General features: G+C 39.3%; 4 protein-coding genes and 1 long non-coding RNA gene across 11 annotated transcripts in view; 3 read left to right on the forward strand and 2 right to left on the reverse strand.

Moving 5' to 3' along the window:
* Positions 1-11,328: 11,328 nt before the first annotated feature.
* serpinh1b (serpin peptidase inhibitor, clade H (heat shock protein 47), member 1b) lies at positions 11,329-29,600 on the forward strand. 3 transcript variants are annotated; one of them, XM_061878703.1, is made up of 8 exons: positions 11,341-11,466; positions 11,805-11,836; positions 14,691-14,831; positions 14,909-15,101; positions 18,635-18,905; positions 22,418-22,516; positions 22,597-22,829; positions 28,160-29,600. In XM_061878703.1, the coding sequence occupies exons 3-8, from the start codon at positions 14,710-14,712 to the stop codon at positions 28,460-28,462; spliced, it is 1,221 nt and encodes a 406-aa protein (XP_061734687.1). In that variant the 5' UTR covers positions 11,341-11,466; positions 11,805-11,836; positions 14,691-14,709; the 3' UTR covers positions 28,463-29,600. The 3 variants fall into 3 exon arrangements, with proteins under 3 accessions (XP_061734689.1, XP_061734687.1, XP_061734688.1); XM_061878704.1 differs by having other exon boundaries at positions 11,356-11,466; positions 11,805-11,851; XM_061878705.1 differs by lacking the exon at positions 11,805-11,836 and having other exon boundaries at positions 11,329-11,466.
* A 12,610-nt stretch (positions 29,601-42,210) lies between these two features.
* On the reverse strand, positions 42,211-114,147 carry gucy2f (guanylate cyclase 2F, retinal). Of its 3 annotated transcripts, XM_061878708.1 has the most exons (21): positions 113,381-114,147; positions 113,265-113,311; positions 83,372-84,524; positions 64,420-64,718; positions 64,005-64,359; positions 61,827-61,911; positions 61,648-61,744; positions 60,654-60,779; positions 60,480-60,560; positions 57,658-57,834; positions 55,751-55,907; positions 55,520-55,669; positions 51,860-52,008; positions 51,617-51,780; positions 51,348-51,540; positions 46,740-46,914; positions 46,565-46,663; positions 46,406-46,500; positions 43,140-43,225; positions 42,947-43,020; positions 42,578-42,716 (listed from the first exon to the last, which is right to left on the reverse strand). In XM_061878708.1, exons 3-20 carry the CDS (start codon positions 84,111-84,113, stop codon positions 42,948-42,950), a joined length of 3,303 nt encoding a protein of 1,100 aa, XP_061734692.1. In that variant the 5' UTR covers positions 84,114-84,524; positions 113,265-113,311; positions 113,381-114,147; the 3' UTR covers positions 42,578-42,716; position 42,947. The 3 variants fall into 3 exon arrangements, with proteins under 3 accessions (XP_061734690.1, XP_061734691.1, XP_061734692.1); XM_061878706.1 differs by lacking the exon at positions 42,947-43,020 and having other exon boundaries at positions 42,211-42,716; XM_061878707.1 differs by lacking the exons at positions 42,947-43,020; positions 113,265-113,311; positions 113,381-114,147 and having other exon boundaries at positions 42,211-42,716; positions 83,372-84,625.
* On the forward strand, positions 69,624-83,282 carry LOC133537575 (uncharacterized). Of its 2 annotated transcripts, none has more exons than XM_061878712.1 (2): positions 69,624-70,122; positions 82,029-83,282. In XM_061878712.1, the coding sequence occupies exons 1-2, from the start codon at positions 69,708-69,710 to the stop codon at positions 82,400-82,402; spliced, it is 789 nt and encodes a 262-aa protein (XP_061734696.1). In that variant the 5' UTR covers positions 69,624-69,707; the 3' UTR covers positions 82,403-83,282. The 2 variants fall into 2 exon arrangements, with proteins under 2 accessions (XP_061734696.1, XP_061734697.1); XM_061878713.1 differs by having other exon boundaries at positions 69,698-69,887.
* Positions 99,147-119,050, forward strand: tsku (tsukushi small leucine rich proteoglycan homolog (Xenopus laevis)). Of its 2 annotated transcripts, none has more exons than XM_061878710.1 (3): positions 99,147-99,357; positions 113,759-114,070; positions 118,194-119,050. In XM_061878710.1, exons 2-3 carry the CDS (start codon positions 113,765-113,767, stop codon positions 118,935-118,937), a joined length of 1,050 nt encoding a protein of 349 aa, XP_061734694.1. In that variant the 5' UTR covers positions 99,147-99,357; positions 113,759-113,764; the 3' UTR covers positions 118,938-119,050. The 2 variants fall into 2 exon arrangements, with proteins under 2 accessions (XP_061734694.1, XP_061734695.1); XM_061878711.1 differs by lacking the exon at positions 99,147-99,357 and adding an exon at positions 111,908-112,175.
* An 8,781-nt stretch (positions 119,051-127,831) lies between these two features.
* The window catches only part of LOC133537351 (uncharacterized), a 12,907-nt gene continuing 2,288 nt past the window's right edge, over positions 127,832-138,450 (reverse strand). Inside the window, exon 3 of the long non-coding RNA XR_009802671.1 lies at positions 127,832-127,863. This is a non-coding gene — a long non-coding RNA (uncharacterized LOC133537351). The remainder of the gene's footprint in view (positions 127,864-138,450) is intronic.

A 138,450-nucleotide genomic window follows, 5' to 3' on the forward strand; every position in this document is an offset into this window, starting at 1 on the left:
GAATCACTGGCATAGACAATTGTGTAACAATATCATAAGACACTTCATGGCATGGCAGCTCCCGCCATCAGTGTGTGAATGTGTGTGTGAATGGATGAATCCGGAAATAATGTCCAAGCGTTTTGAGTACCTTGAAGGTAGAAAAGCGTCCAACAAGTATAACCCATTTACCATTCATATTCATATATCATTCAGTGCTACAAGTGGCCTTTTGAGACCGGCCATAACTGTGATGTGGCCCTCAAAGTAAACATGTTTTACACCGTTGTACTACTTTATTCCTATTTTCGGTGTTTATTTGCTCAGCTGCAGCAAGCACTAGGCATATATTAAGGGTGAAACTTGTACCTTCCTCTCAGCTCAATTTAAACTCCAGCTTTACAGTTGCCATGTCTCCTCTGCCCTGTCTTCGACTGTAACACACGGCGGTGTCATTCATATGGTAAAGTTATAGGGAAATGTTAAGTTAAAAAGTTAAAGTATCAATCAATCAATCAATGTTTATTTATATAGCCCCAAATCACAAATGTCTCAAAGGACTGCACAAATCATTACGACTACAACATCCTCGGAAGAACCCACAAAAGGGCAAGGAAAACTCACACCCAGTGGGCAGGGAGAATTCACATCCAGTGGGACGCCAGTGACAATGTTGACTATGAGAAACCTTGGAGATGACCTCAGATGTGGGCAACCCCCCCCTCTAGGGGACCGAAAGCAATGGATGTCGAGCGGGTCTAACATGATACTGTGAAAGTTCAATCCATAGTGGCTCCAAGACAGCAGTGAGAGTCCCGTCCACAGGAAACCATCTCAAGCGGATCAGCAGCGTAGAGATGTCCCCAACCGATACAGGCGAGCGGTCCATCCTGGGTCCCGACGAGCGGTCCATCCTGGGTCTCGACTCTGGACAGTCAGTACTTCATCCATGGTCATCGGACCGGACCCCCTCCACAAGGGAGGGGGGGACATAGGAGAAAGAAAAGAAGCGGCAGATCAACTGGTCTAAAAAGGAGGTCTATTTAAAGGCTAGAGTATACAGATGAGTTTTAAGATGAGACTTAAATGCTTCTACTGAGGTAGCATCTCGAACTGTTACCGGGAGGGCATTCCAGAGTACTGGAGCCCGAACGGAAAACGCTCTATAGCCCGCAGACTTTTTTTGAGCTCTAGGAATCACTAATAAGCCGGAGTCTTTTGAACGCAGATTTCTTGCCGGGACATATGGTACAATACAATCGACAAGATAGGCTGGAGCTAGACCGTGTAGTATTTTATACGTAAGTAGTCAAACCTTAAAGTCACATCTTAAGTGCACAGGAAGCCAGTGCAGGTGAGCCAGTACAGGCGTAATGTGATCAAACTTTCTTGTTCTTGTCAAAAGTCTAGCAGCCGCATTTTGTACCAACTGTAATCTTTTAATGCTAGACATGGGGAGACCCGAAAATAATACGTTACAGTAATCGAGACGAGACGTAACAAACGCATGGATAATGATCTCAGCGTCTTTAGTGGACAAAATGGAGCGAATTTTAGCGATATTACGGAGATGAAAGAAGGCCGTTTTAGTAACGCTTTTAATGTGTGACTCAAAGGAGAGAGTTGGGTCGAAGATAATACCCAGATTTTTTACAGAGTCACCTTGTTTTATTATTTGGTTGTCAAATGTTAAAGTTGTATTATTAAATAGAGGTCGGTGTCTAGTACCAATGATTGTCACACACACACTAGGTGTGGCGAAATTATTCTCTGCATTTAACCCATCACCCTTGACCACCCCCTGGGAGGTGAGGGGAGCAGTGGGCAGCAGCGGTGCTGCGCCCGGGAATCATTTATGGCAAGGTTCTCAAACTCAATTTACCTTCGAGCCACTGGGTGCAGAAACTGGGTGAGGCTGGACCGCAAGAAAAGATTTCTTAAAAAATCTAACATTCACTTTTTAATAAATTCACCTTCTTTGAATGGCTTTCCCGCCCCAACAAAATACTTGCCAACTCTCCCGATTTTTCCGGGAGACTCCCAAATTTCAGTGCACATCCCGACAATCTCCCAAAATTGTCCCGATTTTCATCCGGCCAACAATATTTAGGGCGTGCCATGATAGCGCTGCCTTTCAATGTCCTCTACAACATGTCTTCGCGTTCAACTTTACGTCATACAAACAGCGTGACGGGCGAGCCACATGTTGTATGAGGCTACTGCAGGCACTTGTGTGTCTGCAGAATGTGTTTGTCATTCTTGTTTGGTGCGGGTTCACAGTGTGCCGCATATTTGTAACAGTGTTAAAGTTGTTTACATGGCCACCCTCATTGTGACCTGTATGGCTGCTGACCAAGTATGCCTTGCAGTCACATACGTGTATGTTCAAAAGCCAGATACAACATATGACCTGGCTGGCACGCTGTTTGCACAGGTTGTAGAGGGCGCTAAAGGCCTATTCCGGAACGTGTGCGGATTCCGAGCTTCAAGGTGAGACTTTGTTGTAATTATTCCAAAATTCACATGAAATGTAAACATTCCGATTTTTATACGCCATCGTTGTTATGTCGTATTGTTAACAAGTCGGCTCGCTAACCGCATGGTTTGACTTGCACGTCTATTTTAGTGTAACAGTCGAACCAAGACGCAGCATTTTGTCAGTGACGTCAACATCTAAACTTGCACACTTGCAGGATTTATACGTTACATTATGTTTCGAAACAACGGTGACGATTATAATTTGTATCGTTAGTAATTCCAATAAAGTCTTTCTGTTGTGATTCGAATTATTTTGTGTAACTTGTCGCTGTCCTGTGACGTCACTGCCATTGCCCTCTTCCGGTAAGAAAAGTAATATTTTCCAAAGACAAAATATCCACAAAGGGTTTAGAAAAGTAGAAATAGGGGAAATCAGGACGATATATACCAGCGGTCGGGAACCTTTTTGGCTGATAGAGCTAAGAATCCAAATATTTGAAAATGTATTTACATAAGAGCCTTATAATATTTTTTTCAACACTGAACACAACTAAATGCGTGCATTTTTAAGTAAGACCTACATTTCTAGAGTATCATAGGTCTCTTATTCTTTGTAACAACACTTTTATTCTTAAGCTAACTGGAGGGGGCGTGGCCTGCGGGCCTGCAGCGAGGTGGGGTGTCGCCAGGATCGGCCTCAAAATCAGCCCGTCTGGGCCTTGTTATCTAATCACCTGTCGCTCTGTTATAAGCAGCAGCCAGGAGGAGAGATGGGGTTGGGGCTGGAGCCAGAGCACATGCAAGAACGAAAGAGGAAAAGACAATTGCTGGACAAAAACTGAGAGAAAAATAAAACAATATTGTAACCCTGAAACAGGCTCTCATGTCAGTGCTCATTGGTCTGAAAACCCCCGCAGGAGGGCAAGTCCTACATTAACCAATAATAAATAAATAACTTCTTACCATTAACACAACTTCTTGAACAAGTGTGGTAGAAAATGGATGGATGGATTAAAAATGCATGAGAATGAAAGGGACGGCGTGGCGCAGTGGGATAGTGGCCGTGCGCAACCCGAGGGTCCCTGGTTCAAATCCCACCTAGTACCAACTCCGTCATGTCCGTTGTGTCCTGAGCAAGACACTTCACCCTTGCTCCTGATGGGGGCTGGTTAGCGCCTTGCATGGCAGCTCCCTCCATCAGTGTGTGAATGGGTAAATGTGGAAGTAGTGTCAAAGCGCTTTGAGTATCTTGAAGGTAGAAAAGCGCTATACAAGTACAACCCATTTATTACGGCAACCTCTGAACGTTGGTGTTTGGGTAAGAGATCAACAGAAATTTGAGAGAAAGGATGCCCTGAAATTTGGGAGTCTCCCGGAAAAATCGTGAGGGTTGGCAAGCATGACGCTGTCAAGCGCCATTAATACAAAACTTGCGGACCGCACTAACATTACATTTTTTACATCAAGGTGCGGGCCGCAAAATAACGTCTCGCGGGCCGCGAATGGCCCGCGAGCCGCATGTCTGAGACCCCTGATTTATGGTGATTTAACCCCCAATTCCAACCTTTAATACGGAGTGCAAATGTGTGCATAACAGTAGCTTTTGACATTTTCCCTTGACTCCTGACTTTACAGTAAGTTAGGAAAAGGCTGGCCGACAGTTTTAGGATCTACAAACAGTTACAGCCCATCTGGGATTTATATTCGAGGACAAGATAAACAGGAAGTCCTCTTTCTCCTTTGGCAGTCCACTGGACAATCACACAGATGGTGCTAAGATGAGTTGAGTTGAGTTTGAGTTTATTTCGAGCATGCAAGCATACAACACGTTATATCACAATTTCCAGTTTCTCTTTTCAACATGTTCGAAAAGGAGTAGGAAGAAGCAGAGCTTATTTAATTAATCCTACCCCTTTTCTTTTGCATAACAGTTGCTAAAACTTTTGTTCACTTCCTGTTCTCAATTTATTCACAATATACTCCATCCATCCATTTCCTACCGCTTATTCCCTTTTAGGGGTTGCGGGGGGCGCTGGCGCCTATCTCAGCTACAATCGGGCGGAAGGCGGGGTACACCCTGGACAAGTCGCCACCCCATCGCAAGGCCAACACAGATAGACAGACAACATTCACACTCACATTCACACACTAGGGCCAATTTAGTGTTGCCAATCAACCTATCCCCAGGTGCATGTCTTTGGAAGTGGGAGGAAGCCGGAGTACCCGGAGGGAACCCACGCATTCACGGGGAGAACATGCAAACTCCACACAGAAAGATCCCGAGCCTGGATTTGAACCCAGGACTGCAGGAACTTCGTATTGTGAGGCAGACGCACTAACCCCTCTGCCACCGTGAAGCCAATATACTCCATATCACAATAAAAATAAGTAAATACATAATAGTTGGTGAAGTAAGTTATATGTCATATGATAAGTAAGATTATTTTGAGAATGAAAGAATGGATGGATGAAATAAATTCAGAATGTTTATCATGGTTTTTCTTCTTTGTACTTTAAGTTGGAAGAGTTTCTTGAAGTGGATCATAGTACATTGTTTGATTGCTTTGCTTAATCCATTCCATAATTGAATCCTACATACTGATATACTTAAAATTTTAAGTGTTGTACGTGCATACAAATGTTTTAAATTACATTTTTCTCTAAGATTATATTTCTCCTCTTTTTTTGAGAAGAATTGTTGTATATTCTTGGGTATCAGGTTTTAGTTTGCTTTGTGTATAATTTGCAAATTCAGTATGTTGTGGAATTTCAGTAGCTTTGATTCAATAAATAAAGGGTTTGTATGTTCTCTACATCCAACATTATGTATTATTCTAACTGATCTTTTTTGTAACAGTTAGTGAATGAAGTGTACTTTTGTAATTATTTCCCCATATTTCTACACAGTAACTCAGATATGGTAACACTAGTGAGCAGTAGAGAATATAAAGTGGGGACACGACTGTGACAAAGTCCACCTTTTGCATTATTCCTAATCTAAAATAGCACAAACAAAAACATAAAGCATGGAACCAAAGAATGAAGCACTTTTCAGGTATGAAAGGAGGTTTAACTTTTGATGATTGTCAGTTTTGCTGAAATAGTACAATGTGGTTATGGTTATGTAACCTTGGCTCCTCCCAATGAGGCTTATACTTCAGGTCTAACTAGAATCGTCCTAAAATAATCTTAAAAAATTCAGTTCCATCATGTTTCCTGACCTTCCTGTTCCCTTTTATGGTTGGATATTCCCCTATAGGACCACAAACGGGTTCCTATAGTCCACTAATGTGTATTAGGATATTTGACTGGACATGTTGTTGACCCAGAGATTGGCCTCTAGGTGAGGAATTTTGGTGCAAACTGTTTGTGGCTCTTTGGCAGGATGAACAACAACCCCTTGGGGGGTGGGTAGGGTTAACGGTGGGAGAGGGGGGGGTCATAGCAATAGTTAAGGCCTACTGAAATGAGATTTTCTTATTCAAACGGGGATAGCAGGTCCATTCTATGTGTCATACTTGATCATTTCGCGATATTGCCATATTTTTGTTGAAAGGATTCAGTAGAGAACACCGAAGATAAAGTTCGCAACTTTTGGTCGCTAATAAAAAAGCCTTGCCTGTACCGGAAGTAGCAGACGATGTGCGCGTGACGTCACGGGTTGTGGAGCTCCTCACATCCTCACATTGTTTACAATCATGGCCAACAGCAGCGAGAGCGATTCGGACCGAGAAAGCGACAATTTCCCCATTAATTTGAGCGAGGACGAAAGATTCGTGGATGAGGAAAGTTAGAGTGAAGGACTAGAAATGAAAAAAAAAGACGGCATTGGGAGCGGTTCAGATGTTATTAGACACATTTAATAGGATAATTCTGGAAAATCCCTTATCTGCTTATTGTGTTACTAGTGTTTTAGTAAGATTATTTGGTACCTGAAAGTCGGAGGGGTGTGGCCACGGGTGTGGAGACCGCCAGTGTCTCTGAGGGCAGCCATGTTTCTCGACAAAGCGAAGCAAAGGCAGCCGTTTGGGTCGGTCTGAGCTTTTTTTTCCCCTCCTCCACAGTGGAAACATCCCACGTTTGGGGGCGGCCGGTCGGAGGAGGCAGGAGAGTCCGCACCTGCCTCTTTGACAGGTGCACGAGGAACGACGCAAGCTATCCGCTCATGTCTACGGTAAGAGACGACTTCTTACCACAATTTTCTCACCGAAACCTGCCGTTTGACATACGGTAGGGAACCAAGTTCGCTTGACCGCTCTGTTCCATAGTAAAGCTTCACCGTCATCTTTAGGGAATGTAAACAAGGAAACACCGGCTGTGTTTGTGTTGCCAAAGCCAGCCGCAATACACCGCTTCCCACCTGCATCTTTCTTCTTTGATGTCTCCATTATTAATTGAACAAATTGCAAAAGATTCAGCAACACAGATGTCCAGAATACTGTGTAATTATGCGATTAAAGCAGACCACTTATAGCTGGGATCGGGGCTGGAACATGTCCGCTACAATCCGTGACGTCACGCGCACGCTTCATCATACCGCACCGTTTTCAACAGGATACTTAGCGCGAAATTTTAAATTGCAATTTAGTAAACTAAAAAGGCCGTATTGGCATGTGTTGCAATGTTAATATTTCATCATTGATATATAAACTATCAGACTGCGTGGTCGGTAGTAGTGGGTTTCAGTAGGCCTAATTAAGCCATGCAAACTAATATTCCATTTTTTTATGCCAATTTTGGTGTAGTCGGTTCTATTCCGTAAATTTTTGTCATATGTCAACAATACAGTACACACATAAGCCGGCAGCAGTCATGCAGCATCAGACTATTAACTGTTTAGGCAATGACGTTAGTTAGGCGAGTCAACACTCGTCGCCGGCATGCAAGGAAAAATGAATTCCTTCTCTGTAGTTTAGAACAGTGGATTTTCAAACTTATTTCACCAAGTACCACCTCAGAAAAAACTTGATGACCAACATTAAAAGACAGTAGCATAGTAGGACTAAGTCTTTATTTAACCCCATCCATCCATTTTCTACCGCTTAATCCCTTTTGGGGTCGCGGGGGGGGGGCACTGGCGCCTATCTCAGCTACAATCGGGCGGAAGGCAGGGTACACCCTGGACAAGTCGCCACCTCATCGCAGGGCCAACACAGATAGACAGACAACATTCACACGCACATTCACACACTAGGGCCAATTTAGTGTTGCCAATCAACCTATTTAACAAGTTTATTTAATATTTTTGGCCACTGTAATATTGCACACAGTTTGAAAAGTAACACTGTGTTTGAATGTAATTTGACTTGCTGTTGTACACTGTCTCAAAGTGTTATCATGTGCTCAATGTTTACCTTACCATTATTGCCAAGTTGTCTATTACCATTATTGCTAGGTTGTCTAAGACCATTGTTGGTATATTCAGTATTCCTACATTATTGATACATATTATTGTTACAGTGTAATAATTATTGTTACCTTTGGTAATGCCACTATGATACAACATTTGTATTGTAATCATTGAACAAAGTAACTGTGAAACCTGTGAATAATCACTGAATGGAGAACTGGGGGTGGGATTAAATAAATTAGCTTCTTCCCACTCCCTTTCAGGCAAAAATTGACAATCGTGTATTACATACTATACATTACCCAGGCAAGGCCCCAGGGGTGGACGAGATCTGCCCGGAGTTCCATAAGGCTCTGGATGCTGTGGGGCTGTCTTGGTTGACAAGACTTTGCAGCATCGCGTGGACATCGGGGGCGGTACCTCTGGATTGGCAGACCGGGGTGGTGGTTCCTCTCTTTAAGAAGGGGGACCGGAGGGTGTGTTCCAACTATCGTGGGATCACACTCCTCAGCCTTCCCGGTAAGGTTTATTCAGGTGTACTGGAGAGGAGGCTACGTCGGATAGTCGAACCTCGGATTCAGGAGCAACAGTGTGGTTTTCGTCCTGGTCGTGGAACTGTGGACCAGCTCTATACTCTCGGCAGGGTTCTTGAGGGTGCATGGGAGTTTGCCCAACCAGTCTACATGTGCTTTGTGGACTTGGAGAAGGCATTCGACTGTGTCCCTCGGGAAGTCCTGTGGGGAGTGTTCAGAGAGTATGGGGTATTGGACTGTCTTATTGTGGCGGTCCGCTCCCTGTATGATCAGTGCCAGAGCTTGGTCCGCATTGCCGGCAGTATGTCGGACACATTTCCAGTGAGGGTTGGACTCCGCCAAGGCTGTCCTTTGTCACCGATTCTGTTCATAACTTTTATGGACAGAATTTCTAGGCGCAGTCAAGGCGTTGAGGGGTTCCGGTTTGGTAACCGCAGGATTAGGTCTCTGCTTTTTGCAGATGATGTGGTCCTGATGGCTTCATCCGACCGGGATCTTCAGCTCTCACTGGATCGGTTCGCAGCCGAGTGTGAAGCGACCGGAATGAGAATCAGCACCTCCAAGTCCGAGTCCATGGTTCTCGCCCGGAAAAGGGTGGAATGCCATCTCCGGGTTGGGGAGGAGACCCTGCCCCAAGTGGAGGAGTTCAAATACCTAGGAGTCTTGTTCACGAGTGAGGGAAGAGTGGATCGTGAGATCGACAGGCGGATCGGTGCGGCGTCTTCAGTAATGCGGACGTTGTACCGATCTGTTGTGGTGAAGAAGGAGCTGAGCCGGAAGGCAAAGCTCTCAATTTACCGGTCGATCTACGTTCCCATCCTCACCTATGGTCATGAGCTTTGGGTCATGACCGAAAGGATAAGATCACGGGTACAAGCGGCCGAAATGATTTTCCTACGCCGGGTGGAGGGGCTCTCCCTTAGAGATAGGGTGAGAAGCTCTGCCATCCGGGAGGAACTCAAAGTAAAGCCGCTGCTCCTTCACATCGAGAGGAGCCAGATGAGGTGGTTCGGGCATCTGGTCAGGATGCCACCCGAACGCCTCCCGAGGGAGGTGTTTAGGACACGTCCAACCGGTAGGAGGCCAATGGGAAGACCCAGGACACGTTGGGAAGACTATGTCTCCCGGCTGGCCTGGGAACGCCTCGGGATCCCCCGGGAAGAGCTAGACGAAGTGGCTGGGGAGAGGGAAGTCTGGGTTTCCCTGCTTAGGCTGTTGCCCCCGCGACCCGACCTCGGATAAGCGGAGGATGATGATGGACATTACCTTTTGCACTATATCAATATATATTAATATGTGTTGTCAACTTTGTACTTTTTTTTGTTTATTATTATTGTTTTTATGTCATTGACTGAAATAAATAAATAAATGAAAAAAATATAGGAAATTAAAACACTGAATCAAATCACACTTTGGCGACGATCCAGTTTGAGAATCATTGGTTTAGAATAAGCAATAGCAGGAAACTTACGCCTTTTTAAAAGCCATTTTTACTTGGAAATCCTGCAAAAATGGCAGTTAACAGAAGAATTTGACCCGGAACTCTGCAATGCAACCGTATTGCGCTTTTTACGGCTCTGATACTACTTTTAACTAGTCAATGTTGTCATTTCATTGGGTTTTACGGGCTTTAATACAGTACAGCCCAGAAAAAAGGTGGCTTTTGCAGTCAGTGTGAAAGGGAGTACATGATGGACCCCTTACACCAGTGGTTCTCAACCTTTTTTTAGTGATGTACGCCCTGTGAAATTTTTTTTAATTCATGTACCCACTAATCAGAGCAAAGCATTTTTTGGTAAAAAAACAAAAACAAAAAAAGAGAGATAAAGAAGTAAAATACAGCACTATGTCATCAGTTTCTCATTTATTAAATTGTATAACAGTGCAAAATATTGCTCATTTGTAGTGGTCTTTCTTGAACTATTTGGAAAAAGATATATAATAATAACTAAAAACTCGTTGAAAAATAAACAAGTGATTCAATTATAAATAAAGATTTCTACACATAGAAGTAATCATCAACTTAAAGTGCCCTCTTTGGGGATTGTAATAGAGATCCATCTGGATTCATGAACTTAATTCTAAACATTTCTTCACAAAAAAAGAAATCTTTAACATCAATAGTTATGGAACATGTCCACAAAAAAATCTAGCTTTCAACACTGAATATTGCATTGTTGCATTTCTTTTCACAGTTTATGAACTTACATTCATATTTTGTTGAAGTATTATTCAATAAATATATTTATAAAGGATTTTTTAATTGTTGCTATTTGTAGAATATTTAAAAAATAATCTCACGTACCCCTTGGCATACCTTCAAGTACCCCCAGGGGTACGCGTACCCCCATTTGAGAACCACTGCCTTATATTACCGTTACATAGTTATATAATCCTCCTTGTTGGTTCAAAACTGAGTAACTAAGAATGGTTTTACAACAGAGGTCCTCCATCTTTCTGCCTGCAAACATCTTGCTGTGTTTGACAGACTGTGACGTGGCACTAGTGGGGGAGAGGGAAGGGGGGGGGGGGGGGCTTTTAAATCTTGCATTCAAGTCAAGATTTTCACAACTAAATTTTAAGTCTAGCATTGAAGTTGGCGAAAAGTATTTTCTTTTAATTTCCAGACTTTCAAAGACTGTTCCAAAAAGGGTAAAAACAGTGAGAATGTTAAGAAGTATATGTAAGAAAGCATCAGTATTAAAAATGTTTGTTTGTATTTGTCATGAAGTTATTAAAAAAATATATAAAATGGTCAATTTTTAACATGATGAAACCAAATTAGAGATTGAGTCAGAAAAGTTGCATGAGATTTAAAGTATATAGAATGCAACCTTACACTCCAACTGACCCAGAATCAGTTTAAGTGTGTCCCAGCTGCTTGGGTTGAAGTTAAAAAGCTGAATCCAGACCAGTTGTTGCAAACTAACATCCCTCCCCCCTGTCTGTGGATTCCAAAAGGAGGGGACGTCCCAGTTCCCACCTCCCTTAGGAAGTCTATTTGAACACCCATTCTTACTTCTAGAAACTTCTATCAGCGGCTATAAAGAGCAGCGGCAGCAGAGGAGGGCTCTGCACAATCCACAGGACACCACAGAGAGGAGAAGCACTGCAAATCTGAGCAAGGTAAGGATCAGAAGATAAGACTTAGTGGGGATGTGGAATGCAGGGAAAGTTTGAATAGTGGCTTTGTTAAAGCCTTTTAAAGGCACAGTGGTGCATTTCTCCCTTTTTACTAAATTGGACATGTTTGTCCCCTTAAAGAGGTGGGATAAAACGTTTATTTTCCTTTTAAACTCTTTTATGCTCCGATTTGGCAAGAATGATTTCTTCTGGAAAGGTGCAAGATGTTTTTCTGCAAGTATTTGAAGTCCAAAAGGTGGTGAAGTTGGGGTTCTAGGATGAAGATACGTGTTTCACTGCCTCCTATATGGGCATTACTGCATACGCCTCTTGTCTTTCAGAATGAAAATCACAGACATCAAAAGAGCTGAAGGTATATGTATAAAATGTACGTGGCAAAAAAAAAAAAAGTTCAATGTCATTTTTTACAGTGCCGTATACGTCTCGAGTGAGCGAGATCAGTTGCATTTCCGCCGCTTCCGTGGAAACAAACCATCTTGCACGGATTTATAGACGATATCAAATGTACAACGTTGCATCACGTTGAAAAGGAGAAGAAAAGTCAGGCATCAGATTACATCTGGCACAAAGTAGGCAGCAGCTCAGCCTCAGAGACCCTGCTGACGTGGCAGCCAACATGTCGGCCCTCCTCCTGACCCCACCTCAAGAGCTTCACAGTCCAGCCTTATAACCTCACAATCCATGCCTCATCATTTTGCACACTGAGTACAGGGGATGCAGCAAGAAAGACGTTAAATGGAAATACAGAAAATAGTTTAACACTGCAAAAAGGGTGGGGACAGGGGAGTAAGGGGTCTCCTATTCTTCAGTGCAACCCGATATCAAACTCACACAAGGCTTTAGACTTCGGAAAAGGTACACGATGGTGACTACAAATTGAGGCTGGGGCACTAAATCACTGGTTCTCAAACGTTCTTCAAGTACCATGAATTGATTAACGTGGACCCCGACTTAAACAAGTTGAAAAACTTATTCGGGTGTTACCATTTAGTGGTCAATTGTACGGAATATGTACTGTACTGTGCAATCTACTAATAAAAGTTTCAATCAATCAATCAATCAAAACCATCCATCCATTTTCTTCCGCTTATCCGGGGTGGGGTCACGGGGGCAGCAGCCTAAGCAGGGAAGCCCAGACTTCGCTCTCCCCAGCCCCTTCGTCCAGCTCTTCCCGGGGGATCCCGAGGCGTTCCCAGGCCCGCCGGGAGACGTAGTCTTCCCAACGTGTCCTGGGTCTTCCCCGTAGCCTCCTACCGGTCGGACGTGCCCGAAACACCACCCTAGGGAGGTGCTCGGGTGGCATCCTGACCAGATGCCCGAACCACCTCATCTGGCTCCTCTCGATGTGGAGGAGCAGCGGCTTTACTTCGAGCTCCTCCCGAATGACAGAGCTTCTCACCCTATCTCTAAGGGATAGCCCCGCCACCCGGGGGTGGAAACTCATTTCGGCCAATCAAAACCAACTCAGAAAAAACTTGGCTCCCTAACTACCACCATAATGGCCGAAAATTAAGATGAAGTAGCGTAGTAGACCTAGGTATTAATTAAAAATAAGGCTGAGGTTCCATTTTAGCATTAAATATATTTAATACTTTTGGCTACAGTAACGTTACACACAGTTTGAACAGTAACACTGTGTTTGAATATTTAATTAAGTGATTCTTTGGCGCACTAGATTAAGCTAGTACCACAGTTTGAGGAGCACTGCACTAAATAGAGGGCTGACGAGGATGGGTAAACAACCCCATTAAAGGAAAGTGCACATGTGGCGAAGAAGAGAGCCTTAACCATATAATATATATATATACATATATATATTTTTTTTTTTGTGTCCTGTCCAGCTTCTCAGGCAAATCATATAGTTGATGTAGATGCCCATATCGGCTGTTCAGATTTACTTTACAAAAGAGAAGTGTAGGATACTTCTCTTGTTGCCTTATTTGAATTTGACTTTATTAAATGTATTTATATTATTATTTGGTGCCGCCGGAGGAGGGGATAGAAAGAGAAAAAAAGAAAGACAGAGGGGGAAATTGTGGGGATAAGAGGGAGATTAGACAGAGAGACAAAAATAACAACAGCAAACACAACAGTAACAACAACAACAATAGAACAACACCAGCACATACGATATGTACAAATATGATCGTAAAAGTGATAGCAAACAAGCAGTTAGTGAAATAAATAATAATATAGAAATGACATTGAGCATTTTTACACTACAACTGGAGCAATACAAATACCAAAAGAAAAAGCGCTATTGATCATGAACAATACCATTACACACAGTTTGAACAGTAACACTGTGTTTGAATATTTAATTAAGTGATCCTTTGGCGCACTATATTGAGCCAGTGCCACAGTTTGAGGAGCACTGCACTAAATAAAGGGCTGACGAGGATGGGTAAACAAACCCATTGAAGGAAAGTGCACATGTGGCGAAGAAAAGAGCGTTAACCATATTGTCAGAGTTACTTGTTGACAAACCCTAAAATGCAGAGAAGGAGGCAGGCATGGAGTGAGAAAACATAATTTAATCTTTAACACGAAAACAAAACCAAACAAAGGGTACAACAAATAGCGCGCACGAGGCGTATTACAAACTTGGCTATGGACAAACAAAACTGGAAGCAGGGAAGGAAAGACAGTAAGCTACAAACAGCTACCAAATATAGCTTACCGCAACCTTGCATTGGCACGACACGACAGGTAGCAACGACAATACAATTCAATAATCCAGCAGTCGACTGGAGGACAAAACAGGTTCAAATAGGAGCGGGCTGATTGACACCAGGTGTGGCCAGGTGCTAATCAGCGCTCAGGGAAAAAAACAGGAAACAGACAAAATAAAAGCGCCGACAGGAAACAGACAGGAAAAACTAAAACATGGCCACACTGTCGCGGACAAGCCTGACACATACAGTAGAGAGAGAACCATCATGTAAGCAAAACTGCCCGGAACTGGAAATAAAGACACGTCACTGGAGAATATCCTCTGCAAAAGCGGTTTTAAAATATTTTTCAAACACTGGACTGCATAGTAAGATCTGAGGTGCTGAAGAAAACCCGACAAAGACAAGTGGGGTCAGCAATACACCTAAGATGCGTCCAGCCTGCCGGAAACGAAAGAAGAAGAAGAAGAAGAAGAAGAAGATCATCATTTTGCAGACTAATTAAAAGGGGAGCTGTTGCTTTTGTTTTCGCAGGCTTTAGCAGACAAACAGGATGTGGCTGAGCAACGTGGTAGTCGCGCTTTGCCTGCTGGCCCTGGTGGCCTGTGCAGAGGACAAGAAGCTGAGCAGCCACGCTTCCACACTGGCTGACACCAGCGCCAACCTGGCCTTTAGGTCTGTGACCACGACAAATAATCACACTTCTGCCCCTTTTGCTGTGACTGACTGAACGATCACTTTCCTGATTTCAGCCTCTATCACAACATGGCCAAGGCCAAAGACACCGAGAACATCCTCATCTCGCCCGTGGTGGTGGCCTCCTCGCTGGGCATGGTGGCCCTCGGGGGTAAATCGTCCACCGCCTCGCAGGTCAAGACGTTGCTGCACGCCGACAAACTCAAGGACGAGCATTTGCACGCCGGCCTGTCAGAGCTGCTCTCACAGGTAGAAACATTGTCTCCACCACACTGCAAGAACCGCTGCGGACCCCTACTGTGTTGCCTGTGCTGTTATCACTAAAACACCACATGGTGGCGCTGTTATTGACTTGAAATGTATCTTTAGGTTGTTTGGCCGAATCACCAGCAAATTTGGTACACACATTTTGGGGACCGACAAGCACATGTGTGTCAAATTTGAGCAGGATTGGTTGAAAAACATGGCTGTCATTTCAGCAAAATGTGTAGGACTTAGCAACTAACTGTCCATAAGTCATTGACCATTAGTGCAGTGATGACTAAATGTGTATAGTAGCAGGTCTTACAAAGATTTCAACCTTTAAAACAAGGGTCACCAACGTGGTGCCCGCGGGCACCAGGTAGCCCGTAAGGACCAGTTGAGTAGCCCGCTGGCCTGTTCTAAAAATAGCTCAAATAGCAGCACATACCAGTGAGCTGCCTCTATTTTTTAAATTTTATTTATTTACTAGCAAGCTGGTCTCGCTTTGCTTGACATTTTTAATTCTAAAGGAGACAAAACTCAAATAGAATTGGAAAATCCAAGAAAAATATTTTAAAGACTTGGTCTTCACTTGTTTAAATAAATTCATTTATTTTTTTACGTTGCTTCTTATAACTTTCAGAAAGACAATTTTAGGATTTTTAAACACATATACCTTTTTAACTTTTAAATTCCTTCCTCTTCTTTCCTGACAATTTAAATCAGTTTTCAACTATTTTATTTTTATTTTTTTATTGCAAAGAATAATAAATACATTTTAATTAAATTCTTCATTTTAGCTTCTGTTTTTCGACAAAGAATATTTGCGATATATTTCTCCAAACTTATTATGATTAAAATTCCCCAAAATATTCTGGCAAATCTAGAAAATCTTTACAATCAAATTTAAATCTTATTTCAAAGTCTTTTGAATTTCTTTAAAAATTGTTGTTCTGGAAAATGTAGAAGAAATAATGATTTGTCTTTGTTAGAAATATAGCTTGGTCCAATTTGTTATATATTCTAAAAAAAATGCAGATTGGATTTTAACCTATGTCATCAACATTTCTAAAATGTATTTTAATCAGGAAAAAAATACTAATGATGTTCCATAAATTATTTTTTAATTTTTTTCAAAAAGATTCGAATTAGATATTTTTTCTCCTTTTTTTGGTTGAATTTTGAATTTTAAAGAGTCGAAATTGAAGATAAACTATGTTTCAAAATTAAATTTTCATTTTTTTCCTGTTTTTTCCTCTTTTAAACCGTTCAATTAAGTGTTTTTTTCATCATTTATTCCCGACAAAAAACCTTCCGTAAAAGAAAAAAAATGTACGATGGAATGACAGACAGAAATACCCATTTTTATTTATATATATATATATATATATATATATATATATATATATATATATATATATATATATATATATATATATATATATATATATATATATATATATATATATATATATATATCGATTTATTTATTAAAGTTGGCTATTTCTGGCAATTTATTTAAGTGTGTATCAAACTGGTAGCCCTTCGCATTAATCAGTACCCAAGAATTAGCTCTTGGTTTCAAAAAGGTTGGTGACCCTTGCTTTAAAATGTCTGTGCTCTAAACCAACACTGCTTTTTAGATTGTCAGGGATTGAGGTTTACTAACGTACACGTCACCCGACCCCACAGGCTGGCCCCCATTACATGCCACTGTTATTTTTACAGCTACATTCTGGCCACTCAACTGCCAGTTTTTCAACATAATTATTATAAAAAAGAAGTACAACTGTTATTTTTACGGTAAAACTATGGCAAATGAGCTGTTTTTTCTTTAACGTAAATCTATGATCGTTTTTACTGTGGGTTACTGTAAATGGGAAAAAAAAGTACCATTGTTATTTTTATGGTAAAACTCTGGCGACTAAGCTGCCAATATTTGCTATGAAATTTTCAGTAGTTTTTACAGTGCATTACTGTAACTGGAAAAAAGGCAACACGGTTATATTTACGGTAAAGTTCTGGCAACTGAACTTCCAGTTTTTTTTACTGTACTTTTTTGTTAGAGTGCATTTATCTGAATTAAGAAAATACATAATTGTTTTTTTCACGATGAAATTCTGGCAACCGGACTGCCATTTTTTTTCAATCGTAACATTTATGGTTGTTGATTTCAGAGTGCATTGCTGTAAATGTAAAAAAAAAAACGTCACACTGTTATTTTTACAGTAAAATTCTGGTGACTGAGCTGCAAGTTTTTTTTTTGTACCGCATAAACTACTGTTGTTTTTATTCAGCACATTACTTTAAATTGGTAAAAAAAAAAAAAAAGCTACTATTGTTATTTTTACTGTAAAATTCTGGCGACAGAACTGAACTTCTTTTTTACTGTAAAATCTACTTCTTTTTTTTTTACATCGCAATAATATAAATGAACAAAGGTACAATCGTTATTAAAACAGTAATAATATAATTGAACAAAGGTACAACTGTCATTAAAAATAGTATTAATATAAATGAACAAAGGTACAACTGTTATTTTTGTAGTAAAACTCTTGCGACCGAGCTGACAGGTTTTTTTTCAATGTAAAATCTATAGTCGTTGTTTTTTTTTAGAGTGCATTACTGTAAATGGTAAAGAAAAGGTACCAGTGTTATTTTTATAGTAGACTTGTGGCCAATGAACTGCCAATGTTTTGTTTTTTTTTACCATAAAATCAACTGTTTCTTTTTTTTGTGTGTAAGTTTTGTGACTGAGCTGCCACAATTTTTTTTTTTTTTTTTACCATAAAATCCATCCATCCATCCATTTTCTACCGCTTATTCCCTTTTGGGGTCGCGGGGGGCGCTGGCGCCTATCTCAGCTACAATCGGGCGGAAGGCGGGGTACACCCTGGACAAGTCGCCACCTCATCGCAGGGCCAACACAGATAGACAGACAACATTCACACTCACATTCACACACTAGGGCCAATTTAGTGTTGCCAATCAACCTATCCCCAGGTGCATGTCTTTGGAAGTGGGAGGAAGCCGGAGTACCTGGAGGGAACCCACGCATTCACGGGGAGAACATGCAAACTCCACACAGAAAGATCCCGAGCCTGGATTTGAACCCAGGACTGCAGGAACTTCGTATTGTGAGGCAGACGCACTAACCCCTCTGCCACCGTGAAGCCCACCATAAAATCTCTGATAATTATTTTTTTTACAGCACATTAGTATAAATTAAAACGGTAGAACATGGATGGCTGGATGAGAAAAAGATACAACTTTAATTTTTACCAGCAAAACCGTGGGAAATGAACTGCCAGTCTTTTTTTCTACAGTGCATTAGTGTGAGTTGAAAAATTATATAATTGTTATTTTTTACGGTAATATTCTGGCCAGTTTTCTACCATAAAACATACTGACATTTTTTTATTGTGCACAAATGTTAAAATATATATAGGCTCTCATATTATGGTAAATTGTGAATATTGATGTAGTACCTAGCTTTCTATTGATCTGATGAATAACGCAACACATCTTCCTGTTTGCAGGTGAGCGATGCCAAAACGCGCAACACCACCTGGAAGATCAACAACCGCCTGTACGGGCCCAGCTCGGTGGTCTTCACTGACGACTTTGTGAAGACTAGCAAGAAGCACTACAACTACGACCACTCCAAGATCAACTTCCGGGACAAGAAGAGCGCGGTCAACTCCATCAACGATTGGGCGGCCAAGTCCACCGATGGCAAGCTGCCAGAGGTCACCAAAGACGTGCAGAACGCCGACGGGGCTGTGATCGTCAACGCTATGTTCTTCAAACGTAAGCAGAAATTATTTCGTCATGAACCAACCAGGTGATACGACAAATAACAATAATTAATTATGAACAAAATATTATATAGGCCATGAAATTGTTTGCTTTTTCACTCAAACCTAAGATAGCATAGCTGCTAAGCTAAACAATCTGATGTTTTTTGCTATATTGGCGCCCTGGGTGAGACCCTCTTTATATGTGAACATATGTTGAAACCTAGCACATATTATAGCCAATGTTCCCTCCCATTTTTCATGTGTGAGCAAACGCACACATTCCCATATCATTTAGTGCAGGGGTGTCCAAAGTGCGGCCCGGGGGCCATTTGTGGCCCGCAGCTAATCGTTTACCGGCCCGCCACACATTCTGCAAAAATTGCAAAATTGATAGTATTGCAAAAATAAAAAATAAAACATTTAAAAAAAGTGGAATGAGGTGAAGTGAATTATATAGCGCTTTTTCTCTAGTGACTCAAAGCGCTTTACAGAGTGAAACCCAATATCTAAATTACATTCAAACCAGTGTGGGTGGCACTGGGAGCAGGTGGGTAAAGTGTCTTGCCCAAGGACACAACGGCAGTGACCAGGATGGCGGAAGCGGGAATTGAACCTGCAACCCTCAAGTTGCTGGCACGGCCACTCTACCAACCGAGCTAAACCGGTGAAATCTAATGAGAAAAAGTGGCAATGTTGACACAAAGCTGCCATGCAGGCAGCTTTTTTTCCCCCTTTTGTCTTTGTTTTCTTTTTTTTTCCATTGCTCAAAAAAATATAAAAAAAGGACAAAAAAATCTCTGTTATAATGAATTATTACAAAAAAATTATCACTTTAAAATGTTTTATGTGGAAAAAATATTGCATATGTTGTGTGGTTGCCATATAAAAACATCAAAGTTTTGACAAAAGAGCATAAAACAAACAAAATAATAGTTCCAACTTAAAATCGACAGATATATCGGAAGTTGATCTTGAAATTTAAGTGTTAAAAGTAAAAAAAACCTAATAAAAATGCATCACTTTATGAGTGGGGAACCTTTCGGATCTCAAATATATTTAGTAGGATTTTATTTTTCACTGTGATTACTCAAAAATATTAAATAATTAAAATCAATGGTGTCCTGCATTATTGATCTTTGAGGGCTTTAATTGATAAATAAAGGAACTCTCCTGAAGGAATCAATAAAGTACTATCTATCTATCTATCTATCTATCTAAATACTGCATATTTCAGTTTTACTATAAAAAACATAGTTGTCTTTGACAGAAAAGGCATGAAACCTTATTTGTTTTACTTTTTATCAACATCAAGTTGATATAGAGATTTACTGTAAGCATTAAATAAAAACAATAATAATAATTTGACTTATTTTTAATATTTTAGTGACTGAGACCCTCTATGCTCTCCAGGAGACTTAAGGATAAAAAAAAAAAATCCATATATCTTGTTATGGTTTGAAAATGAAAAATATCAAAATGGCTTAAATTTTTCTGTTTGCGGCCCTCTGTGGAAAAAGTTTGGACACCCCTGATTTAGTGGAAGTCATGTGAGCAAATTAAACGTACACACTGTGGCCATACCAGCATCGCACCTGTCCTAAACCTGACTCAAGTTGAGTGTTTTATTAAAATAACAAAGCAATCTTGTTTTTCATGAGCTATGTACTAGAATTGTATGTCTGAATCGTATTTAGGAAATTATTTGTACCCCTTTATAGAGATCGCATTTTGTTCCCCTTAAATCATTCTCATGTTGCACAATGAGATGTAAGCATGGGATAAAATGCACATTCCCGTAACTTTCTGTCTGTAAAATGTATATGTTTATCAGCATTTCTGTAATCTAGTAACAGCCTTTCATGAATAATATCCATAAATTAACATGCTTACTAAATGGCAGTAGAATAAGCACACATCTGATTGAGGAGTCATAGTGTAATGACCTGGCATTTACACTTTGTGTGGTGTTGGAGTTGTCTGACTTTTTGTGTGGCCATAAACGCATCAGTGGCTAAGTGCCATGAGGTCTTGTATTGGCGCAGGTGACAGAGAGCAGGTGGCTGCTGTTGGTATGACAGATGACAAAGAGTTGGTTGAAGCCTGGTTCATATGGCAGAAAATGACCAGATTTTCTCGATCGACGTTTTTTATAGATGTTTTTGGTGTGGTTACGGCCGACAAAAAACTGTTTTACTCTTTCAAGCGTCTCGACAGACATAATATTTCAACAGTGTTGACATTGTTTTATCTGTGAGTTCTGCTTTTTGTCACCTGTCATTCGGAGTTGCATCGCAAAATCCTACAGAACAAATAGTCGTGTTTATTGTGTTGAGAGTTTGGATTAGATTTTATTTTACCGTGTGCAGAGGAAGTGTGAGCAGTGCGCTCCTTAGAGGGTATGCTTATCTGAGGTTGGGTCGCGGGGGCAGCAGCCTAAGCAGGGAAGCCCAGACTTCCCTCTCCCCAGCCACTTTGTCTAGCTCTTCCCGGGGGATTCCGAGGCGTTCCCAGCCCAGCCGGGAGACATAGTCTTCCCAACGTGTCCTGGGTCTTCCCCGTGGCCTCCTACCGGTTGGACCTGCCCGAAACACGTCCCTAGGGAGGCGTTCGGGTTGCATCCTGACCAGATTCCTGAACCACCTCATCTGGCTCCATTCGATGTGGAGGAGCACCGGCTTTACTTTGAGCTCCCCCCGGATGGCAGAGCTTCTCACCCTATCTCTAAGGGAGATCCCCGCTCATTTCCGCTGCTTGAACCCGTATACTTGTCCTTTCGGTCATAACCCAAGGATCATGATCATAGGTGAGGATGGGAACGTAGATGGACCGGTAAATTGAGAGCTTTGCCTTCCGGCTCAGCTCCTTCTTCACCACAACGAATCGATACAGTGTCCGCATTACTGAATACGCCGCACCGACCCACCCGTCGATCTCACGATCCACTCTTCCCTCACTCGTGAACAAGACCCCGAGGTACTTGAACTCCTCCACTTGGGCCAGGGTCTCCTCCCCAACCCGGAGATGGCACTCCACCCTTTTCCGGGCGAGAACCATGAACTCGGACTCCCATCCCAGTCGCTTCACACTCTGCTGCGAACCTATCCAGTGGGAGCTGAAGATCCTGGCCAGATGAAGCCATCAGGACCACATCATCTGCAAAAAGCAGAGACCTAATCCTGCAGCCACCAAACCGGAACCCCTCAACGCCTTGACTGCGCCTAGATATTCTGTCTATAAAAGTTATGAACAGAATCGGTGAGAAAGGGCAGCCTCCCTGGAAACGGGTCCGACTTACCGCCGGCAATGCGGACCAAGCTCTGACACTGATCATACAGGGAGCGGACCGCCACAATCAGACAGTCCAATACCCCATACTCTCTGAGCACTGCCTACAGGACTTCCCGAGGGACACGGTCGAATGCCTTTTAATGCATAGTAAAACTAAATTTGATTCACATAAAGTAAAACTAACTTTATGTAAAACTTTTTGTAAAAATAAGTGTCATGTGTTACCTCCTAAAGCTCACTGGGATGAAAAATTCCATGAACAAATGGTGGACAACCGTGGCTTCCTGGTGACCCGCTCTTTCACGGTCAGCATTCCCATGATGCACCGCACAGGTACGCTTCCTATCCTTATCTTTGTCTGGTCCGTGCACGTTATAGACGAGGCGCCTGACGCACTGTGCCGCCCCCATCAGGCCTGTACGACTTCTACGAGGACAAGGAGAACAATCTGTACGTGCTGGACATGCCTCTGGGCAAGAAGCAGGCCTCCATGATCCTCATCATGCCCTACCACCTGGAGCCCCTGGAGCGCCTGGAAAAGCTGCTGACCAGGCAGCAGGTGGACACTTGGATTAGCAAGATGGAGAACAGGGCCGTGGCCATCTCGCTGCCCAAGGTCTCTGTGGAAGTCAGCCACAACCTGCAGGTGAGGCCGGGGAATCAAAACTTTTAAAATACAGTAGTCTGAAGTGTGTTAGCCACAAGCTATCCTTGATGCTGCAATTGTGTGTCTGTAGATTTAACGCAAATTACTTTGTTTTTGACTCCGACTTTACAAACAGTGGGGCAAAAAAGTATTTAGTCAGCCACCGATTGTGCAAGTTCTCCCACTTCAAATGATGACAGAGGTCTGTAATTTTCATCATAGGTACACTTCAACTGTCAGAGACAGAATGTGAAAAAAAAATCCAGGAATTCACATTGTAGGAATTTTAAAGAATTTATTTGTAAATTATGGTGGAAAATAAGTATTTGGTCAACCATTCAAAGCTCTCACTGGTGGAAGGAGGTTTTGGCTCAAAATCTCACGATACATGGCCCCATTCATTCTTTCCTTAACACGGATCAATCGTCCTGTCCCCTTAGCAGAAAAACAGCCCCAAAGCTTGATGTTTCCACCCCCATGCTTCACAGTAGGTATGGTGTTCTTGGGATGCAACTCAGTATTCTTCTTCCTCCAAACACGACGAGTTGAGTTTATACCAAAATGGATACATGGATGATACAGCAGAGGATTGGGAGAATGTCATGTGGTCAAATGAAACCAAAATAGAACTTTTTGGTATAAACTCAACTTGTGGTGTTTGGAGGAAGAAGAATACTGAGTTGCATCCCAAGAACACCAGACCTACTGTGAAGCATGGGGGTGGAAACATCCTGCTTTGGGGCTGTTTTTCTGCTAAGGGGACAGGACGATTGATCCGTGTTAAGGAAAGAATGAATGGGGCCATGTATCGTGAGATTTTGAGCCAAATCCTCCTTCCATCAGTGAGAGCTTTGAATGGTTGACCAAATACTTATTTTCCACCATAATTTACAAATAAATTATTTAAAATTCCTACAATGTGAACTCCTGCATTTTTGTATCACATTCTGTCTCTCACAGTTGAAGTGTACCTATGATGAAAATTATAGACCTCTGTCATCATTTTAAGTGGGAGAACTTGCACAATCGGAGGCTGAATAAATACTTTTTTGCCCCACTGTATACACTGTAACTGTCACATAACAGTACGGACGCTAGTGTTTGGTTAGCAACACGAGCACAGTGCAAACATAGCACTCACAACAACGTCATGCTAAGTTAGCCTGTTTGCTGAAAAAAATACAAAAGGTTCAAACTTACAGTTGGCAGGGTCCAGCCTTTTTTTTTTTTAAAGATGTTAGCGAAGCCTGCTTCTTTTTTCACTGTGGTCTTCTGTGAAGTGGTGGGTGGCCTTACCCCGCTTGAGTCGTTTTCTCGTGACTTCATGAAAACCTGGAACTCGAAAAGCAAGCTTTCAGTGAAAAGTGATGCAAAAAGCGAGAGAGATGTTAGATTTTACTCATATTTGGTGCTCTAGGGCAGTGGTTCTCAAACTTTTTTCAGTGATGTGAACATTGTGAACATTTCTTTAATTCAAGTACCCCCTAATCAGAGCAAAGCATTTTTGGTTGAAAAAAAAAGAGATAAAGAAGTAAAATACAGCACTATGTCATCAGTTTCTGATTTATTAAATTGTATAAGCGTGCAAAATATTGCTCATTTTTAGTGGTCTTTCTTGAACTATTTGGAAAAAAATATATAAAAATTACTAAAAACCTGTTGAAAAATAAACAAGTGATTCAATTATAAATAAAGATTTCTACACATAGAAGTAATCATCAACTTAAAGTGCCCTCTTTGGTGATTGTAATAGAGATCCATCTGGATTCATGAACTTAATTCTAAACATTTCTTCACAAAAAAAGAAATCTTTAACATCAATATTTATGGAACATGTCCACAAAAAAATCTAGCTGTCAACACTGAATATTGCATTGTTGTATTTTTGTTCACAGTTTATGAACTTACATTAATATTTTGTTGAAGTATTATTCAATAAATATATTTCTAAAGGATTTTTGAATTGTTGCTACTTTTAGAATATTTAAAAAAAAATCTCACGTACCCCTTGGCATACCTTCAAGTACCCCCAGGGGTACTTAGAACCACTGCTCTAGGGCAGTGTTTTTCAACCACTGTGCCGCGGCTGTGGGATACAGTCTAGTGTGCCGTGCGAGATTATCTAATTTCAACTATTTGGGTTAAAAATATTTCCTGCAAACTAGTAATATTAGTCGGCAAATTATGTGTTGTTGTTTAGTGTCGGTGCTGTCTAGAGCTCGGCAGAGTAACCTTGTAATACACTTCCATATCAGTAAGTGGCTAATTGCTTTGTAGATGTTGGAAACAGCGGGAGGTAGCGTACAGGTAAAAAGGTGCCTGATGCTCAAACCAAAAATAAACAGAAGGTGATTGCCACTAAGAAAATGCATTGACGTTTAGGGATGGCTATGCAGAAAGAAACTCAAACTAAACTGGCTACAAAGTAAACAAAAACAAAATGCTGGACGACAGCAAAGACTTACTGAGGAGCAAAGACGGCGTCCACAATGTACAGTACATCCAAACATGACATGACAATCAACAATGTCCCCATAAAGTAGGATAAAAACAACTGAAATATTCTTGAAAAAGCCACCAAAATAGGAGCGCAGGACAAGAACTAAAACACTACACACAGGAAAATAGCCAAAAACTCAAAATAAGTAATGGCGTGACCTACTTTGAGACAAGCGCTATAGTGATGCATGCTTGGTTATGCTTTAAAGTCATATTCAACAATTGTGACAACGTCAACTTAGTTTTGTTTTTTAATGATTTCTGCTAGTGGTGTGCCTTGGCTCAAAAAAGGTTGAAAAACACTGCTCTAGGGACACATCACTGTTAAAAAGTCACATTTGATTATCGGGCATCTTTAAAGTGGGAAGAGCAATGTATAATAAAACTACAACGTAAAATGGCTCACTCTTTGGTGTATGGGAGATGTATGGTGATTACAGAGCATTACTGACACCTAGTGGCGCTTTATAGGCACAGCTGGAATTAAGTGAAACTAAGAAAATAGCTTTTTCGGTTTGTGATTCATATTATAATCCTTCTTGGTCTAGTGGTGCGTTCCATTTACCTCGGAAATTGGGAGTCGTAGCTGGGAATTACGTCACAGCCAAGTTGTGAGCGTTCCAGTTACGAGGTCGCAAATCCAGATGGCCACATCCACCGAAGCTATTTTTGCGCTTGCCTTGCCTTGGATATAAACAACTTACGGGAAAATATGGAGTCTTTCTGCAACTTTCAATTACGGTGGATGAAGAGGAAACATAGACACTATTGCTAGCGATGTAAAAGATGTATATGACATGCATAATATTTAGTTAACACTACAGTAAAGTTACCATGTATTAACGTCTAACAATTCATCGTAACTTGCTGATTTAGTGCCTTAAAACTAATCAGAAGTGCTAATAATGGAAGCATTGTTTACATTCAGAGCTGGCATCTTTTAAGCCAACTCGGGTGGTGAGAAGGCTCCAACATTCCGACTAGGAAATCAGATCTTGAGGGGCGTTCCAATTAAATTTCCCACTTCCAAGTATAAATGGAATGCACCATTATATACTGTACAGCGGGACTAGGAAATTAATTTGACCTGGCGGCCACATTTAGGGAAAAAAATGTACATATATATATATATATATATATATATATATATATATATATATACATATATGTAAATATGCAGATATATATAAATATACACACGCACACACACACACATATACTGTATAAGCTGTGACAATCTGCTGTACAATATGTGTGTGTTTGGGTCCTATTTTTAGGTACACTAATCCAAAACCTCACAATAATGTCTGATTGAAAGCTAAAAACGTTATGACAGACCGCCTTAAAAAAACGGAATGGAATTAAGAAATGTTCTACTGAATGAGACACCCAGAATGTACATGAATATAAAGAATGTGGGATTTACAATATTAACTGTGAAGGATAAAACACTGAATATTAACAACATATGAACATCACACCCACTCTCCATCCCCATATTTTACAATCAAGCGAAACACAACACAAAGTGCGAAGGGTAAAAAACAAACCAAAACCCTACAATCTGACATAATATCACTTTTCTTATAGAACTTTGTTGTAAAAATCTCCTTCCGCGTCTGTCCCTGGCAAGACCTCCGATTTCGGGAGGTGGGGGGGGCGTGGTTAAGAGGTGAGGAGTATATTTACCGCTAGATTCATAGATTCACCAAGTCAAGTATTTCATATATATATATATATATATATATATATATATATATATATATATATAAAAGAAATACTTGATTTTCAGTGAATCCAATATATATATATTTTTATTTTTTATTTTTATTTTATATACATATATATATATATATATATATATATATATATATATATATAAAATAAATACTTGAATTTCAGTGTTCATTTATTTACACATTTACACACACATAACACCCATCTACTCATTGTTGAGTTGAGGGTTGAATATTCCATCCTTGTTTTTCTAACCATATGCATGTACACTAGATGGCAGTATTGGCCTGTTTAAGAGCGTCACAACACATTGCTGTTTGGCAGACAAACTGCTTTAAGTAAACGAATTCGGACTGTTGCTGTTGTGTGTTGTTTTACCACGCTGGGAGGACGATAATGAAACTGCCCAACAATAAACCCACATAAGAAACCAAGAACTCGCCCTCTATCATTCTACAGTTATAACGTCATAGGGCAGACATGCTCTTTGTACATGTTACTCAGGTCCGCATTGAGCTGGAGGGGGCCTGGCTTACAGCTTCGCCTGAATTTCGGGATATTTTCGGGAGAAAATTTGTCCCTGGAGGTTTCCGGGAGAGGCGCTAAATTTCGTGAGTCTCCCGGAAAATCCGGGAGGGCTGGCAAGTATGGTCCCTGGCACCCACATTTCAGGCTCTGTGGAAACGCTCCACACCCACATTGCTTGGTGCCTCTCTTAGCTGCTGTGACTTACATTACCATAGTAACTAATTAGATTACTGTATCAACTAATTAGATCACCATTGTAACTAGTATATAATTCAAAAGCGCAGATTCTAACCAATTCTAACCATTCTAACCAATTATTTGTATAGTTGAAGACTTACGGTCATTAGAAAACATGACTGCACATCATAATAGCAGCTACACTTTCCATCTTAAAGATCTAAAAAAAATTATTTGGGAATGTCCGGCGAGCCGGATTGAAAATCTTAACGGGCCGCATGTGGCCTCCGGGACTTCATTTGCCCAGGTCTGCTGTACAGCCAAGTGCATCCTAATGAGTTCCTTTTCCAGGTTTATGGCCATAATCACTCTTTTTCCCACTATTGTAGAAACATCTGGCCGAGCTCGGCCTGACGGAGGCGGTGGACAAAGCCAAGGCCGACCTGTCCAACATCTCTGGTAAGAAAGACCTGTACCTCTCCAACGTCTTCCACGCCTCTGCCCTGGAGCTCAACACCGAAGGCAACCCGTTCGACACCAACATCTTCGGCAGCGGGCGCCTGAAGGACCCAAAGCTTTTCTACGTGGACCACCCTTTCATTTTCCTGGTGAAGGACCACAAGACCAACTCTGTCCTGTACCTGGGCAGAGTGGTTCGGCCCAAGGGGGACAAGATGCGCGATGAGCTATAATGTTAACTTTTAACTACTTCGGGTTTTTTTTTAGAGCATTACCTCAGGAACACATTCCTTGAAGGCAAACTGTGGATTTGATAACTGAACTTATTCCTCGTAAAGTTCCCCTTGGATTGAATGCTGAAATAACTCTTAGCATGCTAATTGTTTTAGGTAATTTAGCAGCCGTTTACCCCAGAGTATCCTAGAGTCATATAACAAAAGTTAAAGTACCACTGATAGTCACACACACATACACACACTAGGTGTTGAGAATTTACTCTCTGCGTTTGACCTATCCCCTTGTTCCACCCCCTGGGAGGTGAGGAGAGCAGTGAGCAGCAGAGGTGGCCGCGCTCGGGAATAATTTTTTGTGATTTAACCCTCAATCCCAACCCTTGATGCTGAGTGCCAAGCAGGGAGGTAATGGGTCCCATTTTTATAGTCCTTGGTATGACTCGGCCGGGGATTGAACTCACAACCTACCGATCTCAGGGCGCTGTAACCTTAAGGCCACTGAGAAGGTATAACTGGGTATGTGACGCATGCTAATTATTAGCATGCTCATTTTTTAAGGTAATTTTGCAACAGTTTACACCAGAGTCATATAACTGGGTATGTGACACATGCTAATTGTTAGCATGCTAGCATGCTAATGTTAACAGGCTAAATTTTTTAGCAAATTTTGCAACAGTTTACCCCAGAGTCATATACTTTGGTATGTGACATTTGCAAACTGTTAGCATGCCAACTTTTTTAGCTCATTTCACAACCGTTTACCCCAGAGTCCTATACCTTGGTATGAGACACATGCTAAGTGTAGTTATGCCAATGTTAAGCCAGTTAGTTAGTTTGACTCACATGTGTCCTTCCGGATTTTTTGTATTAAGTATGACATTCCAACATTTTACTGTCGGTATAGGCCAGGCTACCCTTTAATGTTTAAAAACGAGTAGATCTCTGCAGAGGCTTGTTTGACTTCTAAATCCACTCCTTATTTGTCTTTCTGCCTGCACTGAATTGTACCAAATTCAACTTGCTGAGGAAACGTAGTTTAATTTGTGCTGACCCACAAAAAATTGCTGTTGGAATTGTGTGATTAAGAACAAAAATGTCATCCTTTTTTTTTAAATAAAAAGTGGAAAAAAAAAAAAAACCTGGATTGTTTTTGGTGTGAGAAACCAAAATAGAGATGATAATCTTTCCAGTCGGCTGGAGGTCAAAGGGCGTCCCCGAGTTTGGGATGAGATGAGCAGGGCTTATCTGCCGCAGTCAACGATTTAAAGAATGTCAGGCTTGACTTGTTGGACTTGCCTGCTAGACTAAATAAAAGTCTTTGTTGGGTTAGCCCACACAAAGGAGTGTAGGGGCTTCATGGTGAGCAGGAAGGGACTCTTCAAAAGGCTGATAAAAAGGTTTGGTCATACAAGTCTAATGTGCAACATGAGCACCCTCCTGTGGTAGAAAGAACTAACTGATTTGATGTGAAGTGAATTACAAACTATATTTATATAGCGCTTTTTTCTACTGACTCAAAGCACCTTTACATAGTGTATATAGCGCCTTTCTCTAATGACTCTAAGCAATTTTACATAGTGTCTATAGCGCTTTTCTCTAGTGACTCAAAGCACTTTTACATCAATCAATCAATGTTTATTTGTATAGCCCTAAATCACAAATGTCTCAAAGGACTGTACAAACCATTACGAATACAACATCCTCGGAAGAAACCACATTAGTGCATATAGCGCTTTTTTCTAGTGACTCAAAGCACTTTTACATAGTGTATATAGCGCTTTTCTCTAGTGACTCAAAGCACTTTTACAGTGTATATAACGCTTTTCTCTAGTGACTCAAAGCACTTTTACATAGTGTATATAGCGCTTTTCTCTAGTGACTCTAAGCACTTTTACATAGTGTGTATAGCGCTTTTCTCTAGTGACTCAAAGCACTTTTACAGTGTATATAACGCTTTTCTCTAATGACTCAAAGCACTTTTACATAGTGCATATAGCGTTTTTTCTAGTGACTCTAAGCACTTTTACATAGTGTATATAGCGCTTTTCTCTAGTGACTCCAAGCACTTTTGCATAGTGTATATAGTGCTTTTCTCTAGTGACTCAAAACATTTTTACATAGTGTATATAACGCTTTTCTCTAGTGACTCAAAGCACTTTTACATAGTGCATATAGCGCTTTTTTCTAGTGACTAAGCACTTTTACATAGTGAATATAGCGCTTTTCTCTAGTTACTCAAAGCACTTTTAAATAGTGTATATAGCGCTTTTCTCTAGTGACTCAAAGCACTTTTACATTGTGTATAGAGCGCTTTTCTCTAGTGACTCAAAGCACTTTTACATGTGTTTATAGCGCTTTTCTCTAGTGACTCATTGTACTTTTACATAGTGTATATAGCGCTTTTCTCTAGTGAATCAAAGCACTTTTACATAGTGTATATAGATAGTGCTTTTCTCTAGTGACGCAAAGCACTTTTACATAGTGTATATAGCGCTTTTCTCTAGTTACTCAACGCACTTTTACATAGTGCATATAGCGCTTTTTTCTAGTGACTAAGGACTTTTACATAGTGTGTATAGCGCTTTTCTCTAGTGAATCAAAGCACTTTTGCATAGTGTATATAGTGCTTTTCTCCAGTGACTCAAAGCACTTTTATATAGTACATATAGCACTTTTCTCTAGTGAGTCTAAGAACTTTTACATAGTGTACATAGCGCTTTTCTTTAGTGACTCAAAGCACTTTTACATAGTGTATATAGCGCTTTTCTCTAGTGACTCCAAGCACTTTTGCATAGTGTATATAGTGCTTTTCTCTAGTGACATAAAGCACTTTTACATAGTGCATATAGTGCTTTTCTCCAGTGACTCAAAACATTTTTACATAGTGTATATAACGCTTTTCTCTAGTGACTCAAAGCACTTTTACACAGTGCATATAGCGCTTTTTTCTAGTGACTAAGCACTTTTACATAGTGAATATAGCGCTTTTCTCTAGTGACTCAAAGCACTTTTAAATAGTGTATATAGCGCTTTTCTCTAGTGACTCAAAGCACTTTTACGTTGTGTATAGAGCGCTTTTCTCTAGTGACTCAAAGCACTTTTACATGTTTTTATAGCGCTTTTCTCTAGTGACTCTTTGTACTTTTACATAGTGTATATAGCGCTTTTCTCTAGTGAATCAAAGCACTTTTACATAGTGTATATAGATAGTGCTTTCCTCTAGTGACGCAAAGCACTTTTACATAGTGTATATAGCGCTTTTTTCTAGTGACTCAAAGCACTTTTACATAGTGTATATAGCGCTTTTCTCTAGTGACTCAAAGCACTTTTACAGTGTATATAACGCTTTTCTCTAGTGACTCAAAGCACTTTTACATAGTGTATATAGCGCTTTTCTCTAGTGACTCTAAGCACTTTTACATAGTGTATATAGCGCTTTTCTCTAGTGACTCAAAGCACTTTTACAGTGTATATAACGCTTTTCTCTAATGACTCAAAGCACTTTTACATAGTGCATATAGCGTTTTTTCTAGTGACTCTAAGCACTTTTACATAGTGTATATAGCGCTTTTCTCTAGTGACTCCAAGCACTTTTGCATAGTGTATATAGTGCTTTTCTCTAGTGACTCAAAACATTTTTACATAGTGTATATAACGCTTTTCTCTAGTGACTCAAAGCACTTTTACATAGTGCATATAGCGCTTTTTTCTAGTGACTAAGCACTTTTACATAGTGAATATAGCGCTTTTCTCTAGTTACTCAAAGCACTTTTAAATAGTGTATATAGCGCTTTTCTCTAGTGACTCAAAGCACTTTTACATTGTGTATAGAGCGCTTTTCTCTAGTGACTCAAAGCACTTTTACATGTGTTTATAGCGCTTTTCTCTAGTGACTCATTGTACTTTTACATAGTGTATATAGCGCTTTTCTCTAGTGAATCAAAGCACTTTTACATAGTGTATATAGATAGTGCTTTTCTCTAGTGACGCAAAGCACTTTTACATAGTGTATATAGCGCTTTTCTCTAGTTACTCAACGCACTTTTACATAGTGCATATAGCGCTTTTTTCTAGTGACTAAGGACTTTTACATAGTGTGTATAGCGCTTTTCTCTAGTGAATCAAAGCACTTTTGCATAGTGTATATAGTGCTTTTCTCCAGTGACTCAAAGCACTTTTATATAGTACATATAGCACTTTTCTCTAGTGAGTCTAAGAACTTTTACATAGTGTACATAGCGCTTTTCTTTAGTGACTCAAAGCACTTTTACATAGTGTATATAGCGCTTTTCTCTAGTGACTCCAAGCACTTTTGCATAGTGTATATAGTGCTTTTCTCTAGTGACATAAAGCACTTTTACATAGTGCATATAGTGCTTTTCTCCAGTGACTCAAAACATTTTTACATAGTGTATATAACGCTTTTCTCTAGTGACTCAAAGCACTTTTACACAGTGCATATAGCGCTTTTTTCTAGTGACTAAGCACTTTTACATAGTGAATATAGCGCTTTTCTCTAGTGACTCAAAGCACTTTTAAATAGTGTATATAGCGCTTTTCTCTAGTGACTCAAAGCACTTTTACGTTGTGTATAGAGCGCTTTTCTCTAGTGACTCAAAGCACTTTTACATGTTTTTATAGCGCTTTTCTCTAGTGACTCTTTGTACTTTTACATAGTGTATATAGCGCTTTTCTCTAGTGAATCAAAGCACTTTTACATAGTGTATATAGATAGTGCTTTCCTGTAGTGACGCAAAGCACTTTTACATAGTGTATATAGCGCTTTTCTCTAGTTACTCAACGCACTTTTACATAGTACATATAGCGCTTTTTTCTAGTGACTCTAAGGACTTTTACATAGTGTGTATAGCGCTTTTCTCTAGTGAATCAAAGCACTTTTGCATAGTGTATATAGTGCTTTTCTCTAGTGACTCAAAGCACTTTTATATAGTACATATAGCACTTTTCTCTAGTGAGTCTAAGAACTTTTACATGGTGTATATAGCGCTTTTCTCTAGTGACTCAAAGCACTTTTACATAGTGTATATAGCGCTTTTCTATAGTGACTCAAATCACTTTTACATAGTGTATATAGCGCTTTTCTCTAGTGACTCAAAGCACTTTTACATAGTGTATATAGCGCTTTTCTCTAGTGACTCTTTGCACTTTTACATAGTGTATATAGCGCTTTTCTATAGTGACTCAAATCACTTTTACATAGTGTTTATAGTGCTTTTCTCGAGTGACTCAAAGCACTTTTACATAGTGCATATAGCGCTTTTCTCTAGTGACTCAAAGCACTTTTACATAGTGCATATAGCGCTTTTCTCTAGTGACTCAAAGCACTTTTACATAGTGTGTATAGCGCTTTTCTCTAGTGACTCAAAGCACTTTTACATAGTGAAACTCAACATCTAAGTTACATTTTCAAACCAGTGCGGGTGTCACTGGGAGCAGGTGGGTAAAGTGTCTTGCCCGAGGACACAACGGCAGTGACTAGGTTGGCAGAAGCGGGGATCGAACCTGGAACCCTATAGACAATAAGTTGTTTAATTCATCATTTTTGGGGTATTTTTCAACATTTCTGATCATGTTCACTGCAAAAACTTAAATCTAAGTAAGATTAAATATCTCAAATAAGGGTGATATTTGCTTATTTTCTGTCTGATAAGATAATTCTTCTCACTAAGCAGATTTTATGTTAGTGTTTTACTTGATTTAAGGGTTTTGGTCCTAAATGATCTCAGTAAGATATTACAGCTTGTAGCTGAGATTTTATGACCTATATTGAGTAAAACATGCTTGAAACGACAATATCAACTGATACAAAGCTGTGTCATTAACACTAACAAGTTTGAAACTACTTTTTTAAAGTAATCATTTCTCACTTAAAACATGAAAAATATATTAATTGACTTAATTTAAGAAAATATTTCAACATATATTTTTCAACATATTGAGTAAAAAAAGTCTCATTTTTTTTCAACCAAGAAAAGTGCATTTGTTATTAGTGAGAATATACTTATTTTAAGGTATTTTTGGGTTCATTGAGGTTAGCTAATTTTACTTGTTTTGGAAAGTCTTGACAAGCTGAATTTTATTGTTCTATAGGCAGATAATTTTGCTTAGTTCAAATAAAATACATCTAATTTTTATATATTTTTTCTTGTTTTTGAACACTCACTTTTTGCAGTGTTGTGTTGGTTCAAAAATGTGCTGAACTCTGTAAGTATGATTAAAAAATATCTATTGTGATCAGAGTCATTAAAAAAATAATGCAAATAGCTCGGTTGGTAGAGTGGCCGTGCCAGCAACTTGAGAGTTGCAGGTTCGATTCCCGCTTGTGCCATTCTAGTTACTGTCATTGTGTCCTTGGGCAAGACACTTTACCCACCTGCTCCCAGTGCCACCCACACTGGTTTAAATGTAACTTAATATTGGGTGTCACTATGTAAAGCGCTTTGAGTCACTTGAGAAAAGCGCTATATAAATATAATTCACTTCACTTCACATATGAATAAAAATAGTCCTATTTTCAGGTAGAAGTAAATAACATATACATAAGTATAATAAAGAAAATAATACATAGCAGTCCTTAAGGGGGGAATTTGCTTTGGAGGCCCACGAGATCCAAAAGTCGCTGTAATGACAACTTTTAATTTAATTTTTTGGGACATTGCCTTGAAAGCACTTTTATTAATTATTATTGCAGAGTAGGGTTGTACCGATACCAATATTTTGGTACCGGTACCAAAATCATTTCGATACTTTTCTGTACTTTTCTAAATAAAGAGGACCACAAAAAATTGCATTATTGTCTTTATTTTAACAAAAAAATCTTAGGGTACATTAAACATATGTTCCTTATTGCAAGTTTGTCCTTAAATAAAATAGTGAACATACAAGACAACTTGTATTTTATTAGTAAGTAAGCAAACAAAGAGTCCTAATTTAGCTGCAGTAACATATTGTGTCATTTATCATTCTATTATTTTGTCAAGTGGTAGAAAATGAATTATTAATCTACTTGTTCATTTACTGTTAATATCAGCTTACTTTGTCTTTTAACATGTTTTATCTACACTTCTGTTCAAATGTAATACTCACTTATTCTTCGGTTGTTAGATACTTTACATTAGTTTTGGATGATACCACAAATTTGGGTATCAATCCGATACCAAGTAGTTACATCGGTCATATTCAAAGTCCTCATGTGTCCAGGGACATATTTCCTGAGTTTAAAAACATAAAATACATTTTTTTTAAATAATACAAGATGTTGTGATGCCGGACCTGTACTTTTCAGAGGCGGTATAGTACCGAATATGATTCATTAGTATCGCAGTACTATACTAACACCGGTATACCGCGCAACCCTAATGCAGAGCATCTGAAAAACTGAATTCGCAACAAGATTCTAGATTGGTGGGCAAGCTCACCTATACGTACAACAAAAGTAGTGGTAGAGTAAGCAGTTTTGCGCTTTCTCTACTCCTAATAGTAACAGTAATTCAGTACAGTATGAGTCAGTTGGAAATATCAGTTAAGGCCTACTTACTGTTGCGTAGATGTCCCGGTGATTGGCCTGCAGAAGATGCTTCAAGTTGGTTGTATTTTGACCAGAGAAAACGGAGCCAGAGGGTCGTGTGTCAACCTTGCAACGGTAAGATGTGTCCACATGTCTTCTCTATCGTCCAGGGGTAGAAGACATATTGAAATGATGTGCGTAACAATACAGAATAGGGACGTAACAATAAGAGAATTCCATACCACGGTTATTGTGACCAAAATTACCACGGTTATCACTATTCAATCAATCAATCAATCAATGTTTACTTATATAGCCCTAAATCACTAGTGTCTCAAAGGGCTGCACAAACCACCACGACATCCTCGGTAGGCCCACATAAGGGCAAGGAAAACTCACACCCAGTGGGACATCGGTGACAATAATGACCCAGTGGGACGTCGGTGACAATAATGACTATGAATGACTATTATTGTGGAATGTGTTTAAAAAGCTTTTTAAATGATAAATGGGTTGTACTTGTATAGCGCTTTTCTACCTTCAAGGTACTCAAAGCGCTTTGACACTACTTCCACATTTACCCATTCACACACACATTCACACACTGATGGAGGGAGCTGCCATGCAAGGCGCCAACCAGCACCCATCAGGATCAAGGGTGAAGTGTCTTGCTCAGGACACAACGGACGTGACGAGGTTGGTACTAGGTGGGATTTGAACCAGGGACCCTCGGGTTGCACACGGCAACTCTCCGACCGCGCCACGCCGTCCCCTAAACATCCATCCATCTCTTTTTCTACCGCTTGTCCCGTTTGGGGTCGCTGGGAGTGCTGGAGCCTATCTCAGCTGCATTCAGACGGAAGGCGGGGCACACCCTGGACAAATCGCCACCTCATCGCAGGGCCAACACAGATAGACAGACAATATTCACACTCACATTCACACACTAGGGCTAAATAAATAGACACACTGTTTGAAAAAAAACACTTTTACATTTATTGTGTTTATGTTTCACTGAAGTTTAGTGTTGTATCTGTTTTTAATAACTCATCTCTTATTGTTGTACTGTAAATATTAGTTTGTTTGCGTAAGAAATAACATCTAATCTGATTATGTATCACTTCTGGTGGGTGTTGTGTCTGTCCTACTCTATATAGCGGGACTTGAAGGCACCACAAAGACACCTCGTCTTTTTTCTGTCACACCGCGGTGAGGGATGTCTTGTTTTGGGTTTTTTTGTCTTATGGTTTTAATTTGAAAAGTAACTCTCCTCTCGTTTCAGGTCACTTGCCCTTCCTTTTGTGTCATCCGTCTGACGTCATCCCTGTTCTTTGATTGTTTCCAGCTGTTCCCTATTACCTTCATGTGTCTTATAAGCTCACTCCTTCCTTTGTTCTGTGCCAGATTGTCTCGTTTATTCGTGCTCTCTAGCGTCCATGTCTTTGTCCATGCCTTGCCTTGTCTTGTGCTTATGTCCCTTGATCCTGAACCCCTTTATGAATATTTTGAGTTTTCCTTTCTTCCTCCTCAGCAGAGTGATTTTGATTATTTAGTTATTCAGCCGCAGTGGTAAGTTTCAGTTAAAATTTTTTCATTCATTCCTCAACTTTTTGAGTGACTATTTTTGTTAAATACTTTATTTGATTAGGTAGTGTAAAAATTTTCATGGATGTTGTTTTGGTCCTCCTGTTGGGGCGTTTTTTGTTAACTACTGTTTATAGCATATACGGCGTCAATTATAGTTCGTCTTTACTTTTGTGTTTTCCTCCGTTCGGAGTGATTTTCGGTTGTTCCTTCTTTTTCTGGAATCTTTTCGCCGAGTAGTTTTTTTTTGTGATTATAGATCATGTTATTTCTTGACTTTGGAGGTAAAAGGAAATTGTCAAAATAAAAGCCTGTCTAAAGTCCCAACTCTGCATCTGAATCCAATCCTTTTATCAAAGCGTGACATTTTCCTCTGAGAAAAAGACCCTTCCATCCATTTTCTACCTTTGGGATTGCGGGGGGCGCTGGTGCCTACCTCAGTTACAATCGGGCGGAAGGCGGGGTACACCCTGGACAAGTCGCCACCTCATCGCAGGACCGATCATCACAATTCCGTGCGACGAGAGCACAGCTTGTAGGTTCAATGTGCACAACTGAATAACTGAGTTGCTCAGACAGTAATGTGTTTTATAGAAGTTTAAATCGGTGTATGTTGTTTTTAACAGAGAAAGACGTATGTCTCTTGTTTTCCTGTTAGTGTTTAAGCTAGCGAGCTGGCACCAGTAAGTCTGTCGTGGCCCGTGATTTTATAAAAAGTGCAGTTAGGATACAAAGCTTTGCACAGTACTGAATCTACACTTTTAAAGGTTTTTAAATGACTTGCTTTTAATGTCTGATTCTGGCAGCTCTGCCATTTTAGTGCTTTTAGATGGCCTTTGACACAGTCGGCCATCACAATTCTTTTACAGCGCCTGAGAGACTGTGTGGGTGTCAGGTGGACTGCAATAGAGTGGTTCAGATCCTACCTGTCAGAGAGGTCCTTCTCTGTCAGGCTGGGGGACGCCACCTCTTCTTCTGCTCCGCTTTTTAATGTGGTGCCCCCAAGGGATCTATTCTAGGCCCTATCCTGTTTGCGCTGTATCTCCTCCCTCTTGGAGAGATTTTTAAGAGGCATGGAATGTCTTATCACTTTTATGCAGACAACTGCCAAATTTATATGGCGATTTCAAAAGGCCACGGTCCCCTGACACCTCCTCTCAACTGTCTAATCCACGTCAAGGCTTGGTTAGCCCAGAGTTTTTTAATAATCCATCCATCCATCCATCATCTTCCGCTTATCCGAGGTCGGGTCGCGGGGGCAGCAGCCTAAGCAGGGAAGCCAAGACTTCCGTCTCCCCAGCCACTTCGTCTAGCTCTTCCCGGGGGATCCCGAGGCGTTCCCAGGCCAGCCGGGAGACATAGTCTTCCCAACGTGTCTTCCCCGTGGCCTCCTACCGGCTGGACGTGCCCTAAACACCTCCCTAGGGAGGCGTTCGGGTGGCATCCTGACCAGATGCCCGAACCACCTCATCTGGCTCCTCTCGATGTGAAGGAGCAGCGGCTTTACTTTGAGTTCCTCCCGGATGACAGAGCTTCTCACCCTATCTCTAAGGGAGAGCCCCGCCACACGGCGGAGGAAACTCATTTCGGCCGCTTGTACCCGTGATCTTATCCTTTCGGTCATGACCCAAAGCTCATGACCATAGGTGAGGATGGGAACGTAGATCGATCGGTAAATTGAGAGCTTTGCCTTCCGGCTCAGCTCCTTCTTCCCCACAACGGATCGGTACAACGTCCGCATTACTGAAGACGCCGCACCGATCTGCCTGTCGATCTCACGATCCACTCTTCCCCCACTCGTGAACAAGACTCCTAGGTACTTGAACTCCTCCACTTGGGGCAGGGTCTCCTCCCCAACCCGGAGATAGCACTCCACCCTTTTAATAATGAATGAGGGAAAATCTGAAATTTTAGTTTTTGGGCCAGTGCAAAATATGTGCTTCCCAAGGTCACCAGCCTTGGTGATTTTAAACTTGACAAACAAGTCAATGGTGTTTTAAAATCGTGTTTGTATCATCTTCGCCTTTTAGCAAAGGTAAAACTGTTTTTATCTTTAAACCTTTTTAAACAAGTCATGCATGCTTTTATATCAAGTGTCTTGGACTACTGCAATGCACTTTATGCTGGCATTAGCCAAAAAGCTCTCTCCCGGTTGCAGTTAGTCCAGAACGCGACAGCACGACTTTTAACAGGGGCCAGGAAATGCGAGAATATAACCCCAATTCTTGAGAGTTTGCACTGGCTCCCTGTTCATTTTAGAATTGATTTTAAAACATTGCTGTTTGTTTTGAAATCTTTACATGGACTGGCACCTCAATATATCTCGGACCTCTTCCAAATTTACACTCCTGCGCCCGTTCTGCGGTCCGAGAGCCAGCTCCAGCTCGTGGAGGCAAGACCAGACTTAAAACCAGGGGAGACAGGGCCTTCTCTGTGGTCGGCCCTAAGCTCTGGAACACTCTGCCGCTCCATGTTCAAACTGCTTCCACAGTGGAGTGTTTTAAGTCTCGTCTTAAGACCCACTTTTATTCTCTGGCTTTTAACACTATGTGAGTTGTGTGGTCCTCTGTGTTTTCTGTGTTTTTTTAAATTTTGATTTCTCTTTATTGTTTTTATTTGTTTTACCCTTTCAAATAGTTTTTAATCATATTTATTTTTATATTGTTTTTATTTTTATTCAGTCATTGGTTGACCTAAGGATAATATTTGAATAATGTTTATAATATTGTTGTGCAGCACTTTGGAAACATTTTTGTTGTTTAAATGTGCTATACAAATAAAATGGATTGGATTGGATTATCAATCTTGTTTTTAGATCATTTTAATTTAAAAGGGTAATACTAATTGTCAGGAGTGTTGTCATCATTATTACCAGTTATCATTACATCCCTAAGATATAGTCTTGTTTCCCGGTGAAAAATCCAAACACTGTGTCTTAGTAGTACTAGTTATGATTGGATCCCAGTCGTGATTTATCCCCGCCCCTCTCCTGCATGCTATTGTGATTGGATATATAACTAATTAGTCCCACCCACCCAAAACCAAAATGAAAGGCCTACTGAAACCCACTACTAGCGACCACGCAGTCTGATAGTTTATATATCAATGATGAAATATTAACATTGCAACACATGCCAATACGGCCTTTTTAGTTTACTAAATTGCAATTTTAAATTTCCCGCAAAGTATCCTGTTGAAAACGCGTGCGTGTGACGTCACGGGTTGTAGCGGACATTTTTTTCCAGCCCGATCCAAGCTATAAGTCGTCTGCTTTAATCGCATGATTACACAGTATTCTGGACATCTGTGTTGCTGAATCTTTTGCAATTTGTTCAATTAATAATGGAGAACTCAAAGTACAAAGATGGAGGTGGGAAGCGGTGCACTGCAGCTGCCTTTAGCATCACTAACACAGCCGGTGTTTCCTTGTTTAAAATTCCCGAAGGTGAAGCTTTACTATGGAACAGAGCGGTCAAGCGAACATGGATCCCGACCACATGTCAACCGGCAGGTTTCATCGAGAAAATGGTGGTAATAAGTCGGCTCTTACCGGAGACATCAGCGGAGCTTGCGTCCTGCTGCAGCTGCGTGGCTTCCCTCAGAGACACTGGCGGTCACCACACCCGTGGCCACACCCCTCCGACTATCAGGTACTATATAATCTCACTAAAACACTAGTAACACAATAGGCAGATAAGGGATTTTACAGAATTATCCTAGTAAATGTGTCTTTTAACATCTGAATCGCTCTAACTGCCCTCGCCTTTAAAAAAAAAATGTTTCTAGTCCTTCACTCTCATTATCCTGATCCACAAATCTTTCATCCTCGCTCAAATCAATGGGGAAATTGTCGCTTTCTCGGTCCAAATCGCTCTAGCTGCTGGTGGCTATGATTGTAAACAATGTGAGGATGTGAGGAGCCCTACAACCCGTGACGTCACGCGCACATCGTCTGCTACTTACGGTAAAGGCAAGGCTTTTTTATTAGCGACCAAAAGTCGCAAACTTTATCGTGGATGTTCTCTACCAAATCCTTTCAGCAAAAATATGGCAATATCGCAAAATGATCAAGTATGACACATAGAATGGACCTGCTATCCCCGTTTAAATAAGAAAATCTCATTTCAGTAGGCCTTTAAATTTGATTGGATTTCACCTCTGTCAATTATTTTCATCTTTTGTGTGTATTCGTCGATTAAATTGTCAATTAATTTCATCATTGTTTTCGTCAACGTGACTTTGTTTTGACTTGTTATTGTCTTACTTTAATCAGGGAGAAATAGGTTGTTGACAATAACTAAGACAAAAACTTTTAGTCAACAAAATCAACCCTGGTATCTATTATTAACCCTTCGAAGCACTTTTTGGACATGTAAAAATTCCACCTTGCTCATTATATTGCAACATTTTTAATCAAAACTGTACTTATCATGAAATGTTATAATTTAATGCATCATATTATTTATAGTTTGATATAATTTTTTATTAATTTAATTTACTCATTAATTTTTATATAATATGTGTAAAAATATACATTTCAAATAAATTACTCATATTATACGTGATATATTTTTATATTCATTATTTTATGTAATTATTACAACTTACAATGCCTCCGTAGCTTAAATTGCCTGTGTTGTCAGACTCAGAAACATCTTTATTGGCCAAGTATGTAACACACAACGAAGTTGACTTGGTAGACTCTGCTCTCTTAGTCCAATGCAAGAAACAAGAAAAACGCAACAACACAGCGAGCGTGCAGTAGCAATGCTCAGTAAAAGCTTGACTAATTTTCACTGCCTCCTGGGTGGCCACTCAGTGGCCAGTGAGTGCAGTGAGCAGTGCATGATTGAGTGCATGAGTCGAGATTGGTCCTACCAGGCAGGTCTCATTACATTAGCACCGTTACGTTCTGCTGTGTTGGCTGCAGGCAGATTAGCCAGTGGATGGACAATCCTCTTAAAGAAGTCCGCGTTAAGCCACAGAGGCGAGAGAGAGAGCGAAAGAGAGACGGCCGCTCCCCTTCTTCATCCCTCTCACATCTTTCCTCCTTTCCCACTCATTTTGTTCTTGTCCACTTGCCTGTTGGCCTTGCGGAAAAGGCTCTTGATCTCTTCCGTCACCATCTCCTGCCAATTGACCCTAATCAAGACAAGAAGAGCTTCGCATTATTTTCTCATTTTTAAGGGAAAACCACACTGCGAATAGAAAGGACGCCACAAAAACACAACACCAATCTTTTCCCAAATCCCCTTTCACTAGTTGATGAGATCAAGAGATTAATGGGACTGACAGATCTTAAGTCAAGATTGAGAAATCATCACCAGGACACACTAGCACAACACCAGCTGGCATGCAAGGTCTCGCTCTACCTCAAGCCTTTCTCTCGGCTTTCTTTCGCTCGTACGCGGCTATGTCTTCGGGGCTCAGGCCGTGATTGTCTTCCCTGGGAGTTCAAAGTGCACCAGTGGCGGAAAAATCAAGTCATGGGAACAATCGGCTGTGATTGGGGGTTTGAAAATGCATCTTTATCTATACTTTAAGACAAGGTCATTTGTATCTCACCCTGGTTTGATCTCTGGTGGTTTCGGCAAAGGCTTTGCAAAGTCCGACTTCCCCACCAGCCAGTAAGTCTCCTCAATGCCTTTCCCCTGGCAATGAAAAAAAATCATACTTGAATATATACCCACCACATCCTGCATAGACACCTACCTTTCCCCTAATAACACAAAAGTACTTTTTAATGATGACTCTGGCCCACCTCAACACCCGTCACTTCACATAGGATTGATTGAAATGTATCTTGGAATATTCATCTCCGTAATATCGCTAAAATTCGCTCCATTCTGTCCACTAAAGACGCCGAGATCATTATCCAAGCGTTTGTTACGCCTCGTCTCGATTACTGTAACGTATTATTTTCGGGTCTCCCCATGTCTAGCATTAAAAGATTACAGTTGGTACAAAATGCGGCTGCTAGACTTTTGACAAGAACAAGAAAGTTTGATCACATTACGCCTGTACTGGCTCACCTGCACTGGCTTCCTGTGCACTTAAGATGTGACTTTAAGGTTTTACTACTTACGTATAAAATACTACACGGTCTAGCTCCATCCTATCTTGCCGATTGTATTGTACCATATGTCCCGGCAAGAAATCTGCGTTCAAAGGACTCCGGCTTGTTAGTGATTCCCAAAGCCCAAAAAAAGTCTGCGGGCTACAGAGCGTTTTCCGTTCGGGCTCCAGTACTCTGGAATGCCCTCCCGGTAACAGTTCGAGATGCCACCTCAGTAGAAGCATTTAAGTCTCACCTTAAAACTCATTTGTATACTCTAGCCTTTAGATAGACTCCCTTTTTAGACCAGTTGATCTGCCGTTTCTTTTCTTTTTCTTCTATGTCCCACTCTCCCTTGTGGGACATGGTGGCCATGTACTGCTTGCCTGTGTATCGGCTGGGGACATCTCTGCGCTGCTGATCCGCCTCCGCTTGGGATGGTTTCCTGCTGGCTCCGCTGTGAACAGGACTCTCGCTGCTGTGTTGGATCCGCTTTGGACTGGACTCTCGCGACTGTGTTGGATCCATTGTGGATTGAACTTTCACAGTATCATGTTAGACCCGCTCGACATCCATTGCTTTCCTCCTCTCCAAGGTTCTCATAGTCATCATTGTCACCGACGTCCCACTGGGTCATTATTGTCACCGATGTCCCACTGGGTGTGAGTTTTCCTTGCCCTTATGTGGGCCTACCGAGGATGTCGTGGTGGTTTGTGCAGCCCTTTGAGACACTAGTGATTTAGGGCTATATAAGTAAACATTGATTGATTGATTGATGATTTCACAGTACAGTACATATTCCGTACAATTGACCACTAAATGGTAACACCCGAATAAGTTTTCAACTTCTTTAAGTCGGGGTCCACGTAAATCAATTCATGGTAGGGTTAAAAAAAAGAGAGAGAAAAAAGACATTGCTTTGAACTACATGTCTTAGACCAGGGGTGTCAAACGTACGGCCCGCGGGCCTGATCAGGCCCCCGAACAGGTTTTATCCAGACTGCCGGATAAGTTTGCTTAGTATAAAAGTGAGCCAGAATTTTTAAATGAAATAAACAGTTCTAAATGTGTCCACTAGATGTCACAATATAAATTATTTGTATCTTTGTAGATTATGCTACAATATGTTAATGCACCAGTTGAGGAAAATGAGCAAACTACATAAAAAACATCTTGTAATTTGATTTTGATGTAATTTTTTTTATCTTGATAGATTGAAAATTAACACCAATGAGTTGATTGATGAACATTATCACGTAATTTATTCAGAAAGTATAAATAACGACAAATAACGATAGAATACTATTAACTGCAACTTGTAAGTGTAAAAAAACATAATTTGTACATTTTCAGATTGTGCTTGTTCTATTTTTAACAAAGAAAACACTCTGTAGCCGTCTTTATTTTTAGGGTTATTGTGCCGTGATTTTGCCCCTCCGGCCCACTTACGAGTATATTTTTCTCCATGTGGCCCTCGATCTAAAATGAGTTTGTAACCCCTGTCTTAGACTAAAGCTTGGTGCTCTGCTAGCTATGACTTGGGTGCTGTATATTTGAGCATCTTGTTTTTCAGTGACTTAGTAGGCTACCTCAGCAGTTTTCTATTATTTTTAATTTAAAAATGTCCCAAAACTTTTGACTAGTACTATAAAAAGTACTATTTAATCCCATTACAAATACAAATGAGTAGAAATAAATTCTTCCTGGCTGATGAATTACTTTCTGTAGTTGTAAATACAGGGCCAGGAAGTACAGTCAACCCAGTTTTGTAGGGCCGAACATTGCGTGTAAAATTGTGTATTTTTGAGTACGAATACAAAATAACATCAAGTAACCAAATAAAAAAACAGGTGCCATCACTTTGATAAAGAAGGTGAGAAACATTTTTGAATTCAAGCAAGAACGAGATGGCGTTCTGTGCCCACCTACCTCTGCGCTCCTCGTCAACAAAAGTATTTATTAAAAGGTAATTTATCCATTTCATTTGCCATTTATAAAAACAATTACATAATTTGCTGCATGTAAAACTGTAAAACTCTCTATAAAATGTGGTTTGTGTTAATATTTTTGGGTGCCTGGAACTTTACATTATTTGTTGTAATGATCCTTTATCCATCCATCCATCCATCCAGCTTCTTCCGCTTATCCGAGGTCGAGTTACAGGGGCAGCAGCCTAAGCAGGGAAGCCGAGACTTCCCTCTCCCCAGCCACTTCCTCAAGCTCCTCCCGGGGGATCCCGAGGCGTTCCCAGGCCAGCCGGGAGAGATAGTCTTCCCAATGTGTCCTGGGTCTTCTCCGTGGCCTCCTACCGGTCGGACGTGCCCGAAACACCTACCTAAAGAGGCGTTTGGGTGACATCCTGACCAGATGCCCGAACCACCTCATCTAGCTCCTATCGATGTCTTGTTTATTGTTTCCTTAGTTTCTATATTTTCTGTCAGCACTCTTATTTTTGTTTCTACTTCCTGTTTGCCTCCACCACTTGCGGGCCTCATTTGTGCTTTGTACCTCAAGAAGTTGCTGATCACTCCCTATGCCAGTGCACGTCCCTGCTGCACATCTTTGTTTTGGTGTTACCTGCGTTTCCCTAATACAAATGGTTTATTTCCTGCTATTGTCTGCTCTTTCTGCATCCTGGGGTCCAGACAAATACCTAAATGGAAACTTTTCTTATGGGAAAATGTGCTCATTTTTTCCTACGAGTTGACCTTGTGGACCAAAAACTGAGGTTCGAATATATGGCATGTTTTCCTAACTACTCCACGTACGCACTTACTTTCAGCTCGGTCTTGCCCCTGACGTCTATTTTATAGCCTTCATGGAGAGAACGGAGGATCTTCACCGTGCTCAAGTTCACGTGGATTCTGTAAGCTGAAAAAAGACAGCAGACAGTTCAATGATGCACACACAGACATAAAAAAACATTCAAACGTACGCAGCCCGGTGGATTCCATTCGCGAGGCAGTGTTGACGGTGTCTCCAAACAGGCAGTAGCGAGGCATGGTCAGGCCCACCACGCCAGCAACGCAGGGTCCTATAAAGCACATTCAACAATCATCCATGCATTAGTGGAACCCAGCAGTTGACAGCAGTGGATTGTGTTGACCTACCCGAGTGGATCCCGATCCGTATCCTGACAGGAACGTCCGGCATGTGGCGCATACGGAAGGTTCCCACGGAGCTGAGGATGTTCAGAGACATGTTGGCGATTTCAGCCGCGTGCTTGTTTTCGTTTTTCTTGGGTAAGCCTGATGCCACCATGTAAGCGTCACCGATGGTCTCCACCTGGGTAACGTCAATATGTCAACCAGTGAGACTTTGTAGGTTTACCTTCTCCCACATCCCAAAAACATAATTATATGTATATATTAACACATATATACAACTTATATATACATAAGTTAATATACATATACATATATATATATATATATATATATATATATACACATATATAAATTACTACACACATATATATATATACATGTACATATATACATATGTATATACATATATACACATATACAGTATATACACAAACATATACATTGTATATATATATATATATATATATATAGACACATACATATATGCTGTACATACAGTATACACTTATATACACATATATATACAAATATCCATACACATATATATGTATATATATATGTATATATATATACACACACATATATATATATACTGCATGTATATACGTATATATGTATATGAATGTATATATATATATATATATATATATATATATATATATATATATATATGTAAGCATATGTATGTATATGTATGTGTATATAAGTGTGTGTTGTGTATATATGTATATATATATGTATATATATACATATATGTATATATATATATACATATAAATAAATATATATATATATAAAGTATATATGTATACTTTTTATAAATATATGTATATTTATATATACATATACACAACATATATATACATATAAATGTATATTTATATATACATATATGTATATATAGATATATATATAAATAAATATATATATATATATATATATATATATATATATAAATAAAGCACGCCACAAAAACACAACACCATATATATATATACATACATATACACACACACACACATATATATATATATATATATATATATATATATATATATATATATATACATATATATATATATATATATATATATATATATATTGCATATATAGACAAACACACACACACATATATACAAAACCCAAAACCAATGAAGTTGGCACGTTGTGTAAATTGTAAATAAAAACAGAATACAATGATTAAAACATGCCCAAAGATTCACACCCTGATAAAGGTAATTGGACAGTTTCCCACAGGATCACAATCCAAACATCATTTTTAATTTTCCTAAAGGGAACTCTCCTGAAGGAATCAATAAAGTACTATCTATCTATTGTCTAATTTCCATGATTGGCCAAGACACATGTGAATGTAAAAAAGGGCACTTTCAAACTGAGCACGATCGTCATGTATTAAGCTTACCCATGCACAAAAACCTTCTGTACGCCCTTTTTCACGGCAAAATTGAGATGTATCAAGAATAAAATGAGCTTGATACAGTGCGCTGCCTCCAGGGGTGTTGTATACGGGGGAGAGGTGATGACAATTATAAGGGCCCACAGCCCACTAGGGCCCAACACATAGCCCCCAGTAGCCTCTCTGACAAAATGATTATGCATACACTGAACTAATATATATTCATACGAATAAATGGGCGATGATCTCGCTTCCTTGGAATTAAAGGTGCTGTTTGCAACTTCGCCACAGTAACAAAAAATATAACAAGAACACCACCGGCTTGCTTATGTTACCATTACTGGTTTAACAGAACACATTTGACTGACAACTGTTTATATTTTTCACAATTACAAAAGTTTATGAAATAAACACTTTTTACCGGCCCGTCAACATGTACGTGCAGCGCGGTTGTTAAATACTATAAAACACACATCACCTATTTTTTGTGTGTTTAATTGAAAAATGTATTTGCAATCAGAGGTGTAATAACGTGTAGAAAACAGTGAAATGAAAATAAATCATAATCCTCTGACTTTTACGTGGTTAATCGTAAACAAGGAAACAAATTAAGTGTATCACACCAGGCTCCATCAAGAACACAAAAAAAAAAAAAAACAAGACCATTGACGGTGGCAATGAATGGTGTAGAAGGGCCCACACGGATATTCTTTTGGGGGTCCCAGAATTCCTAGCAATGGTCCCTGGCTGCTTCATGCCAATTTCATGCTTCATGTGCCCACATTTCTACAGCCGGTGGATACTTTAGTGACACACAGATGTGGTGGTTTGGGCTTTGCCAACATTTGACTTCAACGATGTAAAAATATTGTCACGGTTGGGTTGCATTTTACTGCGCAGATCGTTCTCCCTAGATGCAGCAGGAACTACGGAGGCAAGGTGCAAGTAAGGAAATGATTTAATCCTCATAAATCATTCAAAATACCAAAAAAAAACATACAAAACAAAAGAGAAGCGTGCCGATCGCATGGGGAGCTATGTCAAAACGTAGCACAGGAATCGTGAGCAAAGAAGTAAAAAATCATAAAACGTAACTGTTGCGTAAAGCAAACAAGAAAACTAGACTGAGTGTGGCCAAAAATGGGAATAAGTAGTGCCCGGCAGCAGGTGAGCATGCCGAACACTAATCAGAGGCAGCTGAAACCAGTCTGCACCCAGGGTAACCAAAACACAAACCCAGGGGCGTTCTAAACAGGAACTGTGAATTATATTTATATAGCGCATTTTTTCTAGTGACTCAAAGCGCTTTACATAGTGAAACCCAATATCTAAATTTAAGCCAGTTAGGGTGGCAATGGGAGCAGGTGGATAAAGTGTCTTGCCCAAGGACACAACAGCAGTGACTAGGATGGTGGAAGCAGGGATTGAATCTGGAACCCTCAAGTTGCTGGCATGGCCACTCTACCAACGGAGCTATACCACCCCGAACTGAGGGAGTCAAAAACTAAACAAAACATGATCGGGGCAACGAATCATGACAAATATATTTGTGTAATAATTTTGAGGATGTGTATTAATTCATATGGATCATTGTGCCACGTATTGCTGTCACAATGTGTTGCTGTGACTTGGCAAGTCGGGCGGACAGTAGCCGAGGGTTGCGGCACCTTTTATTTTTTATCTATTTATTTTTTTGTGTCCTGTCCAGCTTCTCAGGCAAATCATATTGTTGATGTAGATGCCCATATTGGCTCTTCAGATTTACTTTATAAAAGAGAAGTGTAGGATACTTCTCTTGTTGCCTTATTTCTATTTGACTTTATCAAATGTATTTACATTATCATTTGGTGCAGCCGGGCCGGAGCAGGAGGGGATAGAAAGAGAAAATAGGAAGACAGAGGGGGAAATTGTGGGGACAAGAGGGGGATTAGACAAAAACAAAAACAACAACAGAAAACACAACAATAACAACAACAGAACAACATCAGCACATTCGATATGTACAAATATGATGGTAAAAGTGATAGGGTTGCGGCACCTTAATGGCACTGGAGATAGTGGACGAATGGCCCGACTTTCCACAAGTAAATCTCCTGTGTTAAAATAATACATTGAGTAACCAAACAAGAGCTAAACTATTTTGTATCCATTTTGATTAACTGGTATGTTTCAATTTAAAAGATTGCTGTCACGTCTATGGGATCATGTTTTTGTTTTGGTCATGTTCGGTTTTGTTTTTGGACAATCAGTTCCTGTTCATGCACTTCCTTGTTTGTTTTATTACCATATCAACTCATTAGTTTTCACCTTGTCCTCATGTCACGCCCCTGTCCGCCTGTCTCACACCTGTTTTCACTAATCACCACATTATTATTTAAGCCTGTCTGTTTCGGTTGTTCATTCTGGCAACTTCACCTTCTGCACCCATGATATCCATGCTGCTTTTTCTCATTCCCTTGTCACAGTAAGTTTTTGTTATTCATGCCACAGTGCAAGTGTTTTGGTTCATGTTTATAGTTTATAGCCTTTGTGCTAGTCTTTTGTTTCATAGCCCAGTTGTTGTACTTCCGCCCTCGTGCGCGCCTTCTGTTTATTCCTTTATGAGTAAAATAAAAAATGTACCTTCATTCACGCCTTGCTCGCGCCAACTTTTCTTTGCCTCAGAAAAACAATCCACGCCCAAGTCCTAGTCTTGACAATTGCAAACCAAATATAACATCATTTTTGCATGAAACTCCAATCAGTCTGTAAGCAGGCTACTGTGTAAATAAATGTTATTGTAGTTTACACAAATTGTATTTATATAGGGGGTAATCAGAGTTAACTACCTCTTTGAAAATTTTAAGTAAGTTTTTTTAGGTATCAATAAATCAATAAATGTATTGGTGAAAAAGGGAATGTGGTTGTCCTTGCTCTGATCTTTTTTACATTGTTGAACGCAAAGCCCGAACAACCACCTTTGTGTGTCGTTAAAGTACCCAAAGCATGAAGAAATGTGCGTAAGTGAAGCATGAAGTTGGCGTGAGACAACACACTTTTGCATGCAACGTCAAAATTGTTATTAAAAAGGGCGTACGCCAGGTTTTTGTGCGTAAGCAAGCTTAATGCATGAGTCCCCTGGCGACCATAGGAGACTCTGAACAAAATTGTCTTGACTTAAAGCATGTGGTTATAGCCGAGCGTGTCCGTCTAACCTTGTAGACATCATGGTTGGAGAGAACAGCGTCAAACAGACTGTAGAGGTCGTTGAGGAGGTCAACCACCTCGATGGGGTCACTAAGCGACGAGATGGTCGTGAAACCCACAATGTCGCTGAAGTAGATGGTCACCTGGTCGAAGTACTCCGGCTCTACTGTGGCGCCTGTCTTTAAGGCCTCGGCCACAGAGCTGAAATGACATGGAGGACAATTGAGTGGTGTTGAAAACGTTTGCTGTAAAGCGGCGTGCGTTTTTGTTAACTGACGGTGGCAGCATCTCAGAGAGCAGCTTTTCTGTCCGTTGTTTCTCCACCTCCAGCTCTTCTGTTCGCTCCCGGATGAGGTCCTCCAAGTTGGAGCTGTACTGCTCCAACATCCTCAGCATGGAGTCGATGATGTTAGTCTTTTTACCCTTGTTGATGATTTTGAACTACACAGGAAGATGAAACAGAAAGCAGTTGAAATAAAGATGATGGTGCACTTTCTCAAATATTAGATCCTTAACAAACCCTGTCAAAGATCTCATCGAAGTCGGGTCTTCGCTCAGGGAGTTCGCTCCAGCACTGTTTCATCAGTTGGATGCACTCCAGCGGGGCTTGGTCTGGGGCCACAGTGGGCCGGCACATTGGAGGGGGCTTCTTCACCTTTCGAATGATCTCTAAAGGAGGAGTGTGTTTATATAAATGTTGGCACAAACACAAGAGAGTTCATTTCAGCAAGTGAAATGTTAATAATTAATGTGTTTCTTGTTGCTAGGCAGAGTTCAATGGTCATCATCCCATCAATCCAATACAAAATCGGGCAGCAATGCAAAACATAGCAGAGAAAAGACAGGAAGTCAGACTGACACGCCAAAAAAGGGGGTGAAAAGAACTTACAGAACTCCTCTGATGCTGACAACATTGATCTCATGATATGGACATAAATTCTGTTTACAGGTATACTCCCTCCCAAAATAGACATAGTACTGACTTTAGGCTTGTTTTCTATCAAGTCTCAGCACATTTTGGAACGCCCACTTGTAACTCCAAAATGTGGGCGGACCGACAGAAGACTGAAGGCAATTTCATATTTTATGTGTTTTGATAACTTCTTCATGCGGCGCCCCTAAAGGGACATGTGCAAAAAAAATTTTTGGGGGCGGGGGCAATTTTTATTTTTTTTTATACTTTTTAGATATGTATCTCTTGTGGAAAGAAAAATACCCCATGTCTCTTTAGGGCAAAAAAAAAAAAAAATCCCCCCCCCCAAAAAACAAACAGAAAGATTTTCCATGTCCCTTTAGGGGCTCTGTAAAAAAATAAATTCCCCATGTACCATACGGGCAGACCTAGGCAAATTAAGGCCCGGGGGCCACATGTGGCCCATTAAGCATTCCAATCTGGCGCGCCGAACATTCCCAAATATTTTTTTTAGATCTTTAGGATGAAAACTGTAGCTGCCATTATGATGTGCAGTGACGTTTTCTAATGACCGTAAGTCTTGAACTGTACAAAGCATTTGAATGGTTGTAATATGTATTTATGGATTATATACGAGTTACTATGGTAATCTAATTAGTTACTATGGTAATCTACGTCACAGCAGCTCAGACGAGGCACCAAGCAGTGGGGGTGGGAACCGTTTCCACAGACGCGGAAGGAGCTTTTCAAAACAAAGTTTTAAAGCTTAGTGATGTATCAGATGTATCAGATTGTAGGTGGGTTTATTTTGTGCCCTTCGTTCATATTTCACTTTTTTTTTATTTTTGTTGCGTTTCACTTGATTGTAAAATATGTCAATCGAAAGGGGGTGGGACATTCATATTTGGTCAATATTCAGTGTTTTATCCTTCATAGAAACCTGTAAAATTCATTACGTTTTTTAAGTCGGTCTCACAACGTTTTTAGCATTCAATCAGACATTATTGTTAAGTTTTGTATTAGTGTCTCTAAAAATATACATACCGGCCCCAAGACACGTTTTTTTTCTCTAAATGTGGGTGGCCCCCCGAGTCAAAATAATTGCCCAGGCCCTGCTTTAGGGGCTCCGTATCTTCATCCGGAGTCACGATATTTTTGCACAGAATTTGAAAGAATTAGCAAATATGACAGCCAGATGCATTATTGCAGGTTGTAGCAAAGCCATTAAAGAAGGGGTTTGCCTGCTCAAATGAGGAATGTACAGTATGGACCTCTACAGTCAAATTGATTCGTGCAAAGTGTGACATCCAACGCAAGAGGAGTGTAATTTGCGGCGATCATTTTAATGATTCTGATTTTGAAAAAGAAGAGTTTTTGGTTGGACATTCAAGCCAAATATCTTCAACTTCTTTGACGTCTTGCAAAGAAGCCATGTTTGTTCGAACTAGTGTAAAAGTCAACCACACATATTTCCAGATTATTTTATTTATTTTTTGCTCATAATGTGGACCAAATAAGTTTTAAAGTAATAATTGAGCCGGGCGACAAAATATGCAAGTAAATGATCAAAATATGAGTTTTATATGACTTTATCTACAATGTCTATGCAGGGAAATGGGCTCTAGTTCTGTTGATGACCCCACACCAGGAGGGGGCGGCATATCCAGACTAGCAATAGAAAGGGACTGATTTACTGAGAATCAAATACTACCCGTTAAGCTGCGAGTGCAATAAATAAAATAGCATGTACTAAGAGTGGGCGTGTTGTGTATGATTTACTAACACTGCAAGTGCAATTGTAAAGTGGTGCAGACTGCCTTACTTGATGAGGATTTTGCGAGCATAACCGGGGCTTTTACCACGGAGACACTTGATCATTTTGTGCACATTCATCTTATCATGGTCCTACCTGTGTGCAATGTGTTGGACTGCCAGCACATAACTATTATATGTAACACCTTTTCTGAATCGCAATCAAGACAACAAAAACATATGCACTCTGACAATTCTATGCGCACAGCTGTGGATCGGATCACCAGCGCATTTGTGTGTCTGGAATGACTCAAACACAAGACAATGCACAATAAAAGACGTATTTTCATGTAGGATATTGTGGAGGGAGGCGTGGCTTGCAGACCTACGGTGGTTCGAGGAACCCGGAGGAGAGAAACCTCCACAATTTGCAAATTGTTTCTTTCCTCCAGGTTCCTCGGACTACCAAGCACTGACATGACAGTTCCGGTTTCCGGTTTACAATGCTGTTTTATTTTTCAATAAAGTCTTTCGGTTGTGCTTTTCAGCAAGTGTTTGCTTGTCGCTGTCTCTCTCTCGCTCTTGCTCCAGCTCCACCACCTCCCACCTCCCCGGCCGCTGCCTTTTCACAGAGCTACAGGTGATTAGATAACCAGGCGCAGGTGGGCCATCTACCCACCTGTCGCTGATCTCGAAGCCGGTCCTGGCACAACCCGCTTTGCTGCAGGTCCTCAGGCCACGCCCCCCTCCACAGATATGTATTATAGTAAATAAATAAATGAACAACATTAAACAACTATTAAAGGACACCAAAATGCATCAATTTGATTTGTTTTAATCAGCCTCATAAACCGTCCAGCAGTTATAAAATTATAAAAGGAAATTGCCGAATAGACGATATGTCTAATATTTTCAGACCAATATGTTGACACACACACACACATAGGGCGGTGTATTGTCATCTTTCCATTGCCCGTCTGTGCAGCACAAGCACTGACCTTGCAGCCGTGTGGAACAGTCAGCCTGCATGTCCTTCTGACACATGCAAAATAGCGCCCGCAAAACAGTGATGAGTGTTAACAAATCACATTAGGTGTGCTAAACAATATAATTTAAATATTTTCCTCCCAGTATTGTGGCCATTTGGATGATCAACATATATATTCTACATTAAAATGAAGACAAAGATTCAAAATGGATTACACGCCTTATTCTGCTCACTGAACAGACGCAAACTACTTTGCACACGTTTAGAAGATCAACTTTGCGTGTGCTATCAAGTTTGCATGTTGTACATGCAAACCTTTAGTAAATCAGGGCCTTAATTCTTTACCGATTACTCAAAAACTAATTGTTGTTATGGGGATTATTTAGAGCAAAGACAACTTATCATCTGGACACTATGGGTCATTCAATTTTGAATTTTGACATGTTTTCTTGTAAACACTACGCCAACATCTGAAACCGGTGGGTTACTTCCCAACGTGCTCGCTACTTTCCCGTAACAGTGCGTACCCTCAGGCGGCAGGCCCAGCATGCAGTAAGGTGGTCCTCTGACCACCACCTCTTGCAGGATAATGGAAAAGCTGTACACGTCTCCTTTGTAGGTGCCTTTACGGGAGCTTGCAAGGTCCCTAAGGAACTCCGGCGCGGTCCAAAAGAGGTCTGGGTGTGGCAGAGAAGAAGCAAGCTAACAGGATTGTGTGTGGGAAGCATGACGTGATTATGAGATAGACTTGTTGTTACCTTGGTGTGAAGGTTGATGTACAGGAGCTTTCTGAGAGTCCAGCAGCTCATTGAAGCCGTAGTCCGTAATTTTGAGCACGAAGCGCCCGTCCACGACACAGTTACGAGATTTTAGTCGGCCATGTGCAAAGTCCCTGTGATGAAGGTATTTCATACCCTGGAAGCACAATGTGTCAGCTTTAGTTTCGTTAATTACTATGACTTAAATTCACATGTTTTAATTTAACTACAATTATTGTGCAGAAATATGGGGAAATACATATCATAGCAACATAATGCCTTTATTTCTTTCACAGAAAAGAGCAATTCGAATCATTTTTAAAGTAGGATATAGAGACCACACAAATCCACTCTTCATTAGGTCAGGGTTACTAAAACTAAAAGACATTGTAGAATTGAATACTCTATTAATGATGTTCAAAGCGAGAAATAAAGTTCTTCCGAAGGACATACAAAAGTTATTTGTGTTCACATCTGAAGATGAGAACCACAGAAGGCCGTATGACTTTAAACATTCAAGAGCGCGAACAAATTTGAAACAAATGTGCTTGTCTGTTGTTGGTGTGAAAGCATGGAATTCTCTAAACAAAGACTTAAAAAGCTGTAAGAATATCTTTGTATTCAAAAAGAGTTACGAAAAGAGAAAACTGAAATTATATCAAACTGAGTTTTGATTCAGATTGGACATGTCATTGTGAAAGTGCTTAAAGGAAAATAGAAAAGTATGTTGGAGTTTGGTTGTTGGTGGAGGGAACAGTTATAAAGTCATCTAAAATACTGTAATTTGTGTTAAAAAAGGGGCAGATAAATATAAGAATATTTTTCTTCCATCTGCTCCTTTCTGATCATGGAAATGTATAAGAAAGAAAAACAAAAAAAACAATGAAAATGTCAATTGTACGTGGCTTGTAAATATGCATTTTCATGAAAGGAATAAAAATAAATGATGATGATGATGATGAACTTGGCTAGGCTGCAGTACAAACCAGGAAAATTGGCACATTTATTCAGATTTATCCTAAATAGAAACCTATCCTCACAACTGCAACAAAATTGAATTGTGTAAATCTTTCAGGCTTACAATGGATTGATTGATTGATACTTTTATTAGTAGGTTGCACAGTACAGTACATATACCGTACAATTGACCACTAAATGGTAACACCTGAAAAAGTTTTTCAAATGAGGCATAATGAGGCACTATGTACATACAGCTAGCCTACATAGCATATTAGCATTGATTAGCTTGCAGTCATGCAATGACCAATTATGCCTGATTAGCACTCCAACAAGTCAATAACATCAACAAAGCGCACCTTTGTGCATTTACGCACAGTATAAAATGTTTGGTGTACCTAATGAGACAAAGAAGGAATGGAAGTTTTTACATGTACACAAACTGTTGCGTCACAGTCCACACTATGGTAGGTTCAAGAACCATTGATATTAGTCGGACAAAAGGATGTTCACCAAATACTTTCATCAGTGAAACATACACACAAATATATTAAACAGGAGGCTTTTTAACAATTGGGAAGGTTTGTGTCATGTTTGTCCTCAAACAAAAAACATACCAAAACAAAAAAATTATTTCCCCCCCGTGTTTTTCTATTTTCAATCGTTTTTTAACAATGCTGCAGGGAGCCACCAGGGCAACCCTAAAGAGCCGCATGCAGCTTGAGAGCCGCGGGTTGCTGAACCACGCGTTAAGGATAACTTTTAAGAAGCGTATCTCTTACAAAAGAAACCGTAGAGATTGACTGTGATTCTCTAACAAACTAGAACAATGTAATCAAAAGCCCAGGAGACAATCCAGTATGTGAGCAGCAATTCCTCTGGGAGTGTGCAGGCACTGATAAAGACTTATCCCAAGATTAAGTGGGCGGCACATGAGGGCAGGTATGTACCTTGATGAGGTCAAGCACAAGTGAGGACTTGAACATCCAGTCTAATTTCACGTCTTCGTTCCTCAGCAGGTCTTGCAGACTCCCCCTGGAGCAATGCTCCGTCACCATGGCGAACATGGAGCACTCCGTGAAGAAACCCAGGAAGGGATTGACATTCTCATTTCTCAAGTCCTTCATCTAGAAAGCAGATCAACAACATATTAGACTAGATTTTATTAGCCAAGAAGTGCCACAGCAGTATTGTTTTGATTTATTTTACAGTATTATTGATTGAAGTAAAAAAAAAAAAGTACAATCCAGAACAGCCTTCTTGTGAAGAGAGAGACCTCTGAGCTCTAAAAAAAATGTCTGATTTACTCACATTTGAGCCAACGGATTCTGGTGTTTTTCCACTCATAAATACCTCCTAAGATCCTAGTGTTACAGAGTCTCGGAAAACTGGCGTGCACAAGCGATCCCTCAGAAAGCTGACGTGCACATCACTTGTGCACGCCAGCTTTCCGAGACTCTTATTTTGTTAGCGCAGGCAGCATGAAGCAGGGCTTTTATTGTGAAGATAGGAAATGTGCAGTCGGCCTTTAGAGTTTTGACGGAAGGGACGGCGTGAAAGTCTGTTGAAATAAAAAGTGTTTCTCGCCTTCCTCTCTGTCATTTTTTCATAATAATGAACTGGCAGCAGCCAGCGTCATCTCACAAGACCCTCGGGTGCCGTGAATGTCAATCAAGCAAGCTACGGAATTTGCCGCCAATGTTTTTCTTGTAAAGTGTATGGAAGGCGGATGAATTAGATGCCAAAAACCAACCACTTTCATGTGGTATTGTACAGAAAGGACAACTTTTTTTCTCCTCCATTTGAAAATGTGGGCGTTATCATCATTACTGTCTGATTCCAGGCAATGCAAGTCATCAGAATCAGGTAATACACCAACTTATATTCTTGTCTTTGTGAAAGAAATACATCTATATGTGTTACACATGCTTGTATTATCATTAAACACATTTAACTTGTTTACAAAAATGTCTCTTTCATAAATAAATAAATATAAATGATATATATAAATGAGGTAGATCCCCTCGAGTTGGTCAATTGAAAAGTAGCTCGCCTGCAGAAAAAGTGTGGGCACCCCTGCTCTAGCCTTTAAATAGACCCCCCTTTTAGACTAGTTGATTTGCCGTTTCTTTTCTGCTCTGCCCCTCTCTCCTTTGTGGAGGGGGAGGCACAGGTTCGGCGGCCACGGATGAAGCGCTAGCTGTCCAAAGTCGGGACCCGCGGGGTCCGCTCGTCCGTGCATCGCCTGGGGACGTCTCTGCGCTGTTGACCTGTCTCCGCTCGGGATGGTCTCCTGCTGGCCCCACTATGGACTGGACACTCACTATTATATTAGATCCACTATGGACTGGACTATCACAATATTATGCTACATCCACTCGACGTCCATTGCACCGGTCGCCCAGGGGGGGTCCCACATCTGCGGTCCCCTAAACACGTGTTGTGGGCCGACGGTCACAATACAGGAACAAACATAGAGCAGAAATGGACAAAGAAAAGTGCAAACTGAAAACCAAAGCTAGTTCCAAAGCCTCACGGGTGGCTTTCCCGACAAGACCAAAGCCATCTGCTGAGGTAGAAAACTCAACTACAAATTGCAAATTACCAATCGATCAATATTGTGGCGTTGGAGGTACACCCCTAAACAGTCGCATGACCAGACTGTCATGAAGACCGAGGAGGCATATTTTTTTTAATTGTCTTGTATAGTAAGTTTGTTTTAAGATGAGCCCGTGTCAGAAGTGGAAAGTTATAGAGAAAGAGTTTGTCTGTGTGAGAGATACTGTTGTGTGTGTGTGTGTATTTGTAAAAGTGTGTTTAAAAAAAAAATCACAAAGAAGCAAATAAATTGTGCAGTCCCATGTTGCTATTATTAAAAACTTAAATATGAGCTGTTTATGGTCCACTAGTTACATATATAAAACGTATATCAATCTGAGATTAATAGTGATTATTTGTATTTTTTCTGTAGGAAACCCCTAAATAATCATGATTAAAATACAATTAATTGTTTGAAAGGCCCTACTTTTTTTTTAAAAACATTTGTTTACTGCGTTTCAAGGCACATACAACGTCAAGAGTACAATCACACATCAAATGTTTCTTCCCCCCCCCCCCCAAAAAAAGACACACAAAAGAAAAAATGTGATAAATAATAATAGTATTAAATCATAATAAAATATATTAAGAAACATACGGTATTTATAAATGAATAAAATACATCAGTTAAATAAGTACACCAACATAGAGTCTCGGACAACTGCTCTCCAAACCTCCGATTACCCACTAAAAGATATAACAAAGCAAAAACGGCTTAGTGGTTATCTACATAATATTTCAGTCGAGGCAATATTGACACCAGTCTTCTTTCCATATTTAAAGACCCCTTACTTCTAGAAATATTGTATAACAACCATTCAAAGTCAGCCTAATCTTCTCCAATTTGAGGAAATAAAGCATATTGCTCATCTCCAAGCAGGTGTGGCAGGGAGGCGCTATTGCTTTCCAATTTAATACAATAAGCTTTCTTGACGACAAAGTAGTGAAAACTCACGCAGGATACAGATATTCCGTAATACATTTTAGCCAGTCGGACCTTGTTATAATAAATACAATGCATTAGCTTGCATTGAATAGGGCAATGTCTGGCACAAATGGAAGACTTATGAATTCTACTTTAGATCTCTGTCCAGCTGTCCTCAAACAGAATCACTCCTAAAAAGCTCTATTTTTTAATTGTAAATTGTGTACGCATAATCATGCGAGAACTAACCTTGGTGAAAATCTTTGTACTGCTCTGCTTCACCTCCTTGAAGTGTCCATCCTCAAACTTTTTTAGCCACACCCAGTCCCCCTGCATGTGGAGAGGACACATGTTTTAACATTCGAATGTAATTACGTTACAATGGCCTCTCATTTAGAAAAAATGAACGAAGGATGGGCCGACCTCAAAAACGGCAACGTTGGTGGTCTCATGAGTTGCTGTCTGCATGCTGTGAACCGAGTGTGAGCGCTCTGCGGATTTCTCCTCGAAAGCACTTTTAGACTCGCTCAGGTCCTCTAAAGTGATTCTCTGTGTGGGGATTAAAGAGATGACAACTGTCTTGAGATTTCCTAAAACATATATATACACATACTGCACATATACATTCACTTTTACAAACATACATATACACATTCCGTACATATACAAGTACATATACATACATACACTCATGCACATAATCACGTTTCATCAAACATATATTAAAGTTGTTGCCCTAGGGTAAACTGGGTAACACATGGCACGCTGACAAAGCTTAACCTATTGTTACTATAACAATCTATAAGGTTAATAAAGGTTGCATCTCTTTCTTCCCCTCCATTTTTCGGTATTCATTTTTTATCCGTAGTTTTCATTACGTATATGTATTGTTGCATTTGAACAACTGTATTGTTGATAATACAGGAACATTTTTGTTATTATTTATGATTAACAGTGCTATTTCTATTGGTATTTGTATTGCTCCATTTGTAGTGTAATAATGCTCTTTGCTATCCCTTTTACCATCATATTTGTACATATCGTATTTTGATGATATTGCTCTATTGTTGTTGTTGTTGTTGTGTTTGCTGGTGATGTTTTGTCTCTCTGTCTTATTCCCCTTTTGTCCATAATTTCCCCCTCTGTCTTCCTTTTTTTCTCTTTTTATCCCCTCCTGCTCCGGCCCTGCTGCATCAAATGATAATATAAATACATTTAATAAAGTCAAATACAAAATAAGGCAACAAGAGAGGTATCCTACACTTTTCTTTGGTAAAATAAATCTGAACAGCCGATATGGGCATCTACATATGCCCATATCATGGATATGATTTGCCTAAGAAGCTGGACAGGACAAAAAACAAAACAAAAACAGACTTCCTAAAGCTAAACACTAGTTAACAACATGGCTGCTTACCCTCTTGCTAAGCTGAGGGTTGATGAACGTAAGATCCTCTAAGGTCAGCAGGATCCGATTTGGACCTTTGACCAGCTGGATTTGTTGGAGTCTCCTCCTGTCGGATTGATCCAAAAAAAGAGAATGAAATCATTATTCAGCCAATGACAGCGGGTCTTACTGAACCGTTGCTTGTATACCTAATGCAAAGACCAATGGCGAACCCTGTTAAAGCCAGGGCGAAGATGACAGAAAACACCATTATAATGGAGTTGACCTCCACACCTGTGGATGACAACAACCTGATGGGGATGACGCACAAAAGAAACACACTCACCACGCACAATATTAGCTAAATTTGCACAATGTTGCACAACACAGCAGATAAAAGGAAGGGAGGCTCATTAAGCAAATTCTTAGAAATTGTATCGCGAGGATTATAAGTCTGTTCCAAATATATGATAAAAACAAGGATAAATGCAGACTTTTTGCACCACTTTACCACTTGCTGGACATGATGGGACACTACAAATACATTTTATATTTAATATATATGTTTATTAATCCATCCATCCATCAATTTTCTCCCGCTTGTCCCTTTTGGGGTCACGTGGGTGCTGGAACCTATCTCAGCTGCATTTGGGCGGAAGGCAGGGTATGTTTATTAATGCAGTATATATTTTATCGTAGTTTGTTAGTAGAAACACTACATCGTATAATGATGCTACATACAAACCCCGTTTCCATATGAGTTGGGAAATTGTGTTAGATGTAAATATAAACAGAATAAAATGATTTGCAAATCATTTTCAACCCATATTCAGTTGAATATGCTACAAAGACAACATATTTGATGTTCAAACTGATAAACATTTTTTTTTGATTTGCAAATAATCATTAAATTTAGAATTTAATGCCAGCAACACGTTACGAAGAAGTTGGGAAAGGTGGCAATAAATATTGATAAAGTTGAGGAATGCTCATCAAACACTTATTTGGAACATCCCAAAGGTGTGCAGGCTAATTGGGAAGAGGTGGGTGCCATGATTGGGTATAAAAACAGCTACACAAAAAATGCTCAGTCTTTCACAAGAAAGGATGGGGCGAGGTACACCCTTTTGTCCACAACTGCGTGAGCAAATAGTCAAACAGAACAATGTTTCTCAAGGTGCAATTGCAAGAAATTTGGGGATTTCAACATCTACGGTCCATAATATCATCAAAAGTTTCAGAGAATCTGGAGAAATCACTCCACGTAAGCGGCATGGTCGGAAACCAACATTGAATGACCGTGACCTCAGATCCCTCAGACGGCACTGTATCAAAAACCGACATCAATCTCTAAATGATATCACCACATGGGCTCAGGAACACTTCATAAAACCACTGTCACTAAATACAGTTTGTCGCTACATCTGTAAGTGCAAGTTAAAGCTCTACTATGCAAAGCGAAAGCCATTTATCAACAACATCCAGAAACGCCGCCGGCTTCTCTGGGCCCGAGATCATTTAAGATGGACTAATGCAAAGTGGAAAACTATTCTGTGGTCTGACGAGTCCATGGCATGGGTAACTTACACATCTGTGAAGGCACTATTAATGCTGAAAGGTACATAAAGGATTTGGAACAACATGTGCTCCCATCTAAGCGCCGTCTTTTTCATGGACGTCCCTGCTTAATTCAGCAAGACAATGCCAAGCCACATTCAGCACGTGTTACAACAGCGTGGCTTCGTAAAAAAAAAGAGTGCGGGTACTTTCCTGGCCCGCCTGCAGTCCAGACCTGTTACCAATCGAAAATGTATGGCGTATTATGAAGCGCAAAATACGACAGAGGAGACCCCAGACTGTTGAACAACTGAAGCGTTACATAAAACAAGAATGGGAAAGAATTCCACTTTCAAAGCTTCAACAATTAGTTTCCTCAGTTTCCAAGTGTTGTTAAAAGAAAAGGTGATGTAACACAGTGGTGAACATGCCCTTTCCCAACTACTTTGACACATGTTGCAGCCATGAAGTTCTAAGTTAATTATTATTTAAAAAAAAAAAAATTTAAGTTTATGAGTTTGAACATCAAATATCTTGTCTTTGTAGTGCATTCAATCGAATATGGGTTCTAAAGGATTTGCAAGTATTGTATACTGTTTATATTTACATCCAACACAATTTCCTAACTCATATTGAAACGGGGTTTGTAATTGGGCATAAGAAGGGTGAACTACTTGTCTGCAACCAGCAGAGATGCTATTCAGTCTTAGCTTGTCTAAAGAAGAACTACATGTGGTCTGATATGGGAAGTAGCAGCAATATTCTTCTCAATACATCATTGGTATATTCAGAATATTCACATGAGAAGTAATAGTTTTTGGAAAATGTACCTCCTGTGCAGAGGGCGCTCTTAACAAACCAGCAGCTGGAATCAGATGGCGGTGGAGATCCTCCAGGAAAATTGATGGACTTCCCGTCAAGTCGAAGACGACCGGTCATAAGATCCACAACGTAGGTCAGGTAGAGCTGACTCCCGATGTTGTTGGTGTCCAAGATGACATAGGTGGTTTTGACTTCACCCGTGTTGTCTACTTGTACCTTCTGGTTGAAGCCACTGAAGGTTATGTTCTTTGTATAGTAGGCCAGGTTTGAGCCCGACAGATGCATGCCAGCTTTCTTGACCTTGTGGAGGGACTTCGCCAGGAGATAGATGCTGTTGTAGATGGTCCCGAATAGCGGATTAACCTGCATTGTGAACTGGTGTTATTTAAAAGTCGTAATACTCCAGCTAGTTTTGGCACCCACCTGCTCCGAGGCAACGTTCAACGTCAATTCCCTATTATTCTTCGCAGCAGTGAACGCCTCAGTGAAGGAAACGGGGTCTGAGGCGATGGTGATGGTGAGCACAGCATCATAGGCCTCCCTCAGCTGGCTGTTGTTTTGCAAGGGGAAGTAGGAGGCGCTGTAGGGCAAACTGTAGTGCAGCGTGTCGTACGGCATGAAGACATACTTCCCGGAGGTCAGACCCATTTGCTGCGCCTTGAGGAGGAATGTAGCCTGGGCCTCTCCTCCAAGTAAGACCGAGTGCATGCACATGACAACGACTGGAACAAAAAGACAGAATTTGTCATTTATGTGGAAAAGTGAAGTCAAGTGAATTATATTTATATAGCGCTTTTCTCTAGTGACTCAAAGCGCTTTTGAATAGTGAAACCCAATATCTAAGTTACATTGAAACCAGTGTGGGTGGCACTGGGAGCAGGTGGGTAAAGTGTCTTGCCCAAGGACACAACGGCAGTGACTAGGTTGATCCCCGCTTCCGTCATCCTAGTCACTGCTGTTGTGTCCTTGGGCAAGCCCAGTGCCCCCCACACAGGTTTAAATGTAACTTAGCTATTGGGTTTCACGATGTAAAGCGCTTTGAGTCACTAGAGAAAAGCGCTATATAAATATAATTCATATACTAATGATTTCCAATGTTGTAAAAATGTGATGAATAAAAATTATGATACAACATTTCCGTCAACGAAGATTTGCGTCAGCCTTTGATAGTAGGCTAATATAGCCATTTACTTCATGTGTTGCCGTCATTATAAGAGTGTCCTCCCTGAGATCGGTAGGTCGTGAGTTCAAACCCCGCCCGAGTCATACCATGAATTGATTAACGTGGACCCTGACTTAAACAAGTTGAAAAACTTATTTGGGTGTTACCATTTAGTGGTCAATTGTACGGAATATGTACTGTACTGTGCAATCTACTAAAAAGAGTTTCAATCAATCAATAAAAAAAACAAAACAAAGACTATACAAATGGGACCCATTACCTCCCTGCTTGGCACTCAGCACCAAAGGTTGGAATTGGGGGTTAAATCACCAACATGATTCCCGAGCGCTGCCACCGCTGCTGCTCACTGCTCCCCTCACCTCCCAGGGGGTGAAGTTTATGGGTCACATGCAGAAGATATTCTCACCACACCTAGTGTGTGAGTGACAATCATTGGTACTTTTACTTTAACACTTTTAGAAGGCAGTGGTTCTCAAATGGTGGTACGCGTACCCCAGGAGGTACTTGAAGGTATGCCAAGGGGTACGTGAGTTTTTTTTAATAAATATTCTAAAAATAGCAACAATTCAAAAATCCTTTATAAATATATTTATTGAATAATACTTCAACAAAATATGAATGTAAGTTCATAAACTGTGAAAAGAAATGCAACAATTCAGTGTTGACAGCTAGATTTTTTGTGGACATGTTCCATAAATATTGACGTAAAAGATTTCTTTTTTTGTGAAGAAATGTTAAGAATTAAGTTCATGAATCCAGATGGATCTGTCAGGCTTGGACTAGGATTGAGTGTGCTCCTTCGACGCAGAGGGTATATGGGACGAGCCAGGCGTGAATTAAGGTACATGTTTATTTGGAATTCTAAATACAAAAATAAACAAACTAAGGGCGCTCACAAAGAGGTATAAAACTTGGCTACAAAAATACAATCAGGAAAACAAAACAACTGCTCGATGGCATGAAAGACAATGAACTAACTTAAACTTGCACTGTGGCAAAACTATGAATAACTAACACAAAAAAAACTTACTGTGACATGTACAAGGGGCATGGATTGCAAGGTAATTGAGGGTGCGTGAAGGCATGAAGCAGAATGCAAATAGCAAAGTTCCCAGGACGAGGACAGAAACAGAATGATATAAATAGCAGCTATGATGATTAGAAACAGGTGTGGGACTGAGGGCTGGGCGACTTGGAGACCAGGTGGAAACTAATGGGTTACTATGGAAAAACAAAACCAGGAAGTGTAAAACGGGAAACAAGAATCCAAAAACAAAAACATAACATGACAAAACAAGATCCATAGGTGTGACAGGATCTCTATTACAATCCCCAAAGAGGGCACTTTAAGTTGATGATTACTTCTTTGTGTAGAAATCTTTATTTATAATTGAATCACTTGTTTATTTTTCAACAAGTTTTTAGTTATTTTTATATCTTTTTTTCCAAAGAGTTCAAGAAAGACCACTACAAATGAGCAATATTTTGCACTGTTTTACAATTTAATAAATCAGAAACTGGTGACATAGTGCTGTATTTTACTTCTTTATCTCTTTTTTTCAACCAAAAATGCTTTGCTCTGATTAGGAGGTAATTGAATTAAAAAAATGTACACAGGGGGTACATCACTGAAAAAAGGTTGAGAAACACTGATATAAGGCTTTTAATTTTTTGCGGCTCCAGACAGATTATTTTTTTTAATATTTTTGGTCCAATATGACTCTTTCAACATTTTGAGTTGCTGTTGGACAGGTATTTACTTACCAACAAAGTCAAAGAGATATCTTTTAAAATCATTCATCGTTACTACCTTGTAAATTCTGAGATGGTTAGATACAAGAAGAACATTGATGTTACCTTTACCATGAATTGATTAACGTGGACCCTGACTTAAACAAGTTGAAAAACTTATTCGGGTGTTACCATTTAGTGGTCAATTGTACGGAATATGTACTGAAATGTGCAATCTACTAATAAAAGTATAAATAAATTAAAAAAAAAACTGCACCTTTTGTAACATCCATCCAGAGACTGTTAACCACTTGTTTTGGACTTGTGAAAGCACTCAATCATTATGGCAGGGCATCTGTCACTTCATCCTGGACAATAATCATGACAAATTTGTGCTTTGCTTTAAAGATGTGATTTTTGGTTTTACACTGTATGAACAAAAATTTGAAAAGGAATTCTACCTTTGCAACCTCATTATTCTATTAGCTAAGTTTTATATTCATAAATGTAAGTTCCTCAATATCTGACCTGTCTTTTGTGCCTTTAAAAAATATTTTGAACTTCACTTTAAAACGCTCTCTACCTCTAACAACAAAAAAGCTGTGAAAATGATGATGCTGCAGTTATTAATTTTCTGATGTTAGCTGTGCATGGAGCAGCATTGCTTTTAAATCGTAGCCTAATAGATTAAATATTTATATGTACTATATTTACTGTTTGTATATATATATCTATATATTATATATTTACTGTATAGAGTGAATTGACCATTTTCTGTTTCTGCCTATTGACAATATTGTTAGTTTAAAAATACAAGGCAATGCATATTTATAAATATGCATTGCCTAAGCTCATGGGTGTCAAACTCTGGCCCGCCGTTTAATTTCATTTGGCCCTTGAGGCAATATCAAATTAACATTAGAGCTGGCCCGCCGGTAACACCAAATTCACCGCTAATACTCATACTTGCCAACCCTCCTGATTTTCCCGGGAGACTCCCGAAGTTTAGTGCCCTTCCCGAAAATCTCCCTGGGCAATCATTCTCCCGATTTCCACCTGGACAACAATATTGGGAACGTGCCTTAAAGGCACTGCCTTTAGCGTCCTCTACAATATGTCGTCACGTCCTCTATTATGTGCTGGCCAAGTCACATAATATATGCGGCTTTCACAAACACATACTTGGGCAACAGCCATACAGGTCACACTGAGGGTGGCCATATAAACAACTTTAACATTGTTAAAAATATGCGCCACACTGTGAACCCACACCAAGCAACAATGACAAAACACATTTTGGGAGAACACCCACACCGTAACACAACATAAACACAACAGAACAAATACCCGGCATCCCTTGCAGCACTTACTCTTCTGGAATGCTACAATATACACCTCCCGCTACCACCAAACCCCACCCACCTCATTTTTATTTAATTTTTGAATTCATTAGCCTGTGGAAAAAGTTAATGTTGATATTTACCTCAGAAGGCTGCAAATAGAAAAGAGGCATTAATTTTTTTTAATTTAATTTTATTTAATATACCACTGATGTTTTTTTGTTTGTTTTTTGAAAGTTTGCACTATTACATTACAGTATATAAGCTCTGCCTGTTCCATGGGAGGAAGCCTGAGTACCCGGAGGGAACCCACGCAGTCACGGGGAGAACATGCCAACTCCACACAGAAAGATCCCGAGCCCGGGATTGAACCCAGGATTACTCAGGACCTTCGTATTGTGAGGCAGATGCACTCAACCCTGTCCACCCTGCTGCCCTATTTAAGCTTGTTCAATATTCATTGCAAAACTAGTTTGGGTCCCTATTAAAAGGTTATTTTGTTCAACCTTGGCCCGCGGCTTTGTTCAGTTTTACATTTTGGCCCACTCTGTATTTGAGTTTGACACCCCTGCCTGAGCTTATAAACTTAGGCCTATATTGCTGTAGTAGGGCCTAGTAATATATCACTAGGATAAAATACGAAACTAACACTTTTATCCTACAGCAAGAACAGAAGGGATTTTGAAAATAAGATAAACGGGTCCAAAATGGACCCGGGCCGGATGAGCCAGGGTTGTTCTGAGTCCGTTGCTGGTCTGCGGCAGATGTACGTGTGGTATGTGCGGGTCCCAAGCGCACCCGCCGCGGAGGTAAGGTTTTGATCATGGATGCAAAGCGGATCCAGCTCGGAGCCACGGCGGGTCCGCGACCTGCCTCCGTGGCGGATCAGTTCTTGAGGACAGGTGGACCCCGATACGGGTCCGTTCCGGAAAGCGCGATACCTGTTTTTGCTGTGTGGGTGTGTTCTAAATTTAAGTTATTTAATGAATCTGAATGAGTCTATGGCTTTGCACCATATTATATATATATATATATATATATATATATATATATATATATATATACACATATATATAATATAATATATAATATTATATATATATATATATATACATATATATAATAAAATATATAATATTATATATATATATATATATTTTTTTTTATATTATATTCTATTTTTGTTACTTTGAATTTACAACCCCTGGCGCTGTTTTGTACTGTTTTTATAATGTTTTGTACTGTTGTTGAACTATTTTGATTATTGTTTCTCTTCTGTTTGTTAATGTTGAAATTTATAAATGAACATTTAAAACAAAGAAAAAAAAGACTATCCAGTGAATAGTGATGTCTGCGGAAGTAAGATAAGCGGAAGTGACGTAATGCGGCGGATTATGGGGTAAACAAACAAAGGCAACAGCGCGAATAGCAGAGGTGGAAAAAAAAAACAAGCCGCAATGTCCCGAGGACAAACATGGAGCTGCGAGGAGACCCAGGCGCTGATTGCTGTGTGGTCGGACGACTATGTCTCACAGCTGCTTGCGACAACACACAAGAACATTCACGTTTTTAATTTGTTCAGCGAAAAGATGGCGGCATGGGGATTCAACAGAACGGCGCAACAGTGCCGGATCAAGGTGAAAAAACTGCGACAGCAATATATAAGGGTTCGGGACTCCATAAGGAATAATGGTTGCTTTGGGGACGAGAAGGACAAATTTCCCTGGTACGACCAACTGGACGAAATACTCGGAACAAGCAGTCCCAAGCAGGAGTCTTTACAAGACAACCATGCCGTTGTAACGTCGATTAAAACAGAGCCAGATGATGATCTGTCACAGTGCTCCGTTAGTCAAGATTGGTGCACGAATGGTAAGTCAGGTGTCTTGTAGACATTTTCCAACATAGTTTATTCTGCTGGTTTCACTTCAACGAAATTGCGAATATTCTGCCCACTGACGGTGCCAGGATTGCACCAGGGCTGGGCGATATCAAATCAAATTTATTTATAAAGCACATTTAAAATTTACCACAGAGGTAGCCAAAGTGCTGTACAATGGGCAGGTTAAAAGATAATATGAGAACCGAGCAAACAAACATGATAAAAAATAAATAAATAAAACATAAAAACAGGTTCACAGCAGGTGTATAATGGGGCGCCATTGCAGGATGGATATCACTCAGTGTTAAAAGCCAAGGAATAAAAGTATGTTTTTAAGAGAGATTTAAAAAGAGTAAAAGAGGAGGCTTGTCTAACAGTCCGAGGTAGGTCGTTCCAGAGCAGGGGTGCCCATTACGTCGATCGCGAGCTACCAGTCGACCGCGGGGGGTGTGTCAGTCGATCTCGAGCTAGGCTTTTAAAAAAAATAGACCTAAAAATTAGTGATCATCAATCTTCACCAAGACGTCACTTAAATGACATTCACGGTACCGGAGGGTCTTGTGAGATGACGCTGGCTGCTGTAAGATCATTATTATTAAAATATGACCGAGAGGAAGGCGAGAAACACTTTTTATTTCAACAGACTCTCGCGCCGTACCTTCCGTCAAAACTCTAAAGGCCGACTGCACATTTCCTATCTTCACAATAAAAGCCCTGCTTCATGCTGCCTGCGCTAACTAAATACAGAGTCTCGGAAAACTGGCGTGCACAAGCGATCCCTCAGAAAGCTAGCGTGCACATCACTTGTGCACGCCAGCTTTCCGAGACTCTTATTTTGTTAGCGCAGGCAGCATGAAGCAGGGCTTTTATTGTGAAGATAGGAAATGTGCAGTCGGCCTTTAGAGTTTTGACGGAAAGGACGGCGCGAAAGTCTGTTGAAATAAAAAGTGTTTCTCGCCTTCCTCTCTGTCATTTTTTCATAATAATGAACTGGCAGCAGCCAGCGTCCTCTCACAAGACCCTCGGGTGCCGTGAATGTCAATCAAGCAAGCTACGGAATTTGCCGCCAATGTTTTTCTTGTAAAGTGTATGGAAGCTGGATGAATTAGATGCCAAAAACCAACCACTTTCATGTGGTATTGTACAGAAAGGACAACTTTTTTTCTCCTCCATTTGAAAATGTGGGCGTTATCATCATTACTGTCTGATTCCAATCAATGCAAGTCATCACAATCAGGTAATACACCAACTTATATTCTTGTCTTCGTGAAAGAAAGACATCTATATGTGTTACACATGCTTGTATTATCATTAAACACATTTAACTTGTTTACAAAAATGTCTCTTTCATAAATAAATATAAATTATATATATAAATGAGGTAGATCCCTTCGAGTTGTTCAATTGAAAAGTAGCTCGCCTGCAGAAAAAGTGTGGGCACCCCTGTTCCAGAGCTTGGGAGCAGCAGCGGCGATATGGCCTTTTTATTAATATTTCGATATTTTTAGGCCATGTCACGATACACGATATTCAAACCCCGTTTCCATATGAGTTGGGAAATTGTGTCAGATGTAAATATAAACGGAATACAATGATTTGCAAATCATTTTCAAACCAAGTGAATGCACTACAAAGACAACATATTTGATGTTCAAAGTAACTCATAAACTTAGTTTTTTTTGCAAATAACAATTAACTTAGAATTTCATGGCTGCAACACGTGCCAAAGTAGTTGGGAAAGGGCATGTTCACCACTGTGTTACATCACCTTTTCTTTTAACAACTGTCAATAAACGTTTGAGAACTGAGGAAACTAATTGTTGAAGCTTTGAAAGTGGAATTCTTTCCCATTTTTGTTTTATGTAGAGCTTCAGTCGTTAAACAGTCCGCTGTCGTATTTTACGCTTCATAATGCGGCACGCATTTCCGATGGGAGACAGGTCTGAACTGCAGGCAGGCCAAGAAAGTAACCACACTCTTTCTTTACGAAGCCACGCTGTGGTAACACGTGCTGAATGTAGCTTGGCATTGTCTTGCTGAAATAAGCAGGGGCGTCCATAAAAAAGACAATGCTTAGATGGCAGCATATGTTGTTCCAAAACCTGTATGTACCTTTCAGCATTAATGGTGCCTTCACAGATGTGTAAGTTACCCATGCCTTGGGCACTAATGCACCCCCATACCATCACAGATGCTGGCTTTTGAACTTTGCGTCGATAACAGTCTGGATGGTTCGCTTCCCCTTTGGTCCGGATGACACAATGTCGAATATTTCCAAAAACAATTTGAAATGTGGACTTGTCAGACCACAGAACACTTTTCCACTTTGCATCAGTTCATCTTAAATGATCTCGGGCCCAGAGAAGCCAGCGGCGTTTGTGGATGTTGTTGATAAATGGCTTTTGCTTTTCATAGTAGAGCTTTAACTTGCACTTACAGATGTAGCGACAAACTGTATTTAGTGACAGTGGTTTTGTGAAGCGTTCCTGAGCCCATGTGGTGATATCCTTTAGAGATTGATGTCTGTTTTTGATACAGTGCCGCCTGACGGATCGAAGGTCACGGTCATTCAATGTTGGTTTCCGGCCATGCCGCTTACGTGGAGTGATTTCTCCAGATTCTCTGAACCTTTCAATGATATTATGGACCGTAGATGTTGAAATCCCTAAATGTATTGCAATTGCACTTTGAGAAACATTGTTCTTAAACTGTTTGACTATTTGCTCACGCAGTTCTGGACAAATGGGTGTATCTCGCCCCATCCTTTCTTGTGAAAGACTGAGCATTTTTGGGAAGCTGTTTTTATACCCAATCATGGCACCCACCTGTTCCCAATTAGCCTGCACACCTGTGGGATGTTCCAAATAAGCGTTTGCCACCTTTCCCAACTTCTTTGTCAGGTGTTGCTGGCATCAAGTTCTAAAGTTAATGATTATTTGCAAAAAAAAAATGTTTATCAGTTTGAACATCAAATATGTTGTCTTTGTAGCATATTCAACTGAATACGGGTTGAAAAGGATTTGCAAATCATTGTATTCCGTTTATATTTACATCTAACACAATTTCCCAACTCATATGGAAACAGGGTTTGTATTAGCAGTAATGCTATGTTTTATACCAACGCCGTTTTGGCCCACACTTGACAAATTACAGTTGTCTGTTCAACCTATTCCCACTTGAAGCCAAACCACCGCCAGACGTTTGGGAATAAATTCTTCCTTCATTTGTTACCATATTCGCACCTTCTTTCGCCGCGCTAGCATCACAGCAAACGTTACCCATGCTGCTACCTCTCTGCTCCGCGAGGGCGTATACGTGCCTGTGCATCTCATAGATTTATAACATGTTCAGCAACATGGTGATGTATTACATGTGCAGTGAAGTCGACATTTCTAAAATCAGCACACACTAACGAGCCAAGGAAACCATTTTGTATGTTTAAGGGAATTATAAAGCATTTAATCATGGATGTAGTTATTCGGTACATGTGTAATTAAGTGTATATTGTCTTAGACAGGGGTGTCAAACTCAAATACAGAGTGGGACAAAATTTAAAACTGAACAAAGCCGCGGGCCAAGGTTGAACAAATTAACCTTTTAGGTGGTAGCGTGTATTGTAGTGTCCCCGAAGAGTTAGTGCGTCAAGGGGTTCTGGGTATTTGTTCTGTTGTGTTACGGTACAGATGTTCTCCTGAAATGTGTTTGACATTCTTGTTTGGTGTGGGTTCACAGTGTGGCACATATTTGTAACAGTGTTAAAGTTGTTTATACGGCCACCCTCAAGTGTCACCTGTATGGCGGTTGACCAAGTATGCATTGCTTTCACCTATGAGTGTGTATAAGCCGCTTACATTATGAAGCTGTTTGTATGGAGGATAAGCGGACGTGTTGACAGGTTTTAGAGAACGTTAAAGGCAGTGCCTTTAATATTGTTGTCCGGGTGGAAATCGGCAGATATTCGGGAGAATGGTTGCCCAGGGAGATTTTCGGGAGGGGCACCGAACTTCGGAAGTCTCCCGGGAAAATCGGGAGGGTTGGCAAGTATGAATATTAGCGGTGAATGCGGTGTTACAGCGGCACAGCCACTGTATAATACCGGTGGGCCAGCTCTAATGTTAATTTGATATTGCCTCGAGGGCCAAATGAAATTACATGGCGGGCCAAATTTGGCCCGCGGGCCAGAGTTTGACACCCATGATCTTAGACATCACTACACACCACAAGGAGGATGCTAAATTATGTTTTTTTTTAGTTTTCTTAGTTGCTTTTACGCGCGAGCACGGTCGCGCATGGCTCTGTCTACAAAAATAGAAGCAAGACACGTAAATTAACTTCATGGTTTGACATTAAATAAGGACTAAAACCATAAGATAAGGTTGCACTTTTCTTATGACACAGAGCAAAAAGTCTTGCTTGTTAAATTTGTCCCATCAGGTGGAGGTTCCAGAGCGATCTTATCCAAAACAGCTGACTGTCATCAGCGCTGGCGGGAGTGTAATTTTTGTTAATGTTGAGTAAAAAGAGCAGCATGTTTAAATTCAAACTAGGGCTGGGCGATATATCGATATACTCTATATATCGCGGGTTTGTCTCTGTGCGATATATCAATCAATCAATGTTTATTTATATAGCCCCAAATCACAAATGTCTCAAAGGACTGCACAAATCATTACGACTACAACATCCTCGGAAGAACCCACAAAAGGGCAAGGAAAACTCACACCCTGTGGGCAGGGAGAATTCACATCCAGTGGGACGCCAGTGACAATGCTGACTATGAGAAACCATGGAGAGGACCTCAGATGTGGGCAACCCCCCCCCCTCTAGGGGACCGAAAGCAATGGATGTCGAGCGGGTCTAACATGATACTGTGAAAGTTCAATCCATAGTGGCTCCAAGACAGCAGCGAGAGTCCCGTCCACAGGAAACCATCTCAAGCGGATCAGCAGCGTAGAGATGTCCCCAACCGATACAGGCGAGCGGTCCATCCTGGGTCCCGACGAGCGGTCCATCCTGGGTCTCGACTCTGGACAGCCAGTACTTCATCCATGGTCATCGGACCGGACCCCCTCCATAGAAAATGACTATATCGTGATATTCGACGATATGTTCTCACGCAGTTGCTTTTAGCTGCTGGCATTACACCACAAGCTATCATCGCTCTTTCTTGTCTGTTCTTCTCACAGACAGCAAGCGCACCTTCTTACACATGTCACCTACATTCACGTCATACGTCACATACTAATACGCCCTTCGAGGAGCAGAGAGGTAGCGGCATGGGTAACGTTAGCTGTGATGCTAGCTGAGCCGTGCGAGTGGTAATACGAGAGAAAGAAGGTGCGAATCTGGTAACAAATGAAGGAAGAATTAGTTCCCAAAAAAATAACAGGGGACCCATCATCAGGTGGTGGTTTGGCTTCAATTGGGAATATGTCAAACAGACAACCGTAATATGTCAAGTGTGGGGCAAAAGCGTTGCTATAAAACGTATCATTACTAATAATATGTAGCATCATTTGAAAAGTAATAATAATAATAATAATAATGGATTAGATTTATATCGCGCTTTTCTATTGTTAAGACACTCAAAGCGCTCACAGAGAAGTGGGAACCCATCATTCATTCACACCTGGTGGTGGTAAGCTACATCTGTAGCCACGGCTGCCCTGGGGTAGACTGACGGAAGCGTGGCTGCCAGTTTGCGCCTACGGCCCCTCCGACCACCACCAATCATTCATTCATCATTCATTCACCAGTCTGAGCGGCACTAGGGGCAAGGGTGAAGTGTCCTGCCCAAGGACACAACGACAGCGATCTGGATGTCAATAGGTGGGAAGCGAACCTGCAACCCTCAGGTTTCTGGCACAGCCGCTCTACCTACTACGCCATGCCACCCCTAAGTTCCCGCTAGAGAAGGAAGAGTGCTTACTCCACATGTAAACATCTCCATACTGTGCCACACGCCCACACCATCAAAATGCAGAGGCAAACATTTCCAGATCAACACCGTATGAAAACATTTTTTGATTTTTTTTTAGTTGTGATTTCCCTCTCTGCATGAAAGTTAAAAATGAGCACATATGAATGCAGTATGAACAAGAATGTTTTAATGTAGACAGATAGAATCATCGTACTGCTGTGATTATATGTATCAAGTGTTCATTCCAGGCTAAGGAAAAATATCGAGATATATCTTGTGTATCGCGATATGACTTAAAAATATCACAATATTAAAAAAAGCAATATCGCCGAGCCCTAATTCATCACAATTCTAGGTTTATGCCGTGTACACGCATATGCCAAGCGGAGAGTTTTGGATCTTTACACTTTGGCCAGCGTTTGTAAATGTCTGCGTTTTTGATGACAAAATAATGTGTCAGGGTGTGGACAAGAGGCCTAAACACAGATATAAGTATGCGTTTATTAAGTATCTGTGTTCGTGTGGACATAGCCTAAAAATATCTGAAACTCTAAGTGGTGGGCCAGCCAGGGTCTGTTATCCTAGCGTTCTGGGTGGCGTTTTCCCTTTTTTAAAGAAAAATGCCCTATGCTTGCATTGTTTTAGGCTATTGGAACCGTTCACAACGCAAAGAGGATACAAGTTTCTTCATAGTTACCCTAAAGGTAATCAAGAAGAGCGAAATAATGCAAGATTTTACGAAAAAAGATGACAAAAGTGGCACACACTCCAGTCCAGAAGAGCAGATTGAGTCGAAGAAAGCCCGAGTTTGGAGTGATCACTTTGTCAAAGTACAGGCCAAAAGTTTGGACACACCTTCTCCTCATTCAATGCAATTTCTTTATTTTCATGACTATTTACATTGTAGATTGCCACTGAAGGCATCAAAACTATGAATGAACACATGTGGAGTTATGCACTTAACAAAAAAGGTGAAATATCTGAAAACGTGTTGTATTTTATCCATCCATTTTCTACCGCTTGTGCTCTTGATTACTGCTTTGCACACTCTTGGCATTCTCTCGATGAGCTTCAAGCACACCTGTGAAGTGAAAACCATTTCAGGTGACTACCTCTTGACGCTTATTGAGAGAATGTGTGCAAAAAATTAATCCGCGCAAAGGGTGGCTATTTTGAAGAAGCTAAACTATTAAACATGTTTTCAGTTATTTCAACTTTTTTTGTGAAGTACATAACTCCACATGTGTTCATTCATAGTTTTGATGGTTTCAGTGACAATCTACAATGTAAATAGTCATGAAAATGAAGAAAACCCATTGAATGAGAAGGTGTGTCCATACTTTTATGCCTGTACTGTACTTTCACCGCTAAGTTTTTCCCACCTAAGTACTTTCTTGATGTTAGTTGTTTTTTTATCTTGTTTCAGGGTTCATAAAACACATTTTTGCTACGAGTGTTTCGTAAACAAGTATAAATAAAAGAAAGTAAAAGTGAGCAAAACCTAAAATAGTTAAGCTTTTACCACAGGCAGCAATCATAAATTAAGCTTTTAGCGCATACATAATGTTGAGATCTATACTTGTATTTTGATTGGAAAATATAATCACGCATACTTGTAAACAGCTCGTGCAACAAAAAGGCAACAAACATGGCTGTAGATGTAAAGTGATATCACGCAATGCAACCCTACTCGAGCAAAAAACATTTTTTGGTAGATATCGACCGATTATCGTCTGGGGCGGTTATCTGCGCCGATTCGTGACATTTGATTAATATTGTATCGGCCTTTTTTATCAGTAACAACATTTTTATAACAACTTTAACAGAACTACATCAACAGATATTTAATCGAAAACCAACACAGTCAAAGATAGATGGACGTAAACGTGACAGAAAGGAGATCTCTGCCAAAAATCCAAACTTTGTGCAAATATCTTGACTAGAGATCAACCGGATATTTTTTTTTTTCGCAACTGCTGTCCATTTGAGGAACTACCACAGGACATTGCAGAGGGGGGAACGCAGGTTTCGTCCCAGACAATAAGGCGCGCACGACGAGATGAAGCCCTCCATGCCAGAGCTCCCAGGCGCACCCCACTTCTTACTAACAGGCACAAGAAAAATAGACTCCAGTATGCCAAAAATCCTCTGGACAAACCCCAAAGGTTTTGGGAAATTGTTCTAAGGAGTGATGAGACAAAACTGGAACTCTTTGGGCCTATGAATCAACGTATCATCCATGTATCCAAAATGGATACATGGATGATACAGCAGAGGATTGGGAGAATGTAATGTGGTCAGATGAAACCAAAATATAACTTTTTGGTATAAACTCAACTTGTCGTGTTTGGAGGAAGAAGAATACTGAGTTGCAACCCAAGAACACCATACCTACTGTGAAGCATGGGGGTGGAAACATCATGCTTTGGGGCTGTTTTTCTGCTAAGGGGACATGATGATTGATCCGTGTTAAGGAAAGAATGAATGGGGCCATGTATCGTGAGATTTTGAGCCAAAACCTCCTTCCATCAGTGAGAGCTTTGAATGGTTGACCAAATACTTGTTTTCCACCATAATTAAAAAAATATATATTTAAAATTCCTACAATGTGAATTCCTGCATTTTTCTTTTTCACATTCTGTCTCTCATAGTTGAAGTGTACCTACAGTACAATGAAAATTACAGACCTCTGTCATCATTTTAAGTGGGAGAACTTGAACAACTTTTTTTCCCACTGTAAGTAAAAACAATTTTAAGCTCCTTCATGTAGCTAGTAGTTCAGACATTTTTCAAACTGGCTTGACATGATTTCTTCCTAGATTTTATAGAGTGTCTGAGAATGCTGCCTCTTCTTCTGTACTTATATAATAAGTCTCCTATTTGTCAGTATATTACACAAAATTTGGATTTTTGGCAGTGATATCTTTTCTATCATCTTAATATTCATCCATGTCTGTCGCGTTATTTGATTAAATCACGTAACATGAAACTCGCCGTGCTCCTAAAATAAGACCACGCTGCGAGCGTTGCGAATGAAGGATTGTTCCAACAAGATATCCTGGCAAAATATGGAAGTTTCGAAAGCTAAGCAGAAGAGACATACCTGTGTACAAACAACCAACACTGAATGAGGACAAGAAAGTGGGGGTTGGCTCTATCCGTAGCTGTTTGACGGTTGCCAACAAGCACAAAAACAAACCCTGGCGAAAACATAAACTCTTTGGCGCAGGTACGAAAGTCTGCATTCTACAAAGCAAAGGTCCGCCAGTTTCGTCGTAAGCGTTTTCAAGCCAACACAAATCCATTTGGTCAAGTTGCGTCGCACAGAGTTAATCACTCCAAAAAAACCTGTACTCTGCGGGAAATATGAGGAAACTGAAAAACTACTTGATGAATACTCAAATCTCGTCTCTCTTGGTGGGGCCAGGGTGCTGCAGGCTATCTGCAATCGGGTGGAAGGCAGCATACACATTGGTTGAGTGATCACCTAACAAACTATCAGCCAGTAAATTATATTTGAAGCCAGAGAAGCTTACATCTGTTTGAGGTATTTACGGTATGTCAAGTTATATTGTTAGTTAACTTTTCCAAGAAACAGCATTTTCCATACTGCTATAAAACTTGTCCACTGTAGAGGACACTGCTTGTCATAAAGTAAAAGTTGAAAGACACTAAACTGAAGATTATTGTTTTACACTGATGTTTACATTGTCACTTTATAGATACTGAACTAAGTTTTATAAATATTTGCATGAAATAGTGGATGTTTCTGCACAATTATTTGTCATTAACGCCCTTAAGTGTCTAGGGACTTATTTTCTCAGTTTGTAAGTAGAGAAGTCAGATAATATTGGCAGATAAATGCTTTAAAATGTAATGTCGTAAATAATCGGTATCGGTTTCAAAAAGTAAAATTCATGACATTTTCTAAAACACGCGGACGTAGGGAAAAGTACAGAGCGCCAAAAAACTTAAAAGACACTGACTATGCATGTTGGCCCAGTCACATTATTTCTATGGCTTTTCACAATGCAATGCATACTTGATCAACAGCCATACAGGTCACACTGGGGGTGGCCGTATAAACAACTTTAACACTGTTACAAATATGTAAATCCACACCAAACAAGAATGACAAACACATTTAGGGAGAACATCTGCACCGTAACACAACATAAACACAACAGAAGAAATACCCTGAACCCCTTGCAGCACTAACTCTTCCAGGACGCTACAATATACACCCCCCAGCCCCCGCTACACCCTACCTCTCCCCCCACCTCAACCCCGCCCACCTCAAAATCCTCATGCTCTCTCAGGGAGAGCATGTCCCAAATTCCTAGCTGCTGTTTTGAGGCATGTTTAAAAAAATAATGCCCTTTGTGACTTCAATAATGAGTATGGCAGTGCCATGTTGGCATTTTTTTCCATAACTTGAGTTGATTATTTTGGAAAACCTTGTTACATTGTTTAATGCATCCAGCCGGGCATCACAACAAAATTAGGTATAATAATGTGTCAATTTCACGACTGTATATATTGGTATCGGTTGATATCGGAATCGGTAACTAAGAGTTGGATAATATCGGAATATCGGATATTGTCAAAAAGCCATTATCAGACAAAAATGACAAAATATTTTTTGACAATAAAAAATATCGACATATCCACTGTAGGACCAACCATATACTGATATATATTTGTATCAATCCACTTATGTCTGTTTACATTCCGAAGCGGTTGTGTAGTGTAGCATACATGTTTAGCTATTTGCTGTCCTTCAGTGATAAAAATACCTTTAAGAAACAGTTTATTTGCCGCCATGGAGGTGATAATTTGTCATTTAGAAATAGCTTCACACTGTAGGGACGTTAGCTAGCTGGCATGAATGCTAGAGTGGTTGAAGATGTGTTCGTTTGCTTGTTGATGTCAAATTTCCGGGACACTGCAAGAATGTGTCAACATGTTCTATCCCGATATGACGATACTCTATATTGGGGATGTAACGATAAAGAGTATAATGATAAACCGCGGTAAAATTTCAGACGGTTAGTAATATAGTAACATTTGTACTTACCGAAAAACTGTCATTTATTAATGCATTTTAGGCAACACTGCTTGCTTCCTGGAAACGGAAGTGCCGTGCTTCTCAGAGTAAACACAGCCAATTGCTTCGTTTCACTCGATTCTACTTCCGAGGAGTCTCAACATGCGTTTAAGAGCATACTGCTGTTAACAGATGACGACAGGTGTGGACAATAACATTAACATGATATAGGTCCATTAATGTGCACTGTCCCATGTACTATAACAAAGGAGTTGTATTATACATTTATTAACAAGCTTATTTGTGTTTTTCATGGAATAGGCGAAAGTTAAGTCAGAGAAAATGCGGTAGTTTATAAATTAATTAATGTTTCTGTCCAGCCTGGTAGCAAATGCGTCACAGTGGTTGGGGACCACTCATGTAGACCACTAGGAAGTGTTTTAAATATAGAAAAAAAATCAGAATTTGACAAAGGGCTGCACGATTAAATAACATTAATGTTTTTTATTCAGTTTGGTATCCTCACCTTGCAGGATGTTTAGTTTTTCTCTGCCGTCACCGGTGTTTAAGTGACAGATGTTTGCCAATCAGAATTGTCAAGTTTTGCGTATTTTGCCTCCTGGCCAATTGAAAGTTTCTCTCTCTTCAAACAGGGAAAAAGAAGTCTCACTCTGTGCATTGCTCTCAGCATCTGGAAGTGTTTATTTAACAGTAGAATTAACTGAACAGAGCGATCCCTCTGTTCAGTCAATTACAATCTTTGTCTCTGTGGGTGGAGAGTGGGACGACTCCTTACACACACAAATGTAGTGTTATCATAAGATTTTATGTTAAAATAAAGCCAATACTTAAATGTTTATGTGTTCGGGACAACACTACAATGCAGTCAGGCAATGACAGCTTTACTGTATCATACTTTTTATCCACAGGGTCCAGTGAAATTCATCTCGGTGACGAGAGCACAACCAGCTCAGCTCAGAGCTCAGAGAGCCCCCGGCCCGAGCCAGAAACTAACACCTTTCGCTGGACAGTTCCTGGCGCCGGAAGCAAGAAAAGAAAAAGTAGGGTCGATCGCTTTGACAGTTTTTTGGAAAGCTACATGCGGCAGAAGAGGCAAATGGATGAGGCTGACCGAAGACGGCGGGACGAGGAGAGAGCTGCGTTTGAAACATTTTTGAGAATGCAGCAGGAAGCGGATGAGCGGCGGTTTAAAATCATGCAGGAACAGCAGCAAGTCAACAACCAACTGCTGTTGCAAATGATGGGGATACTGGATCAAGTTGTAAAACATTTAAAAAAATAAACAAATTGTGGATCAAGTAATACAAACAAAGAAGAACTTTACATTCATGTCGATCTGCTTTTAAGTAGTCCACTCCATATGAGAACTGTCATTTTACATGAACACTTGGGCTTTGCTACATTGTTTTAGTTTTTTGTGTCGGATAATTGACCACCAAGTTTATACTGTGTATAGTCCTGGTCAACAGATTATTTACTACTGTACAACAATGACTTCAAGTACAGATTCCAACTGCAGAAAATATGTCTTTAAAGCAGGGGTGTTCAAAACTTTTTCCACTGAAGTCTGCATTCTGAAAAATTTAAAAAGGATCCGTATGTGTATTGCTATTTTTAATTAATTATTTAAAACGATTTAATTTTATATTGTTTTTTTTGTCTTTGCATTTTGCCTTTTTATTCTTTAAATTTTTGCTGTTTCATTTCTTATGTTCTATTTCTACAACGTGCCACCAACCAGTGGTCGCAAATGGCCCCCCGAGCAGCACTTTGGACTCCCCTGCTCTAAAGTCAAGCACCGCCGATGTCTTCCAACTCAAAATGTCCCCAACATTTGCACGAAAATGGACTTTAAGTTCAAACCACTGCACATTTTTCTTTTTTTACGACACGTCTCCCCAAAGAACAGCCTAAACATTAGAAAGGAGAAAAATAATGTACTGTACACAAGAAATGATGTGAAATACGCCGACTCACATAACTGTTGTCACCTGGTATTTTTACTATGGTTAACTTCTTTTTTCCCTTGTATTACAAGTAAGAACATTAAAAAGTCCAATTATAGTGCAGGTTAAATTGTTTTTACACTTGTATGTGGGATTGTCAGATTTTACTTTAATAGATTGCCTGTACACTTAATAAACATTTTATGATGTTGTCAATTTGACTTTGGAACAATTTATTTCTAATTGCATAATTTTTTACGAGTAAAATACAAACAAATCAGAGTTTGAGGGGTCAGTCCACTCACCTCTTATCTCCCCTGCGTCTTGGATCTGCCTCAGTGTGCTCTCAACTTGCGTCTCATTTATTCCCACAGATGTAACCAGGGCGACAGAAAGCCCATTTTTCCTCATAGCACTGGCCACTCTCGCCGCTGTGTCCATCCAGATGTCTTCTTTGGAGGAGACCACCACAATGTTGGCCCAACGGAAGTACTTCAGCACGGTGAACAGCACCTCGGAAGGAAACGGCACTGTCCTGGAAAACGTCGGGTACCCGGTGATGCGGTCCAGCTCAAAGTTGACGCATCCGTACGAGTAGATGGACTTGTCCCAGTTTTTGGCCAGTAGTGCTGCTGCGGTACAGTATCCAGGATTAGTAGGGCCCACAAACGCATCTGCAAAATTCTCGTATTGAATGAATGAAGTTAGAGCTTTGGATGTTTCACAAGGCTCCTGCAGGATGATGAAGTCCATTTCCAGGCCTAGATTCAATGTGAGGTCTTCGTTAATCCTGCTCACGGCGAGCCTGGCGGCGGCAGTGGGGTACGTCCTATAGTACACGGGGTCGCAGTTCCAAGGCCCCAAGATCCCCACTTTGAATATCAAACAGTGGATGCAGCAAGGGAACGTCAACACTCCAAAGAGGATCCATATCAGCGAGTTATAAAAAGACGTCGCCGGTAAAGATTTCCTGCTTTTAATTATGGGCACACGTGGATGGATGCACTCCCATGGTGACCTTCTCAGACTGGGTGGGAAATGTTGCATTGTCCTTGCTGCCAGTGACCCTTTAGGTTCACTGCCGGATCATTTCAGTTTGGACGGTGACGTCTGAATCTAAAAAGGACATACAAATCTTAGGAGAGAAAAAAAAAAAAAAAGACTCACGTCATCTGTGAAACTCCATCATCCCAACTTCGCTGTAGGAGTGTCACCTAACCATCCTCAAAACCTGGAAGTCCGGGGAGCTGCTGCAGAGTGAACGCAACCGAGTCATAGCGTTTGGACGTCAGGCTGAAAATGACAGGTGGGAGACGGGGCGCGTCTGGAGACAACTTCAGCGCCCTGGAGAGCTACTTACGCCCTGCAGCCGGCGACCTGCTTTGATCCTTTACCAGCTCTGCACACCAGCAGCATCGTTGGTTGCGGGCACACACCTGTGCTTGTTTCGCTTCATCTCTATTAACAAACAAACAACAATCTAAATAGAAAATTAACCCTAAAATTGGAGCAACGGTGTGTACCACAGGCTCATTCAATGAAATCCTCCAAAGTGACCGTGGGGCCAAAACGTAGGTACTCACTAATCCATTTTCAGCGAGGCGAGATGTAAGAGGATTGACATCAGGCCTTTAGTCTTGTCCAAAACCCTTAGCCAACAAGGCTTTTTTTCTTAACATTTAACATATACTGTATGCAGACAATCAGGCAGACACATTTCCCCAATACAGTTATTTATATCAAAGTAAGCATAACAAAAGTAATGCACAAAGACAAACAACCAATATACCCACTTTCTTTCAATAAATGAATGCCTTCCAGAATAATAATTTTTATTGGTTTGATTGATTGATTGAGACTTTTATTAGTAGATTGCACAGTACAGTACATATTCCATATAATTGACCACTAAATAGTAACACCCGAATAAGTTTTTCAACTTGTTTAAGTCCACGTTACTCAATTCATGGTCCATAAAACCCACCAAAAATCGATCTCCCAGTAATTTTTCGCTCCAACTTGATTGCATTATTCAATGGTTGTTGTGTTTCAGCGATTGTCTTCTCCTTGCTTTCAAAAAAAAATCCATCTGATTGTCAGATGGCCACATTTGTGTCGTTTTTCAGTTCAAGGGGTGTTGCCTGATGTCTATGGATGGTCTCATTCACCCAGGTCGTTGCATTCATAGGACATTCAGTCCATCACAAATGGATTGTTCAGTTTGTTTTCGAAGGCATTTCGCCTCGAGATAGGTCAGATCTAGACTAACTAGATGTGACCAGTCTAAGTTAGCACGAACTGATGGAGCCTGCTCATATGTGTGGCGAAACGTCTTCTAGGAAGACAAACTGAACAGCTCATAGGTTGAGATTGGTCAGATCGACTCAGATTACATCCGTCCAATCAAGGTCAGACTAGATCTGCCCGATCCAAATCTAAGACCTGTTCTGTTTTTACAAAGCCTTTAAGAAAAACTGAACAGCTCAAAGAATTAGAAGTCAGACTCGGGCTGCCTAATAAAAATCAGATTAGATCTGACCGATCAAAGTCAGACTGGACTTGACCAATCAAAATCTATGAGCATGAACTGATGACCCCTGCTCTGATGAGAGGCAAAGCGTCTTCTGTGACAAACTGAACAGTGCGATGGATTGAATGCCCCAAGAATTACAACTGATGCACGCTTCAATATGAGGTGTTGATAACATTACTGTCTCATTACACAACAATTGTGGACGGTTAAATACAATAAGCCTAAATTGGGAAATTGGTGGATCGACATCACAACTACCCACATAAAGTTAGGGATATTAGGACTTTTGGTAGAAATTTTAGGAGGAGCCTAAAATGGTCCATAACCTTTCCAGGTGAACTTATTTTGACATTTTCTGACTATACTCATTAAAAGTAAGGGATGCATACATTTGAACTTCTTTAAAGTCTCCAGTGTTTACTGATGTTCCCTAACAAGAAACTGAACAGCAAAATCACCTTTCTGCGACTCTTCCAGCCTGATGCAACCTGCTCGTAATACTAAACCACAGGTGTTAAACTCGTTTTTATTAAGGGCCACATTGTAGTTATGGCTTCTAACTGCGAATAATATACAAATTTGCCTCTGCATTTGATTATTATATATATTTTTTATGTTTACTGTAAAAAAAAGGGTAGATTTTACAGTAAAAACTGGCAACGCACTCATTTTACCGTAAAATTTAAAAAAAATTTCCCCAACATGTGGTAAATAAAAAAACAATCCTACTGTTTTTTACGGACTATAAGCCGGGCAGCTTAGTCATCTTAGTTAGATATGGGGGACTCAAAGCGCTTTACATAGTGAAACCCAATATCTAAGTTACATTTAAACCAGTGTGGCTGGCACTAGGAGCAGGTCGGTAAAGTGTCTTGCACAAGGGCACAACGGCAGTGACTAGTATGGCGAATGCGGGGATCGAACCTAGAACCCTAGAATGTATAACCGAGCTATACGTTCAAAAGAGAAGTTTAAATCTTCTAACTTTGTATAACAAACATGCACTTTACGAGTTGGTAAACATCCTTCAGCTACACTGCGAGGGACACCTGAACTGTGCTTTAATTGCTCTTACACATCAACAGAGCAGCAGGTTGTGCAGATTAAAGGAAATTGAACCTCGGCGGTGGAGCGGGAGTAATTAAAGATAACGAAGGACTCTCCCTGCCACCAGTCCCCAGAGGGTCGCTGCCTTTTTGCCTGTGTCAGTCATTTGGGGAAGGCTTTTTAGAAGACACAACAATCCACCATGCATGCTGACACTGAAACAATGGCGGCATTAAAACACACACCAAACCTAAACCTTATCGTTCCCTCCCTTCTGCCTCCTTTTTGTCCCCCTTCCTCTTTCTATTCACGCGTGTTCAAAAGCACGGCGCGTTATTGTACGTTTTCAAGGCGCACTACACCTTCCAAATATTCTCTATGGCCCCGCAAAGCGATTCCACCTTTGTTGACCCATATCCCAGGTAAGCTCATGAGCCTCTTAAATGTAACACCTTGACACCACTGCATTCATCCAGGAATAGAGGATTGAATTGATGACTCAGCACCCAGCGAGCAGTGAACACACCACATCTCATCCCTGAGGCAGGGTTTACACCAGGGGTGTCAAACTCATTATAGATGGGGGGCCACATGGAGAAAAATCTACTCCCAAGTGGGCCGGACTGGTAAAATCACAGCACGATAACTTAAAAATAAAGACAACCTCAGATTGTTTTTCTTTGTTTGAAAATAGAACAAGCACATTCTGAAAATGTACAAATCATAATTTTGTCGGGGTTATTTACACTTACATGTTGCGGTTAATTCAACACTATCTTTTTTTGTCGTTATTTATACTTTCTGAATAATTAATATGATAATATTGTATTTATGTTGCAATTTCCGTTTTGGCGTCATATGCTCTGTTATGGACGGCGTGGCGCAGTGTGAGAGTGGCCGTGCGCAACCCGGGGGTCACTGGTTCAAATCCCACCTAGAACCAACCTCGTCACGTCCGTTGTGTCCTGAGCAAGACACTTCACCCTTGCTCCTGATGGGTGCTGGTTGGCGCCTTGCATGGCAGCTCCCTCCATCAGTGTGTGAATGTGTGTGTGAATGGGTAAATGTGGAAGTAGTGTCAAAGCGCTTTGAGTACCTTGAAGGTAGAAAAGCGCTATACAAGTACAACCCATTTATCATTTATTTATTTGTTTAGATCAGGGGTGTCAAACTCATTTTAGATGGAGAAAAATCTACTCTCAAGTGGACCGGACTGGTAAAATCACGGCACGATAACCTCATAATAAAGACAATTTCAGATTGTTTTCTTCGTTTAAAAATACAATAAGCGCATTCTGAAAATGTATAAATCATAATGTTGTTGTTTTGTTTTTTTACACTTACATGTTTGTGTTATATTTTTATTTGTTGTTATTTATACTTTCTGAATAAATTATGTGATAATGTTCATTAGTCAACTCATTGGTGTTAATTTTCAATCCATCGAAATGAAAAAAAAAATGATATCAAAATCTAATTACAGCAGGCCCTGCGATGACGTGGCGACTTGTCCAGGGTGTACCCCGCCTTCCGCCCGATTGTAGCTGAGATAGGCGCCAGCGCCTCCCGCGAGCCCAAAAAGGGAATAAGCGGTAGGAAATGGATGGATGGATGGATGGATGTTTGTGTTATATTTTTATTTGTTGTTATTGATACTTTCTGAATAAATTATGTGATAATGTTCATTAGTCAACTCATTGGTGTTAATTTTCAATCCATCAAAAAAAATAATATCAAAATCTAATTACAGCAGGCCCTGCGATGAGGTGGCGACTTGTCCAGGGTGTACCCCGCCTTCCGCCCGATTGTAGCTGAGATAGGCGCCAGCGCCTCCCGCGAGCCCAAAAAGGGAATAAGCGGTAGGAAATGGATGGATGGATGGATGTTTGTGTTATATTTTTATTTGTTGTTATTTATACTTTCTGAATAAATTATGTGATAATGTTCATTAGTCAACTCATTGGTGTTAATTTTCAATCCATCAAAATAAAATAAAAATAATATCAAAATCTAATTACAGGAGGCCCTGCGATGAGGTGGCGACTTGTCCAGTGTGTACACCGCCTTCCGCCCGATTGTAGCTGAGATAGGCGCCAGCGCCTCCCGCGAGCCCAAAAAGGGAATAAGCGGTAGAAAATGGATGGATGGATGGATATTTGTGTTATATTTTTATTTGTTATTATTTATGCTTTCTGAATAAATTATGTGATAATGTTCATTAGTCAACTCATTGGTGTTAATTTTCAATCCATCAAAAAAAATAATATCAAAATCTAATTACAGCAGGCCCTGCGATGAGGTGGCGACTTGTCCAGGGTGTACCCCGCCTTCCGCCCGATTGTAGCTAAGATAGGCGCCAGCGCCCCCCGCTACCCCTAATGGGAATAAGTGGTAGAAAATGGATGGATGGATAATTACAGCAAGTTATTTATGTACTTTGCTTATTTTCCACAACTGGTGCACTAGCATCATGTTGTTTATTTTTTTTATTTGACATATGTAGCATCATCTACAAAGATACAAAAAAATGCTATTGCGACATCAAGTGGACACATTTAGAACAGCAGTTTCTTTCATTCAAAAATGTTGACCAATTGTTATACTCATCCCACGGGCCGGATAAAACTGTTCGCGGGCCTGATCCGTCCCGCAAGCCGTACGTTTGACACCCCTGGTTTACACACCTCTACGAGAAAATGGGAAAATGATGGAAAAAAAGTGGCGTTTTTGGATTTCTTTTCAAGCAAATGTGCAATATTGTGGACAAGATAGTGGTTCACCGGATGACTCCGATATGTGCCTTTGTAATTTAATGTTAAATGAAAGGCTGAGGTACAAGCGCAGGGGTGTCTAAAGTGTGGTCCGGGGGCAGTTTGTGGCTTGCCGCTCGGGGTTAGTTGACCTGGCGAAAATTGTCAAAATAAAATCAAACCAAAAAAAGTTTGATGTAATGAGGAAAACCAGACAAGTTGATACTAATAACTGATAACAATAGGCTTTGTAACCTACAACACAAACCACATGTCAAATTATATATTTTTAAACAACAGATTAATCGCACTTGTGGATTTGGATTAATCATGATTAGTCACAGGTTATATCAAATGCAATCTTATCAGAATATCACAAAGGAACATGTCTTAAATGTTTACCTTTAATGCACTTTGTGACGACCTGTCACGTCAGTTTCTGTGTTACAGTAACTTCCTGGTCAGTGCTTTTATTTTAGTTTCACTTCCTGCCTGTCTCTCCTGTTTTTAAGTCTGTCAAGCATTTTCCATCCCATCCATTTTCTACCGCTTATTCCCTTTCGGGGTCGCGGGGGGCGCTGGCGCCTATCTCAGCTACAATCGGGCGGAAGGCAGGGTACACCCTGGACAAGTCGCCACCTCATCGCAGGGCCAACACAGATAGACAGACAACATTCACACTCACATTCACACACTAGGGCCAATTTAGTGTTGCCAATCAACTTATCCCCAGGTGCATGTCTTTGGAAGTGGGAGGAAGCCGGAGTACCCGGAGGGAACCCACGCATTCACGGGGAGAACATGCAAACTCCACACAGAAAGATCCTGAGCCTGGATTCGAACCCAGGACTGCAGGAACTTCGTATTGTGAGGCAGACGCACTAACCCCTCTGCCACCGTGAAGCCCCTGTCAAGCATTTTGTGTTGCATTTCTCTTATGTATGAATAGCGCTTTATAAATAAAGTTTGATTGATTGATCGATAAGTCATCTAAAGTCCCGTCACGGTTGACTTGTTCCAACGTTACCATGAATTGATTAACGTGGGTCCCGACTTAAACAAGTTGAAAAACTTATTCGGATGTTACCATTTAGTGGTCAATTGTATGGAATATGTACTGTACTGTGCAATCTACTAATAAAAGTTTCAATCAATCAACCAATCAATCAGTCAATCAATCAATCGCTTGCATTGACCTGATGACTGACCGTTAAACAAACCGCGACGCCTCTCAGGTAACCAGCTGCGGTTACGGTAGAAGAGCATGCATTGTCAAAATAAAAGGCACAACTAATCTGCGATTAATGCATTTTTTGGTGATTAATCACATGAGTTAACTTGTTATTTTGACAGCTCTACTTTAACATTAGGTTTTTTTTAACAAGATAAAAACATTCAAATGACCTTTGCATTCTTTGAATTTTCAGTATGCAGCCCCTGGTAAAAAAACAAACAAACTTTAGACACCCCTGATATAGAGTAACAGAGTACATTTCAATGTTTGAATAGTTACTGTTACTGTTGACAATCACGCTTTTTACTTTTCGGCCAAAGACGCAAGTATTGCATGCCTGCTAAAAGTGTTATATGTGGGTATAATGACAGACCATATCAAAAATCTGAATGATATTTTACAGGGTTTTACAAAATAATAATAAGAAGAAAAAGAGCACAGGATTTAGGCTTTACAATATGTACTGAGAACTATAAAACATTGACTACAATGAGTGACTGAACATTTCCCCCCTTGACCTTGTGCACATTTTGCAATCAAACAAAAATGCAGCAGAAATGTGACAAATAACTAACTGTACAAAATAAAAAAAAACAGCCACATGTCCGATGAAATTAGGGCTGTCAAAGTTAACGCTCTAACTCATGTGATCAACCACAAAACATTATCGTATTAATCATGCAATTTATTTTGAGTGCTCATGCTCATTTTCCTTATCTGTGGATGGTCACCTTTAAAGGTCTGCGCTCACTGCAAAAACTGAAATCTAAGTAAGATTATATACCGGTATCTCAAATAATAGTGATATTTGCTTATTTTCTGTCTGATAAGATCATTCTTCTCACTAAGCAGATTTTATGTTAGAGTGTTTTACCCGTTTTAAGGGTTTTGGTCCTAAATGATCTTAGTAAGTTATTACAGCTTGTTGCTGAGATTTTATCAATCAATCAATCGATGTTTACTTATATAGCCCTAAATCACTAGTGTCTCAAAGGGCTGCACAAACCACTATGACATCCTCGGTAGGCCCACATAAGGGCAAGGAAAACTCACACCCAGTGGGACGTCGGTGACAATGATGACTATGAGAACCTTGGAGAGGAGGAAAGCAATGGATGTCGAGCGGGTCTAACATGATACTGTGAAATATATTGAGTAACACATGCTTGAAACTAGATTACCAAGTGTTGCAAAGCTGTGTCATCAACACTCACAAGTATAACACTACTTTTTTAAAGTAATAATTTCTTATTTCAAGCATGAAAAAAAAAATCATGACTTCGACACAATTTTGTCTCATAATTAAAACAGATGACAGCCAAATGGACTTTGCTGTTTTATTTTCACTGAAACAATAGAAAATACGAACTCATATAGTAGTACAGCTGGCACAGTACAGTAAACTGACAGTTAATATTTAAACTTTTAAGATGTGACATTTCTAATAATTTTGAACGGAAATAGTTTATGCACATTCAGATGAATTCTTCAAAATTATAATTAAAATGTTATTGGCCGCAGGGTGTACCCCGCCTTCCGCTCGATTGTAGCTGAGATAGGCGCCAGCACCCCCCACAACCCCAAAAGGGAATAAGCGGTAGTAAATGGATGGATGGATGGCCGGGGGCCGGGCTGTACATATGCACACCAATTAGCTGAAAGAGCATGCACTTGGCACGATGATGTCATGTTTTCGATGGAAAAATAAGTTGATTGGCAACACTAAATTGGTGTGTGAATGTTGTCTGTCTATCTGTGTTGGCCCTGCGATGAGGGGGTGACTTGTCCAGGGTGTACCCCGCCTTCTGCCCGAATGCAGCTGAGATAGGCTCCAGCACCCCCCGCGATCCCAAAATGGGACAAGCGGTAAAAAATGGATGGATGGGTAAGTAAAGTGGTTGAATCTTAAATGGGGCATCTATGTATGGTTTGCATGTTCTAATACAACCTTCAACAGCTTCAAGCATCCCTTTCTCGCAGGGGGTGCTCAAGCTTTTGGCCCCCAAATGAACAAAACTTTTTCAATCAAAGTGAAAATCTGCCTGTTAAGCGTACAACAGCACCAGGAGTGAGGAACTTAGCCCCATGCCACAATACTGTATTTAAAGATAAGGAGATTATCAAGTTCAATCTATGGCAATTAATTAACCGTGTGAACAGACCTTTTAATAATTGTGTGAGCTTGAAAAATTTAAATATGAATAAAGTATGTATTGTATTTTTCGGACTTAAAGTGGCTGTTTTTTTTCATAGTTTGGCCAGGGGTGCGACTTATACTCGGGAGCGACTTATGTGTGAAATGATTAACACATTACCGTAAAATATCAAATAATATTATTTAGCTCATTCACGTAAGATACTAGACGTATAAAATTTCATGGGATTTAGATATTAGGAGTGACAGATTGTATAGCATGTTCTATATCAGGGGTGGCCACACTTTTTCTGCAGGCGAGCTACTTTTCAATTGACCAACTCGAGGGGATCTACCTCATTTATATATATCATTTATATTTATTTATTTATGAAAGAGACATTTTTGTAAACAAGTTAAATGTGTTTAATGATAATACAAGCATGTGTAACACATATAGATGTATTTCTTTCACGAAGACAAGAAAATAAGTTGGTGTATTACCTGATTCTGATGACTTGCATTGATTGGAATCAGACAGTAATGATGATAACGCCCACATTTTCAAATGGAGGAGAAAAAAAGTTGTCCTTTCTGTACAATACCACATGAAAGTGGTTGGTTTTTGGCATCTAATTCATCCAGCTTCCATACACTTTACAAGAAAAACATTGGCGGCAAATTCCATAGCTTGCTTGATTGACATTCACGGCACCCGAGGGTCTTGTGAGATAACGCTGGCACATTATTCATTATTATGAAAAAATGACAGAGAGGAAGGCGAGAAACACTTTTTATTTCAACAGACTTTCGCACTGTCCCTTCCGTCAAAACTCTTAAGGCCGACTGCACATTTCCTATCTTCACAATAAAAGCCCTGCTTCATGCTGCCTGCGCTAACAAAATAAGAGTCTCGGAAAGCTGGCGTGCACAAGTGATGTGCACGCCAGCTTTCTGAGGGATCGCTTGTGCACGCCAGTTTTCCGAGACTGTATTTAGTTAGCGCAGGCAGCATGAAGCAGGGCTTTTATTGTGAAAATAGGAAATGTGCAGTCGGCCTTTAGAGTTTTGACGGAAGGTACGGCGCGAGAGTCTGTTGAAATAAAAAGTGTTTCTCGACTTCCTCTCGGTCATTTTTCATAATAATGATCTTGCAGCAGCCAGCGTCATCTCACAAGACCCTCCGGTACCGTGAATGTCATTTAAGTGACGTCTTGGTGAAGATTGATGATCACTAATTTTTAGGTTTATTTTTTTTAAAAGCCTGGCTGGAGATCGACTGACACACCCCCCGCGGTCGACTGGTAGCTCGTGATCGACGTAATGGGCACCCCTGGTCTATATGTTATAGTTATTTGAGGTTAAAATACCAGGCACGTTCTCAGTTGGTCATTCATGTGTCATATAACGTATACTTATTCAGCCCGTTGTTCACTATTCTTTATTTATTTTAGATTGCTTTTCAAACGTCTATTCTTGGTGTTGGGTTTTATCATATAAATTTCCCCCCCAAAAATTCAGTTTGGGTAGCCACCCCTTGGCGGGACAAACAAAACGACTCGACGGGACAAATGTGGTCACCTTCTAGCTGACTGTGGCTCGAGGCAGGGTCATCCCTGGAACCAGGTTAGAACAAACAACCATCCACACTATAGACTGCAATGATTCATCGATTTCTTTGATTAGAAAAAAACGATTCAGTCTATATTTCGTTGCCTTGAATAATCGTTTGAGAGTATCTAATAAAAATTGATAGAATCCGCACCGCACTAAGTACCTCAAAGTTTTAATACACAAACATAGTTTTTACACAGCCTTTGCAATTGCGCGCACATGAGAACGAAGTTATGTGGGATCCATGATCTGTGCGGCGGCCACAAGTTTAAAACAATTTTCTTTTATCAATACTCACATTTTAATTTTCCCGAAAGTACTCTCCTGAAGGAATCAATAAAGTACTATCTATCTATCTATCTATCTATCTATCTATCTATCTATCTATCTATCTATGTTGATGAAGTGCATTTATTAGAAAGAAAGAAGATTATGGCAAGCAGAAAAAGTGTTGTTCATTTCAACTATTTTCCCCAAAATACGCTATGTGGCTCGAGTCTTAAGTGTGTCTTGTCCAATTATTTGATTACCCAAACAAGCTAATTGATTCGTTCCTCAATTATCCCCGAATTCTCTGACCTGGCGAGTTCCTCAGGACTTGAATCTGCCACTGACGAGCAGATTTTACCTGTCTTACCACCATTATGTCGATGACACTAAGATTTACAAGTCACTGAGGGCATGGTGAACGTCGGCCTGTTGATTCACTTTCTTCAGCTAATTTCTTCAGACACAATTGAAATCATTGTCTGTGGCCCACAAAAGCAATGCGACCCAATAGTAGTTACTTTGAGACTCTTTTCCTGAAACCTAATAATCAGGTTAGAAATATAGAGGTAATAATGGACTTAAACTCGAACTTTACAGGGCACATTAAGTCAATAACATCAGTAGCTTTTTATCACTTAAAAACATTGCCAAAATCAGAAGAATAGTGTCCAAGGCAGATTTGGAAAGATAAAGTTATGCCTTTATTTCCAGTGGGTTAGATTACTTGAATGGCCTTCTCACTGGGCTCTCTAAACGAGCTATAAAGCAGCTGCAGTACATCCATAATGCTGCTGCTCGAGTCCTGACTAGAACAAGGGAATATGATCATATTAGTCCAGTACTTAGGTCACTGCACTGGCTTACTTTTGCGCGGAGAATAGACTTTCAAACAGTTCTGCTTGTGTAAAAATCTTTACATGGCCTTATGAAAAAGTGTATCTTTGACATATTAGAACCATATGAGAACCTCAGGAAGGGGTCTTTTTTTGGTGCCCAGAGTCAAGACGAAACATGGTGAGGCTGTGTTTTATGCTCCTAAAATCTTGAATAGTCTTTCAGCAGATGTGAGATAGGTCTCAACATTGGCAATGATCACATCTTGGCTGAAAACGCTTGTATTTAATCCTCCATATGTCAACTGAAAGTATTTTATTTAAACTCTTTAGTTTTTATTTGAATTGGAATTATTTTATGGTGATTATATTTTATGATTTTATTTCAAATTATGATTGTTTTATTTTTTTCATTATTTTTCTGTAAAGCAGTAAGAATTGCTCTGTGTAAGAATTGTGCTCTAAACTGGCCTTGACTAAATTCCCATTTACATTCACACTATATTGTCCGTCTATAACCCCTTATTAGTTTAACATAAACTGGAATTGCAACAAGTATTTTATTTCTTACCTCAACGTATCTAATATTACAGTGGTTCCCAAATGGGGGTACGCGTACCCCTGGGGGTACTTGAAGGTTTGCCAAGGGGTACGTGAGATTTTTCAAAAATATTCTAAAAATAGCAACAATTCAAAAATCCTTTATAAGTATTAGGGGGGTGTGAAAAAATCGATTCGAAAACGAATCGATTCTCTTTTTTTTTTTAATCGACTTTTTAATTTTATTTTATTTTTTAATCAATCCAACAAACCAATACACAGCAATACCATAACAATGTAATCCAATTTCAAAACCAAACCTGACCAAGCAGCACGCAGAATTGCAATAAACAGAGCAATTTAGAGAAGACACAAACACGACACAGAACAAACCAAAAGTAGTGAAACAAAAATGAATATTATCAACAACAGTATCAATATTAGTTATAATTTCAGCATAGCAGTGATTAAAAATCCCTCATTGACATTATCATTAGACATTTATAAAAAAAAAAAGAACAATAGTGTCACAGGGGCTTACACTTGCATCGCATCTCATAAGCTTGACAACACACTGTGTCCAATGTTTTCACAAAGATAAAATAAGTCATATTTTTGGTTTGTTTAATAGTTAAAACTAATTTACATTATTGCAATCAGTTGATAAAACATTGTCCTTTATAATTATTAAAGCTTTTAAAAAAAAATCTACTACTCTGCTAGCATGTCAGCAGACTGGGGTAGATCCTGCAGAAATCCTATGTATTGAATGAATACAGAATCGTTTTGAATCGGAAAAATATCGTTTTTGAATTGAGAATCGCGTCGAATAAAAAAAATCGATATATAATCGAATCGCGACCCCAATAATCGATATTGAATCGAATCATGAGACACCCAAAGATTTGCAGCCCTAATAAATATATTTATTGAATACTACTTCAAAAAAATATGAATCTAAGTTCATAAACTGTGAAAAGAAATGCATCAATGAAATATTCAGTGTTGACAGCTACATTTTTTTGTGGACCTGATCCATAAATATTGATGTTAAAGATTTCTTTTTTTGTGAACAAAATGTTTAGAATGAAGTTCATGAATCCAGATGGATCTCTATTACAATCCCCAAAGAGGGCACTTTAAGTTGATGATTACTTCTATGTGTAGAAATCTTTATTTATAATTGGGACGGCGTGGCGTGGTTGGGAGAGTGGCCGTGCCAGCAACCTGAGGGGTTCCTGGTTCAATCCTCACCTTCTACCAACCAAGTCACACTCGATGTGTCCTTGAGCAAGACACTTCACCCTTGCTCCTGCTGGGTCGTGCTCAGGGCCTTGCATGGCAGCTCCCGCCGTGAATGTATGGGTGAATGTGGAAATAGTGTCGAAGCGCTTTGAGGACCTTGAAGGTAGAAAAGCGCTATACAAGTATAACCCAATTACCATTTATTATTGAATCATTTGTTTAGTTATTTCTATATATTTTTTTCCAAAATATTTCAAGAAAGACCACTACAAATGAGCAATATTTTGCACAGTTATATAATTTAATAAATCAGAAACTGATGACATAGTGCTGTATGTTACTTCTTTATCTCTTTTTTTCAACCACAAATGCTTTGCTCTGATTAGGGGGTACTTGATTTAAAAAATGTTTACAGGGGGTACATCACTGAAAAAATGTTGAGAACCACTGTAATATTACAAACGGTCGCTATCATTTGAAATAGGGCAGGGGTGCCCATTACGTCGATCGCAAGCTACCAGTCGAGCGCAGGGGGTGTGTCAGTCGATCTCCAGCCAGGCTTTTAAAAAAAATAGACCTAAAAATGAGTGATCATCAATCTTCACCAAGACGTCACTTAAATGACATTCATTATTATGAAAATATGACCGAGAGGAAGGCGAGAAACACTTTTTATTTCAACAGACTCTCGCGCCGTACCTTCCGTCAAAACTCTAAAGGCCGACTGCACATTTCCTATCTTCACAATAAAAGCCCTGCTTCATGCTGCCTGCGCTAACTAAATACAGAGTCTCGGAAAACTGGCGTGCACAAGCGATCCCTCAGAAAGCTGGCGTGCACATCACTTGTGCACGCCAGCTTTCCGAGACTCTTATTTTGTTAGCGCAGGCAGCATGAAGCAGGGCTTTTATTGTGAAGATAGGAAATGTGCAGTCGGCCTTTAGAGTTTTGACGGAAGGGACGGCGCGAAAGTCTGTTGAAATAAAAAGTGTTTCTCGCCTTCCTCTCTGTCATTTTTTCATAATAATGAACTGGCAGCAGCCAGCGTCATCTCACAAGACCCTCGGGTGCCGTGAATGTCAATCAAGCAAGCTACGGAATTTGCCGCCAATGTTTTTCTTGTAAAGTGTATGGAAGCTGGATGAATTAGATGCCAAAAAACAACCACTTTCATGTGGTATTGTATAGAAAGGACAACTTTTTTTCTCCTCCATTTGAAAATGTGGGCGTTATCATCATTACTGTCTGATTCCAATCAATGCAAGTCATCAGAATCAGGTAATACACCAACTTATATTATTGTCTTTGTGAAAGAAAGACATCTATATGTGTTACAGATGCTTGTATTATCATTAAACACATTTAACTTGTTTACAAAAATGTCTCTTTCATAAATAAATAAATATGAATGATATATATAAATGAGGTAGATCCCCTCGAGTTGGTCAATTGAAAAGTAGCTCGCCTGCAGAAAGTGTGGGCACCCCTGAAATAGGGGTTGAATAATGAGTGAGTGTGTTTAAGTTACAGTGTCCTCTTGTGGCCAAAGATGGAAATTGCCTGTGAAAACTTTCAAAACTGTGGGATACCCCGGAAATCAGTGGTAGTATTTCCAGCATAAAATCTACTAGCATTGGCCACGTCAGCTACTGCCTCATTCCAACTCATTTAGAGACACAATCGCAATATTAATCTAATTCGACACTTCAATAAACTGAAATCTGTTTGTATTGCGCAGGTTTTTCTTTACACATTTGCATCGAAGAGACTTTAAAAGGCTTCAAGTGCGAAAACTGTTAGTTGTTGTATTTTACTCTGAAAGGAAAAAGCGGAAGTGCACGTGTTTCAGAAAAATTGCTTGTGGCAGCCAGTAGCAAAAGTGGGATGGGAGCAGGCGAGTGTCCTACTGACAGTTAGAACGTGACGGAGCAGAGGGACGGAGGGAGCTCATGTAGCCGCGGAGAGACACACTCCGCCCGGACAGAAAGGAGCCCTGCTCAGCGGGGGGTCTGGAAAATGGGAGCGGTGAAGTGAAGAAGAAGAAGAAAAAAAAAAAGGCCCGAAAAAGAGCGTGGAGGACCTGGATGAAAGGCGAGTAAACTAACTTCGAACTTCCTGAGGGTGAAAGTTTCCCAAACTTTTGACTTTTAAGAAGAGGCTTAACAAAAAAAACGTTAAGAGGGTGAGTTGGGAAGTTTCTTCAGCGCTGGAGCACAGCGATCAGATCAGGTTTCATTCGCCTCCGTGTTTTTTAAGAAACCGCCCCCGGTGTGCTGGACTTCACCGACCGGACATTTTTCCTTTTTTTAAAAAAAAACACACAAAATGACAGCATATAGTTCAGCTTTAGCCCGGCGTGATGCTACATGCTGGCATGTGATTGACAGCCGCGGGAGGGCGGGCCAACGCTTACTTCTATAATAGCATCAAATATTCAGCAATCAGTTGAATATTTAATGTGCACGCACTGCTGTAAGAAATCTGACCTGGAGATGTGCCAGACTGAAATGGTCACTTCCCCCTGGCTAACTGCCTAATCTTCAATGCATGATATTCGTCCCAAAAGTGACTTTTTCAGGATGTTCTAAAACAGGGGTCTCAGACACGCGGGCCGTTATTTCGCGGCCCCCGCCTTAAAGGCCTACTGAAATGAGATTTTCTTATTTAAACGGGGATAGCAGGTCCATTCTATGAGTCATACTTGATCATTTTGCGATATTGGCATATTTTTGCTGAAAGGATTTAGTAGAGAACATCCACGATAAAGTTTGCAACTTTTGATTGCTAATAAAAAAGCCTTGCCTTTACCAGAAATAGCAGACGATGACGTCACCCGTGTGAGGGCTCCTCACATCCTCACATTGTTTATAATGGGAGCCTCCAACAAAAAGAGCTATTCCGACCGAGAAAACGACAATGTCCCCATTAATTTAAGCGAGAATTAAAGATTCGTGGCTGAGGATATTGATAGCGAAGGACTACAAAAAAAAAAAAAAGGTGATTGCATTGTGAGCGATTCAGATGTTTTTTGACACATTTACTATGATAATTCTAGGAAATCCCTTCTCTTTCTATTGTGTTGCTAGTGTTTTATTGAGATTATCTAGTACTTGATAGTCGGAGGGGTGTGTCCACGGGTGTCTTGATGCCAGTCTCTGAGGGAATTAGTCACAGCAGCAGCAGCGCGACAGAAGTTCCGCTGATCTCCGGTAAGAGGCGACTTTTTACCACAATTTTCTCACCGAAACCTGCTGGTTGACAAGTGGTCGGGATCCATGTTCGCTTGACCCCTCTTATCCATAGTAAAGCTTCACCTCCGGGAATTTTAAACAAGGAAACACCATGTGTTTGTGTGGCTAAAGGCTAAAGCTTCCCACCTCCATCTTTCTACTTTGACTTCTCCAATATTAATTGAACAAATTGCAAAAGATTCAGCAACACAGATGTCCAGAATACTGTATAATTGCGTGATGAAAAGAGACGACTTTTAGCCGCTGGTGGTGCTGCGCTAATATGTCCCCCCCAACTGGAGACGTCACGCGCACGCGTCATCATTCCGCGACGTATTCAACAAGAAACTCCGCGGGAAATTAAAAATTGTAATTTTGTAAACTAAACCGGCCGTATTGTCATGTGTTGCAATGTTAATATTTCATCATTGATATACAAAATATCAGACTGCGTGGTCGGTAGTAGTGGGTTTCAGTAGGCCTTTAATATGAAAGTTTAATGTTAGTGCGGCCCGCAAGTTTTATGTGAATGGCGCTTGACAGCGTTGTGTTATTTGGGTCTAAAATGGCTCTTTCAACGTTCTGGGTTGCAAATGAGTGAAAGCGACAGAGACGTTGCCATGAAGACGAGTTTTTTTCTTACGTCCCTGGCTGCAGTCACAACGCGACACCTGTCCGTCAGTAATAACAGTCCCCGATAACCTGGGCCAACTCAAACCGTTATTTGTTTTTTTATTGTTTAATTTGCATTGCCTCACACGATGAACATTACATATGTTTCTATATGGCACCGGATAACACTCCGGGAGCCATCACTTTTTTGCGCTCGCTATCCTGGTATTTTCCCGGCTGTTATCCGCCGACCGCTGTGTTGGTGTAGAGAGTAAAAGCACACATTGCGGAAATAACATTATTCTCCATGCGTCGGCTAAATACAAATATATTCCACAACCCCAAACATGTCTTTTTCAAAATCTGCAGTGAAGAGAAAGGTTAGTGATGAGCAAAGACAATTCCAGGAAAAGTGGGAGATGCAATATTTCTTTGTTGAGCACAGGGGCCCCCGACGTGTCTTACTTGCACAGAAAAAGTTGCGGTGCACAAGGGATACAATTTGAAATGTCATTATACAACTAGACATGCTGAGGAGTATGCACAATTTTTTAAAGAAATCTTTTCTTGTGGCCCAGCCTCTGCATTCAGTGGCCCCCAGGTAAATTCAGTTTTAGACCCCTGTTCTAAAACGTTAAAAATGAAAATGCGTTGTGGCCAAGCTGGCTCTGTGTTCAATGAGTACTTGGTGCCATTGAGCCTTTCTCGAAAAATAAATAAGCCCCATGCTCGCGTATGTTTGGCTGTACACAGTGGTGGGTAGAGTAGCTAGAAATTGTACTCAAGTAATAGTACTGTTACTTTAGAGATGTATTACTCAAGTAAAAGTAAGGAGTAGTCATCCAAATATTTACTTGAGTAAAAGTAAAAAGTATGTTGTGAAAAAACTACTCAAGTACCGAATAACTGATGAGTAACCTCTTCGTTTAATGATGACGGCAACAAGTAATGCACAAAAACCTAAAAATAGCAATGAACAAATTCAGAGCCAAGAGTATCTCTTAAGCAACTAAAAGAATAATATATATTAAATGATATACATTTGGTTTTACACTGTATTGAAAAACAATTTGAAAATGAATTTTACCTTTGCAACCTAATTATACTATTGGCTAAGTTTTGTATTCATAAATGTAAGTTTCTCAATACCCGACCTGTTTTTTGTGCCTTTAAAAAAGATTTAGAACTCTACAGTAAAACACTCTACCTCTAACAACCAAAAAGCTGTGAAAACGATGATGCTGTGTTCCAAATTTAAGCTATTTATTGAGATTGAGTGAGCCTATGGCTATGCACTTTGTTTATTTTATATATATATATTTTTTGCATTCTATTTTAGTTACTTTGAATTTACAACCCCCTGGCGCTGTTTTGTAAGTTTTGTATACTGTTTTGTACTGTTTTTGTACTTACTTTGATTATTATTTTCAACTGTTTGTACATGTTGAAATTTATAAATAAAGGTTTATAAAAAAAAAAAAAAATCATGTGACCGCCTGGCTCTGTTTAATTGGTGAAACGGAGTCAAACGTCACCAGTGACTGCATTTGATTGGTGAAACGCAGGTATGTGATGGATCCTACTTTGAAGGTCTGTCCGACAAACGAAAACAAAGCGTGCATTAACAGATCGATAAAAATCAGTAGCGAGCTGAATGTAGATAAATGGAGTGGAGTAAAAGTAGCGTTTCTTCTCTATAAATATACTCACGTAAAAGTATGTTGCATTAAAACTATTGTTAGAAGTACAATTTATCCCAAAAGTTACTCAAGTATATGTAATGGAGTAAATGTAGCGCGTTACTACCCACGTCTGGCTGTACGAATCGTTCAAATCGCGTAAAGCAGGGGTCCCAGACACGCGGGCCAATTGCGGCCCACGAGACCTTATTTTGCGGCACGCACCTTGATAGGTAAATTTAGTGTTAGTGTGGCCCGCGAGTTTTATATGAATGGCGCTTGACAGCCTCATATTTGTCATATAATTATTAATCCTCCCGAATTTTCCGGGAGACTCCGGAATTTCAAGGCAATCATTCAAGAGTCATCATTCCCGCGAACATCTGTCAGTTTTCACCCAAACAACATTGTTCAATGGGTGACGTGTTGGCACAGCTTTTGACGCCCTCTACAACTTGTAGTACTAACAGCGTACCGTTCAGACATTTCTGTTTTTGGCTTTTATGAACACAAGTCATAGCATCCACCTTTTCATCAAACATACAGCATACAGTCTCAGCCACATGTTCTGTAAGGTTTCCGCAAACACGTGTCAGTGACTGCAAGGCATACTTACAGGTCACACTGACGGTGGCTGTATAAACAAGTTTATCACTGTTACAAATATGCGCCACACTGTGTAACCCACATCAATCAAGAATGACGAACACATTTTGGGAGAACATCCGTACTGTACCGTAACACAACATAAACATAACAGAACAAATACCCAGAATCCCATGCAGCCCTAACTCTTGCGGGAAACAATATACACCTCTGCTACCACCAAACCCCCCATGTTAGATTTTTTTAAGAAATATTTTCTTGCGGCCCAGCCTCACCCAGTGTCTGCATCCAGTGGCCCCCAGGCAAATTGAGTTTTAGACCCCCTGGCGTAAAGGATAAACAATTCTTCAGAGTTCCTTGACAGGTAATTAAAAAGAGAGGAAGAGTGCATTTTACAAAACGACGAGAAAAGCATGCAGCTCACGCTTCTGCCCCAGGGAGCAGAGTTGAAGAATGCATGAGTTTGTAGTGATCACTTTATTTAAGGTCTGTTTGACATACTTTAACATTTATTATTTCTCATTAAAGTATTATCTTGATATTACTATTATTTCTTTAACACACGTTTGCTACAGATGTTTCAAAAAGCACCGACTCGGCAACTCTAAAAGTCAACAAAACCTAAAAAATTTAAGCTTTTACCAAAGACATCAATCATAAATGAAACTTTCAGCACATACACAATGTTGACATCTATATACCTAGCTATCCATCCATCCATCTATATATACTTATGTGTGTATGTGTGAATATATACATGTATATACATCTGTATGTATATATATACATACACGTGTATATGTGTGTGTATATATGTATATATATATATATATATATATATATATACATACATATATATATTTTATATATATATATGTGTGTGTGTGTATATATATGTATATAAATGTGTGTATATATATATGTATGTATATATATATGTGTGTGTGTATGTATATATATGTATATAAATGTGTATATATATGTATGTATATATATATATATATGTGTGTGTGTATATATAGATATATACATATATGTGTGTGTGTATACAAATTTGTGTGTGTGTATATATATCTATATATATATATGTATATATATATAGATATATATATGTGTGTGTGTATATATAGATATATACATATATATGTGTGTGTATATATATATATATATATATATATATACCCCAGGGCAGCTGTGGCTACTGAAGTAGCTTACCACCACCATGTGTGAATGAATGTTAAGTCCCACTTCTCTGTGAGCGCTTTGAGTGTTTAGAAAAGCGCGATATAAATCTAAGTTATTATTATTATTATATATGTGTGTATATATATACATACGCACACATATATATATATATACACATGTATATGTGTGTATATATATATATATATATATATGTATATATGTATGTGTGTGTATGTATATATATATATATGTGTCTGTATATATAATGTGTGTATATATATATGTGTGTGTATATGTATATGTATATATATCCTTGTGTATGTATATATATATATATATATATATATATATATATATATATATATATATATATATATATATACATACATATATACACATATATAAATATATATATATATACATATATTTATTATTTATATATTTATATTTATTTATCATTTACAATTTTTTTAGAATTTTATTTTAGGCTAAATCGCCCTCCCCTAATTAAAATGAGTGCAACTCCAGCTACTAGGTTGTATGATTGTTTTATCATGATGGCAGGTTATTTACATGTCCAGTTTCTTTTGGGGGAAAAAAATTTAAAAATGCAAAACAAAAATGGACCGATTGGTTTGAACTTTAAAGGCAAAACTGTTATTGTTACTGCGAAAGAAAATGTTTAAATTGTTAGCTGTTTGAAAGATAATTCACAATATTTCAAGACAATTAGGGCAAAGAGTGTCCAAAATAAAATCAGTAATCAGGTCATGTCTCCTTTTTTGATCACTGTTATTTTTTCTTTTGTACTGCACCAGTATAAATGTATTCATCCGGCCTAACCGCCATGCACTCCACTGCGGCCTAATTGTTTTTTTAGTTTTTCAATATATATAAGCGCCATCGGTTTAATTCAAACCCTCGAGGCTTGATTGCGTGTCATGCATTCATGTAGCTTTCAAAGGATTAAGCGTTTTTCTAATCGAGCTCTTTTCCGCCTTAAGATCAGAATGTGATGTGATGTGATGTGATGTGAGCCAATTAAAGATGAATTCAATGAGTTTGGTGTGAGAGGCTAACAGACGGTATCCAAAAATTAGGTCAATTCAGAGGAAGGAAATCCGATGACTTAAGGCCATTTAATCACCTTGTTAGCGCTGATAACATTTCTGGATTATTACGTTTTATAACTGTTGGCACAAAGTTCTGAGATATACTTGGAGATGGGGAGTGGTGGGGATAGTTGTAACGTGATTAATGCTGTTGACAATGGCTTGATGATGAACAACAGAAGAAGTTGTCACGCCACTTTCAGAGAACAAAAAGGCGTGAGAACATCTAAGAAAGTGAGAAGGTGTTTGGGCGTTTTTTCACAGGCTATTGTCGATTGTTCACCCAGGGCGGGAGGCGTAGGTTATTGTTCTCAATACTGTTGTTGTCTTCAAGAATGTGTGTGATTTGAAGCTTACAACCACTGGAGATTTATTGGCGAGAGGTCGCAAGGAACACCTGGTGTCGAGCGTTTAGCCTCCCCTGGAGCAGATGGAGCAAAGGGTTCTAAGAAGGGTGAACTTCATGGCTTCACTGAAATTCAAGATGAGATTATTTAACAATGTTAAGTCTGCATGTGGTCTCTGCTTTTATAAGGAAGCACATCTATCCCCGTCTTGAGTAGCAAAAAATCTTTCAGAGTGTTCGGATTTTGACGCAATTACTCCCAGCGAATAATGGGAATAGTCTGCTGTAGGGGTATGAATCTTTGGACACTTATCCATTCGATCCAATTTCGATTCCTGGGGTGACTATTTGATTCAGAATCAATTCTCAATTCGACACCGTTCCCCATCCAAACCGATTCACACAATGCATTATTTGGTTTAATAATTCTAATTAAAGTTTTTTATAACAGTTTACAGGGTAGACAAGCTCTTCTGGTTGCATGGATATAGCCTAAACAACTTATTTTTAAAAATAAATTTTTATTAAAAAAAAGGAAAGAAATATTGTAAAACAAGTCTAAAAATTAATATTAAAACACTCTTTGACACTGATTTAACAATGGTGAATGACAAATGCATAATAAATGTTGAGTTGCTACTATTTGGCCAAAACATATTTAAAAAAATATATGTCATCACTAATAATAATCAAAGTTGATAATGATTCTTATGATAAAAAATGTATACATGCATTTCAATATACTGATATGATGATGATGATGATGATGATGAAACCGATTTAATATCCCTGATGTAGGGCTATGTTCTCACTGCGGGTCAATTCAGATTTTTTTGCCCATAGGTGACATTAAGGCTGAGTGATATCGATATCGATACTCAATATCAATAAAAAATATGTTGTATAAAAATGTTCAATACATATGTATTCTCTTACGTCGGAAGAAACTGCAAGTTACAAAGCAAGGTTAGTTGCATGAACTTACAAACTCGTGCTCAGGTAACCTAACAAAACAGGAAGTGGTCATTGAGCAATGGGAGGGACACGCTAACGGTGTCAATTTGGTTGTGCCATCTTGCTGTCTCGCTGTTGATTCTTTACATTGAGTGAGAAGAGAAACTAAAAACAAGTGCTGCAGAGAACAAAGAAATTGTCGAAAAAACAGGAAAAGTCACCTCGACAGTATGGCATGTTTTTGGATTTTTTAAAACAGACCATCTTTTGATTTTTTTCTTTTCAACGCTTGTCCATTCCTTATTAGGGTATTAGGAAACCACAGGTTGGAACTAAAGTTCAGGACTGTATGAATAAAAAAATATTTACAAATGATAACAAATGTGATACTTTAAAATAAGTCATTTGGTCCAATAATATTTAAATAATAATTACAGCATATCATAATTTGTAAAATAAGAATAAAGGACCAAAATAAATATTACACAGCCGTAACTTCCTTGCAGTAATCCTGCAGAAAATGCTTATCCTCAGGTTTCTCTATGTTGACATTTTTAAACTTTGCTTTATTTTGTTACACTTTATTAAGCATTTCTTACTTATGCCTTATTTTCCCATCTTCATTTTAGGAGTTTATTGTTCACATTGTTTGAGTGTTTTCAATGGTTGTGTTGATATTTACTATTCATTATTTTATAGGTCCAGTGTTTCCCACATCTATTTGTGGTGGTTTGGTGGGGTGGAGGGGGGAAGTCAGCGGCGGCGGCGATGACCAAGAAGAACGCAGAGTCCCATTGCTTTTATGAGCGGTCGAGCGAGTCAAAAGCCGGGAAAAAAAATCAAAAACATTTAAATCTATTTGTGGCGGCCGTAATTCTTTCGTGGCGGGCCGCCACAAATAAATGAATGTGTGGGAAACCATCCATCCATCTTCTTCCGCTTATCTGAGGTCGGGTCGCGGGGGCAGCAGCCTAAGCAGGGAAGCCCAGACTTCCCTCTCCCCAGCCACTTCGTCTAGCTCTTCCCGGGGGATCCCGAGGCGTTCCCAGGCCAGCCGGGAGACATAGTCTTCCCAACGTGTCCTGGGTCTTCCCCGTGGCCTCCTACCGGTTGGACGTGCCCTAAACACCTCCCTCGGGAGGCGTTCGGGTGGCATCCTGACCAGATGCCCGAACCACCTCATCTGGCTCCTCTCGATGTGGAGGAGCAGCGGCTTTACTTTGAGTTCCTCCCGGATGGCAGAGCTTCTCACCCTATCTCTAAGGGAGAGCCCCGCCACACGGCAGAGGAAACTCATTTCGGCCGCTTGTACCCGTGATCTTATCCTTTCGGTCATGACCCAAAGCTCATGACCATAGGTGAGGATGGGAACGTAGATCGACCGGTAAATTTAGAGCTTTGCCTTCCGGCTCAGCTCCTTCTTCACCACAACGGATCGGTACAACGTCCGCAATACTGAAGACGCCGCACCGACGCATCGGTGTGTGGGAAACCCTGAGGTCATTAAAAAAATCATTAATTATCGATATCAACCGATATGAAATACTTTGTATCGTTTTCAGCCATATTGCCCAACCATATGCAACATGTATCTGATTGTATTTCATGTCACTGTGAACAGTACAATTCTGATTCTTTCAAATCCTACTCGGCTCTCTTTCGTATGTGGTCATAAATCCAATATATATCTGGTGCGAGTGCAGTCTGGACGCTCAGGTCGAGTTCAAACAAACGTCACAATTTTTGGGCCAAAATACGTGATCTTGTCTGTCTGTTTACAGCGGCATGCATGTACAGTACGTGTGACACATGTATAACATCGTTTTCACCCAGTGATGCAGTCCCAGCAGGTCGTGACTGATTCAACATGTATTTTTAACCAACTCGGCAAAAAAAAAACAACATTCCCGTCTGGACATGGCCCCGCGTGTAGCTGCACGGCATAAGACTTGCGTGTCGAAGAAGAAGCCTGCTGTCTAAAAAAAAAAATGGACCTTTGTTTTTATATATTTGCATCAGCTTGCCACAAATTCGGATTTGACGCTTCCACTTCTCCCCTGTTTATGAATTATAATAGAACCGTGGCTGTATACAATGTAACTTACATCCTATGCTTCACAACACACCTAATAAACACCTGCTTCGCTAGAGAAAGACGGAGCAAAAACGATCTGTGTTGCCACTTTATTGAGGTGTGCATTAGAAGTGAAACGAGATGAAAGTCACAGAGTTGAGTGTCTTGCTTCATGCATTTCTTTCTCTAATTAAACACGTATTGGTGAGAGTACAGATCCGCCACCACAAGCCAGAAGAGTGTGCTTTCCTGGTGAAATACGTAAACCAGTGGTGTTCAAAATGTGGCATGGAACACAGGTGCCAGAGGTTTTTTATAAACCCATGGCACATTGTAGAAATAAAATGAACCAAGAAGCCCAATAATAACAGAGCAAAAAGGCAACACACTGAAATGTAGATCCAAATAAAAAAACACAAAGAAATGTCTATAAATATGTTTTAGCCTTTTTGTTAGCCTATTCCGTTACAAGTTACATGATAGCATCCCAACACCACAACCATTTTAAATGAAATTTTTTTTTTTATGTACTTAAACGCTCCAAACCACTGCTGTTTTTTTGAGAATGTAAAATAGTTGACTATTTTTGACCATTTTTTTCAGCACAATATTGTTTGTTTTGATGTAATGGTAGACTATAAGCCACTGTTGTTCTTTTTTTGAATGTATAAATAGCTCTTGGCAACTGCTACTGCAATTTAAATTCCCGACCTAAAGATGTTGATATTTAATACTTGACATTTGAAAAAAGTTTTCAATAAAGTAGTGAATTTAAAAGTACATGGTTTCAGTTTTGTTTTATTTTTAATGTAATAAGTATTGAAAATTGTAGAAATTTACAGGTATCGATGACAACTATTGAATTATTGGTGTCATGACAACCCGAGTCTGTTCCTTTGTTCTATTGTCTATCTTGACAGCTTGGTAGAGTGCATTGTTTTTCTTGTTTAGATACTTCATATCGGCAGTCTCAAATGAATATGATAATGTTCAGTGTTTCCCCTAAACGGCCAAGATTCCTGTGGCGATGATTGATAACATTGTTCTTGGCAACATTTTTCAACCTGAGGTAGTTCCAAAAAGAAGCTTCAGGAAGGAGGCGGCGGCCGACTTTACAGTAAAGCAGTTTTATTGGCAACTGTGCTACCCGTGGTCACTATAACGTCACCTAGTAATTTGCATAATTTACTACGATCATATGATTTTCTTTAAAAAGGCTAAAAAAAAATTGTACACACATTTAAAACAAATATGTTATTAATCAGTATTAATATATTTTATTTTGGGCAGCATGGTGGGAGAGGGGTTAGTGCGTCTGCCTCACAATACGAAGGTCCTGAGTAGTCCTGGGTTCAATCCCTGGCTCGGGATCTTTATGTGTGGTGTTTACATGTCCTCCCCGTGACTGCGTGGGTTCCCTCCAGCTTCCTCTCACCTCCAAAAACATGCACCTGGGGATAGGTTGATTGGCAACACTAAATTGGCCCTAGTGTGTGAATGAGAGTGTGAATGTTGTCTGTCTATCTGTGTTGGACCTGTAATAGGGTGGCGGCTTGTCCAGGGTGTACGCCGCCTTCCGCCCGATTGTAGTTGAGATAAGCACCAGCGCCCCCCGTGACCTCAAAGGGTATAAACGGTAGAAAATGAATGGATGGATGGATATTTTATTTTATCGTTTTGCCATATTTTCAATTGTTGCTGCTTTTTGTACAATGTACTTTGTTGATTTTTTTTTAAATGACTTAATATTGCTGTAAAAAAGCTGTAGCGCTGTTGCTCTGGTTGGACTTTTTCTGCTTAAAAACCGCTACTGTCCTCTTAATATTTGCACATTTTGAAGATGGCTACCCATTAAAAATCATGTCCACATAGCAGACATGCTGACTACGTTACAAACAATGGCGTGCGTTTTGTTTACATCCGGTTTCGGTAGCGCGGTATTCGGTGATCAGTATTTTTTCGGTGATCAAGTTTTCAGTACATCACTTGTCAATAGTGCGCAAAAAATAGGGTATATAAACTGTATATCAACACATTCTGTAGCGACCATCCAATGTTAAAGTTTTATGTTTGTGTGGTTTGGATTTAATGTCAGTTTTCCCAAGTTAGCAAACACGCCGTCCGTGCCAGAAAGGTAATTGGCGGAGAATGAAGAAGTGTTCTGTGTCCGTGGAAGCGCTGACTCACGAGACATAATTGTTTGTACGGGAATTGTGCCCTTTGTTATCATCATGTTGGTAATAGTTAAAAATAGCGTCAGACTTTGTGTGACTTCTTTTGAGTGTCTTGTGTATTTGTGTGGAGGAAATAAAAATGCTGTGGCGGAAATAAAAATACTGTGGCGGCGCGCCACATTCAATTACATTATGAGGAAACTAAGATTGTTATTTGACTTGGGTTGGCTTAGTGGGAGGGCATTTTAAAGTCTTTGTACTGATGTCAACCAGAAGACGTTAGTGTGTCAGCAAGATGTGTGTGGCGATCATCGAAATGTATTGACACACAAAAAATACCAACTTTTATTTTGTTTGATATTGAGTTAAATGTCTGTAAAAGTTACATGAAACAGTTTGCCGAATGGACCGTTTGGAGTAGAAGGGTCAAAAGAACCGGTAGAAGTGGACTTTGTACTGCAGTGACTGTTGATCCAGTGGCACTTAGGCTGTTACATAAGAACAGATGAATAACCTTAGTACCTTTTCAATACATCAAATAACTTGTCACTTTGTTGACTTTTTACTGTGGATTTGTTTGAAGGGTGGAACTTTGTTTTACCCAGTCCCCTCCCATATCTTATTTAAATCCATCACAAATGCATAATTTGTGCGACTACGTTTGGTATTGCTTCATATTTCAGTTATAGTTTCTCACGCAAGAGTGTTGATTTTATCTTTGGCTTTCTGTGTCATGGCTGGACAACTTAACCATGACTCTTTGTTTCTCTCCCCCATTACATAACTCTTAACCTCTGTACCTCTGGTTTTCATATTCATCAGAAGGAGCACACTTTTTCTTCCTTTTTTGTGTTTTTTAAAGTTGAAGGGCTGAGTTTTTTATCTCTCACTTCATAATACCCAAAGCACAGACAGGAAGAGGGCACAAACCGTACAAGTAAGGTTGCTGGGCTTTATTTCATATTTTTTATTGATATCTTTAAAGTTTTTTCAGACAATGTAATGTTTTCCTGGATAAAAATGGTCTGCTGATATTGTTCACATGTATGTTTTTTACGATTCTCAAGTACTCTCTTTTCTGTGACTTTTCGTGAACGAGCAGTTGAGTGGAATTTGGGCGCATTTTAATTGCCTGCATTTACAATACAGTACTTTACAATAAAGTTGTCGAGTCAGTGATTTATTGCAGTGGTTCTCAACCTTTTTTCAGTGATGTACCCCATGTGAACATTTTTTTTATTCAAGTCCCCCCTAATCAGAGCAAAACAATTTTGGTTGAAAAAAAGAGATAAAGCAATAAAATACAGCACTATGTCATCAGTTTCTGATTTATTAAATTGCATTAGGGTGCAAAATATTGCTCATTTGTAGTGGTCTTTTTTGAACTATTTGGAAACAAAGATATAAAAATAACTAAAAACTTGTTGAAAAATAAACAAGTGATTCAATTATAAATAAAGATTTCTACACATAGAAGTAATCATCAACTTAAAGTGCCCTCTTTGGGGATTGTAATAGAGATCCATCTGGATTTATGAACTTAATTTTAAGCATTTCTTCACAAAAAAAGAAATCTTTAACATCAATATTTATGGAACATGTCCACAAAAAATCTAGCTGTCAACACTGAATATTGCATTGTTGCAGTTCTTTTCACAGTTTATGAACTTACATTCAAATTTTGTTGAAGTATTATTCAATACATATATTTATAAAGGATTTTTGCATTGTTGTTATTATTAGAATATTTAATATTTACCCCTCGGCATACCTTCAAGTACCCCCAGGGGTACGCGTACCCCCATTTGAGAACCCCTGATTTATTGAATAGAAGACATCAACAAATCGTGAATCAGAGTTTGAATCATGGCCTGTCAATTAATTTGTGTTTGAAAACTTTCCCCCATTCACAGTAATGCAAATTAACTTAGTATTTTCCAGAGTCATAGTCTGTGTATAGCCATTGCAAAGTAATAATTGTACAACTGTAATTATATAGTGTAAGAAATATAACAAAGTTACTCACCCTTTGAATTATTTGCCATGGAGAAGGTGTGTCAGCGCCTTTCTTAGCTGTTGAAGTGAACAAAAAAGTCAACTTCTGAATAATAAAACTCATTAAATAATATATTGTGTACTCACCATTGTTACTTGCAAAGAAGTGAGTGTCCTCACAATAACACAATGCAGAGGTGTGCTATTTTTTTGTTCTTGCATCAAGTCAATGTAGCTTCACAGTACTGACAACCAATATAGTATGCCACTCTTACACGACATAGCAGCAAGCTCCTTTTTCCGTTCTGTGATCATCACTTTTTGCTTTTTTGCCTTTACTGGTACCTTTTTGAAAAGCCAAAGAAATGCAAACATATTGCGGTAATCCCTCAATGCTAACTGGGCTGATGTCTTTTTAGACATTATGCATGACATCAGTTCAATCCCTGAAGGTTCCACTGAATTCCGCCCGGTCTGACCTCATGTGTTTATTACATGTTCATAAATAATGTCTTCTGTCTACAGACCATAATGGGGCTCTTCCTGTGGCTTGGCCTGCTGTTTATGTCGGGTGTCCACTCCACCTTGGTCAAGAACTGCCACCCTGGCTGCCGTTGTGAAGTGGAAAACTTTGGCCTTTTCGACAGTTTCAGCCTGACAGGAGTAGACTGCAGCGAGTTGGGTCCCGGCGCCGCCATGCCCATCCCTATTCCACTGGACACTGCCTATCTCGACTTATCCTCCAATGCCTTGGGCCCACTCAGTGACACCATGCTAGCAGGTCCTGGGTACACCACTCTTGTGAGCTTGGACCTCAGCCGCAACCACATTACAACGGTGAGTCCTAGTTGTTGACTTACCATCATGGATGCATTTTGACCTTTAATCACACTTGTACGCGTGTCACTGCTCTCCTTGGCCGTATTGTTTTAATTTCTACCTTATGGTTTGGGTTTCGTTGACATCGTTGACATTTTTTGGTTTAACCTGTTTGGTTGAACTTAAAATGAATGTGAACCAACAAGTATTTTTCTGTTAAAATTATTTACGGCATGAGTGAACAGTAAGCGTCTTATCACTCAGCTAAAACTATCTTGATTGCATGCATGCCGTTCTGTTTCTTAATGTTTTTGCTTGTGCTTGTTACAGTTTACCTCGGAATTCGCAGTACTTGTGCTACTGGGGTATGGCGTGGGCTTAGGAGCAAAAGGTCTTTGTGAACTCATAATTCTGCTGAAGTAATTACTTTTTCTCATTGGCAGTTTTTAGCCACTGGACCACAAAGCTCAGTAGTGTGTAATGTCCCCGAATGTACTTCCTGTAAAGGTCTAACATACCGGACTCAGTGGCCTAGTGCAGTGGTTCTCAACCTTTTTTCAGTGATGTACCCCCTGTGAACATTTTTTTTATTCAAGTACCCCCTAGTCAGAGCAAAGCATTTTTGGTAAAAAAAAAAAAGAGAGAAAGAAGTAAAATACAGCACAGTTTCTGATTTATTAAATTGTATAACAGTGTTATAGTATTGCTCATTTGTAGTGGTCTTTCTTGAACTATTTGGAAAAAAAGATATAAAAATAACTAAAAACTTGTTGAAAAATAAACAAGTGATTCAATTATAAATAAAGATTTCTACACATAGAAGTAATCATCAACTTAAAGTGCCCTCTTTGGGGATTTTAATAGAAAACCATCTGGATTAATGAACTTCATTCTAAACATTTCTTCACATAAAAAGAAATCTTTAACATCAATATTTATGGAACATGGCCACAAAAAATCTAGCTGTCAACACTGAATATTGCATTGGTGCATTTCTTTTCACAGTTTATGAACTTACATTCATATTTTGTTGAAGTATTATTCAATAAATATATTTATAAAGGATTTTTGAATTGTTGCTATTTTTAGTATATTTTTAAAAAATCTCACATACCCCTTGGCATACCTTCAAGTACCCCCGGGGTACGCGTACCCCCATTTGAGAACCACTGGCCTAGTGGTTAGTGTCCGTGCAGAGATCGGTAGGTCATGAGTTCAAATCCCGGCCGAGTGATACCAAAGACTATAAAAATGGGACTCATTACCTCCCTGCTTGGCTTTCAGCATTAAGGGTTTTAATTGGGGCTTAAATCACCAAAAATGATTCTTAGGCACGGCACAGCTGCTGCCCACTGCTCCCCTCACCTCCCAGGCGTGATCAAGGGTGATGGGTCAAATGCAGAGAATAATTTCGCCACACCTAATGTGTGTGTGACAATCATTGGTACTTTAACTTTAACTGTTTATTACGTGCACACTCACTATCGGCTAATTACCACTATTCACTTCGCTTGGTTTTGTATGAAAGGCACAGGCAGAAAAATGTACAATGTTACGGCTTTGATAGCTGTGTGAAAGTGGCTAAGAACTGGAGTCAGTCAAGGAAATGTCAGCCCTTTTCACATGGCTTACAAGAGCCGGTCGATATGGCTGAAAACTGTACTATGATATAAGTTTTTTATATTAGTAGACATTGTTAATTATTTAAATTTTTGTATGACCTACGGAAAGTCTGGACCAAGAGAAAAAAATATTAAATGTTAAATATGTTTTTCAAACAAACCTTTCTCCGATTATAATCCCCTCAGCTTTTAAGGCAGAAAAGAAAGGAAATGTCAACAAAACCGTGGAAAACACTCATCTCAAACTGAACTCACAATAAACACTTAACAATAACTTAAGTAACAAAAGTGTAACAAAGTAGTGCAAAGTGTGGACATGGAAACAATAGAAAAATATATATTTTTTTCAGGTTTCCTGCCAATATGTTATGTGGTCTGTGTAACATTTTATTTGGTCTGTTATTTTTGTGTAATGATTGAAATGCATGCAGTAAATATTATTTAAATTTATTCTATTGATTTATTTTTCGTTATATTTAGTTGTTTATTTTAGTTTTAAAGTCCTGCACTTTTTTTCCTACTTATTGTTTTCGTACATCCAAATAGGGAATGGAGGACGGTTGAAATTAAAAAATGAGCGTGGCGAAAGACTCCGGTCCGTTTGAAAAAACTCAAAATAACTGCCCACTGTCGAGCTGACTTTTCCTGTTTGATCGACAATTTCTTCGCTCTCTGCAGCACTCACTTTTAGTTTCTCTTCTCACTCAATGTAAAGCGAGACAGCAAGATCATGATGATGATGAACCAAACACGATAGTTGACACTGTTACGCGATTGACTGTTTAGCGTGTTCCTCCCATTTCTCACTGACCACTTCCTGTTTTGCTAGGTTACCGGACCGCGAGTGACTTTGTTCATACAACCAACCCATGCCTAATTCTGTTTTATTGCGACCCTCTCCGCCCAAAATATATTGTTAAATTCCAGACTATAAACCGCTACTTTTTTTGTACGCTTTCAACCATGCGGCTTATATAGATTTTTCTTGGTTGGTGGCCATAATGCAAATAGTTTTTAACAAAAAAAACAAGTAAAGACACTGAATAGGTGTGTTACCGTTTGTGCCATAGCGCCATCTTTTGGATGAGTTCGCTGCATTGCCCTTTTGTTTAGACCAGTGGTGTCCAAACTGTTTGACTTTGGGGACGCACAGGGAAAAAAAAAAATCAGATTGCATGTTAAATACCAATATATACTCTATATACATATATATATATATATATATATATATATATATATATATATATATATATATATACACACACATATATATAGCATATACATACCTATGTGTACACATGCACACACACACAAATACACAGTACAAAACTTTTTTTTATAACGGACTGAACAACAACACATAACAAACTACTGCAACCTAAACAACCACCACCATGTCAGACCGTGACGACAATGTAATAGGAAGTAAAAACGATAAAACATTGAACATTAAGAGTATGTGAAAGTTTGACTCCTACTTTGGTTACTTCTCTGACAACCTCCTAAAGTTTTGTCATCAATCTAAAATATGAAGCAGCTAAAATGCGCCGAACAAGGGAAAGTGTGAGGCGGGTGTTTCTTATTTATTACCCATCATGCACTGTAATTGACTTTAAATGTGTAATTTTAAATTACATATGTACGTGTTTTATGATGTCCACAAAGTTCAATGAGAAGGTGCGTTATGTACGACCGCGTGTTGACTTCATTTGTTGGTTCCAGTTAATTTACACCATGAGTCGGGAAAGTTGTTTGGATTGAGTCATTCATAAGAATGCTGTGCTAAAACTGAATTTAAACAAAAGTCGTGGTCAGAAATCTACAATTCTATTATTGTCCATTAGAGTGTGGCACCACCAATCAGAGTACATTTGTCCAGTTCTCTAATTGGTTGCCTTTTTGATACAAGTATAACACTGTGTCTAAACAGAGCAGAAATCTGAGCGAGTGTAGAAAAAAATGTTGAAAGTGCAGAAGGGTGAGGTTGAGAGAGCATAAGAGAGGGGGTGGGAGAGAGCTCATCCATCTGACAGCACTAATTATTGAGTGTTAATATAGATAATAGCAAACACTTTTATTGTGCACAAAATGCACAATAAACTGCCTTTGCGACGTCAACATTAAGACACAAATATAATACAATATGCTTTATAGTCCAAAAAATATGGTATATTGTATATCCAAGGTTTTATCGAACACATTTTTTTATTGATATCGATTACGTGTCTACCGTGGTTTATATTGATATCGTTTTATCAACCCCACCCTACACCTTACTAATGCCAGGAGTTTTGCACTTTCTTTCCTGGGTTTCTGGTCAGTTTGAAAATCATTGATTGAAAGCGAGGAGTATAAACCCACCTAAAAATCGGGGCGGTACATTGATAGTTCTGGATGTATCCTTCATTCTCCAGGTTCTGTGTAAAAGGAACAAGCAGTGAATACAAAATATCACAGCCGTAATTACTTTTTCCCAAGTTTATTTTGTAAATGTGTCTTACCTTGCTGATGTTTTTCAGGTAAGTCCCAGGGCTTTGTCAAAGCTGCGTTACCTGGAGACTCTGGATCTAAGCCACAACGATTTAGAGAGCCTCCCACCGAGCTGCTTCTTCGGCCTCCCTCTGGCAGAAGTTGACCTGAGCCACAACAGCTTACAGAACTTCAACATGGACGCCTTTGCTGCCAAAGTTAACAGCAAGCCCCTCAGCGTGGATCTGTCGCATAATAAGCTCACGTCCATTTCGGCGACGCAGCATGCAAATTTTGTGCACATTCAAAGCCTGAATCTGACAGCAAACCGCCTATCGAGTATACCGCTATTAGCGGGACTTGAGACACTAAGGTACTTAAATCTGGATGGCAACCCAATCAGCGTCATCAAGGAAGGGGATTTTGCTCACCTGAAAGATTTGGTTTATTTGACCCTCAGTGGCCTTCAGCAGCTTCAAGAAATCAAAGCACATGGATTGAGAGGCCTCCAGAGCCTCCAGGTCTTGGACCTGTCCAACAATCCCAAGCTAAAAACACTGAGCCCGGACATTTTCAGCGGACTGAACTCTCTGCAGGAACTTAATTTATTCGGATCTGGGGTGACGTTCTTACCAAATACCATGCTCACGCAGCTCCCTAGTATGAAGAGCATTATGCTAGGAAAGAACATCCGCTGCTGGAGGACCCAGAAACAGGGACAGTTTCATCGACAGCTGGGTCAAGCGCAACACAACGACATTCTGAACTGCAATGTGGATGGTGTTGTCTTGTGATCTTGCCAAAGAGGATCCGCCTTTACGCGTTGTGCCTTTATTCAAATACAGTCAAATATACTGTTAATGGTAGCAATCATAAACACAACATAAAATATTATATTCATCTACAACTGTAACGCTTCACTTTATACATCTTATGCACTTATATAAAAAATACAATGTTTCTAGGTCATCTGCAGGTGGCTCCAAGTAGCAAACAAATTTTAGAGCAATTGACCACTACATTTTTTAATTACCATGTTGACCCGAATATATGATGATCATGCCCCCCCCTCAAAAAAAATACATATACATACATATATATACATATATACACATATATATATATATATATATATATACACACATATATATATATATATACATATACACATATATATATATATATATATATATATATATATATATATACACTAAATTGGCAACACTAAATTGGCCCTAGTGTGTGAATGTGAGTGTGAATGTTGTCTGTCTATTAGTGTTGGCCCTGCGATGAGGTGGCGACTTGTCCAGGGTGTACCCCGCCTTCCGCCCGATTGTAGCTGAGATAGGCGCCAGCACCCCCCGCGACCCCGAAAGGGAATAAGCGGTAGAAAATGGATGGATATATATACACATATATATATATATATATATATACACATATATATATATATATATATATATATATACATATATATATACATATATATACACATATATATATATATATATATATATACACACATATATATATATACATATATATATATATACATATATATATATATATATATATATATATACATATATATATACATATATATACACATATATATATATATACACATATACATATATATATATACATATATACACATATATATACATATATATATATATATATATATATATACATATATACACATATATATACACGTATATATATATATATACACATATATAGATATATATATACACACATATAGATATATATACACATATACATATATATATATATATATATATATATATATATATATATATATATATATATACATATATATACATATATATACATATATATATATATATATATATATATATGTAGGTGTGGGAAAAAATCACAAGGAGATTTTCTCCTGATGATTGAGGGAACCCCTCATGAAACAGTTCTGTAGAGATGAAGTAGTCTTGTGATTTTTTCCCACACCTACATATTGCGCTCTACCACGGTATCGAGCACTATTCTCTGGATAATCCAATCAAGGCATATATATATATATATACATATATATATATATATAACACACACACAGTGTGTGTATATATTGGCTATATGTCAGGACAGTTTATAAATAAATATATGGGGAAAATATGGTCACTGCCACAGTCTAGTTTGCATGAATACATTTCCAGACGTTGATCAAGAAAATTGTGTCTTATAGTCTGGTCAATATGGTAATTTGTACAAACCGTATAGTTTTATTGGAACTGTGTGATTGATAGCTTAGCATGGAGGCTGTAAAAAAGTGGGCAACTGTGAGTTTGACCCTATTTTAAGTCCTCCTAAAACGCTTGTTTTAGTAAACTACGCCCGCCAGCTAGCCTAAGCTTTAAGTGCCATAATGCAACGTTTTGAAGAATGCCTTTTTAAACAGAACCGACGAAGCTGTCCTACAGTTGATTTATTGAGTAATTCGTTTTGCTAGTTTGGTTAAAGCAATGCATTGCTTTTATTTGTTGTTTGTTTATTTGTACCATGCCAAAACCAACTTTTGTTACCTTTTGTCACCTGGTTTTGTGTATTCAGGATCCACATACTTTAAGTCCCGAAAATTTGAAATCAAGCCATGGAGTCATTGCGGATCTATTTATAAAACAATTTTACCTTCTTCCAAACTTGCTCCAAACAAACCGTTTGGAGTTTTGAGACGTGAGTGAAAATGTTGCCTTAGTTACGTTAGGGGATACCTCCATATATGGTAGAGGTTAACCCGCAGAATTTTGCGCCGAGAGGGAGACTACAGCAGGTAAATAAGACCACCAACAAAACTGCTCATTCTGAAGAGGTGGTCACAAAGCGGCTTGAAGATAGTCTGTAAAACATAATCTATGCAACATTTTGGACCAAAGCACCACCATTACATGTTATGTAGACCACAAGGAAATGTTTTTAATGTAGAAAAAAATAAATCATGATATCACCCTTTCAAGAGACTTAAGTGAAAAGAACTCTTCACACACCAAAAGGACCATTTTATATTGACCTTACTTCCAAAAGACCAGCTCTTCAACATTTCCAAGTGTGCTCTTCATTTTGCAAGTTTTCTGTTGCACAGAGAAGAAAACAAACGGTGGACCACAATGACCAGCATTTCCCGTTTGCTATTTTAATAAACACATTTGGCCAATGATCTATGACAATGCACATAAACTTTTCCTGTGGACTGAAGTAAGGCTCAGCGCTTTGCCTCAAGACTGCAATGTTTGAATGCCTGAAAACCATAAAGATGTAATGTGTAGTACAATCACATGACATACGATTCATATTTGTATGGATTTCAACTATGCTGTATGTATTTTTGCAAATATATACATATGTGTATTAAACTGAAATCTTCTCATGCCTCAATGTGACGCGCCACTGATATTTAGGTGTGTCGGTTCAAACCGACAAAGTGAAAGATTGACTAAGTGTCTAGTGACACTTTGACAACATTATGACAGGGTGTGTATGTCTTAAAAATGCCAGGAAAATTTGAATGTAATTGACGTCTTCCCTTTCGCATCATATTTAGGGTACAGCTAAGACTATTTGGATCCAACTCACAGACACAGATTCAGTCCTCATTTACTTGTTTAAAGGGGTCCTATCCTACTAATTTATGGTGCTTTAAAAATTGTGTTATTACTAAAGAACCCTATTATTTGGGGGCTCTATAGTAAGTTCATTTTAAGAAAATATTCCATAAATCTCAAAGTCGTGTACAAGACAAATCTCCTTTTTACCGAAACAATCGGACTTCAAACAATGCGATTGCTGCTCTGTTGTACCTGCTTCCGCATAGAGACATTCCTGTCCAAACGGGTTATGTGCTTTAATGGCTATCAGCAATTAGTGAAGAACGATACATTATTTGATGAATATTGAAGAATCTGGCACTGAAATGTGCTTTGTTCATGAAACATAATCATCCTGAGGTACTCTAGGTCTTTCTTTCCCCCCAAAACCCCAAACTTTACCCTTTACTCTGGTTTAGATAACACATTCTGGCATCTGGAAAGGAAAAGCATTTTCTGGCAGCCAAGAATAAGTGACTGAGCAGCAGTGGTCACTGAGCAACTTGCAAGTTGTCATACATGAGTTTCCTAACATTGAAACATGAGGAATTAAAATCTTGTGGAAATCTCATGACGTTCTATAACTTGATCACTTTGAATTTAGGAGTGGTGTAAAAATGTAAAAGTTGAGGCTAATTGATAGCACAACAGATAAGGATTGATGCTATATTGAACTGGATATCTCATGTAAAAATATACAACATAAAGTAGCAAGAAACACGTCAATAATGAATAAAGCAAAACATGTTCTAGACCAAAAATCACTTCATATTCTCTACTGCTCGCTAGTGTTACCATATCTGAGTTACTGTGTAGAAATATGGGGAAATTACAAAAGTACACTTAATTCACTAACGGTGTTACAAAAAAGATCAGTTAGAATAATACATAATGTTGGATATAGAGAAGATACAAATCTGAATCAAAGATACTGAAATTCCACAACATAGTGAATTTGCAAACAGCTAAAACTATACACAAAGCAAACTATAACCACCTACCCAAGAATATACAACATCCATCCATCCATCCATCATCTTCCGCTTATCCGAGGTCGGGTTGCGGGGGCAGCAGCCTAAGCAGGGAAGCCCAGACTTCCCTCTCTCCAGCCACTTCGTCTAGCTCGTCCCGGGGGATCCCGAGGCGTTCCCAGGCCAGCCGGGAGACATAGTCTTCCCAACGTGTCCTGGGTCTTCCCCGTGGCCTCCTACCGGCTGGACGTGCCCTAAACACCTCCCTAGGGAGGCGTTCGGGTGGCATCCTGACCAGATGCCCGAACCACCTCATCTGGCTCCTCTCGATGTGGAGGAGCAGCGGCTTTACCTTGAGCTCCTCCCGGATGGCAGAGCTTCTCACCCTATCTCTAAGGGAGAACCCCGCCACCCGGCGGAGGAAACTCATTTCGGTCGCTTGTACCCGTGATCTTATCCTTTCGGTCATGACCCAAAGCTCATGACCATAGGTGAGGATGGGAACGTAGATCGACTCGTGAACAAGACTCCTAGGTACTTGAACTCCTCCACTTGGGCCAGGGTCTCCTCCCCAACCCGGAGATGGCACTCCACCCTTTTCCGGGCGAGATCCATGGACTCGGACTTGGAGGTGCTGATTATACAACAATTCTTCTCAAAAAAAGAGGATAAACAAAATCTTAGAGAAAATGTAATTTAAAACATTTGTACACACGTACAACACTTAAGATCTTTAGTACATCCGTATGTGGAATTAAATTATGGAATGGATTAAGCAAAGCAATCAAACAATGTACTAATATGATCCACTTCAAGAAACTCTTTAAACCTAAAGTGTTTACAAAGTACAAAGAAGAAGAACCATGATAAACATCCATTCATTCATTCTCAAAATAATCTTACTTATCTCATCATATGAAATCTAACTTACTTCACCAATTATTATTTATTTATTTTTATTGTGATTACTTATGGAGTATATTTATGAATAAATTGAGAACAGGAAGTGAACAAACATTTTAGCAACTGTTATGTAAAAGAAAAGGTGTAGGATTAAATGAGCTCTGCTTCTTCCGACTGCTTTTCGAACATGTTGAAAAGAGAAACTGGAAATTGTGATGTATCATGTTGTATGCTTGCATGTTCGAAATAAACTCAAACTCAGCCTGAGATCCACGCATTTTGGTCACCCGCCTTCTCTAGCGTCACAATTGGGGATGGAGATGTGCTGGTTCTGGGCGGGGTCCTTATAACGAGCTGGCGGATGACTCAATTACAGTTGAGGTCCGCCTAAAACCACACCAGCCCGACTGGCGCTGTTCTCATCCACCACTTTCGAGACAACTGCTGTTGGAGACTTGAAGGTTCTGAAACTTTAGTAAACCCAAGGGCTCACTTAGTTTTGTGGTGACGACCGTACTTGCCAGTCACAGAGTGAATGGTACGGTTGCCTGTGAGCTTTTTATGGAAGTATAAGGTAGGGATGTTATGATCAGGGTTTTATGCTATATGTTCTGATATCGATTATCCATAAGTGATATCAATGCCGATCAGTAACTTTAAATGTTTCCATTTATTTAGGGTGAGTGCTCTTGATAGTTTAACAATATCAACCCAATATTTAAACTGGTTTCTTACTCTTGTCTATTACATCCCAGCAGGCACAAGGCATTGATATAATGTTAATACATGTCCTTTAAAACTGACTTTGAAACAATGTTGCAAAATAGTTGTATTTCAAAATTGATGTTGTTGATGTCTAATGTTGTATCCACGCTATTTAGAGGTAGAAGCATTTAAGTCTCACCTTAAAACTCATTTGTATACTCTAGCCTTTAAATAGACTCCCTTTTTAGACCAGTTGATCCGCCGTTTCTTTTCTTTTTCTTCTATGTCCGACTCTCCCTTGTGGAGGGGGTCCGGTCCGATCCGGTGGCCATGTACTGCTTGCCTGTGTATCGGCTGGGGACATCTCTGCGCTGCTGATCCGCCTCCGCTTGGGATGGTTTCCTGCTGGCTCCGCTGTGAAAGGGACTCTCGCTGCTGTGTTGGATCCGCTTTGGACTGGACTCTCGCGACTGTGCTGGATCCATTATGGATTGAACTTTCACAGTATCATGTTAGACCCGCTCGACATCCATTGCTTTCCTCCTCTCCAAGGTTCTCATAGTCATCATTGTCACCGACGTCCTACTGGGTTATTATTGTCACCGACGTCCCACTGGGTGTGAGTTTTCCTTGCCCTTATGTGGGCCTACCGAGGATGTCGTAGTAGTTTGTGCAGCCCTTTGAGACACTAGTGATTTAGGGCTATATAAGTAAACATTGATTGATTGATTGATTGATTGATTTGTTGGGAAATTACCAAATTCCAATGGTCCAATTATCGTCAAAACCTAACATTGAATAAACATAGTCAAAAAGCATGTGGTTTCAATGTTTGTGTTAGAAAATGTTTGGAAAATGATCGAAATTAAATGGTCAAATCAACGTCAGAACCCAACGTTGATTAAACGTCATCAAAAACGTTAAATTTTAGTTGCTCCATGTCAGAATCTAATTCCCCAAGTTCTCAATGTTGTTTTAAAGTCCTGTAACTGCTAGGATATAGTTGTTGGACCAGAACAAAGTCAATAGTACACAATAACTTCAACTACCAGTAGAGTGCAGGAACTATCCATAAATCTATTAAACCATATCCAATTGTATTTACAATCCCCAAAAGTATGGGAAAACACTGTTTAAAAAAACACAAAATGCCCCAAATTTAGTCACTCATTTTGAATATTATGCTCTGAACACCTTCAGCTATTTTCGAAAATTGACATCACAGTGGTAAAGCTTCCGCACTCTGACAATGTTATCAGATCAGTCATACTGGAAATACACAAACATTGGAACGAGATGTAGTGTTTATCATTCACAGTCCTTATGTAAGACAAAAACACATGTTTGCCCTTTTTTATGCATTCAAAATCGTAAATAAATACCCAACAATTGTTTCAACAGATCAAAGGTCCTCTATTGCGCTCATTATACTATATGAAAACATCTCAAAACTGCCAACAATATTCCGTTTACATGTCGTGACCCGAAAATTAACTAAATATGAGAGATAGTGGTATTTTAAGCGCCAATCAAGATGGACTATTTTAGTGGCGAATTGATAGCAGTGAGCTAATGCTAGCTTAGGCTTCTATTGTTGACACAAACTTGCTAAAAGTAAATTATAGCTTATAATTCACGCATCTGTCACCCGGTAGTAGACAAATGTGGCCATGGTCCGATGGGGCTGGTTGGCTTTGACATCCCCTGAAATGGCAAAACAGACCCCACAAGACGCTTTCTTTGGGAACGTTTTTTTTAACCCTTTGTGAGGATTGCGATTGAATCTTTATCGAAACAGAATTATGCGAGCCTCCCGTTGGACGGCATCCTAGCAGGAGCGCAAATATTACAGAAAGTATTTGTTTTAATATGGTTTGGTATTGTTAGTTTATATGCGTAGCACCTAGCAATGCTGCGGATGCTAGTGTCACAATGAAACTGCATCCATCACTCGGCTTCTAAAACTTATTGCTCATCCTTTTTGTGTTAGGGCTCAAAAATATAAAGTCCTGGATCATAATTTTTTGGCAAAATAATCGTTGTGGACTCTCACTAAGTCTGCTTGATTGGCATTGTTGTTGATAGAGAAGAGATCTTTGGTCCCTAGCTTGGCATTAGGCTTTCCTATTATCTCTCAAAATGGCTCTGGAATCTCTGTGAGATTGATACTATTTTGATTATATCTATTTATTCGCAAACTAAGGAAGTCTTTTGGTGTCATAAATCAGACATATATGATAATAGCTTCAATATAGAGGCAACTTTATTTTCCACTAGACTGGTACTTTAACAAAACCACAAACTACTATCTTTCGCAAACTATGGAAGTCTTTTGGTGTCATAAATCATACATATATGATAATAGCTTCAATATAGAGGCAACTTGTTTTTTTCCACTTGACTGGTACTTTAACAAAACCACAAACTACTATCTACTGCTGATTAAAATCATTTGGTTTTCAGGGTTTCACGGTGACAGAGGGGTTAGTGCGTCTGCCTCACAATACGAAAGGTCCTGAGTAGTCAGGGTTCAATCCCGGGCTTGGGATCTCTCTGTGTGGAGTTTTCTGTGTGGAGTTTTTTGCATGGGTTCCCCTCCGGGTACTCCGGCTTCCTCCCACTTCCAAAGACATGCACCTGGGGATAGGTTGATTGGCAACACTAAATTGGCCCTAGTGTGTGAATGTTGTCTATCTGTGTTGGCCCTGCGATGAGGTAATGACTTGTCCAGGGTGTAACCCGCCTTCCGCCCAATCGTAGGTGAGATAGGCATCAGCACCCCCCGCGACCCAAAGGGAAAAAGCGGTTGAAAATGAATGGACGGTTTTCAACCTTAAGGTTCTCCCGTGTCCAGGGAATCATTCCCTCAATTTGTAAACATTAACCAAAACAACAACTAAAATATTTTGAGAAAAGAAAAATATCAACCTAATCTATAGTATCAATCATATATTGACACTAACCTTGACATCGACACCACTAAAGTATGGATTTGCCCTCCTCTTGCGTGTTGTGCACAGTGCTGACAGTTGTCATATTATCCCGTCTCGAGACTCTTATTTTGTTAATTTCCTGTTAATAGCTGCTTACTTTCTGTTGTTACGCGGTTCCATATATACTTATTAAACTTTACAAAGCACTTATTTTTTGGTGTTGTTTAAAGCTATCTTAGCGGTTGGATTAGCTCTTAGCAGGCTGTCGGAGTATAACATGATTAGCCTTTTGAGCTTCTTCCTTATCATTTTATTCTAAACGCTGTCTGAATAAAAGGAGGTGATTAGGATAAAGATTAACAAGTTATTTTACAAAAATGAAGGGGAAAAAAATACAAACATTAGCAAAACCAGTGCTATTGAGAAAACCAAGCTGTCTAAAGTCGGGCACAACATCATTTTGTAAACTCTGCCACTGTGCCTTGGCGTAGATCAAAACCAAAAGTTACCTTGGCGTGTGTGTTGGACACACCCACACATCTGTCCACTCAACCTTCGTCTTGTTCCTGGTACCTCTTTTCCTGGTACCTAAATGAGATGAAATGTGTGTGTATTTGCAAAGATAGAAACACAGTGAGTATTAATTGTTATGTCCTTGATGAGACTCCTTGTGCGGTCCACTCTGCTTCAAGGTTAGAAAATATTATCCTAACAGCCTCGTCCTCCAGTGATAATGCTAAGTCATAATAATACCTAAGCAACTAAGACATGCAGTGTATTTGCTGTAATGAAGTGATGATTATTAGCTTAGGAGAGTGGCTCCACAATGTGGAGGGAGATACACAATTATCATTATTTATTTCTTCTGTTATTATTTGTATTAGCAACTCTGCGTTCTCTCCTGAACAAAATCTGGTCGTGTTGTCTGCATTAGTGTTAACTTTAAATCATTGGCAACTTTAGAAATGTGGTTAATGTAGAGAATAAACAATTTTGGTCCCAATATTGATCCCTGGGGTACGCCGCAAGATATATTACACTGCAAAAAATGAAATCTAAGTAAGATGAAATATCTCAAATAAGGGTAATATTTTCTTATTTTCTGTCTGATGATATAATTCTTTACACTAAGCAGATTTTATGTTAGAGTGTTTTACTTGTTTTAAGGGTTTTGGTCCTAAATGATCTTAGTAAGATATTACAGCTTGTTGCTGAGATTTTATGACCTATATTGAGTAAAACATGCTTGAAACTAGAATATCAACTGATGCAAAGCTGTGTCATCGACACTCACAAGTATAAAAGTACTTTTTTAAAGTAATCATTTCTTAAAAATCATGAGTTTGACACAATTGTATTTCATAATTAAAACAGATGACAGCCAAATGGAATTTTACTGTTTTATTTTCATTGAAACAATAGAAAATACGGACTCAGAGTAGTACAGTTGTTATTGGTGAGAATATACTTATTTTAATGAATTTTTTTGGTTCATTGTGGTAAGCTAATTTTATTTGTTTTGAAAGCCAAATTGTGTTGTTGTATTGGCAGATAATTTTGCCTAGTTTAAATAAAATGCCCTTCATTTTTTCAATTTTTTTTCTTGTTTTTGAACATTGACTTTTTGCAGTGTAAGATGTATAATTTGTCAAAAGAGGAAAGTTAAGGCAGTTTTGTGTCCTTACCACACTGCAAAAAGTCAGTGTTGAAAAACAAGAAAAAAAAAAAACACAAAAATGAGGGGTATTTTGTTTGAACTAAGCAAAATTATCCGCCAGGAGAACAAGAAAATGTGGCTTGTCAAGACTTTCCAAAAAAAGTAAAATTAGCTAACCTTAATGAACCCAAAAATTCCTCAAAATAAGTATATTCTCACTAATAACAAGTGCACTTTTCTTGGTAAAAAAAAGAGACCTGTTAGCTCAATATGTTGAAAAATATTCTTAAATTAAGTTAATGCTAGTGCCATTATCTTGACATAATGATATGCGCTCAGCATCATGATTTTGTTTTCATCCTTGAAGTAAGAAATTATTACTTTAAAAAAGTAGTTTTATACTTGTGAGTGTTAATAACAGCTTTGCATCAGTTGATATTCTAGTTTCAAGCATGTTTCACTCAATATAGGTCATAAAATCTCAGCAACAAGCTGTAATATCTTACTGCGATCATTTAGGACCAAAACCCTTAAAACAAGTAAAACACTTGAACATAAAATCTGCTTAGTGAGAAGAATTATCTTATCAGACAGAAAATAAGCAAATATCATCCGTATTTGAGATATTTCATCCTACTTAGATTTCAGTTTTTGCACTGCAGAAGCGCGGTGTAATTATGAAACCAGTGATAAGGTAAAAACACAGCAACCATATGAAATGGCATTTCTGAAACATATGCATATGTTTGAAAAAGTTGCTGTGATGTACCAACCACCAATACACTTCTTAAGTCATTCCTTTCCTTGGTATTTTGGTCTGGAAACAACATTTGCCCGCATCCATACCCAATTTCTAAGGGAATTACACATTCTAATTTAGTCGAGAGCCTTTGCCAAAGCAGCAAGCGGTCCTTAGAAAACAGAGAAGTGGGCAGTAATTCTGGAATTGTTGGCAGGTTATCTTCAGTCAGTTTAGGCTGCCAAGGTGACAAGTAGAGGAAGAGGCTGTCTTGCCACACAAAGCAAACCAATACATCAGGTTTTTCTTTTCTCACACAACAATACCCCAAAAGAAAAGGGCTGACATAGGCAAAGTGTTTTCATTGGTTGCACCAGGGGGTTTGCTGGAGCAGCTACTTTTGCGCGGCCTGCAGCTTTTTCTTAATGGATCGTGACACATTCTCAGGACAAAATTAAAAAATCCTGAATAAGAACATTTCTCAAAAATATAGAATATGCAATTTTGGGGAGAAATTGCGTGTGAATACTGAAATGCGCGAGCCAAATATTACATTAGCATACCAACAGTTAGAATCTGTCAAGTACCAATATTTTTGCGGTCATAGGCTAACTGCACTTTTTTGGAATTTTGCCTATCGTTCACAATTATTATGAGAGACAAGAACACACATCTTTTTTTTTTTACAAAAAAAACAAACAAACTAATCAGAACTTCTAATGACGGACAATGTAGAAGTGGATATTATTGTTTACATCCAGAACAGCCACCTTTGAAACGAACTTGGGGGTGGTGAGAATGCTTCGACTTTCCGACTCGGAAATCCGACTTTGAGGGGTACTCCAACTGAAATTCCGACGAGGAACTCGGAAATTCCGACTTCCCAGTACAAATGGATCTCACCGTAATTGTTTTCCTAATACCGCTGCAATATTGGTATTTGGTTCAATCAGCAATTTTTATGCTTGAAATGCTTAATTTAGAACAAAATTATGTAGAATATGCTTTACACAAGATATGTTGTGCTCAGATAGTTAAGCATATCTTCATTGACCTAGATTATATTGGTTTTAGTATTTTTAAAGTACAACATGTGTCAAAAAGTGCTCAGTGGCCTAGTGGTTAGAGTGTCCGCCCTGAGATCGGTAAGTTGTGGGTTCAAACCCTGGCCGAGTCAAACCAAGGACTGTAAAAATGGGACCCATTACCTCCCTACTTGGCACTCAGCATAAGAATAAGAATAAACTAAAAGGAGAAGTATTGCGTAAAGAGATTATTTTAGATTGTACCTAATGTCATGACTGTTTTTATTGACTATTGAGTATTTTATTGATTATGGGATAAGCAGCAGAAAATGGATGGATGATACTTTTTCGTCACTTATTGTTTGTCTTTGGTACACTAATGTGTTTTAGGCCATTGGTTCTTTGTTTTATTTTTGCAAAAATGTATACAGTATATCTATTTTTATATTGCTATTTTTATCTTTGGTATGAAAATTATTAAGTAACAACATCTATTAGTATTTTTTTGGTTCTTTGTTGTTGCTATTTTTGTATTATGACAATTTATTATTGGATCATGTTGTACTGCATTTTAATCGTTTGTTCTGTGGTTGTGTGATGTTTTTTGCCTGGACCCCAGGAAGAATAGTCTCCACTGCGGTGTAGACTAATGGGGATCCTTAATAAACTAAACTAAAGCATCAAGGGTTGGAATTAGGGGTTAAATCTCTCTGCTCCCCTCACCTCCCAGGGGGTGAAGAAGGGGATGGGTCAAATGCAGAGGACACATTTCACCACACCTAGCGTGTGTGTGACAATCATTGGTACTTTAACTTTAAAAAGGCCCCTGCATCCTTCAATTTTTATTTATGCTGCTCTGGCTGGAAAAGGTTTAGACACCCTTGTTCTAAACGCTCTGGTAGGTAGGTCTTCCAAGAAGCCTTAAATCACCCAAACACACACTTATCTGACATTTGAGTGTGTTTTTTTCTGAAAGTGACTATTGTGTAGCAGTGAGAGGAGGAGGGGAGGCTGCCTGATGACCCCATTGCAGAAAGCACTTCCAGATGTGCACCTTTTTTTTGTTCATTTCCTCAAGTGCTTGCATGTTGGGACGAAAGAAGACCATCTTTTAGACAGTAGCATGCACGCACACACGAAGACACACTCAATCTGTCCTACAACTCCCGGTGGACCTTTGTGGAATTCAACAGCATCGCCAATCAGCTTAAAATGCCACAAAAATGTAGTTATTTGTGTCATTAATGTTTTGTTTCCACATACAAGGAGAACAATAGCCTCCAGACTTAAATGTGAAAAGCAATCAATGGAAAGAATGTAAAAAAATGTATGAATAAATGAAACTTGAAAGGCACACCTAAAATTAGAAACTGTCATACAAGCGTAAAAAAAGTGAACCTGTAGATCATATTACAGGTGGCACTTACCCTTAACTTTGCTGACAGGTAGCGTAAACTTCATGTCTAACCTTTTTTAACATTTGTACCTAGAAAAGCGCTATACAAGTACAACCCATTTATTTATTTACCTGTCACACAATTCTAAAATGACATTACCTAAGTAAATCTTAAAAAACTTAAAATAATTTGTACTCCTTAGAAATGCGAAAGCAGGTCACTGATTGTCCCTGGGAAGTCAGTCTCTTTTTATTTAGAAGATTATTCATTTTACGATGTACATTTTTTGTATATTCTGTCTTTATTATAATTATTAACAGAAGCTATTTTGTATCGTGCTGCAAGGACTTTAGTCCCTACAGCGCGGTTATTGTCGCAAATAAGTTGGATTTAAGATTTTAAGGTTATTATCACAGTTTATCTGTTTGTTGTCACTGGTAACACTTTTCCCCTAAAATTAGAAATGTAGTTTTTAGTAGGGTTGTGCGATATAGACTATTTATAAATTATATACATTTGGCCAATAATAGAACTTTTAATACTATCATTATATCATGATAATGCATGTTGACAATGATACATTCTATCTTTGTCCCGCAAATTTGACAGCGATAAGCGAACTGACGCTTCCTCAACAAAATGTACCATTTTTGCCAGTGGCTATAGTCCCTCGACACTGCAAATTAACTTCTAAGCCAGCCATTTTTGCCTCCATGCGTGGTGTTAAATATGCAAAGTTTCTTACAGGTATCATTATCACTGTAGGATAAGTAATAGCTAAATATTCCACACTGCACACCACTTTTGGATATGCTTACAGCTAAGCTAGAGCTCTTGAATGTAAACAGAGGTGAGCAGATTGATACAAATAAGACAGTAACTATACCAAGTATCAGTATATGGTCAATACTACAGTGGTCAGATTGATATTATTATCATTAAAAAATATTTGGTCATTTTTGTTATTGTTTACAATCTCAGTAAATAAGTTTTTGAGAGCGAAACCCAAAATGATTTAAAAAATTAAAATAGTATGAAGTAATTTCAATATTTAATTGATATTGTTACACCGCCATCCTGTGTTTTTGTCTGATTATAATTGTGATCAAAATATTGAACACCTTAAGTATGAACATTGATAGACAATATTGCCCCTGTAAAAACTTGGTATTGGCTTGATACCCAAAATTGGTAGTATTGCCTGAAATTAATGTAAAGTATCCAAACAACAGAGTAATAAGTGTTTAGTATATTTTAACACAATTGTAGATGGAGCCATATGTTACAACAGAAAGTAACAAACCAGAAATTAACAGTAAATTATCAATTAGGTTAATAATAGTTTTAACAAAATAATACAACCGGAATTTACAGAATATTTTTTCGCCAAATAAGGAGGGTTTGTAATCCATTTGGAAATGGTTATATTATCATTTTTGATAGACTAAATAATCCAGGATATTGTGATTAGGGATGTAACGATAAACGGTAATGATAACTGAGGGGAAATCTTCCAACGATTAGTCACAATCGACATACCCCAAACAAAGCTATGCACATTGAACCTACAAGCTGTGGTCTCTTAGAACAGGGTGATCACTCTATACTCAGCAGAAAAGAGACGGAGGCAAAAAGAGTAGGATGCCTCAACGCCTGCCAGAACTAATACATAATAATAATATATTTTGTTACGCACCTGTCATTTAAAATAAATCTTAAAGTGCTCCAGTACAAACCAATATTTCAAACAATACAAGTTTAGGTAAAACAGATACAATACTAACACTAAAAGACTTAGGAAAACAAACAGTAAAGCATAAAAAACAAAAATTATGCCAAATCATGGGTTTTCTAACAGTGTGTCGATTTTTTTGTTTTTACTTGGTCAAAAGACTTCAGTGTAGTACTTTTTGAGCACATTCAACAATATTGTGATACTAATGATACTGTAATAATTTTGGTCTCAATAACCACAATATGTCAGTTTCATATAGTTACATTCTTAATCATGATATATATTGTTTTAACATATATAGTATATTGATATGGTGCAATATAGACTTTAGGCCATATCACCAATCCTTATGTTTCCATTGTCTTCCCTCAGTTTCTTTCTATTTGACTTTTGCACATATTTGACTTTTTACAGTTATTTCATGCAAACACAACTGCTCCCAGTTTTACATCATGTTAGGTTACTAAGTTTTTTGTGTAATCACTGCCAGACCAACAACATTTGGCTGAACAAGATGGGACAAGACTTGCAGCTTGAACGAATGCAACTCTTTGCACACTACTCTGATCATGAATCTTTACTTTTAAAGAAACGTGTTTTTTATCACGTCGCAGGGTTAGGTGGCTAAAAAAATTAAATGGTAATCGCCTGGTTTTGCACAGGAATGTGAGGAGTAATTATTTGTTTAATTGGCAATGTTTTTGCTTAAAAAATTTAATTTGACTTGATCAACATGTCTAAACATTCTTGTTTTCTTAACTGCAAAAAACAATATGAGCTCCATTTTGCGAGGAAATTATGTTGGCAAAGGAAATTTTAGTTCTTTCAGCCAGCTAATTTAATCAGCAAGACAACAAGATTACATGTGCAGGGTTTCCCACACATTCATTTATTTGTGGCGGCCCGCCACGAAAGAAGTACGGCTGCCACAAATAAAAAAAATAAAATAAAAAATTAAAATTAAAATTATATAGATTATTTATTTTATTTTTTTCCGGCTTTTGACTCGCTCGACCGCTCATAAAAGCAATGGGACTCTGTCTGTGAATGGAGCTTGTAGTTACATATTATATAAATATGTAAATATTAAATAAATATGTATATAAATATGTACATAAAGTGTTGTAATTATATTCCAACTCCGCGTTCTTCTTGGTCATCGCCGCCGCCACTGATCTCCCCACGCCCCAGTCACCACTTCCCTCCCCTACCTCCCCCCGCCGCCCGACCACACCACCACAAATAGATGTCTGACCTGTGGGAAACACTGCATGTGAATTGATTATTAAAAACTAAAAAACACAGCAAAAATACTGTTTTTTTTTTTTGTTTTTTTTAAAAACACTTTTTTACTTGTTGCAAAAGCAGGGGTCTCAAACTCATTTTATGTTTTAACTACGTGGCTAATTTTGTTATTTACGTCTAACCACATGATGTTAGTACATCAGTCGAGGAAAATGATCAAACTACATAAATAACATACTGTAATTTGATTTTGATACATTTTTTTGTATCTTGATGGATTGAAAATTAACCCCAAAGAGTTGACTGATGAAGCTACTTTCCTTTATTCCGAAAATATAAATAATGACAGATAACGATAGAATACTACTAAACGCAACATGTAAGTGTAAAAAAAAAAACAACAACATTAGGATTTGTACATTTTCAGAATGTGCTTGTTCTATTTTTTAACAAAGAAAACAATCTTTTCCCCTGGCTTCATTCTGCACTCCCTATGCAGGGGCCCAGACTTAGATCGAAGTTGGCAGACCCGTCAGCGATCCTGTTCTGTCTCCCTGTAATGTTTGATCCTGTTCGGTCTCCCTGTAATGTTTGTCTGATCTTGAATGGGATTGTGCTTTAAATGTTAATTTCCCCTCTGTGATTAATAAAGTATTTCTGATTCTAAGTGGTGACTTGTCTAGGGTGTACGCCGCCTTCCGCCCGAATGTAGCTGAGATAGGCTCCAGCGACCCCCCGCGACCCCAAAAGGGACAAGCGGTAGAAATGGATGGATGGATGATTCTGATTCTGATCTGAATTTGTCTTTATTTTTAAGTTATCGTGCCGTGATTTTACCAGTCAGGCCCACTTGGGAGTAGATTTTTCTCCATGTGGCCCCCGATTTAAAATAAGTTTGACCCCCCTTTCTTAAACTGTTTGATTTGTCCTGTCTGAAAGTCATACATTTATACTACGGATAGGCACTTGTTTCTTATTGTTGTTAAAATAAAAAATAAAAACATATAACTAACTTAATAGTCAACATTTTATTTGACATAAGTAATTACCAAATATCCTTAGTTGGTAAAGCAAAACATTTATACATTAATGGTTGTTTAAAAACAAAACAAAAAAAAATGGGCATGAAAGAGGAATCTCTATTTGAATGTACTGAGCTCTCAAACATTACTTGAATAAATAAAAGAATGTCACACAAATAAAATCATGCTTGAAAGTATTTAGGGAGACTGGTTTAAGGGCATGTCCACACGAAAAAGGATACTTAATAAACGCATACTTCTCTCTTCGTTTAGGCCTGTTGTCCCTATGCAGACGCATACTTTTTGTCTTTAAAAACGCAGACTTTTACCAACGCTGGCCAAAGTGTAGAGATCCACAACTCACCACTTAGCGTATGCGTGTACACGGCGTAAACGGAGAATTGTGATGACGTCATGGTTGTGCGCTGTAATTTCCAAGCTCAACAACACTGCCTAGCTGGATTTAAACATACTATAAGAACACTTAATGTACAAACTCCATTTCCATGAGTTTGGAAATTGTGTTAGATGTAAATATAAACGGAATACAATGATTTCAAAATCATTTTCAACCCATATTCAGTTGAATATGCTACAAAGACAACATATTTGATGTTTAAACTAATAAACTTTTTTTTTTTTTGCAAATAATCATTAACTTTAGAATTTGATGGCAGCAACACGTGACAAAGAAGTTGGGAAAGGTGGCCATAAATACTGATAAAGTTGAAGAATGCTCATCAACCAACACTTATTTGGAACATCCCACAGGTGTGCAGGCTAATTGGGAACAGGTGGGTGCCATGATTGGGTATAACAGCAGCTTCCATGAAATGCTCAGTAATTCACAAAAAAGGAAGGAGTGAGGGTCACCACTTGGAAAGCAAATTGTCGAACAGTTTTTAGAACAACATTTCTCAACGAGCTATTGCAAGGTATTTAGGGATTTTACCATCTACTTTCCGTAAAATCATCAAAAGGTTCAGAGAATCTGGAGAAATCACTGCACGTAAGTGATGATATTACGGACCTTTGATCCCTCAGGCGGTACTGCATTAAAAAACGACATCAGTGTGAAGGATATCATCACATGGGCTCAAGAACACTTCATAAAACCACTGTCTGTAACTACAGTTGGTTCCTATATCTGTAAGTGCAAGTTAAAACGACTATGCAAAGCCAGACCCATTTACAACAACAACTAGAAACGCCGCCGGCTTCAATGGGCCCGAGCTCATCTAAGATGCACTTATGCAGAGTGGAAAAGTGTTCTGTGGTCTGACGAGTCCACATTTCAAATTTTATTTGGAAACTGTGGATGTGGTGTCCTCCGGAACAAAGAGGAAAATAACCATCCGGATTGTTATTGATGCAAAGTTCTAAAGCCAGCATCTGTGATGATATGGGGGTGTATTAGTGCCCAAGGCATGGGTAATTTACACATCTGTGAAGGCCCCATTAATGCTGAATGGTCCATACAGGTTTTAGAGCAACATATGTTGTCATCCAAGCAACGTTATCATGGACACCCCTGCTTATTTCAGCAAGAAAATGCCAAGCCATGTGTTACAACAGCGTGGCTTCGAAGTAAAAGAGTGCGGGTACTTTCCTGGCCCGCCTGCAGTGCAGACCTGTCTCCCATCGAAAATGTGTGGCGCATTATGAAGCGTAAAATACGACAGAGGGGACCCCGGACTGTTGAACGACTGAAGCTCTACATAAAACAAGAATGGGAAAGAATTCCACTTTCAAAGCTTCAACAATTAGCTTCCTCAGTTCCCAAACGTTTATTGAGTGTTGTTAAAAGTAAAGGTGATGTAACTCAGTGGTGAACATGCCCTTTCCCAACTACTTTGGCATGTGTTGCAGCCAAGAAATTCCAAGTTAGTTATTATTTGCAAAAAAAAATTTTTAATTATGAGTTTGAACATCAAATATCTTGTCTTTTTTTGTGCATTCAATTGAATATGGGTTGAGAAGGATTTGCAAAACATTGTATTCCATTTATATTTACATCTAACACAATTTTCCAACTCATATGGAAACGGGGTTTGTAATTTGTACGCACGTACAACACCTAAGACCTTCAGTATATCTGTATGTGCAATTAAATTATGGAATGGATTAAGCAAAGCAATCAAACAATGTACTAATATGATCCACTTCAAGAAACTCTTCAAACTTAAAGTGTTTACAAAGTACAAAGAAGAAGAACCATTATAAACATTCTGAATGTATTTCATCCATTCATTCAGTCTCAAAATAATCTTACTTATCTCATTATATGAAATATAACTTACTTCACCAATTATTATTTATTCATTTATTTTTATTGTGATTACTTATGGAGTGTAT

Source organism: Nerophis ophidion, linkage group LG18, assembly GCF_033978795.1.
Source record: "Nerophis ophidion isolate RoL-2023_Sa linkage group LG18, RoL_Noph_v1.0, whole genome shotgun sequence".
NCBI lineage: Eukaryota > Metazoa > Chordata > Actinopteri > Syngnathiformes > Syngnathidae > Nerophis > Nerophis ophidion.

Excerpts from the sequence above, each read along its gene's own strand:
- LOC133537575 (XM_061878712.1), top strand. The coding sequence starts at position 69,708 with ATGTCCCGAGGACAAACATGGAGCTGCGAGGAGACCCAGGCGCTGATT. Across the intron at positions 70,123-82,028 it reads TCAAGATTGGTGCACGAATG|GGTCCAGTGAAATTCATCTC; the intron begins GTAAGTCAGGTG and ends TTTTATCCACAG.
- serpinh1b (XM_061878705.1), top strand. The coding sequence starts at position 14,710 with ATGTGGCTGAGCAACGTGGTAGTCGCGCTTTGCCTGCTGGCCCTGGTG. Across the intron at positions 14,832-14,908 it reads AGCGCCAACCTGGCCTTTAG|CCTCTATCACAACATGGCCA; the intron begins GTCTGTGACCAC and ends TCCTGATTTCAG. Across the intron at positions 22,830-28,159 it reads AAGTCAGCCACAACCTGCAG|AAACATCTGGCCGAGCTCGG; the intron begins GTGAGGCCGGGG and ends CCACTATTGTAG.
- gucy2f (XM_061878706.1), bottom strand. The coding sequence starts at position 84,113 with ATGCAACATTTCCCACCCAGTCTGAGAAGGTCACCATGGGAGTGCATC. Across the intron at positions 55,908-57,657 it reads TTGTGCTTGACCTCATCAAG|GGTATGAAATACCTTCATCA; the intron begins GTACATACCTGC and ends TTGTGCTTCCAG. Across the intron at positions 52,009-55,519 it reads GCTGGGCCTGCCGCCTGAGG|AGATCATTCGAAAGGTGAAG; the intron begins GTACGCACTGTT and ends CTCCTCCTTTAG.
- tsku (XM_061878710.1), top strand. The coding sequence starts at position 113,765 with ATGGGGCTCTTCCTGTGGCTTGGCCTGCTGTTTATGTCGGGTGTCCAC. Across the intron at positions 114,071-118,193 it reads GCCGCAACCACATTACAACG|GTAAGTCCCAGGGCTTTGTC; the intron begins GTGAGTCCTAGT and ends GATGTTTTTCAG.